This window comes from Ursus americanus, chromosome 1, assembly GCF_024610735.1.
Source record: "Ursus americanus isolate L20-20 chromosome 1, mUrsAme1.1.p, whole genome shotgun sequence".
NCBI lineage: Eukaryota > Metazoa > Chordata > Mammalia > Carnivora > Ursidae > Ursus > Ursus americanus.
The window spans coordinates 42,219,910-42,364,088 of NC_142127.1; positions in this window are offsets into that span (position 1 = coordinate 42,219,910).

Below are 144,179 nucleotides of genomic sequence, written 5' to 3' on the forward strand. Positions count from 1 at the left end.
ATGACATCTATTGAAAGCAAAAATGTGAAAACAAAAAACAATTCCATATAGCAGGTAAACACCTTGACAAATATGAAGACTTTCAATCATGTCAAACTGTTTTAAAAATGTCCACTTTGCCATCCCTCTCCAGATACTTAACGCTTCCTAACACAAGAATAGAATAAATACAGGAGAGAAATCAATACTCTGCACGTCCAAACTGTTCAAGCCTGCCACTGCAATCAAACTTTCTTCTTTTTCTCTGCAAAGAGCTCAGAGGTAGTTTCTCAGTTCAAGGATGAAACATTCTCACCGCTCCTTCTCTAAATATAAATATAGATAACTGAAACATTAATTTCCTGAGAATTTAGCTCAAGAATTGTTTATAGTTGTGTTCTCAGCAGCGATTTTCTCTGGCTAGATTGAATGATTCTTTTACAAATGACCTTGTCAGTAAAGCTCCTAATAATTGGTAACTTTTTAATACTTTGTAATTGGTAGAAAAGGCTTTTCTCATGATTTAGTGAGAAATAACTTAATGTACCCTTTTAAAAAAGGATTATTTTCCTTGAACTCTAATATGAACGCTGTTAAATTAGCAGCCCTGGAGGCTGGAAGCTTCCATTTAGCCACAAAACCTGTAGGGCAGGAAGCTTTCGTGGAAGCCCTGGAAATGACAATGAAGAGACTGTCATCTCCAGTCCCAACTGATGTAGGCAGGAGGGTTTTAACAGATCCATTTTGGGCAATAATTTGAGGTTTGGAAAGGAAACATACCTGTCCAGAATAAGGGCCATCCACTAACGTATTTCCAAGAGACTCTCTAATTATCGTCGGGTACCAAGTAATCTTCTGAACAGACTGGGGCCTCCTCCTCCAACCTGCTTCCCGACTCACTGATGTTTCCCACATTCCTTGCCTTTCCTGCACTTTAAACAGATTTCATTAAAATCAAGCTGGGTTCTTTTTCTCTCTTTGATGATCGGTGCTTCTTAACATAGTATTCAGGGCCTTTGTCCTCAGACGTCCTTGCAGGACTCTTCCCTCCCAGAACTCTCAGGAATTCCATGGCTGGCTCCAGAAGGCTGGAACTTCTGAAGACAATATTCATGGTTGGATGGCCTGAAACTGTTAGTCTTTTGAAAAGAATTTCTTAATATTAATTGATTTCTAGTGATGTGATATATGCCAAAAAGGCAGGTTAAGAATATCACCAGTTTGATTTTTTGTGGGATAAAAAAAAAAAACCCAAAATTCGATGTATAAAGACCCAGACTGTCAGTTTTGCCATCAAAAATAGGGAGAATTTTTCTTTGTCTGATTTACAACATGTGGGCATTTTTTTCCTGAATGTTTATTATTCTGAAGATATGGATCACAAAATCATATTTTAGCAGGCTTATTAATGTAAGAGGAAAACAACTGTTTATATTATCAGCTGTATTAAATAACTCCTTGATTCTGCTTCTGGGGTTATGCATGGCATATGCAATTTGGAGGTCATAAGACATAGTATATATTCTACTAGTCATGGAAAATATACTATATGCTTTCCTATTGCCTTCCTCCAGTTAAAGGTTTGAATGTTTTAATTTTCCTTCGAAATATTCTTCACTAAAAACTCTTTTTCTTGTGAGAAAATTTTTAATGGGTCCATTACATGACTCTATATAGTCAAATTTCCTTAAGAAAATCAAATACAGTCGAGGAAAACATGTTGAATTGATTTCCTGTGTTGTTCACCTGGAGCCACATGGTATTTTCCAGTCTCCGTTATCAAAATACTAGAATGTAGGGATTATTCCTGTTTAATTACATATAATCATACATTTTCTTTGAATAGCGTAGTCTTCCTCCTCCCTCCCTACATGTGGTAAAATCTTGTATGCATAATGCAGGGAGAGTGATGATGATAATAATTATAAATAGAACCTGGATGAGAACATTTGGCTTAATGAATATTAAATCATAAATATTGAAAGGGTGCACAAATATTAAGATCTAAGACGGTTATCCTCTCCTTAGTTTGACAAGTACTATAAAAACAAAGCACAAGACAAAAATTTTTCCTTTTTCCTCTTATTTTTTGGGGTTTATATTCTGTATTTAAAATCTCAAACTCTAATTTTCTTACAATAAGAACTTCAGATACACTCTGGTAAATGGTGGGAAGTGTAGCTGGAGTAGCAAACAGAACCTAATATTTTGGGTTAAGAGGTTCATATTATATCCCATTAGCCATCATGAAATACCGAGCAAAAAAAGCTGCTTACTTGTGTTTTCACTTCAGAAATATGATTCTTGAGTCCATATGGAAGGTTGATTAGAATGAAAGGCAACAGGGAGTAGAAGTTCTCCTACTCTAGAAGAGAATAATCTAGATCATGAATTGTAGACTATAACAATTGTAGACTAAACTAATCTAAGCAGGAGATGATGAAGGCCTGAAATGCAGAATAAGGTATGGAGAGAGTTAGAGCCTTTAGAAATATTTAAGAAGAGTCACCAGACTTGATGACCCAACAGATACATGGTGGGAGTGAAAGGATGACCAACGCTGATCTCAGGTTTTGACTTGAGTGCCTGGATGGAGGACCATGCCATGAAATAAGATGAGGAAACCAGAAGCAGAGCAGAGGAAGGAAGACAACATCACTATTATGGAGGTTCAGTTGTGAGATACTCGTGGGATAGCCAGATGAACACCAAACACATTGAGCGAAACCTTCCTTCCTCATTTGAAAACGTATACATTAGGAAATGTTTCATTGAAATATCTTGTCACGAGAGTTTACCATCCCTCCAGCTTAGTACTGGCACAGAGTGAGAACTCAAAAATACGTGTTGGATTGGGAAAATAAATGAATGCGTAAAGGAATCAACATTCTCACTTTGACATCTCCCATACTGACCACGATTATTTCTTCATGTCTGTATCTCCCACTAGCCATGAATTTCTAGAGAAGACACCCTGATAACTCCAAACTTTAGCAACTGACCAGTGGAGAGAAAACATTTGTTGACAGTACAAATTAATTAGTGAATTACCGAAGGAGTTAATCAGTCACATTGCCTCAGAGTTTACTATTTCGTACAGGGAATAGACAAAACAATTTAGGGAAGACATTATCTCTTTCCAATCACTGGTGTACTTTATTAGTTTGCTAAGGCTGGCGTAATAAAGAATTACAGAATGGATGACTGAAACAACAGAAATGATCATCTCAGAATTAGGGAAGCTGGAAATCTGCGAGAAAGGTATTGGTAAGGTTGTTTTCTTCTGAGGCCTCTCTTTGCTTATAGATGGCTGTTTCCTCCCTGGGTCTTCACATGGTCTTGCCTTTGTATGTGTCTGGGTCCAAATAGCCTCTGTTTATAAGGACATCAGTCATATTGGATTAAGGCCCATTCTAATAACTCATTTTAATTTAACTACCTTTTTAAGACCCTCTCTCCAAATACAGTCACATTCTGAGGTAGTGGGGGTTAAAACTTTAATATAAAAATTTGGGGAAAATACAATTCATCCCCTAATCGGTACCATTTGGAATTCCTGGGATCTATATGGCCTCTCCAGCAATTTAAAGACATCTTAAGTTTCAGACTCCATCACACATTACCAAACAGCCTAACCTCATTTCCCCTTGATGTTTCTATCCTTAAAGCCCCTTAGTATTCCATCAGTATATCATTCAATTGGAGAACATAAAATTGTTCGTTAATATTACTACATGGATTTCTAAGTACTTTTCTGAGTATGAAGTATACCGTGTATTGTGAGGAATGCATATTCGAATATTATGAAAAATCACAAATATCATGAGGATAATTTGGATTTTTCAGAGTCAAAACAGTTATTAGACTTGTTTTCTATATTTCAGTAAGGAATAGCTCATACTCTTTAAACAATAGAGTAATTAGAACTATTTCTATAAGCAGTGATCTCACTTAGTGATGAATTATGATCGAGGCAGCAAGTGTTTATTCTGAAGAACTCAGGCCACACTTTTTTTAACATTGACCTCACGGCAGACATTTCTAGTTAAGTGCAAGTGTCAGGTGCAGAACTATTGTACTGATTATAAGACAAAGGTGAGGCCAGCGAGCAAGAGAAACAGCTTCAGTGTACGTGGGGAAGGCAGGAAGCCAAAGAAGGGATATGCTAGACTGGGTGGGCCTGCTCCTTTCACTATTCACATCTTGCATTGTGGACAATGTTCTACTTCTCAGCAGGGGACACCTGTGGGACTCAGGGGAGTGTTGAAATTTAATCTTCAATTCCTTAGGTCCCATTTGTTCTGAGGTGCTGACGATTCTACTTTTTTTTCCCCCTCAAATTAAGCAGTGTAAGCTCTTGGAACGCAGAGTTTTCTCCTATGAAAGAAATTATTCTACTGTAACATGGAAATTCCTTATATCTCTGTAATGAAGACCTCAAACTTAATTTTTCATTAATGTAAGGTTGTTTTGCATCTAATTTTACGAATAATGTAAGCTTCAGGAGAAGTATTCTCTTATTCTAGTTTAACCTGCTCATTGGGCCAAACTAATTTTTTTTTTTCAATCCTGACCCATTTTACATAAACTACACTCCATGTAGCAGCAAGACTGATCTAAAATCAGCAAGGATGTCAGATAGGAGAATATTCACGTAGAGTAATTTATTCAGGGAGCCAATTTAAATGCCTCATTTAAATTTCATGGAAATGGTCTTGCTTGTCCAGCAACTGGCTGTGGAATAGGTGAGGAGGAGCTTATTTTCTGACCCCTCATTTTCTCTATCTCTTTGACACTGTCTAACATCTAGCCTCCAGGACTCTAGCCAAACAACACAAAAGAAAAATCATTTTTAGACATAGGTAACTCCTTTATGCCATTACATTTAGTTCCCTTGCAAGTTCACAAGTTAATTGCCATTTGCTGGAGTAGATCTGGTCTGATATGCCTCAAGTCCACTGGTGTGGGGTTTGAGTTGAGGTTCATATTGCTGCTCCCTGCCTATGTTCACTGTCTAGTAGGAATTTGCCCTGCTGGGTGTACAGGAGTCTAACCAGCAGACATTAGGTTGGGCACTAAGGCACTGATTAGAGTTTTAAAAAAGCATGAATTTTTTTCTGTTTATCTTAAACTTCACTTAGCTCTAAAAAGTCCAGCTTGACTGAAGCAGAGGAAAAATGTCTTGAGGTCCATTTAAGTCCCTTCAGTTTACAAATCCTATCACCAGTTTTACAGCTTAATAATAACTGATGATTTTCTCCTTTTGTCTTTAAATTTTGAATATTCACACATGTCTTTGAAATGGACATTTTCACATCTTTTAAAAGTGGTGAAACATAAAACCTTCTTAGTGACTAACTTTTATAAAGTAGAGGACAACCTTGGCTTTGCCCAACAAAGACCATAGAGCCCTGTAGTAGAGAGAGGTAGATAACTAGCATTCAGCTGCTAGGAAAATGGACTCATTGGGAAGTCCCTCTGACTTCTGAAACCCAATCAAAAATGCAACTCACTGCTGAATTTGAAAACCTCAGCCAGGTCATCCTCATGCTGAAATAAAGAAGTCTTTATATTCTGATGACCATGGTGTTAAACCTTGTTTGTACTTGGTCTTCCTTGCAACATTTTCACAGTTCATCTTATTAAATGGTTGGGCCACATTTAACTCTACACCCACTTTCCCGAGACCACAGTGTTTGATCATAGATTTATAGATCATTTAACACAAGCAACAGCTATTTTACCAACAGCCTTGCTGTCATTAAGCAGCAGCTACTGTCAAAGTTCAGGAACAGGCCCAGCAGGATGATGAAAAGAATCAAGACACAGTGCTTTCCCAACTGTCACAACAGCAGAGAGAAGCATCTGGTGCCCAGAACAGCCAGTAGAAAGGGCACCAGCAATGGGGGGCCTGATTCTGCTGGCTTTTAGGAGTAGCTGCCCCGACTTCCCAGCTCTATCCCAAGGGACAAACTAAGGAACCTCAGAAAACTCCTCAGAGCACAAATTAGAAAGTTATTGTGCCAAAAGAATATGGAATCATCAATTTCAATACCAGTGGAGGTTTTCGTGAAAACAGAAAACAAATAAAACTTATTAATGAATGTAGCCTGAGAGAGAAAAAAAATTGTTCACACACACTCAAAATTTACTTTAAAAACATATATCTTTGCTTCTTAGAATCCCTACTTATGGTGGAAATTAACCAATCTCTTTTATTACATAGAGCTACAATAGAGATTTGTAATAAAGAGCTATTGATTACAAATATGACCCATGTCATATAATTTTTTAATTCCAGTGATAGATAGATATCTCTATCCATGTTGTTGCAAATGGCAAGATTTCATTATTTTTTTTAAAGATTTTATTTATTTATTTGACAGAGAGACAGCCAGAGAGAGAGGAAACATAAGCAGGGAGAGGGAGAAGCAGGCTCCCAGAGGAGCAGAGAGCCTGATGCGGGGCTCGATCCCAGGACCCTGGGATCAGGCCCTGAGCCGAAGGCAGATGCTTAATGACTGAGCCACCCAGGTACCCCAAGATTTCATTATTTTTGATGTTTGATGGCTGAGTGATATTCCATTGCATATATATATACCACATCTTCTTTATCCATTCATCAGTCAGTGGACATTTGGTCTCTTTCCACAATTTGGCTATTGTTGATAATGCTGCTATAAACAGCAGGGTGCATGGGACCCTTTGAATCAGTATTTTTGTATCCTTTGGGCAAATACGTAGTAGTTCAATTGCTGGGTTGTAAGATAGTTCTATTTTTAACATTTTGAAGAACTTCCATACTGTTTTCCGCAATTACTGCACCACTTTGCATTCCCACCATCCGTGTAAGAGGGTTCCCCTTTCTCCACATCCATGCCAACATTAGTTGTTTCCTCTTCTGTTAATTTCAGCCATTCTGACTGGTGTGAGGTGATATCTCATTGTAGTTTTGATTTGTCTTTCCTTGATGATGAGTGATGTTGAGCATCTTTTCATGTGTCTGTTGGCCATCTGGATGTCTTTTTTTTTTTTTTTTAATTTATGAAGATGTGCTTTATAGCCCAGAATGTGGTCTATCTTGTTGAATTTCTATGTAATAATACAAACTATCACTTCAGTGACATAACTACCCTTTCATTAATGACTCTTTTCTCATTCATATTATGATATAAATGAATTTAAAGGACCCGAAGATATAGTTTAATCACCTTGGCTACATGTGAATATTTCTAGATTTTTTTCACCACTGATACCTTATCCATTGCTTTGGGTGTTATGTTCAGCAAATAGATAACCTCATCTATTATTCTTAATTATTACTAATTTATCTTTATATGTATTTATTACTACTTATTTTAATTCTTAACTGAAATCTTCCAGTAATTTTTCTCATTCATTTTATGATTAATTTACTAAATAAATATTTGTTAATCATTATCCCAACCACTATACTGAGCATAGGGTTATAGCCATTAATGAGACAGACTTAGCCTTGAACATTTTGGAACTTATAGACTATCAACTTGAAATTCTCTGCAACCTCGAGACATAAATATGGTCACTCATTCATAACATAGAAGAAGTAAAATACTTACCAAATTATTAGTAATCATCATAACAATAGCTTATTAAAGCAAGAAATATCAATGGATGATAAAACAATTGGCAAAAATTTAATATGAAACATGATATTTACATAGTTTCAAATTACACCCTCACAACACACTTGTTAATTACAAAAGAAAAATAATAATTTCACATTATAGAAACATGATCCTTAACCAAGTGATCCAAGTTAACATCATAGTAATTGGACAATTAGCATCATGTGCCTTCTGATAGGAGCCACTACAGAAAAACATCACCTCTTTGGTATTACTACCAGATTTTATAATCTGAGTCACCTATGTGGAAATATCGAACAATCCCAAATTGACGTCATTCTTTAAAACGACTGGTTTAAATCCTTAAAAAATGAATAGGTTAAAATGTCAAAGAGAGATAGAGCCACATACAAAATGGCAGAGAAAGTACCTCCAAAAATCTGCTGCTCTGTAAAGTCAATGGGAAGACTGGCAAAAATTGTGAAAATCAAACAGAATAAAAATCTAAATGCAAGAGCAAAACCCATAAAATTCTGACCAAAAAAATAGTTGTAAATCCTCATGACCCTGGGTTTGGCAATGGGCTATTAGATATGACACCAAAAATATGAGTCACAAAAGAAAAAAAATAGACTTCATCAAATTTAAAAACTTTGTGCATCAGAGGACCTAATCAAGAAAGTGAAAAGACAACCATGGGAGAAATATTTGCAAATCATATCTGATATAGAACTAGTATCAAAATATATGAAGAACTCTTAAATTCAACAGTAAAAGACAGTTCAATTAATAACTAGGTAAAGAACTTAAATAAATATTGCTCCAAAGGAGATACACAAATAGACAGCAAGCACATAAAAAGATGCTCAGCATCATTGGTAATTAGGAAATTGCAAATCAAAATCACAAGAAAATACCACTTTACACTAATAATAATAACACTAATAATAATGCAGAAAATAACAGGTGTTGGTAAGGATGTAGAGAATACACATCATATCTAACCCAGATATTCCTTTCTTACGTATATAACTAAAATAATTAAAAGGACTTGAAAAACTACTTGTACATAAGCACAGTACACAAGCACACAAGATGTTCATAGCAACATAGTCACATTATTCAAAAAGTAGAAAACCCCCAAATGTCCCTTTATGGATGAATAGACAGAATATGGTATATACATACAGTGGACTATTATTCAGCCATAAAAAGGAAGTACTAAAAAAGTGCTATGTTGTAAACAAACCTTGAAAACATTATGCTACATGAAAGAAACCAGACACAAAGGTCACATATTATATGGCTCCATTTATATGAAATATATAAATCAATAGAAACACAATATGGATTGGTGATTGCCAAGGGCCAGAGGTGGAGGAAAATAAGTATTAACTACTTAATGGGCACTATGCCATTAGATGCAATGTGATACTCATCCCAACACGTGGTTTCACAAGGCTGCACCCAGCCAGTGACTGAGTACAGCAGAATTACCAGAACCAGACCATTTTTGCTCACTGAAAAGTTTTTCTGATGGACAACTTTTCTTCAGGAATCCCCTGCAACCCGGCAAGAACATTCTCAGAGTTGCACTGTAGGCTGATATTCTTTCTACCCAATCTTCCATTACTTCTCTCCTTTTTCAGGTATGAGACCTACGGCATCGCCTGAAAGCTCTCCTTGCCTCCTTCTCCTTTCCATTTGTCCTTCATGTGTGTTTCCCCCAATAAATCTCTCACATGTCTGCTCTCATCTTGGTGTCTGTTTCTCAGAGAACCTGAACTTGACAGAAGTAAACCTGCACTGGTGTAATAATACAGGTGTGATGTGGGGACCACAAATAGCCCCTTTGCACAAAGTGCTGACCCAGTTACTGAAGATTTCTATTGGTAACCTGGGAATATGTCCTAGTAGAGGGGAAACCATTATTGGTACAGTAAATCTGGAATCTGAAAAATAGAGGGAAATAAATCCTACAAAAACAATGGAATTGGCTTGATATTACTAAGTTAACATTGATGCTTTCCAAAGAGAATGGGAAATTGAGTCTGTAACAAACATGTAAAGGCTAGGAATTAGGGTTAGAGGGTATAAATGGTAGCACATGAACTGGCTTTTATTTCCTGCAGTAATAGAACAGTCATGACTGATGATAAACACAGTCTAATTGTTAGAATAGTAGAGCTCCAGAGACATTTAAATACTCAGTCAAGGCAAGTCTGTTACACTAAGGTAAGAATTTTGATTAGGAAAACCTGAGCTCTTGCAAAGACATGGGGACATAGGGTTTATAGTGGCAGTAGCTAGGGGAATACCCCTGAAGGTAAATCTTAAGGGAGCTTGATCAAGTTTGCTAAAATGTAAGATTGAATAAGCAAGATGTCATTGACATGTGAGGACTTTCTTAGTAAAAGACAAAATTCCAGGTGATATGGCACACTTGCTGCTAGAATGGCTCTTAGAAGTCTGAGGAAAGTCGGGATGCCTGGGTGGCTCAGTTGGTTAAGTGTCTGGCTCTTGATTTCAGCTCAGGTCATGATCTCAGTGCAGTGAGATGGAGACCAGCATCAGGCTCCATGATCAGTACAGGGTCTGCTTGAAAATTCCCTCTCTCCCTCTCCCCTGCCCTCCCCTCTCTCTGCCCTCCCACTGCTCACATGCACTCTCAAATAAATAAATAAATAAATAAATAAATAAATAAATAAATAAAATCTTTAAAAAAAGAAAAAAGAAGAATTCTGAGGAAAGTGATAACCCATGCAAGTGAAATGGAAATACTTGAGTTGCTCTGGAAGATGGTAGATGACTACGGGAGCTATACAAGCTTGAGTAGAAGATTCACCAGAAGTTTATGTTCAACAAGAGAACCTGGAAGACATACCATTCATCATCATCAAAAATTTACTGGTTAGAAGGGAAGTTGGGTGGTAGATCTTTATAAGCCAAGGCTTTTGGTAGCAGAGGTAATCACAGAGATGGGTTCATTAACCTCCAAGAAGATGATGGTACCCTGAAGTAATAGAGACCAGCTGATAGTGCTTAACTATCAGGAGCCAAGATCCTCAGTTACTAGAACAACAGGAAAGGTTTGAGGGCAGCCCAGGGAGCTTGACTCATAGGAATTTTGGAGGTGGTTGAGCTCATGACATCCCTGGAGGAAAAACTGATAGGTAGCCAATGAGGGTACAATTTAACATCTATAACCACAAAAAGCATGAATTGCGGAGAAGGCTAAGGGCAAGTTGCTCAAAGAAAAGTCACCATTTCTTGCTCAGATCCAAGAACTGAACTGGAGACTATTCATATCTGAACCCACTGACAGAAGTAGTGCCTGGGTATCTAGGAGAAAAGACATTGTAGCACCGTTGTAAGTATGCATTGTAATGATTCCCCCAGTCCTTCTACAAAGAGACTTACATTTGGGAAAGGGAACTACTTACCCATTTTGAAGTTTACTTGACACAGGGTCTGTGTTGATATTGGTATCTGGAAAACAAAGCATTATTATGGCCCCTTATTTAGAGTCAGAGTTTATGGGGGCCAGAAAAGAAATTGGAATCCTGGATAAAGTATGGGTTACATTTGATACCCTAATTTTGGAAACTGACCCTTAACTTATTTCATAGATGTTATGGCAGAGAGGACAGCTGGGGTGCCAGCCTAAACAGATTTGACTGTTAAGACCCTGCCCTTTACATTATATGGCATTGGATCCAGACACGGAAACACAGAGACTATACTCCTAGCCAGGTTGTGTAAAGGTGAAGATGATTTCTTGATGAGAGAGGATAACTCTGGGCAAAACATGATTGCTTTGTTCTGCAAGTGAAGATATTCCTCTGGTTTTGCTGTCTTCAGGGATTTGGGCTAAGTAATTACTAAAGGTTGTTGGAGTCAAAATGGACAAAATTTGATGATCTGTAACTCTCACAATATAAGTAGCTTTGTAGTACTCTGCGTGTGCTGACATGTCCTAGGCCAGGGTCACCATCTCTGTAACAACCAGACCTTAATCTATGACTCCAAAATATGTTTAGTTATTAAGTTTTACTATTATTAACAACCACATTGATGAAAATAATGTCTTTCCTTTATAAAGCTTTCTATGGTCCCAATGGCATTATCCTGCACACTATTCTACTCATTCTTCATAACACCTAAGGTCAAAGGTATTAAATGACTTGCTCTAATTTATCCAGTTCATAAGTAATAAAGACAGAAGAAATCAGCCTTTCCAAAAGCACTAGTCTAGTTTCTTTACCACTAAGATAATAATAAAGGTTAATTTGAATTGAGCACGTACTGTATACTAAGAACTGTGTTATAATTTTTGCATGCATTGTTTAACTTAATTTCCAAAGGAATCCTAAAGAGGAGGTATTATTAATACCCCCCACCATTCTAGAGATGAGGGAACAGTCTTAAAACATCTGATCACCTTGCCCAGTAGGTAAGAAGCAGTTTATGGGAATCTGATTCAAAGCCCATATTGGTTCAATACCCTAAACTGATTACAAGCATACCTCACTTTACTGTGCTTCATTCTATTGCAGTTCACAGATACAGTGTTGAAGGATTGTGGCAATCCTGAGTCAAGCAAGTCTATTGGCATCATTTCCCAACAGCATTTACTCACTTACCTGTCTCTGTGTCACATCTGTGTCACGTTTTTCAAATTTGTCATTATTATTATAGTTGTTATGGTGATTTGTGATCAGGGATCCTTGAGGTTACCATTGTAATTGTTTTGGGGCTCCCCAAACCATGCCCAGATGAAATAGCAAACTTAGTTTATAAATGTTGTATATGTTCTCACTGTTCCACCAAGCAGCTGTTCACCCATCCCTCTCCATCTTCTCAAGCCTCCCAATTCTCTAAGCCACATCAATATTGAAATTAGATGAATTCATAACCCTATGATAACCTTTAGGTGTTCAAGTGAAAGAAGAGTTACAGATCTATCTTGTGTGTGTGTGTGTGTGTGTGTGTGTTTTCATTTTCTTAATTTTAAATTCCAGTATAGTTAACATACAGTGTTATGTTGGTTTCAGGCATACAACATTGTGATTCAACAATTCCATACATCACCCAGTGCTCACTGGGACAAGGGCACTCCTTAATCCTCATCACCTATTTCAGCCATCCCCCCAAACACCTTTCGTCTAGTAACCATCAGTTTGTTCTCTGTAGTAAACACTCTGGTTCTTTGTTTGTCTCTCTCTCTCTTTTCCTTTGCTTATTAGTTTTGTTCTTAAGTGCCACATATGAGTGAAATCATAAGGTATTTGTCTTTCTCTGACTAACTTATTTTGCTTAGCATTATACTCTTAGCTCCATCCATATTTTTGCAAATGGCAAGATTTCATTATTTTTTATAGCTGAATAGTATTCCACTGTGTGTCTATATACTACATCTCCTTTATCCATTCATCTATCAGTGGACATTTGGCTACTGTAAATAATGCTGCTGTAAACCAAAGGGTTCATATATCCCTTTGAATTAGTGTTTTCATATTTTGGGGGAACATAGGGTAGTTCTATTTTTAGCTTTTTGAAGAACGCCATACTCATTTCCACAGTGGCTCCACCAGTTTGTATTTCCACCAATACTGCAAGAGGGTTCGTTTTTCTCCACATCTTCTCCAACACTTGTTGTTTTTTCTGTTTTTAATTTTAACCATTCTGACAAGTGTGATGTGATATCTCATTGTAGTTTTGATTTGCAATTCCCTGATGATGAATGATGTTGAGTATCTTTTCATGTGTCTGTTGGCCATCTGGATGTCTTCTGCCCATTTTTTTAAACTGAATTATTTGCTTTTGGGTCTTGAGTTGTAGTTCTTTATATATCTTGGATACTAAGCCTTTATCGGATATGTCATTTGCAAATATCTTCTCCCATTCATAAACTGTCTTTTAGTTTTGTTCATTGTTTCCTTTGCTGTGCAGAAGGCTTTTATTTTTACATAGTCCCAATAGTTTATTTTTGCTTTTATTTCCCTTGCCTCAAAAGGCATTATCTAGGAAAACATTGCTATGGCCGATGTCAGAGAAATTATTGTCTGTGCTCTCTAGTATTTTTATGGTTTCAAGTTTCACATTTAGGTCTTTAATCTATTTTGAATTTATTTTTGTGTATGGTGAAAGAAATTGGTCCAGTTTCATACTTTTGCATGTAGCTCTCAGTTTTCCCAACACCATTTGTTGAACAGACTATCTTTTTCCCATTGGATATTCTTTCCTGCTTTGTCAAGGATTAATTGACCATATAATTGTGGGTTTATTTCTGGGATTCCTATTCTGTTCTATTGATCTATGTGTCTGTTTTTGTGCCAGTACCATACTGTTTTGATTACTACAGCTTTGTAATATAACTTGAAGTCTGGAATTGTGAACACATCTCTCACTTTAAATCAAAAGCTAGAAATGATTATGCTTAGTGAGGAAGACATGTTGAAAGTCAAAAGAGGCTGAAAACCAAGCCTCTTCTACCAAACAGTTAACTAAGTTGTGAATGCAAAGGAAAAGTTCTTGAAGGAAATTAAAGTGCCCCTCCAGTGAATGCACAAATGATAAGAAAGCAAAACAGCCTTATTGCTGATATTTGAAAGAAGTTCTGGTGTGGATAAAATGATATCAAACATCATCACATGCCACAGAAAAATTATTTGTGAAAGGAGGAATCAATGCAGCAAACTTGATTGTTATTTTAAGAAATTGTCACAGTTACCCCAACCTTCAGCAACTACCATCCTGATCTGTCAGCAACTATCAACATGGGAGCATGACCCTCCACCAGCAAAAAAAATGATGACTCTCTGGAAGCTAAGGGGATGGTTATTATTTTTTTTAACAATAAAGTATTTTTAAATCAAGATATTCATTTGGTGTGTTGTTTGTTTTTTTTTTTAGATATAATGCTATGTTACACTTAGTAGACTACAGTATAGTGTAAAAATAACTTTTATATGCACTAGGAAATAAAAAAAAATCATTTTACTTGCTTTATTGCCACATACGTTTATTGTAGTAGTCTGGAACCAAACCCACAATATCTCCAAGGTATGCCCATACCTCCTACCATCTCAGGCTTCTTGACAGAAACATTTCTTGACCCACTCCCAAAGAAAGCAGGAGAGGAAAGAAGTAAAGCAAAACTTGGAGTGGCCTGAAAAAAAAGAACTTGGGGGTAAGAACAGCATTCTGAGGACTACTAGCTAATAGAGGAAACAGGGCAGGGAAAAGGCAGTCATCACTTCTGTTTTGAGGAATAAATCCTTTGCTTGGCACCTGCCCACTCATTCTAGTTGGGTCTTCTCAGACTGTAAGTACTTTCTTATCCCATCCATATACTCATCAGAACCACCTTCTTCTTTCCAACTTATACTTCCAAACATCAGTGTCAGACCACTTTCTATATGTCTTTCACTTATCTATTGCAATCAATGTCTGAATACGTTGTAAGATGCTAGAGGGCAGGCTCTGGGCTGTTGTGAATAGAATCTAAAACTCTACCACAATTCCTATAGACAGACGAACATTGTACATGCAAATACAAATACAGAAATACAACTTTAAAATTATTTGGATGGTTTTGATCATTGAATGTCTCCTCATTTTCCACAGGAAACAATGTCATAGACATTGTCTCATTCACCATTGCTACCAAGCAAACCTCTCACCACTGTTTGTTTTGTTTCCTAAACCCTACACCCCTCATTGGAATAGGATACTAGAAATCTTGACCTTGTAACCATTCAATGATTTAATTCTTTCATGACTTTGTCCATGGTTTTCTCTTGGCTTTGAACACCCTCCAGGCTTTTTCAAATTTTATATTCCTACTTATCCTCCAAACTCAAATCTCTAAATCTTTTCTCATCCTCTTCAACCATACTCAGTCAGTACCCTTCTCCAGAATATCCACATTGCTTTGCTTATATATTGATTATGATAATTAACACACTGACTTCCATTGAAGTTAATGCTGTGCCAAATCTTTGTCCCCAGTTTTCTTATTTATTCAACAAGTATTACTTGACATTTCTCGAGGGCAGAGACTTTAATCTTACCTGATTATATGATCTTTTCATCTCTTAGTTCCATAAAACAATGAACTCTTTCATTTTTACCTTTTTAATATTATCACCTGAAGCATTTAATTATTAATTAGAATAATAATATCTGTTATCATGTACTGAATAATTACCATGTGCTAGATATTTTAGCAATCTTATTTCAATATATTCTTAAATGTTTGAAATGATTATTACTATATTTATTTTACAGGAAAAAAATGAGTATAAGGTGGATTAATTTGCCTAAATTCATACAGGAATTGTCAGTTTGGGATTTGAATCCAGTTCTGTTTGAAGGGAAGGTCTGTATTTTTAACATTACGTGCATGTTCTCCCAAAAAGCAGGCACTAAGAAAGTGGGGAATTTAACTGAATGTTGACCATTTGATAAATGATAATTTGCTATTAAAAAGTTGAAAGAAGGGGCGCCTGGGTGGCACAGCGGTTAAGCGTCTGCCTTCGGCTCAGGGAGTGATCCTGGCGTTGTGGGATCGAGCCCCACATCAGGCTCTTCCGCTATGAGCCTGCTTCTTCCTCTCCCACTCCCCCTGCTTGTGTTCCCTCTCTTATTGTCTGTCTCTATCTCTGTCGAATAAATAAATAAAATCTTTAAAAAAAAAGTTGAATGAAATATGAAGAATAAAGTACTAATTCTGGTGCTAATGAGGGCAGAAAAAATGTTCAATTTCATCTAAATTTACTAAGATTTATTACAGAAGTAGTCAACTTATAAAGCCAAAACATTTTTTATAAACTATCTACATTGGATCACTACTACTTTTTCACTTTGGAATCCCTCTAAGACAAGATTCTAAATATTCACTTGGAAATGCGAATAAGACAAAAAGATGAAAATGAAAAAATTGGGGAGCACTAAGTTAAACTGTTAGAAAATAGGTTATACAATCCATACAAAGACCTCATCAAAAGGCAGAGAAACCACTCAAGGATTACATTAAGTAATAGGGTTAAGAAGAATATGGTCTGAAAGAATTGAGTATCTTCTAATAACTGTAAGTACATGAGTTTCTAAAATGCCATACATAATATCCATGAAATTATGTTGCATAATGTAATAACACGTTATGCTACCATTAATGCATTATAACTATGTCATTTGGAAGGCTAATTTTTTTGTGTAAAACCACTTAACTACATAAAATTGAAAATAATGATTATTGTAACTACTTTCACTTTTCATCTTTAGAAGTTCAGGATTAAATACTCCATATGCAGTTATTTTATGGTGATGTGTATTTTTATGGAGTGGTCATATAGTGTTCTAAGTAATAATTGTCTTAAAATTCCCAAATACATAAATCATAAAATCTTTTTACATATTATCATTATGAAAAGTCAAGGTAAGTCACTTAACACCTACTTAACAGTGCATGTAGAGTTGAACATAAAATTTGGACAAAAATCTCAAAAGAAAACTACAAGTTTTAAGAAAGAAGGAAGGGAGCTAGAATTTTATGGGGTAGGCACTGTATTTTATGTGCAGGATTTATCCAAATCCATGTAAAACAAGATATTATTTTCTCCATTTTAAAAATATTTTCCATTTTTAGGATTAAAAAAATGAAAGTCAGAGGGGTAAAACTCTGCTCAATATCACAGAACTAATAAGTAGCCAAGAGAGCTTCCCAAAATATTATGTAACATGTATTCAAACAGTTAACTTTACCCGAACATTTATTAGATGTCAAATGTGGCTCTAGATGCTAAAAATTAAGATATATAACACATGGTTTCTATCCTTAAGGATCTCATCACATAGTGAAGAGAGACAGATAAATAAACATATACTGTAATGATAAGTAGTGTAAAGGATCTATTTATAAGACATTATGGGAGTTTAATCTATGAAGTGTTCCTGTAATATGGATATCATGACTAGAAAACAATAGATTAAGGAGAGTAAGGAAAGAAAGAACTGCATCTTTATTTAAACTTCTCCTTATAGGTTTTTATTTATCTGCCATTTTTCCTCATCTTCCTTCTATTTTATGGCTATTTAGGTTTGAATATATGATAAAAACTACTCTTTGTGAGCAAAGAACCCTGACAGTATTCCTGATAAATGCTACATAATGCATTTCACATTCAAAAAGCAAACATAATAGGATTTTTTTTTAATCCCAATTGTCTGCCTTGAAGTATAGGTAAAGACTGCATAAAGGCTGGTAGTAGAGTTATCAAATGGAGATTAGGTTGAAGAAAGACTAAACATGATTTAGTTTGATAAATGCTCTTATCCTGGTTACTACATTCATCTCCACAAATCTCAAACACCAAGATTTAATGTATCTTTTGTCCTAGTGCTTTTTCTTTTTTTCTTGAGTATAATCATTGATTACCCATATATTTAAGATATGAAGGCATTACAGATGGTACATTGTCCACCATATTTAAGCTTATAATATTTATTAGTTATATTACTAGCTATATTACAGATATTTAAAATTATTTATTAATGCATTCTTTTCATGGACTTATGAATGGGATTCTTTATTCTTTTATTTTCCTCTGTCATATTTGTCATTTCTTTCTTGTTTTCTTCTAGTTCTGAACATACATCAACCCAATCTATTTTTCCCTTTATTTTTTTTTCTTTTTCTTTTTTTTCCTTCTTTCTTTTTTGCATTAGAGTTGGCAACATTTCCCAATTATTATCAGCTGCAAATTTAATTAACATGTTGTTTATTTCTTCTTCCAGATAATTAATAAAGTTGTTAGAGAAAACTTGGATGAACACCAAACACCCCACCAGACAGCTCCCCTAAGTCGGATGCTCTGCCATTTATAATTACCTTTTTCTTATGGTCCTTAAGCAAATTTTCAGTGTTCATTCCCGAGCCAATTTAAATTAATTTGGAGGGAACTACTTTAAGAAATACACCAACTGTTTCATAGTCCCTTCTTAGAACTTTGATTCTGTAAAATATTTATACTTTGTTACCCATGCCAAAACTATATTAATGAAATTGAACATTTAAGCACAGGGAGAGCAAAGTCTGAAAGTTCTCAATGAGAGAGTGTGGTCTCAATAAACATTTAAGACAAAGCTCTAATTGCATTATTTATGACTTAAATGAGAACATGAAAGAGGCATTTACTTTTCACCTTTTATGCCACTGATTTCCTATTTCACTTAATGAAATTACTAGCTGATTTCAAGTTTTATTAATCATTTTTGGCATTTAATATATTCTATAGTAATACATTGAAAAGTGATTAACTTTTTGCCAAAATTAAAGAAGAGTGTTTCAAGAAAGCTTTACATTAATATCATTTCAAGAGTTCCCAAGTATAAAACTTTAGCATTAACCCAGGATTATTCTCATAATTTTAAACTTATATAATGCAATGCATTCAACTTTAAATATATTTTTAAAATTTTTACATTATGCATTATATATAAGTATATTATTATTGTATGTGTTGCCATCTTTGATACCTATAATCACAGAATTTTAAAGCTAGGAGGTATACAAAATAATAATTAATACAATTCTCTTGTTTAATAGGTGAAAAAAGATACTGAACTTGGAAATGATGACTAGCCCAGGTTGATCAATCTGGTACTGTAATCCATAGAACCATTCTCTTTGAAACAAAACTTTAGAGATTCAGATCTCTTAGACATAGATATTAAAAGTTTTCATTTTCTGAACGTGTTGATTGTGGCAGCAATCCAGAAGAAAATTGTGTATGTACTGTGTGGATTAAGTAATCAATTTACATATTTTCCAGAAGGCAAGGAGACATCACAATCAGGAGATAGCATTGTAAATAAATGGCATTAATATAATTAGAGTGTTATAACACAACAAATCTATAGTACACGGAGTTATAGACTGCCTGCTCAATTACTGGAAATAGACAGATATGCCAATGGTCATTTGTCATTGTTAAATTCAAGCTAAGCGTACTTATTAATAGAGGGAAAGTTCCAGGAACTCAAGAAGCAAGGCCGATAAAGAATCTTAACAGCCAATAACCCCTTCTCGTGTCTAATCACAGCAGGCAACCGAACATAATTTAGGAGTTTTAGTTAAGTCTTCTCCTGTCTGAACTCACTAAGCAATTATTGTTACTTAAATATCCATAATAGACTAAAACATTTCCAAAGGAAATAGCTTTGATTTTCTATTGTTAAATTTAACACAATACATTCAAAACACATCTATTCCTTCATTTTCCCTCATGAGAGACCAGTGTAGTATGGTTAAAAGAACCACATAGGACTTTGATATTAGACAGTGTCCCTTAAGTGTGATAGTCACTTGCCACACTCTTCTCCTATGTCCCAACTTCCCCAAGAATGTATTGATTTTGAGATCATAAGACGTGCTATAGGTAATTGTCATTTGCAGCTGTATCTCTGGATATGCATATAGTATTACTAGTTGCAAATTTGATAATCAAATTGTATTCCTCACAAATACCTAATATTATATCAGAGATCTGTTTTCTTAAAATGAGAAATCTTCCCAAAAGTCAGAATTTAAATTGTTGAGGAAGTTATTAAGATGCAAACCAACCACATGTTTCAAGACAGAGAGCTGAGTACATAGTAACTTCTGTTAGGGAGACTCACTGAATTGTCTATAGCATACAAGTGAAAAAATACTTTAAAATTCTGAGGCAAAAGCTATAGGAAAGAGGAGGACAAGAATATAAGAGAACCAATCATTTCGTAGAATTTCTTAAAAGTGAACACAAATAGAATCAAACTTATAGACAAAGAAGTGCAAGCTAATTTTAAAAATATTATTTAAATATATATATATATCTACTCATATTCCTATCTATCTACCTATCTATCATCTTGCTATATACATCTTAGAACAGAATATTGATTTTTCAGAGTAGAACCTTTTAGTATTGACATGCGGCATGCAGTATACTGTGGCAAGTCTCTTGTCTGCTAGACTGAAATGAAGCCTTCCAGTTGTTAAACTGTATCCACTCACACAGGTTTTGTGTTAAGTCCTCTTAAATCAGGTGAAGGGCCAATAGTAATAAGAGAAACCCACACAAATTACCTATATTAATCACATTAGTTCTTCACTCATAAGTAAAAAAATAATCACTAAAGAATCATAAGACCTAGGGAATATCAATAGTTTAAAAGAAGACAGAGATTAAGAAACAGAAAAACTAGGGTCAACAGAAGCAGAGAAAACGAAAAGAAAAGTGATGTTAAAAGAATTCGAAAGATACCTTCTCAAAGAGCATTGAGATGATATTGAATCATAACACAAGAACATGCTTTTATGGAAAAGGAACAGAGAAGAGGAAATAGTTCCTCAAATTGAACTGATTGCTGAAATAATAATAATAATAATAATAATAATAACAGTAATAATAATAGTAATAGCAATTTACTAAATTAACTGAAAAATTCCCTGAACATAGAGTAAAACATCAAAAAGATTGAACACTTGAACAAAAAAGATTGAATACTTGAACAGAAAGTAGAGTTACATAAAATAAATCCAGAAAGCCAATATTTTTCTAACAGAATTTGATTCATTTATTAGTCAAATATATACTGAGTACTTACCATGTACTACATATTGTCCTCAGGGATTTTGTTATGGTAATGAATAAGAAAGAATATTTGTCTTCATGGAGTTTACATTCTATTGGAGTAGATAAAACTCAAGACATTCTAAAAAAAGAAAAGAAAATATAGAAGCAAAGAAGAAATATAAGTCACCAATAGAAAAATATGAAGAGATGCTAACCAGTGAGCATTTGTGAGCTGGTAGAAGTCAGTTCCAGCATATCACTGAGAGCACAGTGAAATCAAAGACATTGTTTGGAAATGCAAGGCCTCAGAAATTTGCTACTCATCCACTTTTAAAAAAAATATTTCTAGAAAATGAAAATAAAATTTAAGAAGAGGATGGTATGAGATCTAAACTATATTGGTCTTATCTAGGAGTGTTTTGAGTCCCATAAAGAAGTTTGTCCAAATTTCCCCATTCACCCTTCATCAGGGAAGTACAAATCAAAACTACAACGAGATGCCACCTCACACCTGTCAGAATGATTAGAATTAATAACATCAGAAATAACAGATGTTGGTGAGGATATAGAGAAAGGGGAGCCCTCTTGCACTGGTGATAGGAATGGAAGCATGCAGCCACTCTAGAAAACAGTATGGAGCTTCCTCAGAATTTATAAACAGAACTACCCTGCAACCCAGAAATTGCATTACTAGGTATTCATTCAAAGGATAGAAAAATGCTGATTCAAAGGGGCACAAGCACCCTGATGTTCATAGCAGCATTATCAACAATAGCCAAATTATAGAAAAAGCCCAAATATCCATTAACTGATGAATGGATAAGGAATATGTGAGATATATCTATATCTATATTATAATATATAAATAATGGAATATAATGGAATATTACTCAGCCATAAAAAAGAATGAAATCTTGTCATTTGTAACAACATGGATGGAGCTAAAGAGTATAATGCTAAGTGAAATAAGTCAGAGAAAGACAAATACCATATGATTTCACTCATATGTGGAATTTAAGAAACAAGACAGATGAAAATAGGGGGAAAAAAGAGACAGAGTGAAGCAAACCGTAAGAGATTCTTAATTATAGAAAACAAACAGGGTTGATGGAGAAAGGTGGGTGGGGGATGGGCTAAATGGGTGATGGGGATTAAGGAGTGCACTTGCTGTGATGAGCACTGGTTGTTGTGTGGAAATGATGAAATGCTAAATTCTACACCTGAAACCATGATTACACTGTATGCTAAATAACAAGAATTTAAATAAAAAATTGAAAAAAGAAGATAAAACAAATTTCACCATCATCTAGTAGTGTAAAGAGTATGTATTTCTATTTTTAATGATAAAACTAAATAATTAGAAACTCTTGCTATCTTAGAAAATCACAGCCCCAAAGTTTTGGGGCATTATTGAGTGTAAAAAAATAAAACATGTTTGACTTTGACATTTAGCTTATCCCTCTTTAAAAGAAATAGAATTAGTTCAAAAAAACTATTCCTCCCTTTTTATAGAATTAATATCTACTGTATTCTATAGAACTCATTATTTTAATAATATTTTAAGTATAATTCATTACCAATTTTCAGAATCAATCTTGATATGAAGTATAGAAAACTAAATTATACTATATAAATAAACATAAAATATATTTTGTTATACTATACTATATAAATAGATATATAAATAAGCAAATAAATGTACAACTGTCAATATCATACTCATGACACAGCTAACAAAAGTTGGGAGGAGTCAGAGAAAGAGTGATGGCGAATGAGATAAAGTGTTAATGTTTTCCTCTTATGTGTAGGGGAGATATATATAATGCCAAAAAGTTATGGATCAAGAAATAATAGGTTAAGATTTTAAAGTGTAATCTATATAACTAAAGCTAAAAATGTAATTCACAAACTTTGGAGTTTAAGAACATAGTTGAGTGAGCTAAATTCCTTACTTTTCTTAATGGAAGCCAGTAAAAGTCATTTATTGTTGATAGATTAATAGAAAGCTTAGTATTTAGTTTTATGCAAGAAAACAGTAGGAGAAGTTGATAGGAAAACTCACTTTTAATTTTATGTCTTTCTGTACTTTCAAATATTTCTTTTTGAAGTGCAGTTACATATATAGGAGACACGTTTTCAAGCCAAAAAAGGTACAAGGACAAGATGGCAGCCAGTCTTGTGGAATTCTCTACTCATTAGCAGCGGTATTCTATGTTGACAGTTCATTGCATTGTTCCTTTGTAGAATATCATCAAATTCAGCATGTACATTTCATTGTCTGCATCATGTTGCTTGACAATGTTTCAAAAATGTTCCATATGCTCAGAGATAGCTTGTGCATGGCATATAGAAAGTACCTAGTATACATAGATCAAACAACTGATTTCTCCATTTCTTATTGCTGTATAAAATATTTCTAAAATACAAGCTTCCTACTTTATGTTATCATGGACACACACACACACACACACACACACACACACACACACACTGAGTTTCCTTAAAATAATAACCCGTAACTTGTACCATGGAATTATACCCAAGAAGATAAAGGAAAAAAATAGTGTTTTATTTTGGTATGTGCTGCTTCATAATTTAATGATTTGGCATTTAGGATACGTGATTTAAAAGGAAGAACAAAATATAAATATTTGGGACCATAACAAACAAAAAGGAGTTGGAAAAGTGTAAGTTGAATATTTAACTTCTAGAGTGTGGTCAAAAATGACTATTATGAAATAAATACACATCATATAAGTTGACTTACTTTTAAAGTTAAATATTACATGTCATGCTGTTTTGAAGGAACAACTTTTAACCTTATTAAAAAATGCGTGATGCACACACGTAGATTGTATTATCAGGAGTCAAGAAAACAAGGTAAAGACAATGGCCTTGGACTTACTACATACACTAAGATATTGAATTAGTCATTTCACATAATTGTTATTATGGTTAACTTTCAAATATGTTCACTACAGTAAGCAGCAACATCTTATTTATTTTCTTAAGAACCTTAATATCTAGCAGACATGTACACAAAAAAGAATTAATAAATATTTATTAATTCACCCTATGTTGGGTCATATAGAAAATATAGAAGAAAATTAAGCCGTTTTCCAGAGTTTGATCATAATTAGAAAAAAGAGAAACCATATTACATATATTTCAAATTTAGAAAATATTTCTAAGAAAAAAATCTGAGTAAGAACGTCCAGGTATATCTCAGGTTATATTTGAGTATAATAAGAAGTTTATATTGAGAAAAATAATTATAAAACGTGTTACTCTGGTAAGCTTTTGTGGAAGAGGGGGACTAACCTGTATATTACCAGTGAGCAGAATTGGTCATGAAGGTGTGGGAATGGAGGGAAAAGGGCAGAGAAAATCCCATGAGGCAGGAGAAAGTATATGTGATTGGTTGGGGGTTCTCTGTTAGGAAACAATGAGAAATCATTTTTAAGACAAAATTTGTGAATTTTCTAATTTTCTAATTTTTTCCTTATTAAATAGAAGACTCATTTTATGTGCTCAGACTTTGCATGGATTCTCATGAAACATGGACATAATTTGGTTTTATGCTTGTTGCTGGTCTATGGAAGGATGTAGTCTTACCTGGGAGGTATTGCAGCATAGCTAAATAGTGTTTCTTCAATATTTAGAACATCTAGACTATATGTTCATAAGTATACATTTTCTTTGTTTATTTTGAATTATTAAAGTCACCTCAAATTGGGGAAAAGTAATTTTTGAGCTGTTTATTCTAGAGAGGGAAAATGCTAAAGTTTAATGCTTAGACGGTTGATCAGACCACTTGGGTTAAAAATTCCAGCCACTGACTATGTGACCTATGCAAATAACCTAACTGTGCCTCAGTTTCCTAATCTACAAAATAAGAACAATGGTATTCAACTCATGGGGAGTGTAGTGAGGTTTAATGAGTTAATATAGGTAAAGCACTTAGAACCCTGCCTGCCATGCAGTACAGGCATATCACAAGAAGAAGCTATTTTAATATTTATTTAAAAATAATAATTGCACATAGACAAAAAAAAGTTTAAACAATTAGAAAGATATACATTGAAAAATAACTGTCCATCTCTGAGTTCCTTCTCTCAGAGGCAACCATTGTTTCCATATGCCCCCACATCTGTAGTTCTATGCAAGAACCAAGTAGCGCTTTCCACTTTTCCAGTCTTCTTTTTATATCCCTCAGAACGTGTTACAATTATGTAAGCATAGGTCTTGAACAATTCTCTTTAGGTTTCCTTCTTGGTATTACGTCTTTGTGTTAATATTAAAAATGACAATTTAGGGGCACCTGGGTGGCTCAGTCCGCTGAGTGTCTGACTCTTGATTTCAGCTCAGGTCATGATCTTAGGGTCAGGAGATGGAGCCCTGTGCCAGCCCTGCACGCAGCAGGGAGTCTGCCTTGAGATTCTTTCTCTCTCCCTCTCCCTTTGACACTCCCCCAACGTGCTTGCTCTCTTTCTCTCTCTTTCTAAAATAAATAAATAAATCTTAAAAAAAATAACAACTTAGTCATTTTCTAATCCAATATGCCCTCAGTGTATGAGAAATCTATTGACCTCTGTGTACTAATTTTAGACCAGCCAATATACTGAATTCTCCTAATATTTGTAACTATGCTTAATTATCCAACATTATTTTTATATTTGATATTATTACTTTTACTTCAACTAAAATTCTATTCAGATACCTGGCTTCCTAATCATCTTCACCTCATCCTGTGGCTGTCTGGAATGATGGTCTCCAAAGTCATTCCATTTAGGATACAGAAAAATATCAGATCTTGTAATGAAATTTATTTTCATCTAATAAACGAAAAGAAATTATGCTTTTCTAGAGATCAACACTGGTCCAAAGGAGAGAGGCTTATTGCTATGTATTCCATCCTGAGGAAAGAATGAGGTTCCACAATGTGGTTGAAAGAGATAGCCTTATACCGTTGTTTGCCTTCAGCATATTGTAAAAATCACAGTTTGCATACCATAAGATTTTTTAAAAAGTGGAGTTTATTGTTCTAGAAGCAATCCATTTAAAAAGTAGAATCTTTAAGTGTGCCTGGGTGACTCAGTCAGTTAAGTGTCTGCCTTCAGCTCAAGCCCTGATCTCAGGGTCCTGGGATTAAGCCTGGCATCAAGCTTCAAGCTCAGCAGGGAGTCGTCTTCTCCCTCTCCCTCTCCCTCTGCCCCTCCCCCTGCTCCTGTGCACAGGTGCATGCTCTCTCTTTCTCTCTGCCTCTCAAATAAATAAATAAAATCTTTTTTTAAAAAAGTAAAATCTTTATGGTAATTTTGAATGACATGAAGAATGCCATGAAAATATTCACTGGTTATCTTACAAGAAAGTTCTTAGAAAAAATGTCTATTTTTATTTTATAAAAGAGGCAAGTATTCCAAATTCATTGATAACGACAAGTGGCTCCAGTGGTGTGATAATTAGCTGGCTTTTTTTTTTTTCCCCAAAAAGAATAAAAACACTCCCTATACCTCTTTAAATAAAGATGTTTTTATACCAATGAATAATAAAGAAACTTCATTTTGAAAAATACATAATAAAAATAAATTTTGAAAATAGATACTTGGAGATGATTTGTCATGTTGGGATTTTTGTGGTCAAAATGATATATCTTCCGTAAAGATGCATCTTTGTCCACTTCAAAAGAACAAAATCTTGGCAAGAAAATTTTCTAACATGTCTTGAAATCTAAAGAATTTCAGCAATGTTGGAGCTATTCATTTAAAATATTAAAATGCAGGGGCGCCTGGGTGGCACAGCGGTTAAGCGTCTGCCTTTGGCTCAGGGCGTGATCCCGGCGATCTGGGATCGAGCCCCACATCAGGCTCTTCTGCTATGAGCCTGCTTCTTCCTCTCCCACTCCCCCTGCTTGTGTTCCCTCTCTCGCTGGCTGTCTCTCTCTCTGTCAAATAAATAAATAAAATCTTTAAAAAAAAAATAAAATAAAATATTAAAATGCAATTCAATCCAACTAAATGCAAAAATAATTGTCATTAGACAGGTGGAAATTTACGATCAACATTCAAAGGCAAATATTTGCATATTTGGGGATGGAATTTGGAAATCAATATAATGATTTCATAAATGCATTTCTTTTATAATAATTTTGTGAGGTATTGTTTCCAGCTATGGTAACAATTAAAACCAAGTACCAGAATAATCAGAATCTAGAGCCCGTCTTTGGATACTGCTATACCACCAAGTCTTTAAGAAAGATTTCCAAAAATAAGGAATCATATCTGGTTATGTAGAGCTCACTAAAATATTATAATCAATACAATTACTAGAAGCAAAATACATTTTGCCCTGTTAATAAATAAATAAGATATTAATATATTTACTTTTTTTTCTCTCATCCTTAATATTCTCTTCATGTGTATCTTAGAATACATATTTTGAGAACGGTAGCATAGATAGATAATTTATCTATAAATGCAAATATATTAAGGATGCTTGCTCAAGTGTTTTACTGACAGAAGTGGGGTATATAAAAATTTAAACTGAGTGTAAGACACCAGTCAATATGATATGTTCATAATGGGACCCTAGTTGCTCAAGAGCGAACATCTCTTTCCAAGGACCTAACTTATTGTCAGGAAATTCCCTTGTTTAGAGAAGAATGCAGCTTATCTATTGATAGACTAAGATAGCATTGTGCTTTACTTGCATTTCCCCACAAGCTCAGATTCTGAAGAAAATAAAAGAGAAAGGAAGGGAGGTTTTCTTAGAGTTTTGATAATTTATTAGATATTTATTTAGGTTCTGAAATACCTGACCGTTGAGTGGGGCAAAGAATATTATAAATCATATTGCTCAAAATAAGAAAAAATTTAAAGAAAACTATATATTTAAAACTTGTATACATTTTGACAAATAGCTGAAAATAAAAAATAAAACTTCATGCTGAAACAAAATTATACATATGAATTGTAGAGTTCCAAAGGACAATGACAGTATTATATTTATCATGCTCCTGGGTATCTTAGCAAACCTGATAGAACATTCCATAGTATTTCAAGATTACTTCTTAATAAGAAAATAATATATTAGTTAAGAATTTATTTTTCTTTTGGGTGTGGATATACAATGACAGAATTCTACAAACAGCATGATAAAAAGAGACATTTTTCTCAATATTCTATCACTACACTTAGTGAAATTCTCAAAAGGTAACTTTTAACAGTAGCAGGTTATATTCATGACATGCATGTCATTTATGTTGATAAGCTTAACTATACTTTTCTCTTTCCTCTTAGAGTAAGAGTTTCCTGAGCGCAAGAAGTTGATTTCTACATGTTGGGTAGCTCTCTACAGAGTCGATTTACTCAAAAACCTTCATTGGTTCACCTCTACCATTGCTTCTCCTCTTTCGGCAAGTTGTTGACAAATAAAGAAATAAAATAGGATACTTTGGAGTACCAAGTTTGAGAAGGTAAGGATTTCTTGGTGACAGAGTTCCAAATCAGGCCTGTTAGAATACAGTCGTTACTTCAAATATTTATCATATTATTTATATTTCTGGTTTTGTTTACTTTGTTAAAGAGAAGTATTTATGTGTAGCCCACTTTCTTTGGGAACTCATAAATTTCCTGGGAGGAAACGTGTACTCCAGCTGGCTCCCCACATTAACAGACCTGGGTTCAGAATTCAAGCTCTCTTCTTGCACCATATCCAAGAGCAAGAAGGGTTCAGGGGCTGAGATGCAGGTAGATCTTCCCCGATTTTAGCTGTGCTAGTTGTGAAGTTGGGCTAATACCTATCTCACAGGGGTATCCAGAGGATTAAAAAATAGATTTTTATAAAGCTCTTTGGAGATCCTTGGATAAAAGGGGCTGCTGAGGCATACAGCATTCTTATCTCCCTAGTTGCCACGGAGCCTGCCATTTCCCATGGCATGTTGTATCAACCTGAGAAAAAGCAAGGGTGAGCTGTGGAAAATAGGAACATTGGCAACTGGAAAGGACAGATAGCACTAGCCCGTGTGAACCACATGGGCTGCCTCCTGGGATGCTAGAAGATAGTCAGGATTGTAATTAATGGATAAGGATGTTGATTCTCTTTCTGGGATAATGGTGGCATTGCAAATTGGTGAAATTACACAGTTTGTATTCTGTAATTTTGTTTGACTAAAAAAAAAAATTAACTAGTAAAATGGCCTCTAGGAAAACTCAAAGGAAGCATAGCATCAAAACCTGTAATGTGAACAGCTTAGCATTGAACTTGAAAGGTATCCTGCAGTTAACTATTTCATGTATAGGCCAGGAAATTCTACAAACCAAGTTAAGTAAGTGTTCTTTATAAAGATCTTGCTGGGTTTTGCTGTGGATAAAGATGTTGAATAGGCATTGCTGGAGGGAGAAAAGTCTTTAACTTATGCCATACATTGTTTTAAGTGTCAAAATACATGCCATATTTTGAATTCCTTTAATTCAAATAAGCCATATTTTGGCTTTTAAAAAGCTATTAATTTCAACTGCCTCATTTTATAAATATCACCTCTGAAAAGCACATATTTCTCTTTCCTACAGAAAAACTAATTAGGTATTCCATATTGCTATTAGATGACATGATGACATTAATTTCTTAAATATATATATATATATATATATATATATATATATATATATATATATATGGGGGGGGTGGGGAGGAAAGCGATAGAAAGAACAATTCGTATTCCTTTTTCTCTGATGGCGCTAGAAATCACTGGAAGAAAGTAAAATGCAGGGACTAAATAAAAATATGGGGGTAGAGAGGGAAAATCAATAAATATCTAAATTATTTAAAGAAAAGCTACTGCCGGGCGTCTTACTGTCATGCATCATACCCTGGATCTGAAAGCAGACAGGTGAATTGTCTCCAGCCTGCATTGGTTTGGACACTCTCTCCAGCATGCTCATTAGCAGCTCCAAGTCTAGGCTCCCTGTTAGTAGAAAGGCAGGGATCACAGCAGGGAAGTTATATCTCAGGCTTCTCACATTCCAGCTCTATCTTAGCAAAGCTTTACAAAGCCTTTTCTGGCAGCTCATTAGTAGGTGCACTGATGCATAAGAGACAGTCATTAGAAGTGTTTTTCAACATTGGCTTTTGATCAGGTGACTAGTAGCATCGTGGAGACATTTACTTACATTGTTTTCCATAAGAGATTCTGTTGCTATATTGAGAATGACATACATAAAAATGTTGAAAACCAGCTTGACCTTTCTATGACAAAAGGGGAGAAGAAAAAGAAACTCCATTAGTTCCCTGAATCTTGCCTTTATACTGTCAACTATGACGTAATAGATGCGTGGACTGCTCTCTGAGTAACTGCTGTCTTGTAGCTTTAATAATCTAAGCCAAGTTCAAATCTACCATTTGATTTAGAGTTATGACAAGGAGACACTCATGTGAGCAAATGCAAATAAAATATCATAAGCTTTATAGAGTCTCTTCTAATGCCAGGCATTTGCTTTTTTCATCATAAAGGCGGACTTTCCAAATAAGGGCAAAATCATCATACGCAGCCTAATAAAGCATTGTAAAAAGTTAGCAGACAAAATTCAGATGGCTGATTAGTCTCTAAAGAGAGCTTCCATTGTAAAGACTTGTTAAGGCTACAGGAACCATTTTTTATAAGTAAAAGCGTAAGACACCGCATGTGGAGAAAGCACGCATGGTCAAGTGAACCCCCATCACACAGTAAGACTGAATTTGCCATTCCTTTAAGAGTGCTGTGTTTAGAAAATAAAGCAGGCTTTTATGGGTAATTGTACTTTTGCTAATAAATTTTCTTTTCATTGATGATTATCTTTTACCACCAATATTGTCCTCCCTTTTCCCTCAAACACCTATTTTGTCAGGCTTTAGGTTGGTGACAATTTTGATTTCTTCAGTTCGCAGAGTATACATTTAGCCTTCGGTTCCTTATGAACAGAAGAAAATCATGGTAAGTACATACCCTGACATGCAACTCAAAAGGAGGAGAAGCTTTCTTTGTCAAACTTTCCCGAAACAAAGTGCATCAGCTTAATCAGGTCTGTTCTTGGCAATGTAGGAACATGACATGCCAATTACATAAACTTTCAACTAAGTGAAGACTCCTGCTGACTAATTCAGTGTTGATTGTTTTCCGCTACTTGGCTTTGACTGCTTGTTAAGACTTCAGGGGGGAAAAAAAGGAGGGGATGGGAGAGAGGGTAAAAATTGTAGGAATTCTCTCCTTCCGTCAAACATTCTTATGATTGCCAGCAATTAGTTAAGCTTCTTGGCGGTAAAATGACAAGATGGAACTTGACCAAACACAATGTGTGGAACTCACAGGCATCTGCCCCAGCTGAAAGACATTACAATGTTTGTTAACCTTACGGGTCATTCCTGATTCACTTCTGCAGACAGAAAACAAGATTTATATAACACAGATCAATACTGCCCTAAGACTTTCACCATTGAGGATGCTAGATTGAGGCACTTCTCTTTATCAGTTTACCATGACACTAATGTATTTTGCCTGTTTTGCCTGGGCAGTGATGAATCTGTTGGCAAGAGAAAACAAATAAGTTTTGTTGTTGAGAGACATGTTGTCCATGATTTGTCTCAGCAGACATGCCAGCTTGCTGGCCAATTCATTTCCTATTTAATTTAAGTGGCATATCTGTCTTCCCCTTTCAGGTATGTCTTTTGTCTAGTGCACGACCACCCTGCCAGTGCTCGGAGAGAGTTCGTAGTAGATCTCTGCAAGTGGATTGACACCGCAGAGCCAGAACCCAATCTATAATTTTCAGAAGAACCTCTGAAATATAGAGCCACCATCTAACCTTGCGTCTGGCATGAAACCCACTATCTTACCCAGTGTCTGGCATGAAAGAATATTTTAGCACCACTTTGCAAATAGTTTACGATTCTGAGGCTACTTCCAACTTGTCAATATACAGCAAACGTTCTTTTAAAAAATCAGAGCTTATTTCCTATATGGAGAAATATTTTGTCTGCTTTGTGAGACCAGGTATGTGTTATTTACTGGTGAACTATATGTGGCAAAAATATGAAAATACCTTGGTGTGTTACATGAGGGTATTGTTCCTAATCTCTTTGTTACCTCAATTAGTTTTACTCCATGCTCTCACCTTGAAGACATTGGATAACATTTATATAGCAGAGAAACAAAACAGAAGGTGATTCATTTTTGAAAGCAATGTTTCTGTAGTTTAATTTTAAATGAAGCTCCTTGTAAAGGAAAGATACCATACCCTAGGACCAGACACCCATGACACCTAACTAAATATTAATAGAAAAATCAAGGAAGAAATGACCTGAAATTTCAAATCATGACAAAGCTGACGCCCTAGGAAAATGTGTCGAGCGGCGGAACCGTAACACAGGAACTCTTCAAACTCTGACAGTCCTTAAGCAATGGAACAGTTAACAGAGCACAGCACGGTCCACGAATGTGCCAGCTAAATCTCGGTGTCAGAACGCATTAATTATAGCAGTCAGTTTACCTTTCTCCTTCATAACATTTTTGATTAAATTTTCACACATTACAATGATATGTGTCTTTTCTACAAGCTGTGAAATTTACTCAGCCATCAATAGGTTTGGATTTTGTTCCTAAGAATCTTATAGTACATAAAAAGTTGACTTATGATCTCTGAATAGTGAAATCAAGGACAGTTTCTTTTGGATAGACTTAGAATTTTATACCAGCAATGGTGTCACAGAGCAAAACATTCATTAGTAATATTGTACCCCCAAAAGCAATAACTTCTCTCTTAATATGTTGGCTCAAAATTTATAACTGTGAGTCTTAATTAAGCTGTAGATTATGTTTTGAAAGGTATAGTCAATGTAATGAATCCCTGAAGATAAAAAATAAACAATAAAAGATAATCAAAACATTTATCTATTTAATGGATTTATATAGTTGTGTTGTAAATGTTACTTAACAGATGCGTAAAGATTAATAAAATAATACAATGGTAATTGTGAACACATTCAAATCATTACTATCTAAATTGACATGCGATACTTCCATGTTAACTCTTAAAACTGCACAATACAAGTTTATGAGTCTATCAGTTAGAAATCCAATTATTTTAAAGGGAGGAGCATGTAGTTCAGATTCTGTTCTATGCCTTTCTGATTGGTTATGTAACACGAGACTGTTCTCTCTTAAAAATAGAGGATTTAATAAACCTGGAACCCAGATTTCTCCAGTGTTCCATCATTTATCAAGTCTTAAGATTTCATCTACATCAATCATGTCCTGGAATTACTCTTCTTACAAGATTCTCTTTTTAGTAATTGTTTAGACATCTGAAATATGGGCATGCAGGGTGCATCCATATATACACATACATCAGCACGTACCTAGCCACCCTCCTGCATACGCAGACACACGTGTAATATTTCAGATTCTCAGGAATCCTAAAGGAATCGAACATTAATATGTCTTTTTTGCTTTAAAACACAGTAAGTGCCGAACACTTTTCTTAGTGAAACAAATTTGTTATTGATTTATTAAACTCCTCAACTCCTTTATTATATGAAAAACAGTTGAAGCATAAGCACAATGTTTTAAATTTTCTATTGAATTTAAAAGTTATGTGGATTTGGATGCCAGTGGCCATCTGCAGATCCTCCTCTCAGGCATGAATATCCTCAACCTTTCCATCATATAAAGAACACTCTTTTTGATAAAGGAGCTGACTGGAACCTAATCAATTTCCTTAAGATCTTAACAATAGTTTTACAAAATTTAATAGGTTTTTTTAAATGGAAAATTTCTCTAACAGAGAATATACAAACATCAATATTTGGAAATGGGAATTATAATGGGAATAATAATGGTCAAATTTAGAAGAAAAAAAAACCAAACCATGAAGATTTGGCTAAATGGTAGGTCATTGATTCTAAGGCTTCCTAAATTATAGACTGTCAATAGCCTTTTAGCATCCATGAAAAACTGGAGTTGAACAATTTGTGAGGTAGAACTGGTCCCTTCCCATGATACCTTGCCATTTATTACATTTCTAGTAGTAGGAATCTGCAGTAACATTCCCCCACCTGGACTAGGGATGACAAGTCTCAAGCTTCCTTCTCTTCAAGTCATTACCCAATTTTCAACTGATGAAGTCCAATTCCATTCATTCTGAGGCATTTCACTGTTAATCCTAATTCCAAGAAGGTTGTTCTAGTTCACCTATATCCTACCCACTGCAATTCAAGCTCATTGCTTTCATTCTTGCTGTCGAAGGGGTTGAACTACTAATGACTATTTCTCATACACTTGAGGCAAAATGGTAGGTTTCCTTTCAGTCTTCCTTACTCTAAGTTATTTAATCTGAATTTCCTTCATTTTTCCCTGTTAGCCTGCTTTCAAATCTTCTGATTATCTCTACTTCTTTCCTTCATATTGTCTTCAATTTCCCACCTTTAGCTCAATGTGAGGATCCCAAATGCTAATGCCACCCTAAATTTAATGTCCCAGTGTATGAGCGTCAAATTGGCCGTGGAAATACTGAGTTTAAACATATTAACAGGCACACTACTAAATACAAATAGACTGCCCTTATATCCAATTTGCATATATTTTCCAAATAAAATAAAGTTTGCTACTTATCTAAGAGCCAGTATTAAGAATGTTGGAGGCGACCATTCACAGAGGTCACACTAGGACTTTTACCAAGCAATATAACAAATATCAAGAATAATATGAGTGATATTCTTTCCCAAGGAAATGATACACTTAAATATCATTGAGATGGGTGGGGGGAAGAAGCTGTGCCTTAGCAAGACCTTTCTCTCTCCATCCACACAGCACTGCAGAGGTCATTTGGGAGAGACACGTCCTTTCCCACCAGTAACTTAGCTTTGCCCTCTTCGGGAGATGTGCATAGGCTTTGGCTCTCCCTTACCCTCACTGGGTTATTCAGGACCCAGTGGTTTCCAGTGTCTTATTCCTAGAAATTCTGAGTGCTTCCTCCTATTGCTCTGGCACTCAGAAGTTGGATAATATCACTCAGATCCTGAATTTTAGATGCTCTAAAAGCAGAACTAGGCAAGCTTTGGTAAAACAGAAATTTAGAAGGCTAGATTCATTCTAGAACTTTCATTTTAAATCAGAAGCATTCTTAGTTTATCCAAAGAGATCACTGTGGGCAGAAGTTCCAAAACTTGAAGTGTCAGAATCACCTGGAAGGTTTATTAAAATACACATTACTGAGCCCTGAGTCCAGAGCTTCTGATTCAGTAGGCGTACGGTGACGCTCAAGAATTTTGCTTTTTCACAGCAAAGGAAACCCTCAACAAAATGAAAAGGCAACCTACTGAATGGGAGAAAATATTTGCAAATCATAGCTCTGATAAGGGTTAAATATCTAAAATGTATAAAAAGTTCATAGAACTCAGTAGCAAAGAACACAATCTGATTTTTTAAAATGGGCAGAGGATCTGACTAGACATTGTTCCAATGAAGACAAGTAGCCAACAGATTAATGAAAAGATATTCGACATCACTAATTATCAGAGAAATCAAAACTACAATGAGGTATCACTTCACTCATCTTAGAATGGCTATTATAAAAAAGACAAGAAATAACAAGTGTTGGCAAAGATGTGGAGGAAAGGGAACACTTGTGGACTGTTGATGGGAATGCAAATGGGTGAGGCAACTGTGGAAAACAGTGTGGAGGTTCCTCAAAAAAATTAAAACTAGAACTACTATATGATCCAGCATTCCACTTCTGCGAATTTACCCAAAGAAAATGAAAACACTAATTTGAATAGATATATGTACCCCCATGTTCATTGCAGTATTGTTTAAAACATCTAAGATGGACCCCGGGAAACAAACTGAGAGTTTCAGAGGAGGGGAGTGGGGGGATGGGTTAGCCCGGTGGTGGGTATTAAGGAGGGCACGTATTGCATGGAGCACTGGGTGTTATACGCAAACAATGAATCATGGAACGCTACATCAAAAACTAATGATGTACTGTATGGTGACTAACATAACATAATAAAAAATTAAAAAATTTAAAAATAAAACATCTAAGACATGGAAACAACCTAAATGTCCATAGATGACTAAACAGATAAAGATGATGTGAGAGATTAGATGTGAGAGATGGATAGATAGATAGATAGATAGATAGATAGATAGATAGATAGATAGAATTTCATATATATGAAATTTCATATATATTATATATATATAAAGGAATATTATTCAGTCTTAAAGAAGAATGAAATCTTGCCTATTTCGACAACATGGCTGGATCTTGAAGACATTATGCTAAGTGAAATAAGTCATACAGATAAAGATAAATATCATATGATCTCACTTGTGTGTGAAATCTAAAAACAAACAAAGCAAGCTGATGGATATAGAGAACAGATGGTGGTTCGTGAGGCAGTGCATTTAGGGTACATGAAATGAGTTAAGGGGATCAAAAGGTATGAATTTCCAGCTTTAAAATGAGTAAGTCATGGGGATGCAATGTACAGCATGGTGACTACAGTTAACAGGACTGTATTGTATATATGAAAATAGCTAGAAGAGTGGATCTTGCAAGTTCTCATCACAAGAGAAAAAATTTGTAACTATATGGTGATGGATGTAACTGGACTTCTTATGGTGATCATTTTGCGATATACATAAATATTGAATTTTTTAAAAAAGGAATTTCCACTTCTAACAGCTCCCACAAAGTGTTAATACTTGTGGTTGAGGACCACACTTTGAGAACCGTTGGTGTAAGCTACGTATAAACAGGCAGATTCTAGAAGAGATGACACTTCTAGGACTTCACTAAAATAAAACCAAAAACAAACAATGAAAAAAACTAGGAATGAACTAAGTCCTTTTCCTTCATCATCATACTTTTTTTTTTAAAAAAGATTTTGTTTATTTATTTGACAGAGAGACAGCCAGCGAGAGAGGGAACACAAGCAGGGGGAGTGGGAGAGGAAGAAGCAGGCTCCTAGTAGAGGAGCCTGATGTGGGGCTCGATCCCAGAACGCTGGGATCACGCCCTGAGCCGAAGGCAGATGCTTAACGACTGTGCCACCCAGGCGCCCCCATCATACTTGGTTTTAACCTAGCCTTGGTCTCAAGGGACTGAAAATTTTGTTTGCTTGTTTGTCTTCCTCAGAGCTATGTTTTTGTGGGCAAAGTTTAGCATTGGCAAGGACCCAGTTTCAGCTGATGCTATTTGTGCCTTCCATTGCCTCCCAGCCCCTGGGGTCATGGCATACCCCTCCTCTCACAGAAGCACAGAGGAAGCGGGAACTGTGCGGCAGCATTGCCCATGTGTGTGTGACCATGAGAACAGCAATCCCACTTTTAGTTCTGAAATTATTTTACGTGGCCAAGTAAGCACCATAATTCTATCATTTTCCACAGACGTTTCTTAAATTCCTCCTCTACTTTGATAATTCTGTAAATTATAATGGGTGCACAGATGAATGTGGGGGTCTTTGAATAACTTCCACTTGTACCGCTTGACTATTAAAAACAATTTTTGCACGTATTATCAGACGTGATCCTCAAAACATCCCTGTGAGGTAAGGATCAAATGTAAGTACTTACTAGGATTTGTGTGTCTTGATTTAGTTTCATCAAATAGACTCTAAGACAAGGATTTGAATACAAATAATTTATTTGGAAAGTCATCCAGAAAGTACTGTGAGGGAGTGGAAATGTGAGACAGAGACAGGAGGAAAGCCAATAAATTAAAAGCGCATAAATGAACAGCCTTGCAATAAAATCCACAATCTATGCATTAATTGGTCAAGGAAAGATGATAATATTTTACCAGCAAGGAGCTATCTGTGTGCTGTACTGCATTTTTTTAAAACCATGACAAAGATTTTTCACATTGCTTAAATGCCCCAATAATATTACTTTTGAAAATTAACGATAGTTTCCCCTGCCAATTTTTGCATCAAAGCTGCCCAAGCTGCTCCTACTTTGGAATTTTAAACAAAATCTAATTAAATCAACAAAGTTCGCTGGATGGGGTTAGGCTGTTTCCTGAGTGCACATGACTCTGCCGCTCTGCCTGGAAGAGCGGTCAGCCTTGTTTTCAGCTGACTTCTTCTTCTGGCTGGCCCTTGATCACTCTTAATGATCCCCAGCTGTACCAGTTCCCTGCCTGCTTTAACCCCAATTGGCCTGGCCTCACATCTCTGCAGCGTCTGGAGGACAAATGAAGCCAAGCTGACCAGCACCTCCTTAATGTAGTCCCAGATAATAGGTGGTAATAGACATGTAAATCATTCCTTTTGTTCTTCTATACGTGCTATGAAAATTAATATGTGCATTTAAAAAGCAGGAATAAAAGATAATAATGCGGTGTGCCTGTCAATCTGGTTGCTACTATATCCGTGTTCCCCACCCCTCTCACCCACTTCGTTATTTTAAAGATGTTTACAAACCTGCCGGCACAGCGCAGAGGCTGTGGCTGAAAGGCCGGAGAAATTCGTTTGGAGGTGGCCACAGATGTGCTATGGCCCTAAGGCCTGAGTGTGCCCTCCTCTATATAACCTACCTATTTCTAAAATGGACCTTTTCCCCAGGATGCCTATTTAGGAACATCATAGACCATATTATTAGTAGACTGTATTAGTTTATTTTAAAGTAAAGATTAGGAAATTATCCCAAAATCAAGTGTTCGACATGAAGATTGGCAGGGGTAAGTTTGTCGTCCTCGGCTCTTTTTGAGAAAGGAGTCCGGGTCATTTTGAGAAAGGAGTCGGGGTCCTCCATCCCATACGCAGACATAACAGATGTAAACTTAGCTGAAGGCTGGGAGGTTATATGGCGCCCAGAAACTATTATTAATGAATCATCAGTCAAAACGCACACGGACACACCTTGAACGTTTTATGTCCCAAGTCATGTCAATCAAATGTCTAACTTTGTTCAAATTATTAGTGTATACTTCCACAGTCTCCAGTCTCCTAATTCTCATTAGGAATTGTCGTTGTTGTTGGCTTATTTTATTTTTATATTTTTAATCTTTGTTGTTGTCGTTATTTGTAAGATCCAATTCTTTTTCTGGAAGCAGCCACAAGACAAAGGAAATAGACATCCCTGGCCACTCTCCTTGGCTCAGGAGAGGGTTTTGAATCGCTAGCAGCTTTGTGAGTACTACAATCATCAGCCACAAAACCAGCTTCTTCGTGATTCGTGTTAGACACATCGTTAGAATATATTAATGGAAAAAGAAGAAACCACAAACTTGAGAAGAAATGTTATAAATGTTGGCCAGCTGAACATACAAAAAAAGTATCATCCATTAATTTTCCTAAGAACTTTTATCGCCGTGGACAATGGTAATAAATAAGCAAAACTTTATTTTGAAAATGTACCTGACAGCTTTTACTTTTCTTTAGACAATTGAAGATAGATTCCTTGCAAAATTGAAGATACATTTGTGTTTGTTAAATTAAACTTTCACTAATATTTATGCTTTTATTCTACAGGGAACCAGCTGGCTTGCGTATATACGCACATATACACATTTCCATGTTGATATGTCCGGCGTATATGCGTCTCTGTGATGGCGGTGTATTCTGAGAAGTGGGTAGGTATACACGTAAACATATGTAGTATACAACTACATTACACTAGTTAGGACTGAGTTCCAAAGTGTTACCTGTTCATAGTCTGAAAATATTTTAGAGATAATCACTCTTTGAACAATGTTTCCAACTCCATATACACTGGTTTTATAATTTTTTTGTGAATTTATTTTTGGTATTTTGAGTTGTGTGAGAGAAATACAGAACTATTAAATAATGTTATTCAATAGGAGTTAATCGCCCTGCTCCCTTTTCTATGGAAGCCAGTTTTTTATTTCATGTACTTATGCTCCCAACTCAGTTCTGTACTTTGATATTTATGCCACAAAACTCCTCTGAGAATCGAACCAAAAAGCACCGAGAATGTAATTCAGCTTGAAGTTTCTACATAGCTGGCTGCCAGAAAATCAGCCTGTAATCATATGCTTATGATATCGCAGTTGGCTTCTTGGTGAAAGGCTTTCCTGTCAGCACTAATTTCTACCACTGAGGAAGAATGGGGGCTTTTTTGTTTGCGTGTGTGTGTGTGTGTGTGTGTGTGTGTGTGTGTGGTGTGGTTAGTACCATGAGGTGCTTTGCCCCAGCCCCCGAGATTATATATCTCTGTCCACTTAAATCGAGTGTATTACGTAACGCACTTTAAAACTAAAATGCAAAACACTATGTAAATGCAAACTTTATTCACCCTCCATAAGCTGATGAAGGCCAACGTCTGCATCTGCCTTACTGAAAGGATTCCTGCAGCAAATGGTTCAGGGAGTGCTCTTCATTCAGGTCTGCTGGGGATAATGTGTCCTAAGTAAATACCCACAAGGCCTTCCTTCTACTAAGTTCACCACCTGAATTATCCTCTCTCTGTGAAGGATTAATTTTCTAAATGCCTATGAATTTCAAACTAGAAATTGCATGGTACAAATTAATAAAGAGTTTAGCTGTAGGGCAATCAGTGGCACTTTTTCTAATCAAACACAGTATACCCACTGTACTCTTTTAAGATTCTAATAGTTCACCAAATATATTCGAAGCGACATGGGCATGTCATCACACAAATAGCCTTATTAGAAAAACAATTCCCAAATTAATAAAATCTGAGACTATCATTGCCAGAATGTAAGGAGCATTTGATGCATGAGAACCAGCAGTGTCTCTGCGGAAAGCATAAGGTAAACTGACCACTTCCATCCTGAATGCGCTGGTGTTGGGGATGCTCTGAGATCACTGCCTTCACTTTTGCTTTGAGTTTAAAACTTACCTTAAATTACATCCTTAGCTATTCATGAAGAATAACATGTTTGCTTCAGCCTCTTCTCTTTTCTTTCATCTGCCTCTTCTTTCCTCCTCCTCCATTTCTTTCTCTTGTACAACCTCGGATGCAAAGAAACAAGTTAAACCCTCAGCTCATGATACCTCGTCCTGTCCCATTTCTTCAAGGTCAATTGCTGTTTTATTTTGCTTTTACTTTTTTTCTCCATTGTCTTCATTTTTCTTTCCCCTTTCCTCTTCCAACTAGGTACACATTCTCATTAAAAGTGAACTTGTTGTGGAGTGCCTGGGTTGCTGAGTTGGTTAAGCACCCAACTCTTGGTTTTGGCATAGGTTGTGATCTTGGGGTCGTGAGATCTAACCCTGTATTGGGCTCCATGCTCAGTGGGGAGTCTGCTTGAAGATTCTCTCCTGCTCTCCCCCCCACACACACTCAAGTAAATAAATAAATCTTTTTTAAAAAGTGAATTTGTAGGGGTGCCTGGGTGGTGCAGTCGTTAAGCGTCTGCCTTCGGCCCAGGGCGTGATCCCAGAGTCCTGGGATCGAGCCCCACATCAGGCTCCTCCACTGGGAGCCTGCTTCTTCCTCTCCCACTCCCCCTGCTTGTGTTCCTTCTCTCGCTGGCTGCATCTCTCTGTGTCAAATAAATAAATAAAATATTAAAAAAAAAGTGAATTTGTAAGATATGTAAGAATACTTAAAAAGATCTGTAGATGTATATTGGGATTTTTACTTTTATGTCATACCTATTCTACTATTGTACTTGCTTTTTCTTTTCTGAGTTTTGTCTCTTTGTTTATTTTACTGTTCTCACTCAACAATAAGTTTTAAGATTTACTCTTCCTCTATGTACTTCTAGTTTATTGCTTCTGACTGTCCACACATTTACTTACCCATCTCCTTGGGTACCCATACTGATGGACCCATAGATTGCTTCCACACATGCACACGTGCACAGGCACACACACACGCAATGTTGAAGTAAGCATCCTTTTACGTACCCTATTATGAACCTAAGCAAGAGTTCCTCTGGAGGGCATGCATACTCGGGGAGAGAACTGTAGAGTCATGCAGTAGAGTTTGCACATTTAACTTCACTGAGTACTGTAACCTATTACTCAGGTAGATTTTGTTATTTTAATTTGCATTTCTCTCTTTACCAGTAGTAATGCTCTACTTGTTCATTTTCTAGTTTTCTTTCTCTTTTAATTTTACTGAAGTTCTTTAATTGATATAAACTACAGCCCTGTTTTGTATATTTAGAGTGTGTATAAGAAATCCTTGTGCACTTTAATGTCACGATATTATTGACATTCACATAGAAGTTTCAAGATTGACATGCCTGGCTCATATTGTTTTAATATTCTTACTTTTAGACTTATTTATATATATTATTGGGTCTGCAGCTATTACAAGTTTTTGCATTTGGAGGCTTCCATTCCAGCAGTGATTGCTTTTTAAAATTTATTAACACCTGAAAAATGTAAATACTTATAGGCAAAGGTTTAGTATATTAGAAAATGAAAGCCAGTGAAGTGGTTATAGTTCTAAACTCTATAAAATATCTTCCTTCATGTTGTTGGTTTTCTGTTTACGTTTTTCAAAACTAAATATTTCTGAATTTATATATAAATGTATTTATATATAAAACCTGAGATTAGGTCTTAAAGGCTGAGAGGAAGTAGATGTTGAAAATAAGCACAGTTTTATTAAATGATTTTATAAATAATTGGAAAGAAAATTTCTTTTTTTGACTCTTGCAATTTCTTTCATAATGTATGAGAATTTCCTGGGTTTATAGATTTTTTTAGCTCTTGATTTGAGAAATTTTGTGTTCTTAATAATCTTAATTAAAACTCAAAATCCATACAGAAAGGCTAGAAGAACAGGATTTATGAGAGTTAATTCTGAGTGTTCGATCCACTCTTTCATTACCCTGGGTATAGTGGGATGGCAGAACATAATTAGTAAGGGGAGAGAACCCCAAACGAAAAATCTCATTAAACCTTGCCATGAAGGGTGGAGGAGAGTGTGGAGAACATGCGAACATAGAACAACAGGAATCCTGGGTGAGGAAGATGCTGACTCAGTCTTGAGCGGACGGACATGCACTTTGAGGGATTTTCCCACCCATGCATATAGATTTGCTTTGATCCTTCCAAACTCCAGCACATGGACCTCTCTCGTGACAAGTAACGTACATGTGCAAGAGAGTTATTTGTGTTGAAGGGTGTGATCCATAACCCTTGAATACAACAAAGCGAACGATTGCACACAGTAGTGAACTCATGACCTTAGATTCATTAGCTGAGTGTTCGTACCAGTTGCACAACCAGCCATGGATATAGACAGGAAATGTGTCCTGCTGAACTTCAGTGCCACTTCACAGTCAAAACTCAACTCTAGAAATTAGCCAGACAATCTATATACTAAAGAGCATGAAAGAGGTTTTGCAGTGTAAGAAATTAGGGTCTGATTATTCTCAAAGATTTCAGTTCATGAAAATGACGCTGACTAGTAGCAGATTCAACTCTCAGAATATAACATAATTTGTGGTTTGTGAGTCCTTATTTTATTTAAATTTATTGTGTAATTTCTGATTTAGTGTTATTCATGAATCATGAATGAAAACTCATCAAGAGAAGAAATTTTATTAAGAACAGAAAAACTGTTCATGGGTAGTTTTGTTTACAACTCTGAAGTGTGTCTTAAACTATTAAGAAAAAAATCAATGTAAAAATATTATTTATTATGACATTTTACACATAAATATTACATAGTTTTATTTAATTGAAAATAAAACATATTTGTCAAAATGTAAAATACTATCAATTATCAATATCATCTATTCTTATAAATAAATTGAACTTAATTACATTATAAAAGTAAATCACAATAAAATATGTATAAAACCAACTGTTGAGCAACATCAGAATATCTTCTATAAGAGAATAAGGTAATACGAGAATGAATAAACTACATTTTATAGTTACTTAGAGAACAGTGTTATTTGGAAATCAGGATATATTATAGGATATACTTTTCAAACTTTCAAAGGAAAAATTGGCATCTTGACAAATGGAAATGAAAATTTGAAGGCTCTTGAGAGATCTTTCAACATATTATTATGTCTCCATTAACTGGAATGTAAAGAAAATGAGTAATTCTGATTCAGACCTAAATCTGGTTGAAATATATTAAGTAAACATTGAGATAAGACAAAAATAGTCAAATACTGGAGATTTCATATGGTTCAATGTAACAGTTTTGCCTTTGATTTTTGTTGGCTGTTGGTCACTTTCCTGTTACATAAGCATAACTTCTTAATTAAGAAAACTTGTTTCCTTTTCATGTCTCTTTCTTTAAAAATCAAATATAAAAGAGTAGTTCCCAGTTAGTGAAGGTGTGTGAATCAACTGATTCTAATCTAGGTAGAAACTACAGATAGGCTTTTAGACATTTTTGATATTATATAAAAGATATAGAGAGTTCGGTATTGGTATTTGATTTGAAATTTTTTTACTCAGTTATCTTAAAAGTTTGAATCTAAAGATCTTCCAAACTTATCTGGAATATTAGGAGTTCTAATTCTTGGTATCAAATTTAAAGGTAGCTTTACATATAACACAGTTGATAGCTGTATAAAAATATGTTATTATTTTATTTGTGTACACATAACTGATTAAGATACAGAAGTTTATAGAGAGAGTATATGAGACAAGGTTGTTGGCCAAGCAACGTGAACCCATGAAGATGGAAAAAATAAGAGTAACCCGTTTTCAAAATGGGATGGTTTGCATTATATTTAGTACTGTTCTCTTTCAAATGCTTTTTTGTTTATTTGTTGCTTTTGAGGCTTGGAGGTTTGAGGCAAACCTCCTGATCATGAAGTAGAGGTGTGAAAATTCAGATAGCAGTTAATTAGCTTAGTTAGAATGTTAACACGAACATAATGGATTTTCAGCTTCTTCTCTTTTTTATCCTCTGACTTCAGGCAATTATACACCAGCACTTCTTGAACAAGTTATTGTACATAATTTCAGAAAATAGACTGCTTGCACACTTAAGCCCAATCTAATTAATTCAATTTATTGAAATTGTTTATTCATCTTAAATCCAATTGAGTCTTCTATGACCATCATTGAGCTCACTCATGTAGTGTTATCTTTGATGTTGAAGTAAGTCACCTTTTTTCTTTTCATTGGCTCCAGAGGAAATTTTATATACTAAGCAATTTATAATTTAAAAACACTAACTTTACAAAGGAGAGATTCTGTTTATTGATTCTTATCTGCGTGGGTCTGAGAAATAAGCCATATCTGGGTCTTGCATTTTATATGAGCATTTTAAACTTTGTTTTGACTTTATATAATTTACCTTTTATTTTTCTAACACATTGGGAAAATCCAAAAATGGGACCTGAGTAAAGCAACCTAAATTTTCAAAAAAATAATACCGTAGGATAAGGATGGGAACTTTAAGAAGTGGTTTTATTTTCTTATATAATGAGAATATGTATGGAAACTTTCCTTATTCAGCATAAGGGACTCTCTTGTTTTCAAGAATAATAACTCTAATCCTAACTTTTCCTTTGTGTTTCTGAATTACAAAATACTGCTCCACTCAAACCTTTTTGCATCCAAAGGGTTATTGTTATAACCTAGTCCTAGGGTTGGGTACGAAAGAGATGCCCCAAGATCTCAATTTGAGGGAGTCTAAGATTTCTGCAACATTCAGGTTTGACAGCATTCATTTATTCAACTTTTTAAATAATTACCTAAACTTTTTAGAATTTGGTTTTGGAAAATAGAAATCACCTAATATATCCCTCATACTATATAAATGAATAATAATAATAATAAAAGATATCATCATCCTACTGGGGGAAATGGGCATAACATTTCAGTAAAGACACAAGTATGATAATCTGGCTGTACTACCACTGTCACATACCTGAAAAAAGCACATCATCCTTTAGTTCTTGTGGTGATTGTATCAATAAACTAGAAACAACTAAAAATCTAGCCAGCCAAAGACGAAAAATATAGCTATCCACAACTGAAGACATTTACTGCTTTATGAAGGGGTAACTTTTTCTTGCCTTGAATCCTCAAGAAATCCTAGAATATTTCCAAAACAGACAATAAGTATAGCTTACCCTGGATGGCCCCACTTTTTAACATAATATAAATGACCATAGTCATCAAAAGGAACTTGGATGAAAGGAAAACAAATTATTCTCATGTATTCTCAGGGTTCTCCGGAAAGTATTTTATAACATGATCAGAGTTCCTGAATGAATCCCATTTCTCACTTGGAAAAGAAATGAGGACCTGAGTTAGGAAGAAAGCAGAAGAATTGGAAAGGGAGAAAATGTGTGTAAGAAACGTTGCAAAGAAACTACAGGATTTGGTGATTTACCAAGGAACATGTAGGAGATGACAAAAAAGGACATAGTAGAGACCCTCCTACTCAAGCGTGCTTACAACCTTTTACTGCTTTCCCTTCCCCTTTTGGTACCAAGCAGCTAAACGCAGGTTAAACTTAAACTTTTGTCTGATGATGTTCAATGTTGTTTCCACTGATTTTTTTTAAAGTCTACAAATTTTTATTTAATGTTTGTTGAATTTGGAATATAATGCTAACACCAGGTAAAGAGGTCCAGCAGGCAGGACTGAAGCTCAGGAGACAGCGTGTGGTCACCTACTAGGTAGAGTTATGAGGGGACAGATGTAACAAGACATTCAATAGATGTGGTGCCTAAGTTCATCATCACTTTTAGGGCTGTTAGTTATCTATTTCAAGGCTTCTCCTTGGATCAATTTCATGCCAGAGACAAACATATTACTGAAATTTTTTTTTTTAATGTTTGGGGGTTTTTTTAAGGAAAAATAAAGTATCCCTAAATACTTGAGTTATATGAATACCTCTGTCCATAGTCCTATTCTCAAAAGCCAGGAAAGACACAATTTGGGAGAGTGTTGATAGTGACAAATTCAGTTATCTTGAAGACATATACAGGCTGCCCAGGTCTTGCAATCTATTCCCACATAGCATAATGCTGTCTACATTGACTGGGCCAGAAATACTTCATTTCACTGGATCACAATCTTATAAGACAGCCTTGTCATTTTAATTTGTCACTCTTTGTCTCCTATATCTCATTGAAGTCTCATCTCTTCAGCCAAGTGCCATAGGCTACTTTTTCCAGAAAAAAAAAAAATGCTATCACACTGAATAGAAAAAGGAAAGTCACTAAGAGAAAGTTTGTGTCTAAAGACACTACTATAGATTCCATTCCCACAGGCATAGCAGGTGGTATAAATACAATCTAAACTGAGACAGAAAAATGAATTGTTGCTTCTATTCCCTCTCTCCAGTGTCTCTCGGAATGTTATATCTGCTTCTTCTACACAGCTATTGATTTGGTATACCTTATCATCCACAGAGTAAAAAGGAAGGGGGCAAAGGAAATAGAGTATGGGAGGGTTAATGTCTGATGCATGGTCTGAGCCTGAAAACATAGAGCAATTTTGAATTAATAAGAACTGTAAGCCTATCTCCTTCAGAAAGCCTTCCTGCTGATTTAGAAAATATGTCCCATTTTTAGTAAAGCTCCACCCTGTATCAAGAAGTGATATACAGATATGAGACACTTTTATTATTATGTTTTGGCCCCTCTCTAATTTAATCTAAACATTTGTGACATCTAATACATACATTATAAATGTCATATGTAAACTAATGGTATATATTATTATTTTCATTTATTTAAAAAAGACTTTTTTGATTAATAGTAATACCCTCTTTCTTGTCACAACAAACACAGATGCTGGCTAAGGTTCCTATAACTCTTTGAAAGTATCACCTGATTTTATAACTGGAGAACGAGATTGAATGGTCTATATGTTTGACGTATATCCTTTACATAGCAATTCTTCCCTCGTGTTAGGCTTTATTTAAAGACACTTTACCTTTGTAAGACAAGGATTTCATTAATGTAAGACAAGTTTTTCATTTTTTTCCCTTCAGTGGAGAAGATGACCACGGAATTAGTACTTACTCCCCTGTCCCCCTGGGTTTTCTTGTTCTCTTCTTCCTTTGTGTGAGTCACTGCTTGGTCATATGCAGCAAAGACACAAGATTTCCAACTGTAGTAGAGACACCTGAGAAATTGGCAAGGCTGTTAAATCTGCTTGGCCTTCTAATTTAAGACTAAAAAAAAAATCTTCAAAACTAACCAAAACAAAACAAATAAAAAAGAAAAGCCTAATTTTACACTCTCTAGATAAATCACTTTGTGTCATGTCTTACTTTTCTCCATACTTCTTTAAAATAAAGCCTGAGGAATTCTTATATGGAGCTATAAAAGTGAATGAAGATTAATGTGAAATGAAATGGCTCAATGCTGTAGGAATGCTCATAACCATCTTCATAAAATATTAATGACAAATAAGCATATTTTTAAAAACTAAGGCATAATATTAGAATCATATATATTTAATTGTTCATCTGTCTTTCATGTAAGTGTTACTTGTTTTCAATTACTTGCTTTAGGGTCAAAAATCTTGTATGTTCTGCATGCCATTAGGTACAGGTAAGATACATAAAAAGAGTTTTTATGTGATTATCTGATATGAAAAGTAAAAGTATGTGCAATAAGTCAGAGAAAAAAAGGAGTGAACTAGAGCTGCATATTAAGGACTACAAAACAGGATTTAACTCTAGTCACACTTAAGACATGCAATGCATCTTTGATTTTAAGGCTTCCTCTTGCTTGCATCTAGACGGTCTCCCATTCCACAGCTCTGCATCTAACTGTCTCCAACATTGTTGACACCTCCTCTAATTTATGATGTTAGAATGCTGCATGAAAGAGTATGCAAAACACAAAATGAACAAATTTAGTCTTTAATAGACATGTGCACAGGTGGACATTCAACAAATGTTTCCTGATAAAGATAGCTATACATCTGTGTGTTCACCTGCTCAACAAACTACCAAAGCATCAGGAAACACGAGAGTGTGAACCATGTTTCTAAAAACGATGTCATCTATGAGCTGTCTAAGAATGTAGTTTGAAAAAGAACCCATAAAATTTGTTTTTTTAAGTTAAGTTTTACTGAACATATCTAGATTCACTTAGCTAGTGAATCTCTTCACTTGAAAAGAATAACAGAAGCTATGCTCATCACAAGACATAGGAAACAAAACAAACTGAATGAGTAGTCACCCAAATCCTGGATCAACACTTACCGTGCTGAGCATTGAGTAATGTATAGAATTGTCTTTGTTGCACCTGAAAACAATATAACAGCGTGTGTCAACTATACTTCAATAAGAAAGAAAGAAAGAAAGAAAGAAAGAAAGAAAGAAAGAAAGAAAGAAAGAAAGAAAGAAAGAGAAAGAAAGAAAAAGAAAGCAAGCAAAAGAGATAAGGAGGGAGAGAGGGAGGGGGGAAGGAAGGAAGAGAGGGAGGGTGGGAAGGTTGATTAGAGTTTTGGGGCTTTCAGGCTAAACAAAACAAACAAACAAAAATCCTGGATCTTACAAGTGTTGACTGAAGGGCATAGTCTTTTTCAATAGTTTATTTTACACTTGTTCAAATGAAATATGTACTGCACATTATATCAATGTTTATTTTTGAACAGATTTATTGAGATAAATAATTGGCACCCTTATAAATGTACAATTTAACAATGTTGGTAGATTATTTATAAAAATGTGAAAACATCACATAATCCAGTTTTAGAATATTTCCATCAACCCAGAAAGTTTCCTGTGCCCTTTCACAGTTAATCTCTGTTCTGACCTCCAAGTCCTAGGCAACCACTGATGTGATTTCTAACTCTAAATATGCCTTTTCTGGACATTTAGAATAACTGGATAATAATACAGAATCTTTTGCTTCTAACTCCTCTTACTGAGCATAATGTTTTAGACACCCATGCATCAGTCACTCCTTCCTTTTAGTTACTAAATAAAATTACCTTGATGTCTATACCACAATCTGTTTATCAATTTCCCAGCTAACGACTTGTGGATTTCTTCTACACTTTGAATATTCTGAATGATGTTGCTGTAATCATTTGCATACATGTCTTTGTGTGAGAATACGTTTTGATTTCTCTTAGATTCCTAGAAAAAGGACTTTTTGGTTCATACAGTAAGTTTATGTTTAATTTTCTATGAAATTGCAAAATTGTTCTCCAAAGTGCCTATAACATTTTGCATACCCACCAGCAATGCATAATGATTCCAATTTCTTTGCATTTTCACTGCCACTTCATATGGTTTGTCTCTTTGATTACTGCCATTTGAATGGATGTGTAGTGGTCTCTCATGATTCTGCTTTGCATTTCTCTAATGAATAACAATGTCGAGTATCTTTTGATATAGCAGAAGCCATTCATGTATTTTATTTGTTGTAAGCTCTCTTACTATATTTTTTCATTTTAAAAATTGGGTTGTATGTCTTCTTTTATTTGAGTCACTGGAGTCCTTTTGTAGTCTAGGTAAAATTTCTTTATCAGATATATGATTTACCAAGTTTTCTCCCAGTCTGGGCCATCAGATAAATCATTTTTTTTTCTTTATTGATCATACTTTTGGTGTCACATCTAGGAACTCTTTATCCACCCCAAGGTCATAAAGATGGTTCTCTTGTGTTTCTCCAGAAGTTTATAATTTTTACCCTTAGCATTTGGGTCTAAGGTCCAGTTTGAGTTATTTTGAGATAATAAGATAAAGTCTAATTGTTCTGTTTTTTACTTTTTTTTGCGTGTACACATCCAATTGTTGTAGCACCATTTTTTGAAACAGCTAACTCTTCCCCATTGACTTGTCTTTATTGAAAATCAATTGAACTTAGCTGTAAGAATACATTTGTGAACTCTCAGCTATGTTCCATTGATCTGTCTATCCTTATGCCAATACCACACTGTCCTGATTACTGTGGACTTAATACATTTTTAAACTAGGTATTGTATGTTTTCCAACAATTTTTTTTTCCTTTTAAAAATTGTTTTGACTGTCCCAGGTACTTTGATTTGCCATATGAATTTTAGAGTCAGCTTGACAATTTCTACCAAAAAGCTTGTTAATATGTAATAGGGATTGCAATAAACTTAAAGATCAATTTGAAGAGAGTTGTCATCTTGACAGCATTGAAATTTTAATCCATGAACATGGACTACCTTTCTATTTATATGGATCTCCTTTAATTTCTCTCAGTGATGTTTTATAATTCTAATATGTAAGTCTTAAACATTTTTATCAAATTTATTCCTATTTTGTACTTCTTGATGCTATTATGAATGAAAATGTCTTTTTAATTTCATTTTCAGATTTTCCCTTGCTAATACATATATATATTTCTCCCTTAATTGTTGCGATCATGTGATTTTATTTTTTGTAGCTTGCTAATATAGGACATTTCATTGATGGTTTTGAATATTGAACCAGTTTTGCATCACTGAAATAAACCCCACTTGGTTGTGGGGGTTTATTTACTTTAACTTTTTATCTTGGATTATTGTAGATTTACATGCCATTGTAAAAAATAATACAAAAAGATTCCTTTTACTCTTTGTGCAATCTTCACTGATAATAACATCTTACAAAACTACGTTACAATATCACGATTAGAATATTGCCATTGAGGGGCACCTGGGTTGCTCAGTTGGTTGAGCATCTGGCTCAGTTTCAGCTCAGGTCATGGTCTCATGAATTGTGAGATGGAGCCCCCTATCGGGCTCTGAACTCACTGGGGAGTCAGCTTGAATATTCTCTCCCTCTGCCCCTCCCCGACTTGTGCACATGCATATGCTCTCTCCCTCTCTTTCTCTGAAATAAATAAATAAATCTTTTTTAAAAAAGAATACTGTCATTGATACAATCCATGTATCTTATTCAGATTTCCCCAATTTTGTTTGCACTCATTTGTGTGTGTTTGTACGTGTGTGTATTTAGTGTTACACAGTTTCACTTTGTATTTCAAGCACCACAGTCAAGATACAGAACAGTTTCATCACCATAAGAATCCTTTGTGTTATGCTTTTATAAATACACCCAGTTCTCTCCTACCCCTTCATCATGCCCTAAACTTTGAACTTTGGCAACCATGAATCTGTTCTTCATTCCTAAAATTTTGTTATATAAATGCAGTCATATACTATGTAACTTTTTGGGATTTTTTTTTATCTCAGCATTATTTCCCAGAGATTCATCTCTGCTATGTATCTGTAGTTCATTCTTTTTTAGAGCCAAGTAGTATTTTATGGTGTGTACCTATCCCAGTTTGTTTATCCATTCACCCATTTGATAATCTCCTCACTTGGCCACAGTTAAAAACTTCGTCTATTTTAACCAAACTTGGGTAAAGTTACACACACACACACACACATGCACAGGTAAAGAAGAAGATGAATACAGTTTTATGTACCCCACAGGAATTTTTCTGCTAATATTCCAACTTCTAAAAATCTGATCTTCTATCTGTTTGCTGGGATTTTTAGTACAATATATTTCTTCATGCACACTCTTTAAGGCTGATGTAAGTTTTGAGAAAGTCTGAGCTATTCATGTATTACCAAACATTTCAATAGATTTGTTTTAAAAAATTAGTCTACTCAACTAGCTGATCTAATAACTTTCTTTGGGTGGTTTCCTTTAGTGTGGACAAAATCAATGATAAACAATAAACACTGTTCACATGGAACCCATCATGACTTCTTTTTAACAGACTTGAATAACCACTGGAAAACTATTTTTGGTTAAGCCTATTTTTATTTCTTGCTGCTTATCCATTTCGTAAAATGAACTTTTACTTTATCATGTCATTTACTTTTCCCTTGTAACTTGGTTTTTATAGCAGCATAATAGTCCACCTTATGGAGTTGCCATATTCTACTTAACCAATTCTCTACAGATATTCTCAGGTTATTTACAGTTTTGCTATTAGAAATACTATGGTGATTAAAAGCACGTACATTCTTTTTTGTATATATTTCAATGTTTTTTAGGATAATTTCTAAGAAATAAATTAATGGACACAGGTTAAACACATTTTTTCCGGCTTTTGTTACATATTGCCAAATTGCCTTCCAAACAGGATGTATTAATTTTCATCCTAAAATCTATAAACAAAGAGTGCCCATTTTCCTAGACTATCATTTACATTGGATGTTAATTGGGAATTTTTGAAGGGTAATTCTATTTTTCACATCTCCATAGTTGGCATTTTTATAAAATAACAAATAATGCTAAAACATTATTGATAGTGCCTGTTAAAAAATGCATAAATACTCAAAAAGAGAACATATAAAAGCCCTGGACATCTGCATGCTATAATATGTATGATATTAAGTGCTTAACCATTTATTTGTCCATTTATAAAACATGTTGTAGTAGGATTAAACTGTATCCCAAAAGAGACATTAACTTGTATTATACTGAAGTATTTATTATTGTAGCATATGTAACAGATAATATTTGTTTACATTTTTAATTACTTACATTTTCAGCCAAGAAAATCTCTGAGGATAATGCTTCATTTACAAGAGTGTCCTGGCAAAAGACAACATAATGTAATCACATATTACCAACAATTCCATGACAGCGATGCAGTGGTTTTAAAATGACTTCCAAATAAAAGCTTAATTATAGCAAGCTATAAAAAAATTAAACAGAAGATACAATAATGGCACTAAAATTAAATTAAGGAAAAATCACACAGTACATAAAGATGTGAATAGAAATGAAGATAGTGAAACTAAATACCTGGCATATTGTCCATTATGTTCTGGAATCCCATTGTTCAAGTCTAATTGCTCTTTCCTCAGAACTCACAATGCTGGATACAAATGAGCCATAGGGCTATACTCAGTAATCAGAATTGATGCAATATATGGAGGAAATAAGGTACTTTTTATTAAAAGTCATTTCTACTTTTTCTATTCTACTGAGATCGGTGGCAGGAGGGGAAGTTGGAAGCTGGGGGAGCAGGATTACATTATTGTGAAGGACAGGAACCACATCATCTTATCCATTTTTTTAATTAAAAAAATGCATTGCATTCAGGATTGGGGGGATGGGTGAAAGAGGTGAAGGGGATTAAGAGTACACTTGTCATAATGAGCACTGAGTGATGTAATAGAATTGTTGAATCACTATGTTGTACACCTGAAATTAATATAACACTGCATGTTAACTGTACTGGAATTAAAATTTTTTAAGAAATAAATAAAATAAATTTTAAAAACGCATTGCATTCAGTAAGTAGGCTGAAAATATCTAAATTGCAACCATTCTTATTGGTTTAGGACATATTTTTACTGACTGTTTTAATATATCTGTATCTGGTACCTCATATCTAAAATTTTAAGTAAAGTGAGAGAACCATAGTGAAAATTTCAACTCATAAGAATTTGGTAAAATACAATCAGGAATATATAAGAGAAGAAACCACAAATCTATATCATTATGTTAGTGGCTAAAGCTTTTTTTTCCCCCTAACATGCATGATGTATTTCTGATTTATGAATTGCAGAAAACTAGTATAGTTTATATAGTTTATCTCTTCACAAAGATGTAAAAAATGTGAAAGAAAACAAACTTTGTTATTCATATTGGATTCAACCATCCTCTAATATATCAGATATGAACTGATCTGACTGCACTTTATGAGCTCACTCTTCATATGGTACACACCTTCCAATGAAGTCACTAAAGATATTTTAATAGCATCTCTAAAGTGGTAGAAGGTGGTTTGGGATAATGTGAGAGAAACTATAAAAGAGGAAATTGTGTTGTGGTACAAGAGGATTCAAGTAAGCGTTTCGATCTGGCCAGATGCATTTGGAGGATATAATCAAAATGCAAACACCAAAAGGAGAGCCATACTTTCTTTAGGAAATTATTTGGATATATTCTCTTTTCAAAATGCTCAGTGGTATATCATTTTTCTTCAACTGATTGATGACAAAGAGCCAGCATGATTATCTGAGTAAAATAAAAGGATGAAGTACAAATGACTTCCTTGAGGTCTTTTGTTTTAGTGAGATCAGAACTAGAATAAACATTTTATTTTATTTTAATACACGATGTCATAAATATGTGTTTCATAGATTTCCCTAGGATCTGTGAGGACCCACTTGGAATGCCACAGTCTCTAGAAATATTATTTTAGGCTGAAGACATCTGGGATTCAACAGATGTAGAGAGAAATCTTCTCAGAGCTTCTCCCACCTGACAAAAAGCAGAAACTTCTGAGAAAACAGGACTGCCATAATTTGCCTTTTTGAGGTGGATTCTATTCCCTGAGGACAGACCAGGAGTAAATCTACCATAAATTCTCTTACCTGGAGAGTTCTATGGCCCAGAGGAAGACACAAAGACCACCCATACCTGTATAGAAAACATCATCACAACTTTTCTTATCTCTCATCAGTTCTCCTAACAAAAAACAAAACAGAACAAAAACAAAAAACTTTCGTCTTTCCCAAAGAAACCATTTTTTCTTCCCACTGGAGTCTTTCCTCTTCTTCTCTTTCCTCTACTATGGTATCTAAGTCCCAAATGCTAACCACCCCTTTGAGTTACTCATCACTGAGCATTCCTACATATGTATATGTGCTGTGTTCATAAATAAACCATTTCTTCTTTTAATCTGTCTTTTATCAGTTTAATTTACAACCCCCAGTTACTGAACATAAAAGGGTAGAAGAAAAGTTTTTCCTCCCCCACTGGCACTTATTAAAATTCACTTTCCTGTTACCTAAAATAGGTCTGTTAAACTGGAATCTCTAAGAAAGAATTCTGAGAATAAACATTTTAAACAAAAAGCCTGATGATTTTTATCAGGAAGTTATGGCAACTTTGCACTGTGAACCTACTGTCAAGGACCAATGGTTTGACCCTAAAGGGAAGTAAGCTGAGACTCAAAGTGTGTAGGGAAAAAAAAAATTATACCTTTTATTACTAGTAAGATCTTCATCTTTAACTCAGTCTACAAGTCAAATTCTACAAATTTTGTCTGTCCTGACTTAATTTGTTCTGCCTATACAAACGGATCTAACAAGAAGACCACTTTCAATTTCTTCCCACTTTATCAATACTATCATCATTTATTGAGTACACACTATGTATTATGTAACATTAGGTATTAAACTCATTTAATAATTTAACAACCCTATACGGTAGGAAAATTATTAACCCCATAAGGAGATATAAGTACGTGAAGTAATTTTCCCAAGATTACAACACTAATAAGTGCCCAAAGAATAATTTTTTTTCAAAAGATTTTATTTATTTATTTGACAGAGATAGAGACAGCCAGCGAGAGAGGGAACACAAGCAGGGGGAGTGGGAGAGGAAGAAGCAGGCTCACAGTGGAGGAGCCTGACGTGGGGCTCGATCCCGTAACGCCGGGATCACGCCCTGAGCCGAAGGCAGACGCTTAACTGCTGTGCCACCCAGGCGCCCCCCAAAGAATAATTTTGAACCAAAAAGGAATGACACCAGAGACATGCCTCTGCTTAAAATGATAACATTCTATGCACCCAAATAGCAAAAATTTTGTGGAGAAAAAAATGTAGTTTAATTTCTCATAATAAGGAGCTAAAAATGTGCAAAGAAATATTTTCCAGCAGAGAAAAAAAAAGTTTGATAAAATAGTTAAAGAAGGAGGAGGAGTAGAGGGAAGAAGAGGAGGAGGAGAAGATGGCTAAGATAATGGAAAAATAAAAGATTTCCTAAGAAGCCAGAAACCATAAGAAGCCATTCTACAGTAGTAAGGAAGCCTTGAAACCTTTTGCCTCGAGAGCATTTGCTGACAAGTCCAGCCAAAGGTGCCGTCTTGGGAAAGCAGGACAGGACAAATATAAGACCAAAGGTAGTTGGATATCAGATACTATCCTCAAATTATAAAGCCTTCTATAAGAGACCTAAGACACAACCTATGACTTAAGAGAACACTTACCTGTTTGAGCTTTCCTTCTCAGTAAATTTAGAGAAAATTTGGGGTTACATTTCCCCCCAAATCCCTAATTATCCTTCTACATTTATAAGGTTTAGGAACTAGAATTCAAATTCCTATTTGCCACCCCCCCCCCCAAATCCCAAGCCAAATGTTTAGTTTAAAATGTTACTCCGTAAGGGGCGCCTGGGTGGCTCAGTCATTAAGCACTTGCCTTCGAGTGCCACGGAGTGATCCCGGCGTTCTGGGATCGAGCTCCTCCGCTGGGAGCCTGCTTCTTCTTCTCCCGCTCCACCTGCTGTGTTCCCTCTCTCACTGGCTATCTCTCTCTCTGTCAAGTGAATAAATAAAATCTTTAAAATAACATAAAATAAAATGTTACTCAGTGAATAATTCCCTCTACCTCCTAGGAGAAGCATGTACAAATTTTCCACGGGAGGTCTGTCATTAACCCAGTCCTCAAAGAATTCCCACAGATAAATATTATAGATACATTGTCTGATAACCAAAAAGGTCACTAAGAAATGTAGAAAGAAGCCATTCAAAATGAGTAGAAGCAGAAACAACAACCAAACCCCCCCTCAGAATCAAACTCGCAAAGACTGCAGGTATTTGAACTAATAGATGCAGGATATAAAAGACAAATATTTAACGTTTTTAAAAAGAAAGCATAGAATTATTTAAGTGATGAGGAATAGAGACTGGGAAATTTGAAAAAGCATAAAGTAGAATATCTGGAAATAACTATAATTAGAAGTTCATAAAATAACTAAAAAGAACATTTAGACAAATCTAAAGGACAAATCATTAAATTGGTTGATAATAAAAGAAGCCAGGGATTACACAAACTACCCAGAAATAATAATTGCACAGGTATCTGGCTTCTCAACAAGAACAGAGGGAAAGAAGGAGGTCAAATAATTTCTCCAAACAGCAAAATAACTGTAAATAACAAACTGCATGTTCAGAAGAAAAATCAAAGAAAAAGATAAAAATAAAGATTTTTTACATTAAGAGAAATGAAAGAATTAAAAGCTAAAATACTTTCACTAAAGGAAATCCTGAAGGATGTAGTCTTTCAAGAAGAGGGGATATGAAAAAAGAAATGACACTGAAGAAAACGTTAAACTAGACAGATTTATTCTTTAAAATTGTAATAATAGTAACTACCTCATGGGTTAGTATAAAATCAAGACAGACTACAAATCTTTTACAACAACAGCATATTAGGAAGTGGGTGATCAGAGTTTAAACATTCTAACTTAGCATTATTTGGGAGAAGGGTGAAGATTTTTATTAACTTTAGATTTTGTAAAATTTTATATGGATGAAACTGTAACATGTAACTTCCCAATTAGTGGCAGTATTAAAGTCATTATCTGCAAATTATATGATTTCCTATAAAGAAAATCCATGACAAATCCGTAGACAAATAATTGGGATCTAAGAAAAAATTCTCTTAGGTTAAAACTATTAGAAAATTCAATACATGAAGGTATACAAGACCAATGCTGTAAACTCTGAGCTATGGAGCCAACCACACGAAGGTATATAAGTATGAACCTATAAGAGAATGACATAGAAAACGTCATTAATATAGAAATAAATTTACAGAAGCATTTAAAAATAAAGTACTATCTGTTAAGCTAAAAATGATGTGCAAGGACTTTATGCAGAAAGCTATAGAATATTATTGAAAGATATTTAAGACCTAAGTGAAGAAGTGTACCATGTATATGGATAGAAAGAACGAATTCTGTAAAAATATGAATTCTTGCAAAATCGATTTATAGAGTCAATGCCAAAATCACAACAGGTTTTTTTTTTTAAAGAATGTTGATGATCTGATTCTATGATACATACAGAAAATTAAAGACAAAGAATGTACAAAAGCTATTCTAAGAAAACAAGTTGAATGACTTCCTTATTAGATACCAACCTTGATTACAAAGTTAACATATTTAACCCAGTGCAGTGTCATAACGGTGCAGAAATAGATAAATCAAAGTGATAGTTTGAGAGCACTCAAAAATGTCCTGAAAACATGGAGAATTAAAAAATGAGAGAGCTGGATATTCAGACCAGTAGAGAAAGAATGGGCTCATTCGTAATTGGTGCAGTTATAATTAGTTATCCCTTCAGAAATAAAAGCACAGAATAAATGTTACTTTAAACCATACACAATCAATTACAGGAGGACATACATTGCCAAAAGCAAACTTTTTATATTTGTAGAGGAAACTATCATCTGGTTCGGCAACATGTTTTATATAAGACATAAAAATACAAAACAAGGAAGAAATGTTTTTGACTTTGTTAAAATAGTTAAAATAGTATTTTCTCTATCTCCATTGTTAAAAATAGAGAAAATACAAACTATAACTAAGGGTGGAAAAAGATAATTGCAAAACACACAAAAGACAAAGGATGAACATTCATAATATGTAAAGAATTTCTGTAAGTCAATAATAAAAAGATCAACAACTCAATAGAAAAAAATGGACAAATGACACAAACAAGCACTTCAAAGAAGATAAAAAACAAATGACACATATTTATATTAAAAATGCATTCAACGTCCATAGTAATCTGAGAAAGGCAAATTAAACATATAATGATGTATTTCACCCATCAGATTGATAATAATTAAAACATTAGTATATCCTAAATCTTGACCGTGATTTAGAATAATGAACTCTCACATATGGATGGAATTTTTAAATAACACAACTTTGCAAAACAATTTGCTTTATCTAATAAATTTGAGTAAACACATATGCTTTGATTCAGCAATGTCAATTCTCGATATATAGCTTAGACATACATACAAAAATGTTCATAGCAAAACAGTAATACTAAAAACAAATAAAATTTTAAAACCTGAAAACAATCCAGATAATACTTACCAAGAGTATATAATGAATTAAATAATGTATCTTGAAACAATGTATCTTAAAAATCAGACTATTATTTGAAGTAAAAATTAATGATCTACAAATTGACAAATCTTTAAAAGCCATAAAGTTGAATGAAAAACAGTAATTCATCAAAAGATAAACAGTATGGTTTCATATATATAAAGTTCAAAAATTAAAAAAATTATAGTGACTGCCCATATGATAAAACTATAAATAAGGGGACTCCTGGGTGGCATAGTTGGTTAAGCTTCTGACTCGGTTTCAGCTCAGGTCCTGAGGTTGAGCCCCACATCAGGTTCTGTGCTCAGTGCGCGGTGTTCTTAAGATTCTCTCTCCCTCTGTCCCTGCCCCATCCCCTGCACTCTCTCCCTCTCTGTCTCCCTCTCTAAAATAATTAAGTAATTAAAAAAAAAAAACTATAAAGACAATTGAAGGTTCCTACACATTTTATGTATTTTATGTATAATTATGTTTCACACAAAAAATTAAAGTCAATATAAAAGAGGTATTCCCTGCAAGTAAAACATTTCTTGCATAATGATTGCTCTCTCCCGTATGATCTTTAAGCTTTAGCTGCAGTTCTGATGTTTATATATGATTCTTCCCAGCTCAGCTTGCTACAAGAAAAGTGCAATCAGTTATCATAAAATTTCATTTACTCTGGTGAGTCTTACTAATGTCTTGTGAGGACACAATACTTATATATTGGAGAAAAGAGATGTGGCTTGAGGGAGCCTACTGTTTCTATTATGTTACTTTAAATAGAAAATATAGCTCCAAAATTTAAATATCTGCCTAAAGACAAAGATAACAATGGGGACTATAATGTTATGCAAATACTATTAGCTCTTCCTGGAATAACCAAATCAATGTTTTGTTTTGTTTTCTGTAATTTTATTTTATTGTTTTTTGGAAGTTATAAAGATGACAATCCAAAACCTTTTAAGCCACTCATGAGACAAAATTTGAAGAGAATATAAACCCATTTTCCAATTTTTGTTACTAAAATACATTACCATCGTCTTGGAACAATTAACAAGTGACATTTTTCCTTTTAAAATATTTTTCAGCTTCTTCTAACATTTTCTCATGAATAGAAAGTCTACCAGAATTGGTAAGCAACCGAAGTAGTAGAGGAAACTCCTGTACCTCAGAAAATACTCAACTTACATTGGACTCCCCCAAAACCACATCCATATAAGGATTATATCTAATTCACTAATGAAGTTACTTTTATTTAATTAGTTACTACTAATGGTGCTCACCTGCCTCTTATTTTCAGCATGATAATTTACTTTAGTTACTGTTACACGCGCACAGAAATGCACGCATGTATCTACACATACGAACTCTGAACTCAAAGTTTAGTTAAGGCTATAATTAATTTGGTAGATGAGACGAAAATAAAGCAAAAATCATTTACTCGTAAGGAATTTTAAGACCTTGATTTCACAGTGAAACTGAACTTTTAAAAAGCCCCAAGCTCTAATAAAGCAAGGATTCATTATTTCTATGAAGAGGAAAAACAGGAATATATTAATGACTTGAAGAAACTAAAAATAAAATGACCTCAATCTTTAAAAGGAGAACATGGAAATTAAGGAAGGATCTAGTAAAGACACATTTAATACCATGTACCGTGAAATAACCATTGCTTTCAGAAATCACCAGTCCTGGCCACGTTACACTAAGATATATCCCTGGTCGTGGATGAATCTGAACACGCTGGCTCTTGTTCATAATAATTGAAAAGTGTCACAGCAAATCGTAGTTACAATTCTGAATGAGGAAAAACTTGATAAAAAGGGTTTTTTTTAAATAAAATAAATGTCAGTTTTTGGTTACATCTGGATTAATTAGGACTCTGTAAATTGTCATTAACCAAAATGAATTCAAACTAGATTAAAATATAAGGAAGTAAATAATAAAAGCCCGAACATTCTACATGATACACAGGTATATTATAGCCCCGGAGGAGAAATTATGCAGCCCAGCTCTGTGAACAGGAGACTCCCTGGCAGTTTGTCCCTTTGTGAGCGGGCTTGCTCTGTCTCTCAGATCACCACCGCACGGTGGGTGGAAGAGGGTCACCCCATACTTCTAAGTTTACAGTTGCTCCTAACTGAACAAGGATGTATTAGTATCATTTATGAATTCCCTGGAAAGAAAAATCTTCTTTCTTGTCGGTTTGGAGAGTTTTTTTTTTCTTTTGGTTCAATCCAGTAGAATAGAAAGATTGATTATGCCCTCAAGTACACCTGACAAAAGGCAATTGAGGTAGGAGCTATTTGTACGACGGAAAAATACTCGATGGAGTATTTAGTATAATCCCGGCAGGGCTCCTTTACTAACCAGGGGTCTGGGCTGCCTCAGGGACTCTGTCTTTGGACCTACTTTGTTGTAGTCATTGTATTATTACAGCATCGCACAGATTAACACGCCTGCACTAACGTATATGCTTTGGCTTAATAAGACAGTTTAATTTTATGTTGAAGGAAATCAAATAGGGAGTCTCCTACTGTTGTGACTGCCCTGTGGGAAAGATTCAGGAAATACGTGCCCCTTTGGTCCTCCTCTGCCTGAGTATACGACTGATCCAATTACCCGTGAAGGTAGTATGGAAGGAGCAAGGGCAGTTTCATTGTTTATGCTGGATTTATGTTTGGTGTGTACTTCCTTTCACAGACAGTGAGCTGTTTAGAGGCTTAGTGAGCTATTTAGAAGACACAATATTCAGAAGCATGATGGTATAGAAGTTATGTGTCTTGGCTTTACAGACACACCATCGCAGTCTAAGCTCGTGCTGTGCCATTTACTAGTTGCGTGGCTTCCATCAGGTGACTTAACCTACCTGTTCTGCAGTTTCCTCATCTGTAAATCTGGGTTAAAAATAGATGAAATAAATTAATCCCAATGAATTGCTTAGAACAATGCCTGGAAGATTGTAGGCATTCAGGATTCCAGTTGTTTTATAAGGGGCGCTTTCAAGAGATGTGATTTTTCTGGGGTGCCAACCCTGTGTAAGGAACCAGGCACCAAGGCTGAGTCACTGTGACGCTCGTTAAAGGTAATTTTCCAAGTTCCTGACTTCCCAAGGCTCATCGACCAATCTTTGTATTTTTCTTTTCTTGTCTTTCTTTTTCTTTAACATTAATTTCAGAGGGGTGGGAGAAGAGGCAGAGAGAGAGGGAGAGCGAGAATCTTAAGCAGACGCCCCACTCAGTGAGGAGCTGGCCACGGGGCTCCATCTCACGACCCTGAGATCATGACCTGAGCCAAAGTCAAGAGTTGGACGCTCAACTGACTGAGTCACCAAGGCGTCCCTGTATTTTTCTTTTCTTAAAGCACATCCCAAATGTGTGATAGGCTTCAAGCCCAATAGAGCTTAATTCCACCCCTGGTCAAGTAGAGTGGACCCAATCCAGATAATTATTCATAACTGTACTAGGAGGATTTCTTTAACGCAGAGTTTTACCAAGATGACAAAAAGAAGAGCTGACAGTGATTAAACACTAATTAGGTAAGAAGAATCTGTTCAGTTTTTGTACACAGAACTTCGAAAATAACTACTTTATTCCTATTTATATAAGAATAGCTAATAATAACTTTAAAATGTAAGGATCATTCAGTATGGTCATTGTGACCATAACAAAGCGTAGAAAAAATGTTAACTGCTGACTCCAAACTCCCCTTAAGGAAGAGCTCTATCCTTCAGAAAAGAGATGTTCTTGGCATAGTAGGTGGGACTTCCAGACCCTTGTTGGCCTGCACTGTGCCATGAAAGGAAGAAGAAATTAGAAGAAATTGCTCTATGTAATAGAAGGGAGGAGAATTTGAGATTCCACAAGCAATATGCGAAAAGGAGGTAGAAGAGAAAAAAAGAAGAGAGAGAAAAGCTGTGTGTTGCACGAAGTGACTCTTCAAAGAGACCATTGCAAATTCTCAATAAAGTCATTTAAATTTGTGAAAGTTGTGGGAGTGAATATTTATTTTGAGAACTGAAGAAGCAGCTGCGTTTCACCAGTGATTAACTTATGAGAACACAGTGCCTCTGAAAATGTTATTACCCTGGGAGCACATACAGATCTCAGAGAGGGTGTCTCTGAGACAAGGATTCTATGCAAATAGTTTATCTCAGAGGAGAAGAAACCACCAGGAGGGCAGGGAGGAAATGAGACAAGGAAGGGAAGGCAGCCCCCAAAATGTTTGTTATGAACCCATCCAGAACTCTGAGTGATTGGACTTCATTCTGCTGTGGAAAGAGGAGTCAGTGTGAAACACACATCTCAGAGTTATCCCAGGGTGGGGGTGGGGGGTATTAACATACCCTTCCTGCCAACTGTTGGTAGAGAGCAATTCTCAGGGGGTACTCCTTGGCACTTCTGGCCCCAAGAAATAGAGGTAAATACATAGGTGCTGGAAGTTGAACGTTGAGCGAGGACATATTAGGGCACCAACATCACCTACTCCAGTGGTTTTGATTTCCATTGGCTCTGGAACTGACAGGAGTTTTAAAGAAGTTCACTAGATTTCTGAAGGTCAGAGGAACTGCCAGTGTCTTTGAATTGCATGGTGGTCTTTCATTTAGTTTTAAACTTATATTCAAAAAGGATTGGCTCATTTTAAGAAAGCCTTTATAAAAATAGGAAATACGTGAGGGCTGGATCTGTACTTTTCTTCTAAATCATTCAGCTTATAGTGATTCTCTTTAAAATGTCCATGTTGTTTGTCCAAGCTCTTTCTATATTGGATGGTTTCTCCTTTGTTTAATGTCATTAAAAGTAGTGTAGAGATTCGCACTCTTCAATTTTTACTACCTGATCTTTAATGATGGTATTTAAAGGCATCTATAATCTCCAAGAATTGCCTATCAATTTGCAATGCTCCTTAGTTTTGTCTCTATATCTATAATTTCATAATCTGCAATACTAGGGTTTTATTCTCCTTGCTTTTGGAAAGAAGGAACAAAATTCCAGATGCAGCCTAAATGGAAAAGATTCCCAGAATTACGAAGAAATGTGGAGACCATTCCATTGCCGGCATAACACACATAAACTTGAGCACGGCCCCTACTCCCATTCTAGCATAGCTCACAGCTTCACTGCACAACCATCTTACACGGCACTGAGTCATCACTGCAGGCATCGTGTTTGATATGTGTAAATGTCTGATACGTACCTATAAACTGATGTGTAGGAAAGAGAAAAACGATCACTGACTTCATTTATTTTGAAATGATGCACAAGTTTAATGAAAACAGACATGTGAATGCCTTCAACAACTTGGGGAATATGCATTACCTTCTTTCAACTGTGTTTCTGAAAGTTATTAATTTTTGGTTTTCCAACTAGTATTTCATGTATCTTTTTATTCCCCCATAGTTTCAATCCCAGTGTTGAATTTTCTTTGGCCTAAAAACATTTTAGTTCCTTTCCAAGTGAACAATGACTTCCTTTCTTCTATCTTTTAACTTCCACAATAGAATCTCTAATACTGGGGGCCATCCCAGCCTCCATGATTAGGAAGACAGTCTGGTTCTCTTCCTTCATAGTTCCGCAAGGGTTATCAACCTGCTTTTTCTCCACTTCAGGTAGAAGTTTTCTTCTGAACCAATTATCCTCCTATCTTTGTCCTCTGAAGAATTGGTTTTCCACTCCCAGCTATTTCTCTCTTAGGGTAAGCTTTCTGTCTGGGTCATTTTGCTTATTTTTCTACTCTCTTAAAAACTTGATTCCTCTGCCTTAGAGGATTCTCAACTTCACATACTATTTGACATGTTTAAAATTTTTTCAATTCTAAGAGAATTTTGTTTTGCTGCTCTTCGAGAAGTGCAAAGCAGGTCATCAGTTCAGAAACACAAAAGCATATGTTACATTAAGAAAGAACCCACAGCTGTATTTTGCAGGTGCTATAAAAATCATCTGGTGGTGAATTATCCAACAATTGTGTTTTACTTCCCCTTAATCACTAGTAGGTATAAATTCTGGAAAGTATTAAACTTTGAAAACACTTCGCCAATGATTGCAAAGTTTTTCTTAATTATACATGACTCCCCTTTACAGTTTGTTGGCTATATCTTAATATCGATCTTCCTAACAATACAAAAGATGATTGACTTCCTACATGGAAAACTGATCTTTGTGAAAGTAATTTATTATATTCCGTTTCATTGAGAAATAAGTAGCACACATTATTGCAGGAGTTTAAGGCATACAGCAGGATGATTTGAATTACATATATTGTGAGATGATTACAATAGGTTCAGGTAACATCCATCTTCTTATAGAGATACAATAAAAAGGAGGAAAAAAGAAAATAATAAAGAAAAATAATCTCCTGGTGGTGAGAACTCTTAAGATTTACTCTTTGAACAATTTTTCTGTATATTGTACAGCAGTGTTAGCTGTGGTTATCATGTTGTACCTTAAATCCCTAGAGCTTTTTTATCTTACAATGGGAAGTTTGTGCCTTTGACCACCTTCCTTCAATTCCCCTTCCTCCCACCCTGTGCTGTGGGAATCACAAGTCTGATCTCTTTTTCCTTGAGTTTTGGTTGTTGTTGTTGTTTTAGATTCCACATATAAGTGAGATCATACAGCATTTTTTTTCTCTCTGACTTATTTCATTTAGCATAATGCCTTTAAGCTCCATCTATCTTGTCACAAATGGTAGGGTTTCCTCATTTTATTATGACGAATATTCTGTTGTATATATATAGCACAAGTTTTTTTTTATCCATTCATCCATCAATGGGCACTTAGGTTGTTTCCATGTCTTGCCTATTATAAATAAATCTGCTATGAACAATGGGATGCAGATACCTTTTCAAGTTAATATTTTCTTGCTGGATCATATGGTAGTTCTATTTTTAGGTTTTTTACAATTCTCTATACTGTTTTCCATAGTAATTGCACCAGTTTACATTCCCACAAGAATTCCCTTTTCTCCACATCCACACCAGCATTGTTATCTCTTGTCTTTTTGATGATGGTCATTCTAACAGCCATGAGGTGATATCTCATTGTGATTTTAATTTGCATTTCCCTAATGACTAGTGATGTTGAGCATCTTTTTACGTACCTGTTGGCCTTTTGTATATCTTTTTTGGAGAAATGTCTATTCAGGTCCTTTGCCTATTTATTATTTGGGCTATTTGCTTTTTTGCTATTGAGTTGTATGAGTTGTTCATATGTTTGGATGCATTATCAGATTTATGGTTTGCAAATATTTTTTTCCTATTCTATAGGTGGTCTTTTCACTTTGTTGATAGTTTCTTTTGTTGTGCAGAGCTTTTTAGTTTGATGTAATTCCACTTTTCTATTTTGTTGCTTGTGCTTTAGGTGTCATATCCAAAAAATCATTACCAAGACCCATGTCAAGGAACTCTGCTCATAAAGTTTTCTTCATATGTTACATGTAAGTCTTTAATCCATTTTAAGTTATTTTTTGTGAGTAGTGTAAGCTATGGGTCTACTTTCGTTCTTTTGCTTGTGAATATCCAACTATCCAGCAACATTTATTGAAGAGACTATCTTTTCTCCATTGAGTATCCTTGGTTTCCTGGGCAAGTATTGGTTGACTGTATATGCTTGGGCTTATTACTGGAGTTTTGATTCCGTTTCATTGATTTGTCTGTTTTTATGCTAGTATCCATACTGTTCTGATGATTATAGCTTTATGGTATAGCTTGAAATCAAGAAATCTGATACCTCCTACTTTGACTTTCTCAAGAATTCCTTAGCTATTTGGTGTCTTTTATGGTTCCATATAAACTTTAGGAGTTTTGTTGTTGTTATTGTTTGTTTGTTTTTTACTTCTGTAAAAAATTCCCATTGCAATCTTAATAGAAATTGCCATTGATTCTATAGATGGCTTTCGGTAGTATTGACATTTTAACAATATTAATTCTTTCAATTCATGACCATGAGCTATCTTTCCATTTATTTGTGTCTTTTTCAATTTCTTTCATCAATATCCTGTAGCTTTCTACATCCATGTTGTAGATCTTTCACCTCCTTATTTTATTTTTTTCCTGAATATTTTATTGTTTCTGATGTTATTATTTGGGATCAATTTCCTTATTTCCTTTTCAGAAATTCTGTTGTTAATGTATAGAAATGTTACTGCTTTTTGTATGTTAATTTCATATCCTACAACTTTACTGAATTCATTGATTAGATCTAATAATTCCATGTATTCATGAATTTTCCAGTTTTCCTTTTCTTATCTATTTCTAGTTTCATGCCATTGTCATCATAAAAGATACTTGGCATGATTTCAATCTTCTTGAATTTGCTAAAACTTGTTTTGTGGCCTAACATATAGTCTACACTAGAAAATTCATACAAGGAAACTATTCAGTATAAGATTGTTGATTAAACAATTCACTTTGCAAGCTGAGTTTTAAAACAAATAACATATATTTACATTTTCGAAAATATCAGCTTGTTCTAGAGTTCTTGAAAATATATGGAAGTCAAGAAACTTCCTTGATAGTTATAGAGAAATAAAAAGAATTGGAAAAATAGTGTTGTACAGGATAGGACAAGAGTTCTAGAAAGTGTCTTCATGGGATAAGTATCCTCAGAAATTCTTCATAAAGAAAAAGGAAAAAATGATGTGAAGGCACAAAAAGAAAAGGTGTAGAAAAAGGAGGTATTGGCTGTAATGGTTCCAGTGGAGTAAATTTCAATATGTTATGCATGTGAGTGTGTGTGTGTGTGTGTGTGTGTGTGTGTACATATATTTAGCTCCAACAAAATACTAGATAATAGCACTGGGAGAGAAAATTTAAATACATAAATCTTTCAATAATATAAAGTAGTACAGAAGTATTAAATAAAAGTAGATAATATTAATTTTGTTAGATACAATTTATATTTTTAGCTGATTAAGTTAAAAATAATAGATTTAAGAACACAAAACTTAGAAGTTCTCAGGCATAACAAACTATGGGATAGAGACTGATTTAGAAATTTCACAACAAAATGTAGGAATCATAGAATCACAGAATAGTAGAGCCAGAAAGAATTTTAGAGATGATGGAATGTCATAAATCTGAGGTTTCTTCTGAATGGCCTGTATGTTGAATGGAGAGCTTGCCTCCCATGACATGTTGTATTTTACTGGAGAAGAAAGAAATGATATACAGTAGAGGGAAGAATCATTTGTGGTTGACTTAGAATGTTTTACAAGAAATAAGAAGGGCATGTTTAAATTACTTATAAGAGAAAGTGTCCTAAAGGCAAGAACAATTTAACAATGGAATAGCCACCCAAAGAGGTCATTGAAGAAACATCAATAAGACATTCAGAAAGAGATTAAATATAATTCTAAAGGGAATAATATAAGTGTCTGGCAATAACATGCACTAGGTACAGAGGTCTGAATACAATGACCTGTCATTTTCCCCCTAGTCCCTGTGTCCATGATTCACGTAAAATAATCATGAGAGCAAATAGAGGTAAGGTGAACATCAAAGGGGGAAAACTCATGAGACAATAAAATAGGACTACCAGACTGACATGGTAGCACAGAAGAAGGCAATTCTTTTTTAGCTGAAAACCTTACTAAACAGCATTCCGCTGGTACTTTTTGCTGCCTTGTCTAGAGAAGCAATGGCAAGACACTCATGTGCCATCCTGTCAAAAGCTTCAGATTTTTTAAGCATGTTTTTCTAATCTGTAACAGAAGCAGTCTGCCTTTGAGTTTTTTATGGGCTCATCATGGAAGGGATGACCAAAAAAAGGAGCTTTTACAAAAACCGATATAGAGTCAGAACAAATATCCAATGCATTTAGGAACTTGTGAAGGTTTATGCCGGCGGGACTAATGTCACAATGCAGACTCATAAAATCAGAATGTTTCAACTGGAAGGAACTGTAAAGATCCTTACCCATAAAGCCTTATGTGATTGAAAAACAGTAGCATGGGTTTCTTCATGATCAATGCTAAAGCAAATATGAGAAGGTAATCCCCCAAACCACCTTTATCTATGTAGCCACGGGCTAAAACACACTCTAGGAAAGCACAGGTGAACAGTAGACATTATCTTACTCTGCAAAAAAGCTGTCTAAGCGGAAACAAAACCCAGAAACGAGAGTAGGAAATAATGTTGATTTTGGTTACATTAAAATTTTTAATATCTGTGTCAGGAATCAATATAAATAATATTGAAAATCAAATAACAGGGTGGAAAAATGGATTTGAAATATATATCACAGACAAAGTTAACATATCTTTTGTATATAAAGCCTTGACATTTACAAGAGAAAGACAACCAACCAGTTTTTCCATGTTGAAAAAAGTTTCAGATATTCACACACACTCACACAGATACAGATGGCTGTGACCATACTAAGCTTCATCACAAGTCAAAATGCAAACTAATACCAAAAAAATGCAAACTAAGTAAGATTTTTTAAATGATCATTGTGGTAGGGATTCTTTAAAAATAACATATTTTGATGAGAAATTGTATTTTGAAGAGAAACACACACACACACACACACACTACTGAGGGAATGAAAATTTATGAAAAGCTTTTGGAGAAGCATTTGGGAACACAGACCAAAAACGTTATTTTGCAATGGCAAGATTTCATTATTTTTTATGACTGAGTAATATTCCATTGTATACATATATCACATCTTCTTTATCCATTCATCAGTTGATGGATACTTGGGCTGTTTCTGTAATTTCCATATTTTAGATAATACTTCTATAAACCTCGGGGTGCATGGATGGAGCTGGAGAGTATTATGCTAAGTGAAATAAGTCAGTCAGAGAAAGAAAATACCATATTATTTCACCCATATGTGGAATTTGAGAAAAAAAAACAAACAAGCAAAGGGGGAAAAGACAGAAAGAGAGGCAAACCAAGAAACAGACTCTTTTTTTTTAATTATTATTATGTTCAGTGAGCCACCATACAGTACATCATTAGTTTTTGATGAAGTGTTCAATGATTGATTAGTGGCATATAACACCCAGTGCTCATTACAACATGTGCCTTTCTTAAAACCCATCATCAAGCTACCCCATCCCTTCACCTCCCTCCCATCTGGAACCCTCAGTTTGGTTCCCAGAGTCTAGAGTCTCTCATGGCTTGTCTCCCTCTCTGATTCCCCCCCCCTTCAATTTTCCCTCCCTTCCCCTGTGGTCCTCCATGCTATTCCTTATGTTCCACATATGAGGGAAACCGTATGATAATTGTCTTTCTCTGCTTGACTTATTTCATTTAGCATAATCCCCTCCAATAGAGAACAAACTGATGGTTACCAGAGAAGGGGTGGGGGTAGTGGGTTAAATAGGTGATGGGGATTACAGACCGCACCTGTGAGGAGCACCGGGTGTTGTATGGAAGTGTTGAATCAATATATTGTACACCTAAAACTAACATTACACTGTATGTTAACTAACTGGAATTTGAATAAAAATTTTAAAAAAGGGAAAAAATTTAAAAAATAAAATCTCAAAAAACCCTTCTTTTGCATATTCTTTTACTCAAAATTCTAAGTAACTTTCTAAAGAAAGTAATTACAAGTGAAAAAATGTAAATACAAGGATATTTATTACAGTTATTACATTTATGGCAAAACAAAATAGGTATTGTTGAATTTTCCCCAGTGACCTCTTTATGGCTCCAAGTACTTCTTCTCTAATTCTACACAAATCATCCAGTGAGTGACATTTCTAGACTTAAAACCTTGAGTATGAAACTTCCCCTCTGTATTTTATAAGATTAATTGTATGTCATCACACTCTTACGTATCTTTAAAAAATGAAAGAAAAAGTTTATGCACAATGTAGTAAATGTTGTTTAATTAACCATTATTATTATTATTTTTAATAATAATTTTTAATTATGTAATGTTAGTCACCATACAGTACATTCTTAGTTTTTGATGTAGTGTTCCATGATTCATTGTTTTTGTATAACACCCAGTGCTCCATGCAACATGTGCCCTCCTTAATACCATCATGAAATAATTCTTAAAAGGGCTTTGTTTTCCCCAAGACATTTCAAGAAAATATTTATGTTGAGATACATGTGATATATTCACTGAATGGTAATCCTTTCAGACACATTCATAATGTTTCATTGTGATTGTGTTATTCTAAATAAATTCAAGTTTTAACTTATTCAAAAAAGTAAAGAACACAGCATCAGTTTTTCCTGAATATGAATTTTAAAACCATAATTGAAAGTAGTACACAAAAGCCCCTTTGATGTTAATTCATGGAAATTGGCTTAGCTCTTTGGTAATTCCCCTTGGTAGAGTCTACTATAATATAAAGTAGGAAAAAAATCTATCCATTGACCTTATGTTCATGTTGTCACTTAATTCTAAGTATTTAAATAGCAGGACCACTGAAACTGAATATCATGGAAGGAAGGAAAACAAACAATAAAATTTTTTTTGAAGAACTTAGAATTTTTTTCTCATTTTTAAATTTTTTTAAAAAGAATGATTCTTTAATAGTAAAATTTCTTCTTTAATTTTCTCATCAAATGGAAACTTGAAACTATGGTATACCCTTTTTATGTCCATAGTAGTGGGTAATCTTGAGAATATATTTTCATTATTAATTATTACATGATTGGATATATATTGATTTCTCTGCCAAAAGAAAAACTAAAAAGAAGAGGACCCTGCAGTCTTATTTTCTATATCAGTTTTTAAGCAATTAATTAGCAAATTTTAGTGAGGGTCTACTCTGATGCTATCATCAATTTAGACATGGAGAGCATTGTTTCTGTCAGAATGAGTTTTAGAGTACAATGAGATAGTAATGAAAGATAAAACCAAACCATTTTAACTTGAATAATGAAGATATATACAAAGTTGTGGGAGCCTGGGAGGATCGCTTTGGTCTATTTGGGAACTTAAAAGAAGAGGCCACAGAAACAATTGCCTTTGATCTGATACCCCAAGTAGACAATCTGCATTTAGGACAGAGGTAGTAGTGGTGTTAGCATCCCAAAAGGAGAGGTCAGCTTGAGCAAAGACATAGCCGCTTGGAAGAACATGGCGTTTCCTGAAAATGCCAGTGTCTCAATATTGCAGAAGATGGCAGAAGACAGAACTGGGCCTGTTAGGCAATGGATGTTCTTGAAATGTAAAGAATCCCTATGCTTACAAACCACAGCAGGGTGGCTGGGAGCAGGACAGGTAAGCAGCTTGAGGGGCTAGACACACTACCTCAAGAACTCAGATACTCCATATCCATGAATCGTAGTGTGTCTTTAATTCATCCAAGCCATTTCCCGGTTAGGAAGTCATTGAGCAATGGGTTATAGAGGTCATGCATATAGATGTTTTCATTCCTTTGGTGCAGTTACTTGGTCGAACCTCTTGAGTGGAGCCAAAAGAAGGTTTAGAATTGTGATTCACCTCAATTCGTCTTCACCTCCATTCTTGTGACTGCATATGCACTGTAGTAACTATAAGCCGTGGAATCAGTATCGGTACTTGAATATTTAGGAAGCAACTTTATCAGTTGGAGTCATGTAGCCTTTTGAGTAAGACGGCTCTGTGTTTCAAACCTGAGTACCATGATTACTCTATGAGTCCATTTTCCCCCCTACAAGTGTAGTTAAAACAACCTACTTTAACAGAGTAGTTGGGAGTTACAAAAAAATAGAGAAATGTATCTGACATGTAGTAGGTAAATGCTACCTTGACTATTTTGCTTCTCACCACAGGACAATTAGGATGGATTCAACCTAGTCTCTATGTGTGTCGCAGGACCTAGCCTGGAGACCCTGGAGTTTTAAAAACTGCCTTAAACGTGGGGCATAAGCCAAGAGTCCAGTAAAGCCAAATAGCACCTTGATACTTTATTTTAAACAGAGTTAAAATGAAATACATGTTAGATTCTCTACTTCCCTGAGGAGCAGCCATTCAGTTTTATATTCCTACACACTAGCCTATGGATGAACACAATAAAACAATGGTGCAGTTTTTCTGTTATTATAGAAACATCTTGAAAACGCTCTGCATTACTGTGTCTCTTTCATTTAATATGAAACCTATAAGCAGAGCTATGGGGCCATAGAGTATTTTCATCAATCTGTATGATCAAATATACATGGGCATAGCGGCCCATTTGGGTTGATTCCCCCAATCTCACATTCCTTCCTCCCCCTCTCAGAAAATATCTATGTTATGAGCAGAAATGTGATCATTTCATTTGAGTCAAAATGTAATGGTAAGTAGAAACACCCAACTGTACTTCAGGCACAATAAAGGGAAATCTTGATTCCAGAATCCTAACAACTGTTTAGACAGCACAGGTATGAAATGCCAAACTGAAGTTTTCTTGCAGCTACGAGAAAATTCTAATCTTTAATTAATGGTATCAAAATAATTTCAAACAGATTAGGGAACTTGAAAAGCTCCCAGAGTGAGTAGCTCATATTTCTGTTTCTTCCTCTCCAGGGAATACTTATTTGTTATCTAAAGTTCATCTCATAATACAGATCCATTTGTTTTCCTTTTTTCCAACTTATGACCAAAGCATCTGTGGACAAGTACAAAATAGGACATGCCACTGAAAACTATTTTTGCCTCCATAATTTTGCTCTTTTGAAATAAATGACAGAAGAAATTATCTGGAAGGATTTTGTTAATTATTATAAAAAGAAGAGAAAAAAATATGTGAAGGGTAAAAAGATTTAAGGACTATTTTAATTTCAAAAACTTTTTTAAACTGTAAGATCTCATAAGTTATTTAATTCCTGGTTTTTCTTTTATTAAAACAGAGGCTTTATAATTCTCTTGCACTTCTTGCCAGTGATAAAAGGTAGATAGCAATGGGGAACAAATAATTATACAATGTATTTATCAATTTATCATTTTATTCCATTTTACAGTGCCTCTCCCATTATGGGAACTATAGATTTTGTATCTAGCTCTGCTTAAGACCAAGCTTTATAAGTAATATATTTTCTCATTTTAATTAAAGGGAGCGGTTGTATTAGTTGTGTGGGCTGAGGCATCAAGAGGGTAGAATGGAATACATTCACAAGAAATGTTCTTACAATATGAAACCTTAAGACTCATTTTTAACCATCCTTGTTAACAATGCTTTTGTAGTTTCTAGAGACTCGTGTTTTTATATAACTAGAAAATAAGATTACAATTAGATACAAGTAGGCAGAAATATTATAAGTTAACATGTTATATACATTTTATATATATAAATACAATGGAAATATTTGTGATTGCTTAGCATTACCATGATATTCTGGCCATGATCTCAGAAAATTCACAAATATTTCCATTGTATTTCATCTTTAACTGTATAAGTCATGTTAATGTTTAATTATACTTTAATCAACAACTTTAAAATGTGGTTTAAAAACATTTTGGACCAATTCAAATGGATACTAACTATGGTAGCATTTCAGTTTTATTCTTCACTGAAGATTCATGCACAGGCACACACACACTCGTGCCCTTCGGTGTTAGGGTGGATCAGTACACTGCAGTAATCACTAATGATATGTTTGTCTTCTCTTTGTTTCCTGCAAAGGCATTGGAAAACATCAGAAGACTTCAAAATAAAGAGAACAATTTGAGTCCGTGTGTTTATCTTCCCACTTCCCCCATATCCTATTGAAAAGTCCAAGAATATATAAAAATAAGAAACACAGAAATAAGGATGGCAAACCAGATTAGGTATCATCACATAAGTAGATGAAATAAAGTGCCAACCCATACATAGTAATTTAAAAGTCAACCCTGGTGTTGTTATGGGTTAAATTGTGTCCCCCTCAGAATTCACATGTTAAAGTTCAACCTTTAGTCCTCAGAATGTGACTATATTTAGAGACAGGGTCTTTAAAGAAGTAATTCAATTTAAATGAGATAATTTGGGCAGACCCCAATCCAGTATGACTGGCATCCTTACAAGAAAAGAAAATGAGGACACACGGAGAGACAAGACCATGTGAAGACACAGAGAGAAGATGGTCATCTACAAGCCAAAGAGAGACTCAGTCTCCAGAACTGGGAGGAAATAAATTTCTTTGTTAAAGTCATCACGCCTGTGGTAGTTTGGTAGAGTGGCCCCAGCGAACACATATGACAGAGAAAGGACTACTTCAAAAGTAAATGGAAGTATATTCCCCAAAAGCCCTGGAAAACCCTCAAGCATGAAACAGTGGCTGGGAAAATACCTATAACTCCAATTTGGGAGCATGGGAAAGGAAGCAGGGAGAGAGGATGGAGGAGTGAAATTGAGCTGAGCCCCAAATAACCAGATGCAGCATTTGTCCCTGGATTTAATTTAAGGTAAACATTGATGGCTCCTGATTGAGAGTTGAAGACAAGAGAATGAAGCTAGCATCTTACTAGGTAAATTGGCTCATCACAACAAAAATGAGTGAAAGCAAAAAAAAGGTTCAGAAGTCCAGTTAATTTCCACAGCAGTCTCACCGTGAATTTCAACTTTGACCTGGCACAAGCACTTATAAAATCCAACCAGCAGATGCGGAGGAAACTTTGGGGAGCTGCCCCAACAAAGAACACATGGAAAAGTTTTGAGAATTTCACAAGAACCCTATGCTTTAAGTTGCTTCTCTCAAAGTCTACTCAGCACAGAGAACTTGCATGGTCAAGTGGAGACTTCAAACCTGCTGAGTGCAGTAGACTCCCACATCCAATGCAGTGCCCTTCACTCATCTACAAGGCCAACCGTAGACCAAACGCCAAAAGAAAAACGAAAACCAAGAGATCAAGAGCCCCTATGAGGAAGACTAAGATAAATCATTATAAATGTTTCCCCAGTTAATGCATAGTAGGCATAGTGATGAGTAGTGAATTCAAGGACACAAATACATTTAAGGATACTATATCTTAATTTTTTCTAAATTTTAATTTCTAGGTTCTTAGATTCTAATTATTAGGTTCTAAATTCTTATTTATAAAGTTTACTTTGAACATCCCAGTTGACTATAATCATCTAAAAATTATTTGGCTAGAAAAGATGTAAGGAAGAGTGGTATACTAGAATTGGTTTATAACAATTCGCTAGAATAAATTTGGCATACTTTTCCTAATTCCACATCTGGTGGCATGAATGTCCACAGGTATTTTAAGAAATAAAAAGGCAGAAATACTAACACCATGAAAAATAGCAAATTCTAAAAGTCAGGGATTTTGTTATTCCTCCAGAGAGTCAGCTATTAAGCATTTATCAGTATGTATAATTATACATATATTATATATATGTATAATTATATATATTATATATATATGTATAATATATATAATCCTGTAATATTTACAAGTATGAGAATGAGTGAACAAATTCACCATAATAATTAAAATATATGATATCTAGGATTGGATATAATAAGAATTGTATGGCTACATTGGAAAAAAGCCATAAAAAGTTCCTGAAGGAGATAAAGAAATACCAAGTATTTGTTGGGAAATCTAAATTTTATAAAACATTCTGTAAATGTGTTGTACTTCCAATAAAATAGCTACAGTTTTGGGAGGTTGCTTAATTTAAAGTTTATTTTGTTCATTTAAAAAAATAAATGCTACAGTAGAGACAAAAAATGTGTAGACCAAAATGATAATAAATTTCTTTAACCAGATATTGAAATAGTTTATCAATTTATTGTATTAACAGAATATGACAATGCAGAAGAATGATTCTATTCTTTTTTAAAAAATTTTTTTAAAGATTTATTTATTTATTTGAGAGATGGGGAGAGAGGGGAGAGGGATATAGAGTCTAACCAGACTCCCTGCTGAGTGCAGAGCCCCACACCAGGCTTGATCTCACAACCCTGAGGCCCCAACCTGAGCCGAAACCAAGAGTTGGACACTTAACAGACTGTACCACCCAGGCCCCCAGAGGAATGATTATATTTTTGGAACAGTGTGGACTACAGGAACAAGTAGATAGGTATTTAAATTTAACATATTTATTAAAAAGTGTTTTTAAATCCGTGAGTGAAAGGGTGCTTTGTTCTATAAATAATATTGGAAGAACTGGAAACATTTATGAAAAAAATTAGATCCTTGCCTCATGCTACTGTAACTATTATGTTGAAGAAGCAGGGCTTATAGGTTACAATTATAAACTTTGTCTTGTCTCCTTTTTTCTCCTTTAAATATAATCTGAGTTCTGCTGATATCTCTTTGCCCTCATCGGTGACCTTTTGGGACAAGACCTAAGCTGACCCCATGTTCTGTGCTTCTGTGTTGAGGGGCATGGGGTGGGGAGCTTCTGATCATAGGAATCACTCAGAAACCTCTGTTCTGAGAAATTCTGGGAATGCAGATCAGCCACTCAGTAGCAATCTGCCCTTCATTCTAACATCAAAGAAGCTAGTAAGCTAGTCACTTGTCCTTTCAGTTCTCCATCCCGCATCAGACACCTACCCACTGTGCCCTGAAACTTCAGAGGACAGTTGAACTAGTTAAGTGGTCTCCTTAAAGTGAAGGGAGCCCCACCATGCCACTCCTCCCCCTGAGGCTGATAGTGAGATTCCCAGGACACGAAGAGCTTTATCTAAACAACGTCCACTCCTTTAATCAGCAGCTCCTGACCCTCACCTACCCTAGATATCGTTGAGGGGTTGACGAGTCCTGCAACCATTGCGATATAAAATTGTCACGGCTGCATCAAGTTCCGCCTGCCCCATCTAGCTATTTTAGAATAAGGTATCATATCGTGGTGCCTCAACACAGACTTCGATTGTAGTATCATGTTATACGTATTTATTTAAAAAATTCAAAAGGGATTCATATACCATAAAGTATTACAAGTCAAATATATATAAATATATATTTATAATCTTGAATAAGAAATGTGCTTCTTACCATAAAGAGTAGAAATTAAGAAAAGGTGGATGGGATTTGAATATATGAAAGACTGCATTGAAGGATATATAAAGCATACTAAAAAGCAGATTGCAAACTCAGAAAATGCATGCAACATATGTGACAAATAAATGGTTAATATCCTTACTGCATAAAGATGAGCACAGTAGAAAATGGCAAAAGAAGCATAAACAGGCAAGTCACTAAAGAAGAAATATGCATGGCCTTTAAATGTATGAAAAGATATTAATCTCACTAATAAATGAATGCAAATTAAAACAACAATGAAGATTTTTTGTCTATCACGTTGGCAAATATAATAAAGATTGACAGTTGTTAGTGGTAAGGATTGGGGCAACAAGCATTCTCACATACTGCTGGTGAAATTAGTGTATTTTAACACATTTTTAGATGGTAACCTGGCACAATTTATCAAATTATAAATGTATTAATTTATATCATGTGCATTGCCTTTGACACAGTGCAATGATGCACCACCCAGACCCCCTTTCAGAAATTTCGGACTCATTCTCCCAGCTGCTGGCAGTGCTGCCAGCAGACAGTGCTCGGCTGTCAAGAGTCTTCAGGAATCACTCTGGCTGAGAGAAGCACCTCGCTCAAGGGCAAGCCGGCCTCCTTCCTTGGGCAGCCCACATCCAGTGACTAATCAATTTTGGGACCGCCCACCTCAATCCGGCTCAAGGCAACTGTAAGAGGCCATCCCAGCTTAAAATTTCCCTGGAGGGTGGGCCCAGGCTTTCCCTGAGACTGCATGGCAGCCCACTTCTCCAAGCCCTCTTTCCTTCCCTTCCGTTCTGCAGGTATTGACCAATGGGCACTTCCTAATATGCCTAAATGCAATCTTAACGTCACAGTGTGCTGTTGGGGAACCTCCCCTGCATGACCCAGCTATTTTACATCTAAGATTTTATCATAAGAAAACGGCTACTTTGGAGTATGAGGGTGGAAGGGGCAGAATACCCATGGTAGATTCATGTAGAAATGGAACAAAACAAAAACAAAACAAAAAAATGACCAAGAAGCTAAATATCCGTACTAGGAGTAGGGTTAAATACAGTTTGGAAATCATACCGTGAAATTTTTTTTTTTAAAGATTTTATTTATTTATTTGACAGAGATAGAGACAGCCAGTGAGAGAGGGAACATAAGCAGGGGGAGTGGGAGAGGAAGAAGCAGGCTCCCAGCGGAGGAGCCCGATGTGGGGCTCGATCCCATAATGCCGGGATCACGCCCTGAGATGAAGGCAGACGCTTAACCGCTGTGCCACCCAGGCGCCCCGTATACCGTGAAATTTTAAAAGCAGTTACAGAATGATACACATATAGTTCAATTTTTAAATATTCCTATATGATATCTTTAGATAATATACTTATATATTACATTAAAAAGTTTGCAAGGATGCCTCAAACTCTCAACCACATTTATCCAGTACTCATATACTATATTTCTGTGTTTGATTTTGTTGTTGTTGTTTGCATAAAAAGCTATTGACATATCAAAAAAAATCATAAATAAAATCCAATTAACCAACAAAAACAGGATCACTAAAGATAGGCTAAATGTTTAGACTTGAGTCTTGGCATGGAAATTCCAAGGACACAATTAAAGGGCCTTCTCTAACTTCCCTGACCTATGAAGTATAGCCAGAGGGGTCTACAGGTTGCAAGTTCACAAAATATTTTGATTTCCTCAGTTGAAAAGTATTTTATTAGGACAACAGTTAACATTTCTACAGAACACAATTATTTTTTGTTTTCTATGCTCTTTATGTGACATGTGTTTTCTATGCTCTTTATGTGATGTCTCCCACATACTAGGGGATGACAGCGGAAGATGAAAGAACAGCAGGCTATGACTTGAAATGTTTAGGTTCAAACCTTGGTTCCATCTTCAATTCAGTTTATAACCTTAAACAGCTCTCTCTCTTCCCTCATCAAAGGTGAGAGGAGAAATGGGAGAATGCGTATCTTTTTCATAGTTGTGAGAACCACAAGTAGTGGTATCTAGAAAGATTCTTTCATAAAAAAAGAGGAAGGTGATACACTAAAACAAAGGTAAAAAGTAGGCTGTGTGTTTCCAGTGGTTTTCCCCGTCGTAGAGATGTGTGTTGTCTCCCCTAAATCTTCCAGACCTATCTGTATGGGGCATTCTCGGACTGGTCCAGTTCCCACGTAACGTGGTGAACTGGTTTGGCTGAGTCAAATGGAAAAGCTACTAGTGGGTTCATGTATCACAGAAACAATACCATTTCCAGACTCTATAATGTGTGACTGGGAGAACAGTCTTCCAGTCCAAGTTCTTGCCAGCAAGTCCTGATATGGCCTTTACTGGTCATTTTCCTTTCAGAGCCTCTTATTGGGTTAAAAATAATAGATATGCACATACATACATACATATATACATATGTACATGCATCCATAAATGGTTGAGAAAAGAGTAAAAGTATCAAACAATATAATCTCTAAGTTTTCTTCCAGTTAAAGAACACTTTCACGAGTGTTTTTGGACATATTGTATATCTTCTTTTAGTATTTGGTTTCTCTAAGCTTCATTCAGAATCTTAATGAATAAAATATGAGAAGAGTGAAAGAGCATGATCTCTGAGATCGCTCTTGACTGAATGTGCACGTATTATGGGGGGGTGTGTGTGTGTGTGTGTCACTTTGGCAGTTAGTCTCAAAGTAATGGACTCCAAGTGGGTAGTCACTCATTCATTCCTTCATTCATATATTTAATAATACAAATATTTATTTCATGTAAGGCAGTATGGTGAATGTAAAAGTAGATAAGACAAAAAGCTCTGCTTTCCTGGACTGACATTTAAATAGGAAAGATACAAATTATATGGAAATAATGACAACATAAAGTAAAAACTAACAAGCAATAAATGAGAAGCAGAGAAAAAACATTTTGGAAATTCAGAGTGGAAAGAAAATGCTCCCCTCTGGAGGAGTCTTGGAAAATTCATTTGGAATATGGCCTTTGCACCAAGCCTTAAGGATGGGGAGCCAATCATTCAAAAATTATTTGTGTACATACGAGATCACAGAAAAAAATTCAAGAGCAAATTCAGTTATACATCCAGAATGTCCCCCTCCTACTAGCAAGTCACATACTTAGTAACTTGGTGTTTGTTACAGCTTTTAAAACTCTCTTGCCTTTTATTGATAGTAAATTAAATGAAAATGTAATTTCCTGGATTTTTTTCCTTTGGGCTTACTTTTGAAAGAACAGTATTTTACAGCCTAATTGATTTCTATAGAAAATCTAAATATCAATATTACTCTAAAGGTGACTCTGGGGTATCTAAATAGGGGCTCTTATGCTGCTTATTGATAAGGGCTTTTGATAATAGAACTATTTGGGTGTGAAACACATCAAACATGTTAGCTTCTTTCTTGTTTTATTGCCCTAATAGACAAAAAAAAAAAAAAAAAAAACAACCAACCCATAGCCAATAAAGTGAACCTACTTTTGTTTTTATTGCTATGCCTTTGAAATCATGGCCCTTAATCTTAAAACCAATGATAGAGTAGTTACAGATGAGGAAAAGAGACGGTCGCATTGGAGTACAGTGTTTACTTACCAGATGTAAACAAGCCAAATTTGGTAAAATAAAACTGACCTAACTCTGTGCTAAGAGCTCAGAGTTAACAGCCACTCCAATTCTCTCTGACATTTAAAAATTATAAGGCACTGCAAAAAGAAATTCTTAAATGTCAGAATCCTCATAATTTCTTCAACTTTTGCTACTGAATTCTTAAATCCTCCCTCCATACCCTCCCCCACCCCTGCACCTCCCACCCCGCACCCGAAGCCTGTGAGGGTGGTGAGGCTGGGGACAGAAGCTAGAGGCAGGTGCTCTGTTGGGAGCCAGGCCAGTACAGACCGAGACGCACTTGCCACCATTGTGCTCAAGCAGGCTGCTCCGGGAGCCTCCTTCGGATCCTTCCATTGCATCACTGGACATATTTTAACGTGGAGTTCATGGAAGGAAAAAGTCTGGGGAACTGAGGCACCACAGTTCTTTTTTTTTTTTTTTTTTGTCTTCTTTTCATTACTCTGTCAGGGTCACTCTATTTTTGATTCCTGAAGTTGTGGCACATTTGCCTTTGACCTAGTGAAGTCTGATGCAATGAAGAGCTGAGATATGGTAATTTTAACTGAGATGTCAATAGCAGGGAGTTTAATAACAATAAGGACGGAGGAGGAAAATGAAAGGTAAGAGGAAAACAAAAAGGAGGAGGAGGAGAACAAAGAGAAGGAGACAAAAAGAGATACAAGATATATTACGTACTTACTAAAAGGAAGACACTCTGGAATCTTTATGAGCCCTGATCACAGCCCAGGGAGGATGGTGCTGTTATGTGGGATTTGCATACAATACCCAATAGTAGAGGCTCAGAAGTGTGTGTAACTTGCCTAAAATCACACAGCTAAAAAGGGGCAGAACTGGTATGCGAAATCCCACACTGCGCCTCTCAGAACACCACAGGAAGGTGGTGGCTGTAACAAGACGGTGTTCATGTTTAGGAAATTTTACAGATGTAGTCCTCAACCTAAAAATACTAACGCATTCCACATAATTTATTGAATGCCTATCAGTATGATAACATCTTTTCATCAATACCTGCTAGTTTCATAGTCAAAGCACTGAAAAAAGACAGGGACCTGCTTATCTGCTTTTGTTAGTACTTTATGTGAACTCATTTCTTATCAATTCCAATTTTAAAGACCATAAAATAAAGAAAGACCCCATTTGTTTTTTTTCTCCTATCAAATTTTAATATACATTCTTGGAAATCGTTCTTGTGTGTGTGTGTGTGTGTGTGTGTGTGTGTGTGTGTGTGAATTATATATGTGTATATATACACATATATATAAACACTGCAATTCATAAATTGTTATTATTGGGCAACATCTCAGTCATTCCATATTCTCAGTTTTACATTCTGAAGAACCCTGCTGATTCTGTTTCCAGGGTTGTTGTTGTTGTTGTTGTTGTTGCTGTTGCTTTAACATTTACTGACTGCCAACAAAGGAGATTTTCAACCAGTTTCCTCAACTTAGAAATACAGTAATTATCAAATGATCATTATGAAGAGTATCGGTTCATGTTCTAAAAAAGGAGATTTAAAAAAGGAAACCTTATCTTCGTATTACAAAACCACTACGTTATTATAGGAGCGTTTTCTCTTAATTTTTAAAATATTGTCTAATCCAACAATCTAAAGAACCCGCATTTGAGAATGACCCATTATAGCAATGGAGAGATTTTATATTGCCTTATCAGAGGAGATGAATTGTACTCTCTGTAAATTCTTCTGTAATTGTGTCCATTTTCCGATTTTGCTTTAGTTTGGTTGTTAGCTATAAAATTACTGATAAGTAATAAAACACAGGTCAGAGTATTAAACCCTTGTTGCAAATACCACCAAATCATAACAAGGAAATATCAACTGAAAGCCACAGTTCCAAGCATTTACCTATAAAATATAGTTTAAATAACAGGACCCTTTTTTTTTCCTTCTTGGTGTGGCTAGTTAAGATTTTATATTGCTCCTATAGCTTGGTATCTAACTTAAAAAAAAAAAAAGAAAAGAAAACCTGTTTCTAGAAACTTCTTTGGTAAACACCACTTGAGAATAAATTATCTTTAATTATTAAATATTCATAAAGGGTTTTGGTCATTTTATTTTTTGGCTGGCAAGGAATTTCATGCCACATAACCACTTGTCTTTATAATGAAGAAAAGTGAATGCTTGTAATAGTTGTTCTGGCTAATTCTTCCCAACCCATTGCCTTTCTTTTAAAAAGAACATTATAGTGGTGGTCATAATTATGATGTTTTAAGGCTCCACAGAATTGTTATAAATGTTCTCTGACCTGTAGTTCTGTATGAGGCTGTAATGCTCATTCATAGAACAAGACAAATGGGCAAAATCGTGAGACCCCAGGGGGAGGACTTGGCAGAAAACAATGGTACTGTGGTGATGATGTTGCCTTTTCTTCTTATTACATGACATCTCCTATTACTAAAAACGTACTTGACCAAATATTTGTTCCGTCCTCCTCCTATGATTTGACATCTCAGTAAATTTATGGCCAACATTTCTCAACATGCATTTCTAAAAAGAACAGTTGGTCCAAAGAAATGCTAGCAGATGTTACTTGAAAAAGGGTTCTAAGATCAAAGAAGTTTGGGGAATACTAAACTATAGAAAGTCAAACAGGATTCTGTTCTCAAGGGCTTCTTAGAGCTTTTAGTATGATTCCATTCACTGTGCATTACAATGAGAAGCATATAGATTTGCAACATTTCCTGAATGTATTTGCCCGTTGAAACTTTTTTTCACATAGTATGCTTGTGAGAACGATGTCCCACAGAACCCATTTTGGGAAACACTGAAATAAGCAACTACAAAGTTATTGCTGGGTGCATCTTTAAATAAGGGAGGCAGGCAGAGGGGTGGATAAGTGGAAAGCTTCCGTCTTCTACTGCTGACACAATTGGCTAGGATGGGAAAGGAACTTGAGGAGAAACAATTAATAGAAAAGTGCGCCTTTTTCACAGAAATACTAACTCCAAGGTGATGTAAAATGGCGCTCTCTTCATACAGATGGGTTTTGCTTCGTTCTAACCTCAGGAGGTCAAACTAGTCACAATAATTGTGGTTACTGTATGAACTATCTCCAAAGGTGAGAGAACTCCTGTCACTGTAGATATTTAAACAGAAAGTGAATGACTACCTTATAGCAAGCTGAGGGACAATGGGACTTTGGTTGGTTGGGTAAGATACTTTAAAGAACCCTTCCAAACCTGACAGGCTATTGTTTTAAGATTGTAGGGTATACCAATCCATTCTTGCACAGAATCACACGCCACACTAGTAGTACCTTTTTCTCTTAGAGATTCTTGAGACAGTCTCAAATTGGATCATTTTGTTTCTTACTCAAAAACGGTTTAGTGGCTTTCACAAAGTGGGCACTGGGAATGCAGAAGGCATTCACAGAGCACAGCTACCCACGCAGATTCACAGATCAACAGGGAGACCCTCTTATCTATGGCTCCTGTATTGTAGAAAATCTCAATAATGCTTCACTCTAAAAGTTCGAAAGAGCTTCATTTGTCTCCACAAATTAGAGAATGGAGAATAGTGTTCTCAACACTGTTCTCTGCAAATAAAGTAATGGAACTTTATCAGATACCACCTAACTACAAACACAGGTATTTTTGAAGATGAAGATGCCATCATCATAATGACCTTATGAGCTTTGCAATTTATTTTAAAAATATTTACAAATGATGAACATAAACTTGTTAAATTTATGTGTTGTTTGAATATCTGGTAAAACAAGTCCATATCACAGCATCTCTGTTCCCCCAACCATTTCCTTTTTCTACGACCAGGTCGTAATGTTAAAGGATTCAACAACCCACCTGCTCTGGTCAGGGTTACACGCAGGCTCTCACTGCAGAAGAGTATTTGTCTCCATGCCTAAGTCTGCAACATGAGTGCGAGGGATTATGAATCTATCTCTTCCAAATCAATGATGCCTTTACTCTTGCATGTTTTGTGTTTAATCCCTGTAAATACCCTAACTCTCTCTTTAAGGGAGGGAGATTCAGGCTTCTAAGTTTCCCATTCTCCCACAGTGTCCCTCACTCCAGAATCGTGTCTTGATATTCAGTCCCAGAGTGTTTATTCCTCAAATTCTGGATGACCTTTATCATTCAGTCACATTACCTCATTTAGTGACACGATAAGACTTAAAAACAGCATATGTACATAAATATACATATATATTTATGTACAATCACATTATTCACGTAAGTACTAATAAGGGTGAACTTCTACCAGTTTTTTTCTCTGAGGGTTGCATGATATAGGAAAAAAATCTGGAGTTGAATTAGAAACTCTGAGTGGGATCAGTCATTTAACTTCTCTGACCCTCAGTCTTTATGTTACTAGAGGACCAGGTTGCATACATGTTATGCAAAACGTGCTTGTAACTCATGTATCACCAATAGTGTAATACTCTTCAAAGCATGCTCCTGAAATTTAACAAATTTTTTAAGGCCTGAATTTCAAATTTAACATGTTTACAGTGATACCCACTTTCTCAACTATTGTTTTAAAATAGTGTCATTTAATTTTTTATTATAATCATATTTTTATTATATTACGTTAGTCACCACACAGTACAAAATAGTGTCATTTATATTTAAAAAAATAGTTTGATGTGAATTTCATTCTTTTGTAAAATAAGTAGTGATTTTCCATTTAGATCGGAATTTTCTATTGAATATATTTCTATTCAAAAAAAATATAAAGCATGGGTCATACATTTCCTTCAAAATCTGTCAATGTGAATCTGGCTCCAGAAAGTTCATAAAGTCCATTCCTTTTCCTTAATACTCAGGAAAAGTCACAACATATGTATTTGGCTGTATTTGTAAGGTAAGCATCTTTCTAGTCACAAAAGAGCTATTTATTGCATAACTTCTTTACTAAGAAGTCATGGAAGCAAACTGTATTATAGGCATAGAATTTAATGAATGACTACATTCATTAGAGTATTAGATATAGGTAATCATCATCAGTATTAGATATAGGTAATCATCATCAGTTCTACACAGATACATGAAAACGTTTCCATGCCCTATTTACTTATGTGATTTATCAACAGATAACTTAATGAGTGCCTGTGTGTCAGTCTAGGTGCTGCCATGTGATCTATGTCTTCCTAGAATGTACCCCATAGAAGGATTGATAGTGAGCAAAGAATGCCAGCCATGGTGAAGTTAGGCACAAGAAGCTCAGGATGATTTCCTCTGGGATATTATCAGGAACACAACACTCCCAAACTCCCTCCCAGATTCTCTCCCTCTCTAAGACATCTGGTGCAGGAAAGATACATCATCTACTTTTGTGTGCGGATCCAAAGATCTCATAAGGGCGTGGGAGAATATGTCAGTCAGAGTCTGGACAGGGAAATAGGAATGAAGAGAATTTCAAGGAGAGAATTGGTTAAGTAGGTCTGAAAGGACTCAAGAGGCAACAAGAAAACACAAGGGTAACACAGAGACAGTAACTTCAGGGAGAAGATCCTTCCCTAGGGAAGGGGTAGTGGAAGAAAGAGATTGAGAGTATCAGACCCTAGAAGTTCAAATGAGGAATCCTACAGAGTTTGACTCCTTCTGAGGATGGGACATTCTCCAGCTGGAGCTGAGACCTCTGAGTAGGCACAATAAGGCTGGTTTTACAAACATGGGGAAAAAAGATGGAAACTGGAATCAATTACCAATACTCGGGGAAGGCCATCGCAGGAGTACCATTAATAGACACATCACACAAAACAGATAGGAGCAAGTCCCTTCTCCCTCCTCCAGTCATATGGTCTCCCTGGAGTCTCTTCTATTAGCATAACTGAATGGAGACAGTAAGCAAAAGAAAGGTGAAGTCTGCAGGGTCCCAGCCCCAGTATTTCAAAGCATAATATAGAAGAGTAGGTTTGTATCCTCGCTTTGAGGGTATTTGGTGCCTCCGACCTCTTTCCCCCACCCCTCCATCCCCAGGGAAGTGGTTGCATCCTGCGGTTATTCTCTCTGTTTCCTCTAGGTCATTCTGTCATCTTATCAGTCCTCTAATACAGTACAACAAATTCTCCATTTGAAATTTTCATTGCTTTTGTTTCCCCAGCAAGGACAGGCCTTGCTTGACCTCCTATGTCTGTCTAAACTCCAAAGACACTCACACTGGGTAGTGCCTGCCCTGCTTGGTCACTGTGACTTAAGCTACCCTGCTTCCCTTACAAAGTCCTGTCTGCGTCGGCCTTTATCCTGACCAGTTCTCCTAACCAGTGCCTGATGTCGACTTGCTTGTCTCTGTTACTAGTTAACCCTACGTTAGATCCTGTCTTTGGAAGACGCTCATCAGAGAATTGCTTTGTAGCCCTTTCTAGCCCCTTACCATGCTGTTTGGAGGGTTTATGTGGGAGGGTATGTCTTTGAAGAATAATGATAGTTAACACATTTATGAAGGACTTACTGTGTGTTGGGTGCTGTTTCACACACATGCCTTACGCCTCATTCATTCTCAGAACAACTCTATAAGGTGGGTGCTATTACTAATCTCATTTTACAGATAATGTAACTGAGGCCCAGAGTGGCTATGTGGTGTGGCCAAGACCTCACAGCTAGGAACTGGCAGAGTCAAGGAGAGAGCTACATAGGCTATAAAGCCCATGGTCTTAACAATTATGCTCTATTTCCTCATGTGTAAAGGGCGGGAGAGACAATAAGGAATAAGACATGGCAAGGAGATCAGAGTCTAGGCGGTGAAACACAGAGAGCCAACGAGATGTGAGAAACACACTTATAAAGAAATATACACTGTAAAGAAAGTAGCAATTCGCTTTGCCTGGAAAAATCATAGATCTAGAAAGATGAAGTGTAGATTTCTGTTTTGGAGGTAGAATCAGCAGATCCTGGTGCTGTGCTATGGATGAGAGAGGCGGGAGCATGGCTCTGCGCAGGAGCAGACCTAAGACGGCAGATTCAGAAATTCCTTTCAGATCATTTAACTCCGGGTGGTGAGAAGTAGGCAGCTGGTCAAGCATCTGACCCTTGACTTTGGTTCAGGTCATGATGTTAGGGTCGTGAGATCGAGCCCTAGGTTGTTCTCTGTGCTCAGCAGGGAGTCTGCTTGAGACACTCTCTCTCTCTCCTTCTGCCCCTCTCTCCCTACTCTCTCTCTTCCTATCTCTAAAATAAATAAATAAATCTTTTAAAAAATCGAAGGCTTAGATGTGAGATAAGAGTCACAATAATTTTATATATTTTGAAATTTCCAACACAGAAATTTCACGGGAGTGGGTACTTGGTTCTAGGAAGAATGTGTAGAGACAAGGAAATGGGATTTTCTTCCTCTTCTTCTAGGCAGGTACTGTAACCAGCTGGCTAGTCAAGATGAAAAGGCACAGAACTGAGAGAGGACAGAGCAGCCCTGACGTCTGGGAACTGGTAGCGTGGTTATCAGCAGAGCCTTGGTGTCACTAGGAGCTGGACTGGTACCATCAGCCAGGCCGTGGCTTCTTCTGTTGAAATGAAGGATTTCACAGAACATTTCTCAAATCACAACAAATGCTCAAATATTCCTCATCCTGGCTAATATGAGGGACTGGGTGGAGCTGCTGCAACCATTTACACTTTAGCCTCCCTCTAGTCTGCTCTCCTGATAAACCAGGGGTTAAAATACCCAGACATAGAATGGTCCCCTCTTACTGACGGTACCCAATCCAGAGAAACCACCCCCCCCTTACTGGTACCACCCCGAAATCACACAGCCAAAGCCTGAGTCTTCTATATAATAAGGCCTTTCTAACAACGTCTTACTGAGATCCTTCAGGGTTCCCCGTAGGGGTCTTGGGTCAGATTGAAAAGGTGAGGAGGAGCCGCTGGAACTCCTGGAGGTACTGGAGAGGGAAGGACCAAGGCTAGAACTCTCCCCAGGTCTGAGTTGCTCCATGGCTAACTGGGGACTTGGGGCTTCTCACTTCTCTGTCCCCCAACCCCACAAAGACCCCAGCCCGCTCCCAGAGAGGGTTGATCAGGGACAGGCACTGAGTCACCCCCAAGTGCACTGAGACAGAGTTCAGAAGGATGGGGTCTCAGGGCAGCTCTGCAGGAAGATGGAGCCCCAGAAACCTCTCCTGGGCTAGGAAGAGATGCCAGGCCTGCTTGTCAGTGAAGCCCACGTGTGATGTTTGGAGCAAGTAAGGTGCTCCCTCCTCTCCTGTACTTCTCGGCCAACCCCCGCTCAGGACCCTTAGCCTGGAGAGAGTTCCATGCCCCAACTGCTCTGCATCCCTTCCAAGGCTTCCCTACATGCTGCTTTCTGCTTAATCGCCTGAGCCCCCTCTGAGCCACTTACTGACCATTTGACCTTGGGCAACAGGCCTAACCTCTCAGCTCTTCAGAAGGTTGTTTTGAGTTTAAATGAGACTTCAGAAAATGGTGAAGAAGTCAGCTGGGACATGTAAGCCCTGAGGCCCTCGTGTTGATGCCTCCCCACCACAGCCTTGAGGAAAGAGCTGAGCAGAGGCTGGCTGGGTACAAAGCTCACCCCACACCGCCCCCACCTCCCTAACCCCCACCCGACCCCCGCCCGGCCACAGGGCACACACACAAATGTTCTCTCTTGTTACAAGAAGTAACAATCACAACTTGTAATATACAGATGTGTTCCTGGTGGTCTGGAGGAGTTTTTTTTTTTTTTTTCCTCTTTCATCTGTTTTGTTTTGTCTTAAGTGAGAACTTGAAGTCAATGAACATCTTACCTCACTACTATTTTTGTCTTGATTTAAAATAGGCAGTATGCACTAATTAGCCAAACACCCTTTTCACTGACAGAGTATCTATTTGGTTGATTACCATAAAAGCAAAATGAGAATAGAGAAAACAGTGGCAAATCGTATTGTGACTACGACATAACTTAAAACTGTTCAAATTAATAACAAAAAATATTGATCTTTTGTCACTAATGATTGCAAACACCCAAACTCTAACCATACTTTTTAAAAAGCAATAAATCACTAGTAGATTGAGACACATAGAACTATAATATTTTGTCGTATAGGTGAGATAAATTAGTTACAATGAGCATGTCTTATTCAAATTGTCAGTCATTATTAGTTTCCTTCATTTTTTACCTCACGAATATATTTTTGTTTCTATCATTTATGTGAATGGGAATATTTATGTAAGAAATCCGGTGGACCATGAATCCTGCTTCTTTCAGTAAAAAAGTAGAAACATACCTTATTTTTCATTGTTTCTTGACATGGTATAATGTAATCAAATGTGACTGATGCAATCTGACAAATCCAGTCACAATACGAAATGTCACAGGAAAACAAGGGAAAGCTACTATCTTTATCCAGACTGAAGAGAAAAAAAAAAAAAACCAACTTATCGTAAAATACAAAAACAAAGCTTTTGGAATATAAGCAAATAATACACCAGCACGGAGCTTGTTCAAATATCTTCTATTCAGCCTTTTGGAGATATATGCTATCATGGATATTTGGCCGGTGTCATAGATTTTAGAAATTATTTTTTTTCTACTGGAGAGTATTAGAAATATCACAATATGGGGCCCTTTTCCATTTTTAAGCCTGTTTAAATACAATGGGAAAACGGTGCTTTCAAAAGGACCTCTCTTCGGTGGTGTTCATGGCCCCAAGTTTGTGCCTTCCCATAGGCTCCAAGGCAACTCTAAATGGACTACACTTCAGCTCAGCTGTTTTCCTGAGACTGTACCCTGCCTCTGAACTGTGCTAAAATAACCTTGCATTATCCTAATTAGGATTATTCACAATACACACATATTGCAAAGGGCCATTTTCATTTTCAATTAGTTGAAAAGGATTAGTTGCAGTGATACTCATATGGTACTGAATGCTATTATTATTAAACCCAATATTTTTTATTGCTGTTAAAATTATGCTCCTTACAGATAGAACTTAGCTAATGGAGTAAAAAGATGGTCTCTTCCTGACAAATCATTCTCTTCTAAAGAAGATTGTGAAGGTAACAATACATAAACGGAAGGAAATATATGTGTGGTGAAGAGGCTGTTTAATCACAAGTAATGGCAAACCTAAAATTAGTTCCAATTAAAAAAGAAATGCATGAAAACCAATCTGAATGTAGCAGATAAAGGGTGGCATGAAGGAGAGATTATTAAGCAGTAGCATATAACAGGACCCCAGGTGCCGGACATCCTCATTATACCTATTCTTGGGCAGGAACGCAGAAGGTACAGTAAACCAAAAAAAAAAAAAAAAAAAAAATTACACACACACACACACTCCAAGAAATAATTTTACATGGCGGCTACACTTCAGATGAACAAGCACTTGTTTTTTGGAGGAAAGACCATAACAACTTGGTTCTTACTTCCAAAATACAGTGGCATTATAATTGCTTGATCAGCCAAATGAAACTAAATGTAATTAAGACTAGTGTGGGGTTAATTTGATCCATAATTATGTTATATAAAGTAAATGAAAATTGTTTCTTTCCTAAATTGCAATTCATTAAAATTACAGATATTAAAATAAGATACTATAAAATTACATGAAGCATGTACACATTAATAGCCATTAGTAATAGCTTGATATTTCTATCTAAGCAACAGTTTATTAGAATGCCAAAAGGTGATATTTGACCACTTACATCACTGATTTTTTTTTTACTCTGTTTTTCTAAGAAATTTTTTTAAAGGAAGCAAAGTATTTTTATCTTAGTATGTTTTTGTCCTTTCTAGATATTTACCATCTGCTAAAATACCTTTAGATCAATCCTTCTTGAATCTTTATTAGAATACAAACACAGGTATTTAAAAATTCAAAATGGCAAACAGGCATGCATACAGAAGAGGTAAAGTATTTGGAACATTTTTTTTCAAAGGGCAAATTTTATATCTCTGATTAAAATCATAGTCTTATATCTATTCGTATAATGTTTTTGTCAACCTCATTAAAAAAGTATTGAATATAAAAAAATGAGTTGAAAGAGAAAGAACTAAACATTTACTGAGTGATTATCCTCTTTTTAAGTAGTATGCTATGCACTTTAAATACCTATTTTTACCTTTTTAGGAAGTCAGTGTCATTTCTTCTTCTTTTAAGGATGACAGAACTGAGGCTCAGAGAGATGAAGGAGCTTGCCTGAAGTCACGCAGCTTCTTGTACCATTTACTGTGACGTGGGGAAGGGTCCTTATCTGTTACACGTGATGGCAAAACACGGGGAAAACAATTCATTTGCTGGTGTACAATATAATGTTTTAGTTCCCACTTTACATTCTTATTCAGTGAAGATAATCTGTTTCTATCTGTGAAAATAGAAACCAGAATGTCATAACATCTCATCTCTGCGCCCCTTCACGTGACATTAAGTACAAGTTGGCCAAATACTCCTATCATTCTGAGTCTCCAGAATTATCTCACAGAGCCTCCTGAGTGGTAGAGAGGGAAATACTGAAGGCTAGGGGAGCTATCCTACTGGGTAGCAACAGATGCCTTACACATGATTCCACTGGGTGCACACTGAAAAGACCCATATTCAGGGCAAGACAGAAAATGTCAGATGGTTATTATACAGTCCTATGGGAGGGAAGAGAAAAGGAAGAAAGGATTGCATGAAACAAAACAGTAGAAAGTGTTTCTGGATTCTGTTGGCTTTCCTAGATGTTATAGGCTTTTTTACATCTAGTCACTTTGGGATTGAGGAGGAAAGTGGTAACTTGAAGGTCTGATATAATCTTAAAAGAAAAGCACCTACGATAGGATTTGCTCACAGCGCGTATCAGTGGCAGTGTACGTGTTAGAGATCAGCAATATTAGAACCAAGTCTAGCCGGAGCTTCAGTGTGCCACCATACACGTGCTCACTGCCGCGAAGCAGGGTATCTACACACCCCGGAGAATCTGATACACTTTCTTTGTTTGCACAATAAAGGGTCACCAGGTTACTATGAGCAGTACCGTACAAACATGAACAACTGTGTCTCGGTAATTGATTGTACTGCACTAATAAGGACAACCATCCTTAAATTTCTTGGAAATCATCTGCATTTCTCTTCAAGTTAAAGCCGCATTTCATCCATGAAAAAATGAAACTAAAGGATAATCGTACTTAACAAGTGGCCAGAACACATTATTTACAGTAAGCATGTATGCTTAACAAACCAAATATTTAATATTTCATGCATGAAAAATAGGCAGACATAATAGCCATTAGTATTCCAGGTGAGGCAGAACATGCAAATTTACTCAGCTATTAAAGAATGAGTCATATGCTATTTAATATATCAAAATAGTTTATGTATATTAGAGTAAACAGTGAAATCACAATAGGAAAAAAATGGATTTGGTTCAGATGTTGAGCTGCTATGTAAACCAATTATCTATCCGGAGGGAAACAGCTCTGTCTACAACTACTTAGGCTCTAGGGCCTATTACAAACCCTGGAGTGGGCTGTTGTTTCTGTTCTCAAGGGAATTTACCACGTCACACTAGAAATAGCTGACAATAATTAGAAAGCCTGCTTCTGCCAGGATTGCACACATTTTTAATACCTTCCTAAGTATTATGGGAGAGAATACACCAGGTCTTTAGAATTCTAGTCATGCCACAACAAGCCATGGAAAGGACAACTAGACAATAGCCCCAAACTGGACTGTGACAGGCTAATTATTGTGGCTTCATTAGAAAACCTCTTTTTACATAGGTCACCTGGGAAGTGTAATTAAAAATGCATTATTGGTGTATTTTTTATTGAAGCAATTAAATTAAAAAGCCAAAAAAATAATTATATGAGGAGCAAATAATAATGTTGGTCAACAGCGTTTATCTAAGAAAGAGAGAACGCGTTAGTGGTTCATTAGCAGTAAATGTGTTAACGGGAATCTGTTTGAAAAATGAGCCATAGAATGGCTTTTAAATACGCAGATTAAAGGATTTATAATGTCAAGTTTAACACAGAAATTACAGAGAGTATTACATAACCATGAGTAATAGCACCTTTAATCTGACTTAGTAAAATGATTTACATCATACTTTATGCTGCTTCAGTCGTATGAGTGTTATACGTGCTGCATCTCAGATAGATAATTTCCCTCCTATTTTTTACACACTTATGGATCTGTTCTTCCTGCTTCCTAATTATGTGGTACATCTAAATAATTAGATGTTAAAATATGTATCAGCTAGGGGCAGAATGTTTGTCTTGGATATCTGTTCTATGTAGGGATAGCAGAGCATGACACCATTGATTTAGGAAGATGTTCATAAAGTCCTAAATATATCACACCAAATCACCCCTTTCTCATCTCAAAACTCTCCTGGTATTTCTTTACATCATCATCATCATCTTTACCACCACTAGAATTATCATCATCACTAATAATTAATAAATGCTCTTTACTTGCCAGGAACTGAAGAGTGCCTATATTATTTAGAAGTTTAATGCTTCAAATAACCTTAAGAGATTGATATCTTATCTCCATTTTAAAAATAAGGAGAATCAATAAAATTCAGTCAATCTCTCTGGATATATCTACAAGCATTGCTTTCTCTTCAGTAGACTTGCCTAAGCTCACAATAATTTTTTCCTCTATCCTACTGGAAATTGCCCGTATTGTAAAACTTGGTATTTTTACTAAGTATTCTTTGAATATATGAAAGATACAGATAAGCTTCTACTAAGTAAGAATCTCACATGCAACCCTTTTCATCCCTTTGGGGAGGAAAATCACATTCAGAGAGGTGGAGGAGAGAGGAACATCAGTGACAGAGGGCTGGGAATGCCAGGGCGCACGAGTGAAGGAATGGAAAATTGATACAACCTTGCTGTGAAACATGGGACTCTCGATGCAAGAAAATACTTTTATGTTGACAGAAAGAAAAAGTGTTCTATTTATTTTCTATGTTAAGATTGAGTGTTGGTCTAGAACTAGTTATTACCTACCGACTCCAAACTATTTAATCTTGACATATTATGATTAGTTTAATTAATAGTTTGGGTATTGTTTTGTTGCGTTAGATTCTTTATTAGTGTTATTATTTTTAATATCAATAGCACCCAATTTTGAATCCCTGCTGCAAACCAGGCCTTGTGCCAGAGGTGTTACATGCATTCTCTCTAAGCTTCCACACATCACTGAATCAAATTATTCTTATTTTAGAGATGAAAAACTTGTAGTTCAGGAGGTCAAGTGACTTTTCCAAGGTCACGTGGCTGACAAATTAAGGAGTTCAGATTTCAGGCCCCAGTCTATCTGAGTCCAAATTGCATGCATTTTCTAATAGCTCACTTTGACTAGGAAAGAATTTGTAAAAGGAATAAACATAATTTTGGATTTTTTTCACATAGAAACCTTCCTTAAGCCACATTTTAAATTCAAATCAATTCAAAATTCATGAAGCTCCAATAACCAAAATGGTTTTCTGAGTCCTGTATATTGATAATCGGACTTATCAGGATAACTACCACAATTACAGGGTTTTGAGTTTATGGAAAAACAGAGGGATGGACTAGAATCACTGTGAATTCTCTGTCAAGTATCTAGCTTTACAGTAGAGTTGTTTAATTAGAATTCCAAAATCCATGCGTGATATGCATAATTGTTACTTGGGCTATTAATCAATACTCATGTCCTCAATACTAAATACATGGAAAGATGCTGATTTATCATTTGTAAAATATGACATACTAAACCCTAAATTTTACTATGAGCATTTCTTTGAAACACAATGTTAATTTTAATGTATTTTTTAACAGTGCATGTGTTTATAGGAACAGTTGCTCTACATTTTGTAAAACTAATTGCGTTTTTGAATATCAGAACACGGTACAAATGAATCAAAAGTCAGAAACTACCAGTCACTAGGTAGTACCTCTTTAGCGTTTTTCTATGGAAACCTCAAACAAATCTCTGTGTTTGGGCATAAGATGAGCTATTAATTAGAGCAGAGTCTAGGATAATGGAGTTAATACAATTATGTTAGATCTTGGAGCATATGGCACTAAATTGTAGGATTATAGTGAAAGAATTAAAACGCTTGTTCCCCTTAAGGTAAATAACTGGTATTTTAAGAAATAAGGTAACTGGATAATCATTGGGTCGGTGCATTCTCTAAATGGTTATCTAGTCTCTCATTACAATATTGTTCTACTCTCCTCTCATCCAACTGGAGAAAAGAGCACTGCTGTAGATAGTCACAGACTGCATACGTGTTTAGAGTACTCAATGCAGTAAGCACTTTAGAAGCTCAAAATTAATTGTTAAAGACCAGGTTCTAGATCTCAATGGCTTTACACGAAAATTCAGAATAAACATACTTGAAATATACAACAGTCCAGTTGACTTGTCTATATCATCTGTTACCTCACTCACCTGTCATCTGTGTCTGGTCTTATGCTAATGTTTTATAAACAAGTCCCAGAACCAGTCCAGTACACCGAACTGCATGAAACGAACAGAAGTTAATGGAATTCTTTCTGAGCCAGCCATTAACACATTAACTTTTTCATTCATTTATTTGGAGGAGGAGGAGGGGTCATTTCTGATCACCCCTTAGGCCTTCTACTTAATGTCTGCAACTCTTCTTTTTGACCTTCAGATTTTAATAGCTACAAATTGCTAAAATAGTTTTCTTACCATACCAACTCCAATTCCCAGATTTAAAAGAAATAATCATAAAGCTCCCTAGAATTTACTACACACCGGACACTACATGCAAAGTGCTTTATGTATCTCATTTAATCTTCACAGTAAACTATGAATTAAGTGTGTCTATTATCCCTATTTTACAAATGAAAAAAATTGAAGCTCAGAGAGGTTAAGTAGGGCCACATAGTTCACAAGTGGTAGAGTTGGAAAACAAAACTACGTCTGTTGATTTTAAACCCTTGCTCTTCTCCATTATGCACTACTGCCTCAACTGGACCACAAAAAAATCTTTATAGTACTGACATTCCAACAACAGACCCCATTCTTTAGGAACAATATTATAGTTGGGGCGCCTCGGTGGCACAGCAGTTAAGTGTCTGCCTTCGGCTCAGGGCGTGATCCCGGCGTTATGGGATCGAGCCCCACATCAGGCTCCTCCTATATGAGCCTGCTTCTTCCTCTCCCACTCCCCCTGCTTGTGTTCACTCTCTCGCTGGCTGTCTCTATCTCTGTCAAATAAATAAAATCTTTAAAAAAATTTATTATAGCCAATACTGATTAGAAGTTCACACACCTAGCCCCAATTCTACTTTCTGTCATGATGGTCAACAAAGCATTCCATTCATGAATCATACTGGGTGTCTAAGGATACCCCAGCTGAAGCTGGGAGTCTATATTTTGGGAAACCTTGGTAGGTATAAGCTAAAAAAGTAAAATTAAATTAAGAAGTGTTAAAAAATTACCTTAAAGTGGCAAAAATTTCTTATCTGACAAGAGATAGAGATTCCAGGGCAAATTCATTCTGAGAAATCCACTCAAATGATATTTTTAGAGATACAAATAAAATCCAAAGACCATCTACCAAAATGGAAACAAGAGCTCCTTCAGGAATGAGAATATAAATATTGTCTGTTTGAGACCAAGGGAACTTTAGAGGAAATATGTCTTATCTAGGAGGCATGAAAGTTGTTGAGGAGATGTCATGACATTATTGAACAGGATTCAAGAAGGGTAAGGGCCAGAAGTTGATGGATCTGTCATCATAGAGATTTTGTGAGACTTTAGACAGAAGTAGAACTTCTTCAAAATACAGGCTCTGAAGCGAGGCAGAGAATTAAGGAAAGAAATGTTTGGTCTTCCCTCTTCTGCTCCAGCACCTTGGTGTTGATAGGCCATTTTGCATGGCATTTCTTCTTTTTTTTCTCCATCTTTCCCTCTTTCTTTCTTTCTTTCTTTCTTTCTTTCTTTCTTTCTTTCTTTCTTTCTTTCTTTCTTTCTTTCTTTCTTTCTTTCCTTCCTTCCTTCCTTCCTTCCTTCCTTCCTTCCTTCCTTCCTTCCTTCTATCCTATAGAAAAGCAGTGAATTGGAGATTTTTCTTTCTCTTTTTTTCTTTTTTTAGTGATTTATTTTAGGTTTTCTTGGTATAAATTCTATAATCCACAAATGATGATAAACCTTTTTTTTTACTCTTCATTTATATATTTTTCATGTATTAACATAGTTACTATTATGGGGATTCTTTTAAAATTGTGAAGCCATGGGGTGCCTGGGTGGCTCAGCCTTTAAGCAGCTGCCTTTGGCTCAGGTCATGATCCCAGGGTCCTGGAATCAAGCCCTGCATCAGGCTCCCTGCTCAGCCGGAAGCCTGCTTCTCCCTCTCACATTCCCCTTGCTTGTGTTCCCTCTCTCGCTGTCTCTCTCTGTCAAATAAATAAATAAAATCTTTAAAAAAATTATGAAGCCATTAACACAGTGAGTTTTTCAGAGGCTTTTGGGAAGGATGGATTTGAGAAAAAGAGGCTAGAAGGGAAGTGAGTAGCTAAGATGCTATTCTGCTAGGATGATGGTCAGGACAAGGGTGGCAGCTAAGACCATCAAAAGAAAGGAGTGTATCTGAGAGATTAAATAATTGCTTGGCCTTGGGGATAATGGGAAAAATGTAATATTCTTCAAAACCTCAAATCTGCATGAGAACTCTAATTTACTATAAACAGAAAATTGATCATATTTTTAAAACAGATACTTATCTGTTCATCCAATCAAGGTAAAAGAAATTGATTAAAATCACCAGTTTACAAAAGATTCGAAGATTAATGAGCATATTAAGGAAAATTAAGATATTTAAATGTACCTCTATGCCCTGGTATTTAACTTAGTGGTGTCAAAATAATTCTTAATATTTAATATGCTTACAATACTTCCCCAGTTTTCAAAGTGACTTTACACATATTACCCAATAGGTTCTCACAATGACTCTGCAAGGTAAATAATTGCAGTGATATGTAGCATGTTTCCAGCACTTCGTAGATTGCCTAACAACATCACTCACATTACTGATGCCCGTATTTCCATCAGTCATCACAGTGCTCAGTTCTGGGGTTTCTGTGTCAACTGAAATACATTTTCAATACCAGTGCATCAGACTTATTTTAGTGAACATGGTCTATCATCTACAATGCACAGATATTCAATGTCAATCCATTAAGTTAGATTATTTTTATATATGGTGTTTTTTGGCATGAATGGTCTATATGATGACTACAGTCTCTTTCTAAAAACTGATGGGGATATTTATCTTTATAAGAAATTGCCAAACTCTTTTTCAGAGTGACCGTACAATTTTATGTTCCCACCAGTGATGGGGGAGTGATCCATATTTCCTGCATCCTCACCAGCTTTTGATGTTGTTACTATTTTTTTTTAAATTTTAGCCATTCTGACAGGTGTGTAGTCATATCTCTTTGAGGTTTTAATTGGCATTTCCCTAATGGTTAATGACGTTAAACATCTTTTCATGTGCTTATTTGCCATCTGTATATCCTCTTAGGTGGAATGTCTGTTCATTGTATTTTGCCCATATTCTAATTGGATTGTTTGATTTTTAATGTTCTGTTCTGAGAGTTCCTCATGTATTTTACACACAAGTCTTTTATCTGGCATGTGGTTACAAATATTTTCTCCCAGTCTGTAACTTGTCATTTCATCCTCTTTGCATGGGATTTTGCAAAGCGGAAGTTTTTCATTGTGATGAGGTCCAATTTATCAATTTTTCCTTTTGCAAGCTTAAGCATTTATCTGAGAGGAATGAAAACATATGCCTGCACGAAAACCTGTACACACATTTTCATAAAAGATTTATTGTGTTTGTATTTTTCCGGTCTTAAGGAAAATCAGAAATTAGAATAGATTTAATGTGTTTTTCTCTCCCTAGAACGCAAGTCCAAAAACAATCTCACCCAGTTCTTGTATTGCTTTTCATCATATCTATCAATAAGCTGAATTCTTCCTAGGTGGGAAAGAAAAAACACTTGACTATTACATAGAATTCAGTGAGGTCAAAATATATTTCATAAAAGATTTGGTTTGAGTAATGGGTGATTTATGGTTATATGGAGAATAATTTTGATTAATAGCATTTATTTTAAAAATAATGACTATATTTGATATCAGTTCAACAATATTTACTAAGCATCTATGATACGCAGTACCAAAGATACCGAAGAAAGCTTAATACATGATCTGTTGTAGGTACTTAGTCCGTAACAGAGCAGAGATGTAAACAAAGTACTGCGGTGTGTGGTCGGATTGGGCTGGAGGTTCTGAAGGGTGAAATTAGCAATGCCTGGAGGGGTGACTAGGGAATGCACTACAAAGCAAGGGTCACTTGAACCTGGTCTTGAGGTACTGTGTGGCAATGCATCTGGCTGACAAGTTAGGGGAAGAACATTTCACTCCCAGGAAAAAAACATACCAAGGTATAGAGGCACCAAATATGACATATTTAGAAACTGCAAGTCTTTGGGTATGACCACAGCACATGGGGGAAGTTGGGGTGCTGTGGAAGATGAGGTTTGTTTAAAGGTTCTGCATGAGCAATATTTTTCCTATAGTGGAGGACAAATCACGAAAATACTTTTGGGAATGTCAACATATGATCAGATCTAATTTAAAAATATACCTTGAGTGATCAAGGAGATGGATGAGAGAAAGCTCAGGTTAGAAGCAGTGAGATTAGTTAAAAGATTGTGTTCAAGTCTGTGAGAAATATGGGGCCTATGGAAGTGACCTCTGGGAGGGTGGGGGATGCACTGAGGAAATACTGAGGAGATATTTAGAAAATAAAAATGACAAGATTGGGAAAATATTATGCATGTGGGGTAAAAAAGAGAAAGGGATCAAGAAAGACTCCCTGGGTTTCTGACTTAAGTTCTCCCATGAATATACATTCTCCTCACTTGAACGGGAATGCAGGAAGAGGACAGTCTTACCTAAAAGGAGGAGAGTGCTAGGTTTGCAGTATCTCTTGGACAAGTAGGTTCTCTTTACCAGCATGTCAACAACTGGAAAGAGTTAATGTGAATCATTTGAGGATCTTGTTAAAAGGCAAATCCTGATTTCAAAGCTCTGGGGTAGGGCACAAGACTTTGCATTTTTAATTAATTAATTTATTTTTAAATCAGAGAGAGAGAGAGAGAGAGAAGGCACACGCACAAGCAGGGGGAGTGGCACGCAGAGGGAAAAGCAGGCTCCCCGCTGAGCAAGCAGCCTGATAGGGGACTCAGCCCCAGGACCTTCGATCATGACGACGTGAGTGGAAGGCAGCCCCTTAACTGGCTGAGCCACCCAGGTGTCCCAAGGCTTAGCATTTCTAATAAGCTCTCTGTGCCTACCCCTCCCCTGTCTAGAAAATATTATCAAATGATTTTTTAAAAACTTGTTAGAACCTGCCAGAGTTTAGTATCAAAGAGCCAATGTGAAGTAGAGAGACACTAAGGCTATTCTTCAAAATCCAAAGCTTTTATTTTATTTAATCAATGAAATGAATCTTATACAAGGATATAATTGGTACATTTGCAACAAGGCAGTCGGCACATCATAAGAAGTCATGTTAAAATCATGAATAGAATCTTAAAAAAATTGCCAGGAAAAAAGAAAGGGAAATTCAAGAGAGCCAAATCTATCTCTTAAGCTAGAGGATTTTAGTTTCTAAGTTTGTTTTGTTTTGTTTTCAACATTAGGCTGAATTCTCATGGGCTTGGTAGTTTTTAGTGTGGTCCTGACAGAAAGGTGATAACCTGCATGACCTCTCCACATCTTTTCCAACCCTCAAATTTTATGGCTGTGCACTCCTCTATTTCTCCTTTTATCTGTCAAGCTTTACCTTGTCTTTTCCTATTGCATTCAACTCAACAAATACCAAGGACATGGCGTTTTTGTAAGTTTAGTAATTGTTACTCATTTTCATTCAATTATTTTTTTTTTCATCAAATTGTCTCAAAGTGTTTTCAAGCATGTCTGAAGGAGAAACTAACCAAATGCCCATAAATGTATCCCATTTCAGGAAGCATGTACTAATCTATATATTCCCTGTCTAATCATTTAAACACAATCATAGACAAAAAAATTACTAGGTTGATAGTAGAAAATGATCATTTATCAGAAGAGAATCAATGGCATATTATTTTTAGCATTATTTTATCTAGGTAATTTTGTTCTATCAAATATTTGTTCTGGGGCCAAATTATGGCACAAGTTTAATTTTTACTGGAAACCATAAGGTAACTAGGAAAGAAGGAGTCTATACTAAAAAGTAATTATGATTACTGAGACATTCTAGCAAAGCCATAAATAATTATTTCCATTTTTCATTCAGATATTCCCAAAGTGTTTTAATATTTCACAATAATTAACTCATTAATCCTTACACCCCCTCTGTAGTATAGGTAAATAATCTGATTAACTTTGCTTTGCTTATTTTTTTAAACCATAATTGTAAAATGACTGGAATGCTGTTGTGAATGCGGGTGGGAGCACTAGCAGTTCTTGGTTCTTCAGTCGTCACCAAGACCATTTTCCTACCAAGTCTCAGTGAATGAATTTCTGAGAAAGTGAAAATGACTGATGTTTTTGTTTTTAGTTGTTTTTGTTTTTCTTAGCAGACTCTATCTTGCTTGCCTTCTCACTCTGTCAGCAATATTCCTTTCATAACTTGTTTATTGGACTTCTTTCTAGGTCACCCCATTACCAAAATTTTCTCCTTGGACCTTCTTCCCCGTTGAACGTTTTCTCTTAGTATTATTACAAATTGAATGCTTCCTTCAAGGCTGTGTATCTTATTAGGTAATATCAGATTTTATTCCATATTGGCTAATTTTACTTTAAAATTATTGTCTCTGCTCAGAGGTCACTAAATTTAATACTGCCACTTTTGTTGCCTTTCTGCTTTTTTTCTTGTGAAAACTTATTCTGGTTATATTTAGGGAGAAATCACCTGCCCCAAACCATTTGCCTACAAAGTATCTCTAGAGCGTAACCCACTAGCCCACTACCTGTGCCGATGTGATTTTTTTTTAAGCTGAAATACTTTCATTACTTCTTCATATGCCAAACTCATTCTCTATTTTTCTTCTCAATTTCTTCTAGAATGCAGTCCCTGGGGAAGAATACAAATGAATTTAACTTTTAGCCAAATAAGTCTTTCTTTTTTTCTTCTTCTTTTGAATAATCAGAACAAGCCATTCCAACTCTCTAGCTATCGGTACATTGCTAATTACACTAAATCATATAATTAGAAACATAAAGAAACTTGGAAATGACTATTAACATGGCTTTTCAAATTACCTTGAGGTGGAATACTGAAAAGACCAGTGCTATCCTCTTTCCCCTTCCCTCTCTCCAAGACACAGGGTGTAGAGAAAATTATCAGAAGGGAGAATTTAGTTTTCCCCTTTCTTGTGAAGGGTGTAGAAGTTTCCTGTTATTGCACATTACGTAAAAAGCAAGATTAAATGCATTATTTGGGGTTTCATCGGATATTGTTAACAACGAATTAAGCTATCAGAAGTTGTATCTTAGTGAACTAGACTTGTGGATGGTTAAAGAAATCAGACTGTCCTACCAATCGTATGTCTTCTCTACAGTTCTTTCTTAATAAGTAATCAACTATATACTTATCTGTGTGTGGAACTGTACAAATACAGTTGTCCATCAATGCCAAAGTACCAGTTCACTTCTTGTATGTATGTTACATGCTGTGATGGTTAATTTTATATGTTAACTTGGCTAGGCTATGGTGCCAATTTGTTTGGTTAAATACTGGTCTAGATGTTGCCATGAAGGTATTTTTTAGATGTGATTAACGTTTAAGTCAGTAGATTTTGAGAAAACCAGATTATCCTCTATAATGTGGGTGAGCCTTATCCAATCAGTTGAAGGCCTTAAAAGCAAAAAGCAGAGTTTTCCAGAGGAAGAAGGAATTCTCTTCAAGATTCCAATATAGTTTCAAGCCTACTGCCCTGCAGAATTTGGATTCAAGACTGTTGTATCAACTCTTAACTTGAGTTTCTGGCGTCTTAGACAGCCCTGTGGATTTCAGACCAGCCAAATGCCAAAATTGCATGAGTTATTTCCTTAAAATCAATCTCTCTCTGTCTCCCTTTTTCCTATTTGTCTGTCTGTCTTACCTGTCTCTTTCTCTCTCTTCTCTCTCCCCTTTCTGTCTCCCTCCCTCATTCCTCTCTCCCCTCTTTTTTCTGGGTAATGCAGACTAATACATATGCTATAAAAATATCTTCCACTGTTGCAATACAATTTATGTTCACCTTTGTATTATTTCATTCTACAGTAGAAGAAGAATAGTTTATATCTATTTGGATCAGTAAATATAAATAGAATAGTTTTTAAATAATTATTTGTGCAAAGACCCTGTTCTTACTGGCACTCTGGCAGACTAGGTTCTCATCTCCTAATGCCCAAGCTATCTACATGTTTTATTCCTCCTTCTTCAATATAACAATGCCAGCTTTATCTCACTAAAACACATATAGCAACAGGTTATTCTAACCAACTAAAATTTAGAAGTTCTATAATAGCTACGTGAGATAAAAACTTCCCTGACGATTACACAACATTTGCAGCAACATGGACGGGACTGGAGGAGATTATGCTAAGTGAAACAAGTCAAGCAGAGAAAGACAATTATCATATGGTTTCACTCATTTATGGGACATAAGAAATAGAAAGATAGGTAGGAGAAGGAAGGGAAGAATGAAGAGGGGTAAACAGAAGGGGGAATGAACCATGAGAGACTCTGGACTCTGGGAAACAAACTGAGGGCTTCAGAGGGGAGGGTGGTGAGGGATTGGGATAGGCCGGTGATGGGTATTAAAGAGGGCACGTATTGCATGGTGCCCTGGGTGTTATACGCAAATAATGAATCATGGAACATTGCATCAAAAACTGGGGATGTACTGTATGGTGACTAATATAACAAAATAAAAATTATTTAAAAAATTAAAAAATAAAATAAAATAAAATAAAATAAAATAAAATAAAATAAAATAAAATAAAATAAACTTCCCTGACCAGTTTCTCGTACTGAAAGCCCTCTGCAATTAGATCTGCCTCTACACCTTTGTTATCTCCTCAGTCCTATATTCTGGTCACTCCAAATTTTTCATTGCTCCCAAAGATACCAAGCTTGTTTGTGCCTATCCCATTTTCTTTTTTTTTCTTCTTTTCTCATTACAATGAGACTACTCTACTCTTCTGCTTACCTAAATCCTACCCATTATTCAAAACCTAGCCTATGTTTCATATTTGCCTAAGATTTCCTAGACTATCCCAGACCATGATAAAAAAAAAAACCTTATTTGAATACTATATATATAGTATTCATATATATATGAGAGTATTCATATATATACTATATATATAGTATTCATATATATATATATATATATATATATATATATGAGAGAGAGAAAGATGTCATAGACTATCATGGACTCATAAAGTCATATTTACAACATTCTCAACAGGTGGTCTTTCATTCCCTTCTTCCATACCTGCAGTGATGGAGAATTCACTACCTCCTGCCCATTTTCTTTTATGAACAGCTCCAAGACTGCTACATAACCTTTTATATCTTATAACTCAACATCAACTCTAGAAAAGTCTTCCTCTAGCTCATATTTCCACATTAAGAGTAACATCCAAGAAATAGAACACTTTCGAAGACAGAATTTATAATGTAACATGCTAACTAAAAAAACTTACCAAAATATACACAAACTATTATCCCTGCATAGATACCAAAGTAAAATTTGTCCAAAAAAGTCCATTGGAGGGGCGCCTGGGTGGCGTCTGCCTTCGGCTCAGGGCGTGATCCTGGCGTTCTGGGATCGAGCCCCACATCAGGCTCCTCCGCTATGAGCCTGCTTCTTCCTCTCCCACTCCCCCTGCTTGTGTTCCCTCTCTCGCTGGCTGTCTCTATCTCTGTCGAATAAATAAATAAAATCTTAAAAAAAAAAAAAGTCCATTGGAAGAGTTCTTGCAGTCAGAGATTTGTCTTTTTTTGGTAGTGTCTATTCTAATATTCCATAATGGGACTTGTAACTATACTGCAGTCAGGCTACAATGATAGGCTCATATAAGCAGGTTGTTTTTTCTATTGCTTATGTGCTGCTTTACATCTGCCCTGTCTTTGTTGTTTACCAAACAAGGTAATAGTCTCCTCTGGGTCAGATGCTATCTTAGAACCCTCCTTTCTTTCTTTCTTTCTTTCTTTTTTTTTTGCATTTAGATCAGTGCAAGAAACATCAACTTCTCTCAAATAATGGCTGAACTAAATTTAAAAACTGATCCTTTCCTTTAAGCTAGGAAAAGTACACAGCAGAAAACATTCCTAAAATCTTTTATAGAATCCAATCTCAAGATCAACCCACAGAGAAAAATTTCCTTAACTTGCTTTTGTTTGTTTTGCATTTATTCCCCTTGAAAAAAATTTACCCACTAACAAATGGTAAAGTTCTTTACTCAAGAAAAATATTTCGATCTTTTCTTGTTAACTGGAAATATGTTTTGGAATGAAGTTGTTAGTTAACAGATAACAGGAAAAAAATATTGTACCAAAATCTTGGAATAAAATTACAAAAACAAGCCTATTTATTTATATATATTTTCAAATTAAGGGCCAGCTAGAACTGCATCCTTGGTCCCATCTGTGAGATTTAAATAAAAGTGGTTCCTGTTTAGCAATCTCTTGATGCTATCTTCTGCTTTACTCCACTTTCCTATAAATAAATTGAACTAGTGCTTCTAGTCTTGCAGAACATTGTATAACACGAATAGTAGGGTTGTGTTTGTTATTTGTTTGCTTTCACTCTGTCTAGTGTATCCTTCTTGCTCAGAGATACTGAGGGAGATAGTCTTTGTACATCTTCTTTACCCTTTGATAATCTTGCAAGGGACTAGTTGAAAAAGGAAAGATATGGAATATGTAGCAAATTGGTAAAAGAAAGAGTCTAGTGGGGAAATTACTCTAAAGGAATAAAGACATTAATTTAACTGTACTGGACAAGGAGGAGAATATTTAAACGAATAATTGGCAGGGTGATTGACAAGATGACCTGCTAGGTTATTATTTCCATCTCTAATTTTAGTTTATCAAGGAGGTTTTTCATACTGCAATTTAAAAAAAAAAAATCTTCCATGTGTCAAGCATTTCTTTTTTTGTGTGTAGCCGATATGTAAATGTTTCTCAAAATGTACACCAACACTCCTTCTGCCAATATAGCCAATCAAGTTTCATTCCTTAATAGTCTCCTAGGAAACCAGTACAGCTTCAGAAATGGACAGCAGAGAGTAGAAGCAAAACAAAGGGGTAGCCAATCCCCCATTCTAATGTTTAAAAAATGCAGCTTTGTCATCATTTAATTGCTAAAAACTAGATATGTGCACTCTTACTATATGAGGACCTTGTCAAAACTCTCCTGCAGGGTAGAGTGCTTATTTAATTTTGTAAGTTTGCATTTTCACAGAAAAAAAGACAAAAAGACTTGTGGAAAATCTTAGTCTGGTTGCCCAGGTATGGTGAATGGTGACCTCTTGTTTTCACAAGTGTGTTGTGGCACTTTTGCTCATGCCTACCTCTTCTCAGCAACATTCTTCCAATGCCTCCCTTCAGTAACATAAGCATGTTTTTTTGTTCAGAAAATCCATTCTTTCATAATAGTCTTCCACACACACCATTTAGATTTACCAGTATAGACAAAACTGTATGTTTTAGTTCTCTTATTTTGCTCCAAATCCATAATCCCCTCTTAATAGTTTCCTTCAATTCTCAGTGGGGAGGAAAACAGTTGTCCAAAATTCCCAAAGAAAACAGGGAGCACATCTTTACTAAAATTCCAAATACTCATGCAAAAAATGAGAAAGCAGATCCTCCTAACCTTCCTGTCAGGACACACAAGCAGATCTTGTATGCTCTTCCTTCCTTCCTTCCTTCCTTCCTTCCTTCCTTCCTTCCTTCCTTCCTTCCTTCCTCCCTCCCTCCCTCCCTTCCTTCTTCCTTCCCTCCCTCCCTCTCTCCTCCACCTCCTCCTTCTTCCTTCTTTCCTTCCTTCCTTCCTTCCTTCCTTCCTTCCTTCCTTCCTTCCTTCCTTCCTTCCTCCCTCCCTCCCTCCCTCCTTCCCTCCTCCTTCTTCTTCCTTTCTTCTTCTTCTTCTTCCTTTCTTCTTCTTCTTCTTCTTCTTCTTCTTCTTCTTCTTCTTCTTCTTCTTCTTCTTCTTCTTCTTCTCCCTCCTTCCTTCCTTCCCTCTCTCCCTCCCTCCCTCCTTCCCTCCTCTTTCTCCTTCCTTCCTTCCATTCTTCTTCTTCTTCTTCTTCTTCTTCTTCTTCTTCTTCTTCTTCTTCTTCTTCTTCTCCTTCTTCTTCTTTCCTTCCTTCCTTCCTTCCTTCCTTCCTTCCTTCCTTCCTTCCTTCCCCTCTCCTCATATAGTGGTAACACCAGCTGCATACAGCCATTGCACCGCCTCCAGGTTGGTTTACGAGGATATATACGTACATCCCACACACCCACCTGGTTGTAATAAACACTGTGAGGCAGCGAATAAGCAGATAGGGGACAATTGCAGAGAGACTTTAGATAGGACAGTCATGCAGCCCTCCACATCCTTATTGGCACATGGTTGTAGCTGGAGCACGGGCAATCCCTTCTGACTTCCCCTGCCCTTCCCTGGGTGAGTGCCAACAACAAAGCAGCATCCTGCCCCTTCCCACTAGGGCAGCAGAATAGAACTTTGGACTTTGTCTGTCTTACTCTGGGTAAATGCTGACAACAAAGAGGCAATGCCCCCTACCCCACCTGTGGCAATATTACCTGAAGGGTGAAGTTCTCTCGAGTCTCTCTGCCCACCTCCAGATAGAAACCAATAACACTACTAAACTCCTACAGTAGCAACAGGGGCAACACTGGAGACCCTCAAACTCCTTTGTCTTGCTGTTTTGCCACAAAGCAGGCCCAGTAGTGGGACACGTGCAACAGCATGGGAACCTATAACCCCAGCTTTCTAGTCAGAATGCCAGGAAGGGGAAGCAGACTGTAGGGGTGGGATCACTGTGAGTAGGGAGCTGGAGAAAGGGACCCTTTGAATCTGTGCATTAAGTTCTGAGCTTACTCCCAAGCTAGGCTGTACATGAATGAAACCAGTAGGAATCAATGCAGCAAAGACTTAAAAAAGAAACTACAGGGTAAATCATTGCACAGGTTCCAGACCGGTCCCCTGGTTGATGTATAATTGGGAAAGACCAGAATAGCATTATGAAGGTTTTGAAAAGTAAATTGACATTGGGACCACGGGCCACAGAAGAAAGGTCAAGACTTGTAGTTTGTATTTAACAGGATGGACTGCTCAAAAAAAAGTAGTGATCAGCTTCCTCTGGGTTTTAACAGGATCTAGAATCTCATAACATAATAGAAATCCCTATTTGAACTATCCAAATGTTCAGGATACAATCCAGAATTACTCAATATACAAAGAACTGGGAAAACCTAAACAACTCTCAGGGAAAAAGGCAATCAATCAATGTCAAATGCAGATGACTTACGCATTGGAATCCTCCAACACAGACTTTAAAGCAGCCTTTATAACAATGATTTAAGAGGTAAGAAGAAGTACTCTTGAAACAAATGGGTAAAAACATTCTTAGCAAGGAAATAGAAACCATACCAAAGAATCACATGAAAATTTTAAAACTGAAAAAATGCAATAACGAAAATTAAAAATTCACTGAGGAGCTCAATGGCAGAATTGGAAGAATTATTACACCTGAAGATAGAACAATTAGAGCTATCGCATATTGAAACATATAAAGAAAAAAATAATTAAAAAATTAAAAAGTGAACAGAACCTCAGGACTGTGAGGCAATATCCAAAAGTTTAACAGTCATGTCATAAAGTCCCAGAAGGGGAGGAAAGGAGATAGATTGGTACAGAAAATATATTTGAAGATATACTGGCTGAAAATTTTCCAAATTTGGTGAAAACATCAATTCACAATCCAAAAGGCTCAGCAAATCCTAAGCTCCAAACAGGATAAATTTTAAAATAAAACAAAACAAAGCAAAAACCCTAGAAGCAGCCAGAGAAGAACACACACAAAAAAAAGGAATGATGATTTATTTTGTTGTGTTTTTTCTCATTACAAAGCATGGAGGCCATGAGATCACGAGGACAATATTGAGAAAGTCATGAGAGTTATCCAGTGAAAATTTCCTTCAGAAATGAAAACAACGTAAAAGCATTTTGTGACGAAGAGAAACGTAAAGAATTTGTCACTGCAGGCCTGCTTTAAAAAGGATGCTAGAGTAAAAACGAAACTGACAAGTTTTTCAAGGAGATAATAAGAGAAGGAAACCTGAAACATCAAGATGGAATAAAGAAAGACACAAAGGGTGAATAACGTCATAAATAAAATATACAGGATAGTCAAAGTATATTTCAGTGAAACCAAGGTGTGCGGCATGTACACATCTGGGTGAAACACATTTTAAGCAGAGGGAAGAGTTAAGAGTGATGGCCCTAGCTGAAATGTTTTCCAAGAACTGTAATGAAGTCAGTGGGAGAAAGTGGAAAAAGTGGTAAGAAATAAGTTAGATGATGTAGCCAGGAGTTCTTCTCATTAATTTAGATGATCTGTTCAGTAGATAGATCCTTTTAAGCCATCATAAAAACTGTGGATTTTATTTTAAATATAGGAAGAAGGTTTTGAAAAGTTTTATGTAAGGGAGGGACATGATTTAATTTACATTTTAAGTCTGTCCCTCTGGCTGTTAGATGAAGAATAGACTGCAAAGGAGCACGAGTTGAAGGCGGGGATAGCAGCGAGGAGTGCTGTAGGGTAGTGGTCAGGTGGAAGGTGGATTGGACCAGGCCTGTAACATCGGAGGGGGTGGTTTGGAGTATCCTGGAAGATTGAGTTTGATAGCATTTACTTATAGATCAGATCGAGGTATGAGAAAAATGTCTAAGAATTGGTCTGATGTGTTTGCAGAATTACTAGGCCCCCAAAATAATAAAACCTTGGAGAAGATTTCTGGGAAGTATCAATAATTCAGATTTATACGTGCAGGTTTGTGATGCATATTAGACATGCAAGTAGAGGCATCACAGAGCAGCTGGATATAGGAGTTTGGAGTTTAAGGAACACATCGGGCCAGGGATATAAATTTCATAATTATCAGGTTATAAAAGGAATGTAGAGCAAAGGGTAAGATCCCCTATCCAGGCGTTATAAATTGAGACTACTGAGGCCTAGGCCCTCTAATTTAGAGGTTTGGTTTATAGGGAAAAAATCCAACTTTTTACTTGGTTACTGAATGTTCTCCAGATATAAGAAAATGGGCAATTAGAAATCACAAAAACAACAACAACAGTAGCCAACACTAAAGGAATACCCAAGAAGTGCGGTATAAATAATAACGTAATAAAATAGAGAAATCGTCTACACGGGCTGAAGTCTTGATCGTGTTATAACAACGCCACATGTTGGTTTGCAATTTGTCTACAGGTTTTATACACAAATCCGAGGAAGACGAATGTTCATAAGGCACTCACCAATCACAATTACTATGTAAAAAGGGTTTAGTTCAGTGCTTTTAAATGCATTATTTAATCATAGCTCTATAAGTAAAGTTTTTCTGTTTATCCGGATAACAAAACCAGATTCATTGAGGTTAAGTGACTTGTCCAATGCCACATATAAATGGTATAATTAATGGTAGAGGTGAGTGGAAGGAGGGATTATAAATAAGGAAATAAAAGAGCAAGTGAAGCAGAAAAGCACAGAGGAGAAAGGAAAAAGGGGGAAAAAAGCCCGCAAGTGAGTAAAAACGAAACTGACATTCTCTGGAGTGCAGAATTACAGACTTCCGTAGGTCCGACTCTAGACAGAGTACTCCCCTCCCAGAGAAGCTGCATGAGGAGGGGGTGGGAGCACAATGAAGAGTAGTAAGGAAGGACAGTGGATGTGTCCACATCCCCGGGTTCCTGAGAGCCGGTGACTGGGGCAAAGTTGGGCCTAGATGTTAGGAACCATATTAAGCATCGATTTCAAGGTGGAGAGTCCAAAGCAGTATTTTTCAAAAGCTAAAAGGAAATAAAGAAGATCTTTCATGGAAATTAGTTAAAAGGGATTAGTCATCAAATCTATCCAAACATACAGCCTCAGCTGATGCCCTGAGACCCGAGGCGCCTCCTGCCCTCATAAACTTGCCGGTCTTACCCCTAGGCAAGGGAAAGCTGACTCAAGCAGAATGCAGCAAGGCCCGAGTTTGCGACAGCATCTCATATAAGTAGGTGCTCAACAAATACTTGTTGGCAAATACATAAATACATAAATGAGTGATCTAATAAAGCAGTGAAGAAATGAGCGCCCAGCTGTGAGTCTCAAGATATGAACTTTACACTTATTTTAATCTCCTAATATACGGGTTATCTTGAGCTAATCACTGAACCTCATTTTTGAAAGTCAAAAAAATAAATTCCCCCATCAATAAAGTACCTGCCAACTATGAAAGAGAGCCCTTAGGAGAAGCAAATAAAAATTTGACTATAAAATACTTACTAAGTCTGAATCAGTACACAAATGAAAGACACTGTATTTATTACTTGAAATCCATTAGAAAAAAAAAGTAAAGTGCTGGGTCAAGGAAAGATAAAGATTTGGGAGAAAAATCATGGTTTTAGTAATAATCCCTTTCAGGAAGAAAAAAGTAATGGGAATTAATTATAGCTGATGAAGGATCCATAAATATGTTCTTAATGTTATGAATATGAGAATATTTAATAATGCAAAAAGAAAAAAATAGTAAGACAAAACACACTTTGTACATTTTTGTTTCTGAATTTTTTCTTTGCTTTTTCTTCTATAAAGTAAGTGAAGCATAAAATAATACTGTGGTAAACTGCCTTATCTCAAAAAGTATAATATAAAATATAGTAAAGTGATATATACCAAGTGATCTCTCATGGTTACATTATACTTCTCATATTTAATTTATATTTCCCCCACAACTTACCCTTTTTCAGCCTTTACCATTTATAATTTATCATATTTCTAATGAATTGAATCTCCTCAGTTATACATGGTTTCCAGAAATGCTTGGTAACTATCCTGTTGTTTGCTGCAGAAGTGGTTTTTGAAAAACAGTCAGAGATTCCTAAACATGCTTCTAATAAGTGCCTTGCACCCTAAGAGATGTCTCCTGAGCTGTTGTCCAAGTTAACACCGAGGAAGAAGATTTAATGATCTGTCCCTTGAGATTTTTCTGTTGGTTCCCAGGAATGAAGAAAGTCCACAATAATCCGTTTATTAAATGCTTGTGGCATGCTTTGTCACTACTGATGTGTTAAAGAAAGACAATTTTCCACAATTTATGTTTTCTTCTATCTGCAACAATTTTCATAAGAAAGAGAGAAGGGTTTCGCTGTACATCTTACAAAATTGGAAATAGACAGTTGCTATTGATACAATTACATAAACATATGCAATCCAAATATGTCCCCTCCACCGTTTAAATACACTAGATTTCACTTTTTGTAGGGTAGATAATCCTCGTACTAAACTGTGTAACATTAGGGCCCTACACATACTACAAATATTTCAATTTGTCATAATAGCTCATTTCCTAAAATTGTTTGATCTCCATTGTATATGCTATTTTTAATTTTGTATCCAAATCAATGTTCTCAGTATTAGATTGTAAAGATGTGAAAGATAAGAATTTCTGTCAACAAAGCCGTATATAAAATCCAGCAAATCATGAAAATGGAAGTGATTCATCAGTGTGTCAGTATAATGCTGTGGCTGTCGGTAGGCTTGGCACTGAGTCCCAGTCTCTTGCACAAGCATGCTATGTGGCATTGGACAAGTCCCCTATTCAACCAAGCTTCTAGATCATGAAATGAAAGTCTGTGAACTTTCTGTGAATATCACTTATGAATCTGTGAGTCGCTTCCTGAGAAAGACATGAGTCATGCCCATTAGATTTATTTGGTTGCAAACAAAAGAAACTGACCAGCTACCTTGCAGAGAAATGGAATTCATCAGAAGGCTATTGTGCAGACTACCGAAGCTAAGAGACAGTTGGACCACCAGGCCAAAAAAAAAAAAAAAAAGGATAAGAAAGGAGCAGCTTCCAGGTTCCAAGTAGGAAATAAAGAGCAATCTCTTCAGGGAGTCAATGTGTGTTTATTTGTTTGTTTCTCTTTGTAACATTTACCTCAAAATTCATTTTGCAGGAAGAAAGAGTTCCATGGGTCTAACTTAGCTCAGCATTGGCTAGAGGATGTCAGCCCCTTGATTTAAAGTTTTCCCAAACTGACTCATAATGACAAAGAGAACTTATGCTTAAGAAAAGGGATCCATTATTAATTAGCTTAGATTAGGTTATCTAGAAGTTAGATTATCTCAAGTTGAATTCAGAAGAAAAGAGTTGATTCCTAAAAGCGAAGGAAACAGAAGCATACAACATTTAGGTGGTCATCTATCATAGCATTAGACTTTTTTTATGTTCTTAATGTTTTAGGCATGTTTTTATGGAATTTAGGATTAATATTACAAATGTAATTCTTTTTCAAGGACTGGAAAATAACAGCACTGAGCAAGAGAAATGGCAATTCCACAAAAATTAGGTTCAAGTATGCACTTGGGTTAAGAGATTTGCCCTCAAGTACTTCTTCTCCAAATCACCTCTACCTTCTACTACTGGAGAACCACTTCTTTTATTCATGTGTTAGTTTAGTTGTTCATTCACTTGTTTGTTTGTGACACACAAACACTCCTGATAGATACAACCTTTCATATCAGGAAGGCATCATCATCATCGTGAAATGCTATTTGAATGTCGTTCTTACCCAGAGAAGGCAGCATGGACAGCTGGCATGTGGCAAAGTCAGAAACCAACCGGACGAGAGGCACAGAGAAGGAACACACTGGAACCAGGGCAGCTGCCCGAGGCCCACTCCGCTGGAAGCCAGAGCTCTCTGGCTTTCTCCACCAGCAGTCACTCCTAAAATCTCTAGTGGTTGATTAAACTGAAAAACTATCTCTAAGTTTATTTGACAGAAAAGCGATGGCCCTTGATTTTTATACAAAATCTTCCCCCAAATTCTCTAATGCTTGAAATACAGACCAAAGACTGCAAAGAGCTAGTTAACCAAGACCAGTTATACACATTGGCCACTTAAATGGTGAGCTTTCCCATCTCTCAATTACATCAGTGCCTCTTTAATCTCACTTCGAATTACTAGTTTTATTAAAAAAAACATAAATTCAATCAGAATACTCTCTTTCGAATATATTACAATACCATCTATAGCTTTAATAAAACATCTCAGTAACGATTTCTAAAATTTTCACCTGTATCTATCACCCAGCTTAAGTTCTATTGCTCTGCAGTACATTATAAAACACAACTTAACATTATGGAATAGCCTGAATTTCTTATGGCAAAATTGTCTTTGGGTCACTGAATTTAATTGAAAGATTACAATAAGCTTACACAAACACACAGAGCATGCTACGACTGTCTTGATAATGTTTAAACACCTTTGTAAGAGTGAACAAAATAGGCAACCCTTTATTTGTTTGCATGATATTTTTAAAAGTCTGGTTCAACTGATTACTTAGCTTTATTCTGTCGGAGTGATGATAACTATTTTGCCTTTTTAAGTATACATAATCCATAATAAAAATGAAAATACCATAACATAGAAAAATATGAAAAGAAACTCTAAATAATGTTCCTCAATGGTAGAATAAAGATATCGAGGTATGTGTCATTTGAAAGTTAAGTCTGAGAGTCATCACATGCATGGTTCAGATCACGATAGTAAAACACAGTGGAACCAAAGTGAAATTTCAGTGTTAAAACCAAAGCGAAGAAAAAAGAAAAGAAGCTTGAAGCAACAGTTGTAAAAATTACAAGTGATTTAAATGTAACTTTTAACTTGCAATGGGCGCGTAACTATTTACTGATGGAACATTCCAAACTGAATTGCCCCGGGGCTGAGTGACAGTGCTGTTACCTATCCTGGTTTTCTTCCATCTGTCTCTCCCTGTCTAGATTTTGATTTCAGACTTGTCAAATTTTCTCTTTCTGAGCAGTACACGTTTTTGACAGTAGAGGGCACTTTGAATTTAGACAAAGCCCAAGGAATCCCTGAATCTTCATTCAGAGAGCTTTTGTTTGACCATAAAGAAATAAAATGCAATTTTAGTCTACATTTTAAATGACACTTTTTTTTAACTATGTGGTGCAAAAGTTTGTTTTTATTATGTGAAATATGTTTCTCATTTCATGTTATTTTATAAAAATATTGAAATATAAATTTCATGCAATATCACTGTGTCTAGAAAAGATCAGTGATACGATAATATAACAAACAAATCAGGATCAATCTATGAATGAAGAAATCATTGATTTTTCTCTAGTTAAAAGAGCCAATGAAGAACAAACCCCCATGTACACATTAAGGGACACGTCAAAAAAATACATCAAAATCCTAAAATCACACTATAAAAATACAAAATGTCCAAATGAAATCAGTCATAAAAATTCTATTTGCTCACCTGACCACAGAAATATTAACGCTTCATCTTTCTTTCCCTTTTAAAAGCTACTTAAAGAATATTCTTAATGGACTGTTAGTTTTCATGTAACGTCACATATGATTTTTTAAAAAAATTCCTTCAATTTCACATGGAAAAATAGTATTCTAATAGTCATTTCTCTTAGTTGTCCTTAAAATTCTTTTCACGTATTTGTAAAATGCTACCTCATGTTCTTGAAATTTATGTAAAATAATTTATCAAAATGTAGTATAATTGTTTTTCTAATATAAATGAATATTTTGATCACCTTCATTTATGTGACAAATGTGATCTTATTTGTAATTATTCCACTCCATGTCAAAGAACCAAAAAAAATGTAATGCATTTTAAAATTCCAAAATAGACAATTATACACTTATATATACTTTTGTCACCACATCAAATAATTACATCTTCTAATTAAAGGCACGAAGTTCTTTCACTCCTAAAAAAAAAAAAAAAAAACAAAAAAAACTCATTTCTCTGTTTAGTTGAAACCAATTACCGTAAATATACAAGTTGAAATTTGAAGTTTGGCTTATTCGTTTTTTCCAAACAGAAATGCACTTACTTGAGGCTAATTGTGAGGCTGGTAGTTTCCAGACTATGGAAAAATCCCCAGTTTTGCCCTTAAGGAGCTTCTACTTAAAAACCCCAAATAAGTTTCTTTAATCATCCATCTAGTGAACGGTGTGCCTGAAATCTTCAATGGGTAACGGCTCAAGTATACAAAGAAATACATTATTCCGGGTCAGAGTTAAAGTTCATAATGTGAAATATTTTAAACTTTTAGGTAGCATTTAATGATCATATGGGGTGGGCTTAATGAAGGCAAACAGATTGGTTCTAAATGCCAAAAAATGTGCAATTAGGTTTGCTTGAGTGTTTAATAGAAGACAGAAATCCATACTAAAAAAGGTTTATTGATTTTTTTAAGTTTATCTAAATAAGGAAAATAAACTGGAATGCTTCCACTCACCCTGACTTCCAAAAATATGAGAAAAAATAATATAACGATGTGTCTCACATAGAACCTTGCCCCGTGTAATTTTCATAAATGAAAAGCAAATAAACAGCAATTGTCACTACTCTAAATGCACTGTAGCGCTCCGTGATATTTATCTCCACTCCTTCCTCATTTATTATTGCCGGCAAACTATGTATGTGCCACTAACACTGTCTGAATAGATTTGAAACAGTAAGTGTAACGGGCTCAAATGGACAGTGCCTATTATCTCTTCCTTTTTCTCTCCTGCCCTTTTGTGGCCTATAACTTCATTCAATCTGTAGCTACATTTATGTTCCTTTTACAACAAAAAGGGTCATAATGCTGTCTCTGATAATACTGAAATTGCCTAATTTGTTCAGCTTCTTTCCGAGCCTTGGAGCTGGTCACCTTCCCAAGTTATGCGGGGGTTTATCCCCATCAACTTTGAAAATGAAGGTCCTGTTTAGTCCCTGGCAACCTCACCGACGAGCGGCCTTAGGGTTTGAGGAGCCAGCGGGGAGACCGATGCGGGCGAGGCCCGGGTCGCCCTGGCTCCGCGAAGTCACTCCTGAAGCCGCAGGGACCCCTTCTAGAACAAATCCGGGGGTCCTTCCCGAGCAGCGGCGAGAAAGAAAACCAGCTTCGCCGGTCCCCAAAGCCAGGGAGGGAGCAGCCGGTCAGCTGACGCTGAGAAGGCGCGAGTGAAGGAATGAGAGGAATGTGCTGGCTCAGAAGATGGGAGCGATAGGGACCCCCCACCCCGAGCCCCGGTGCGGGCGGCACGGGCGAGAAGCCGGGCCTCCCCGCAGCTGTTGCCACTCGGGCTGTCGCCGCGCCGCCGGGACGCTGATGGCCGGTGCTGGGCCGGCCACGGCAGCTGCTTCTGCCTTGACTGTTGCCCCTGACCCTTGTGCTGTGCCTTCCTTGATTTCAGCATCAGCTTCCCTACCCCCCGCCCCCCACCTCACACCCCCCGCTTTTTTTTTTTTTCTTTTTCTTTTCTTTCTTTCTTTCTTTTTTTTTTTTTTAAATTCTCCTGGCAGTGCCTCTTGTAAAAAGCAGAAAATAGCCTCCACATTTGCCAGAGAGCGAGGGCGCGGGGAAAGAAGGGTAGGGTGGGGTGGTTAAGGCTTCTAACAAAGCTTGGTTCCTGGGGCCCCTCCTGTCTTTTTCTCCCCGCTCTGGTTAGCATTTTCCTTCATGCCGCAGCAATGCTTTGTCAGCCCTGGGCTGGGAACGAACTCCCCGCACAGTCTCCTCCTCCTCTCTGACTTTCAAGGATGCTTCACCCCTCACCCCTCCAACAAGGAGAAAAATACCAAAGGTATAAAAGGGAAGTAAATTCTCCAAGATAACTTCGTCTTTTGCAATCCAAATTTTACTGGGATTCATTCAAGAGAACACGGATCTTTTCAAGTCTTGGGACAATAAAATAAAATTCAAATGGATGAATATGGCAGGTTGGGGAGCAATTAACTGCTAATTTGGAAGAGCACTTCTTGAGGATTTTCCTGACCTGCCCATTCATGTTACTTCCCTTTCTAAGATCCTCTTCCCCTTTCAAGGCTAAAAGCTGGGTATGATTCAGCTCATAAAAATATGTCACAGCAATTGGAATTTACCCTTTGACCTTCTACTCCCTCACCACCACCTCGCCTACACACACACACACACACACACACACACACACACACACACACCACAGAAGCTGCAATTCACTAGCTAGCTCTGTTTTCACTAAACAGATGGCTGTGTCGCTGGTGAAAACTGCCTTTTTGCACAAGATAAAACTTCTAAGATCCTGTGATAGGACCTATTTGCAAAAAGAGCTCAAAGCCACATTTTCTGTGCTGCATACATGAATTCCGAGGTAGTTTGGGAATAGAGGTAGATAGATATAAATAGATTTCATATGCATGGCACAAAAAGAAAACTGTCAGTAAACAGCAGTTTTTCTCTTAACATCATTCTTTATGAAATTTGTTTTTTTTTAAGGCCATCGTGGGCGATCATATCCAGCATTCAACATTAGAAAGCATAATTCTTTCAGGGATTCTAGTGACTAGATTTAAAACATGCAGGAAAGGGACAGAAAGCTGAGTCTAAAACATATGAGGAGAGTTTCTCAGTTTTTCTAAAAAACCTGTTCACCTTTCCAAATAATTTTTCCTTGCCTTTGTGCAGTGAAAGCCCCATTACCAGCTATGAAAAAATAGTGCTAAGTGTTTTGTACAATTTCTTTTTGTGTGTGTGAAGCTCAAAAAGCCAAGGAAATGGGCAAAATACTGAATCAGGCCACCGGGGCCAGTTCAAATGCACAGAGAGACATTTTTACTGCATTATTTGAACTATTACTAAATAAAATGCTTTCTTCCTCGGAGCTTGGCTAAGTACTAATTTTCCAAAACATGAATACGACTTCTGGTGAAAAGTTAGAAATAATTTAAATGCATGACTACACCATTGTACCCTCTCAAATTAACAATGTTCCCTTGGCCCTATGCTGCATACTGAGAATGGTGCAGACTCTCAAATCACGTTAGGAGAGCCTAAGATGTCCAGGAAGCTTGGAATCCAGAGGTTTGAGAACAATACTGGACAAGTTCAAATACTGTTTTCTGCATGAACACAGGGACAAAAATGATAAATTGAAACAATTTCTGGCAATTCATTACCAGATGCCTAAGTAATGACTAACTGACAAGTTAAAAAAGAAATTGCCAGACAGGAATTAAGTAGTTTTTCACATTAATATAATTGTACTCTTTTTCTTGAGACAGTTATTACTCTCCTCTAGGTTTGCACCACATGCGGCAAACGCTGACATGGTTGAACTCAAGAGCACAGGACTTGAAGTACGAATAACTACGCATCACAAATTACATAAGGTCTTGTCTAAGGAACATTTTTCCCCTAAATCTGGAGAAAACCTTCAAATTTATTTACACTTGGTAATGAGATCTCTGCTCAGCACGCCATCAAAGATGGTAATTTAACAACAGTCAGTACTTCCATAACAGTCTTTCTCTATTCTTTCCACATGATGATCAAGATTTGGAGGCTTTTCCCCTTTTTTAATATGCTAAAAAAAAAAAAAAAAAAACAAACCTAAAGATAAATCTGCAAATATACCTGGATTCTCTTTATCACTGTTGCTAACTTAGTAGCGGTCTGCCATTTGTTTGAAATTTGGTCACCAACTGCGGTTAGAAATATTTTCATGGAATTCTTTGTACTTAAATAAACTATTACTTCAATATCTGCCATGTGCCCCGGATTCATCTTTAAGACACAGAGTTTCATGTACCTTTCTGTGAGCTTTGACTCTGAAATAGACGTCTCATATATGCAATTTCTAGCAATCTTTGAACTCGATGCAGACTTATTAATGCCCTTCAGCAAATTAAAGCAGAAATGTGTATTTTGAAGGCTTGTTCTACAATTCATCTTATGCAAAAACTAAAGTTCATTTTGAAAAATTGAGCCTCTATTCATTTTCTGCTCTTTTTACCCAGTATTAAAAGGTCTCTATGGGGTTTCACGTAATGAACATCACAGAGGGGGGAAATTGTTGTTTCCTTTGGCATTTCTCATCTTAAGGTGGTAGAAAAATACGCATCTGCTTTTCCCGTGGAGAGGGAGATAATATGATAACCTCCTGATTATATACATAAGCAGGAACTGATCAGCTTCTCTTGTGGTTCGTTTTTAAGGTTCGTTTTAAGTTCCAGTTGGATTGTGCTAATGCACATATTCATGAATCTCTCCAAACAGGATTCACGGCTCTCCAGGGGACCCTTGAAGTATGCATCATTGTTTCAATGAAGTATCTTCATTATAAAACATAGGGACTATAAAAGGTGAATACCATTTGCCTCAGCCTAATATAATCTCTGGTCTGACTTTCCTCCACTGTGATTTCTTTCTTCCTCTCTCTCTCTCTCTCTCTTTCTTTCCTAAATAGAAAAAAAAAAAAATAGAGAGAGAGAATCAAATTAGATATTACACAAAATTGGGGAAAAGATGCTTTTGCTTTCAAAGTCAAACTTCATCTCCTTTGCAATGTTCTATAGGTAGGGGTAGGAAACTTCGCTCCGAAATCCAAAAATCCTTATATTTGTACAAATGTTTTATTTGATAAAATGCAGCTTATGGAAATTTTTGCTCTCTGGGTATGCATAAGTTTCGTGCATTGAAAAAGCAAGGCCAAAGGTGGAAGGTATAAAAAATAAGTAAGTAAACACCAATAAAGCAGGCAAAGAAGAGAGGCACTATCATCAGAACAATGTGATGAAAACAGGCGCACAAATTCTTCATCTCATTGGCGCTGTTGCAAAGGGAAAAAGATCTTGAACCGATCAGTCTTTTATTTATATTTGCACCAAGTACGTCTTCTAACATTCCCCTTTCTTCTCTTTAGAGTTCTTCCAGAGAACCTGAGATTTTAGGGAGTTCTACTAATGTGCATGTTACAAAGAGGCCTTTATTAAAGAGGGCATGAATGGAGTTCTGAGTGAGGCTACAAAAGCCCTACACTGCTCTCGGGTATAATGGGGTGCTTTATAGGGAAGGAACACTGTCTTTGGGGTATGAAGGACATTTTAATACAACATCTATTGCAGGGGAACAAAGGAGTTATGTAGCTCACAAATTAGGGTATTCACATCCAGATATATTAGTGGTGGAGTTTAGAGAACTTGGAATTCAGTGTAAAATGATCTTGTTATCCAACACAGCACACTGGGGAATGTGGCATTCCTTGGATGTAAGTTGTATAGTCATCAGCAGAGATTGTACAAGTCACAAATAACCGACGCTCTGTGACTCTATAGCAATTAGCTCCCAAAGATAGTAATTCTTAGCAGTACTAAAATAAGACGAGACATCTATAATTAAGCAGGAAATGACAAATGCAATTCAAGATGCTCTATAGTCCAGTTGTCTTAAGTCTGTCAGTGAAAATTAATTGAGGATAATATTTTTTAAGAGGCATAAGGGGCATAGCATATACAACATGGAACCCACGATTTATTGTTACAGTCTAAGTCACCATTTCAGATGGACAGTGAAATTCCCAGTTTCCACTGTGTGATATGCCATGAGGTGGAGGAGAGGAATAGGAATTGAGCAGACTCAAGAACTCAGCATCATGCTATAAGGTCTTTGTGTCTAGTGAACAGGCCAATAGGCAAACTACAGTAATATAGTTCCTCCTCACCATTGAAATTAGTTCTATGTTGCTAATTCCACTTATTTCCAATCCTTGATTTACTCTGACAGCTGCCAACGTTGAGACTGTTGACCACACACTCTTATTCCCTGGGCTTCCCCATCCTTAACCTTCATAAATTTGCCTCACCTTCTTCTAACCATTCTTTTTTTTATCGTATTTCTTGGACTGCTGTACTTGAACCTACTCCTTTAATGGACATATTCTTCTTAGTTCTATTCTCAAATCTTTGTTCTTTTCATTCTAAACCTTCTTGGATACTCTCAACTATTCTCATAGCTTTAATTATCTATATAATGATGAGCCTGACTCTCCATGAGCCTTGATGTCTCCTCTGAGCCCACACTCATGAAGCCCACTCTCTCCTGAAAAACCCCACAAGAACCCTGAATACAGTGTGTCCAAAGGAGAATTTATATTATCTTCCCATAATTTCCACATTCAACCTATTCTCTGTCTCCTGTGATTCTTTATCTTAGAATGGCGTCATCATCCCTTGCTTAAGTCAGAAAGCTATGAATCATTCTTCTCCTCTGTGCTTTGATACCAATCAGTCACTTGTTCCTATCCTAACTCTACAGATGTATTTCCGTCTCCATCCCTCCCTTAGGTCAAGCCACCATAGTCTATCATTAGGAGAAGTGTAACAGACTTCTATCTGGTCTCCTTGCCTCTAGTCATATTATCATCTCATACTTTCTTCCCAGTATTCTTTCTAAGATACACATCTGACTATGACAAAGGTGTAATTGGTTTATGGAAGGTGAAAGAGAAGATACATAATATTTTTCATAGCATGGTATTAGGAGTGTTCATTCACTCCATTAGCAAATCTTATTGGTTCTATCCTTTAAATATGATTGAAATCAGATTCTCTGCATGAAATACTGCATTAGTCCTGAAGCATTCTCACTGCATCAATCCTTATTATCCAAAAGTCTATTTTTAAGAGAATAGTCACAGTCATACTGTTAATCTCTGCCAGATTGTTTTGGGTTTCTACACAAAAGCCTCTAGGATGTTCCCATTTTATTGAAAGGAAGGTCAAACTCTTAATGGCCTACAAGGACCTACCTAACTAAATCCCCTAGGGCAACCTGTCTGATTTCAACACCGGCCACCACCATCCCACCCCCCACTCCCTGCCACAAACACATTCTTTCTCAGAGACTCATATGTAGCAACACAGACCAAGAAAATCAAGTGGACTAATACCAAGGGAATCTTGGGACCACATACCGGCTCTACAGTTATCGGCTTGGAGACTAAAGAAATTATTTTCTCTCTCTGAGTATCAGTTTCCTCATCTTTAAGACTAGGATAGAATGTCTGCTTCAAAGGTCTTCTGTCAGGAAATTAGGTATGTAATAAGAAATACGCCTGCTTAAAAAAAAATATTCCTGCCACGCAAATCTGCTATAAAATTTTCTTTTCTTCCATCTAATCACTTTCAAAACCAATTCAAGAAGGATCTCCTCTTTTGAACTAGCACACAATTTTTCCTCATATGTATTAATTCATAAACGTAGTAGTGCATACAATATCCTATGATAAAGATTGGATTTCAAAACAAATCTTTGTTTTTCGTTATTTTATTCTCAGAAAATTCACTGAACTGCCTTCGTTTATCATAATTCTAAAAATATATAGAATCCTGTTATCACCTATAATCTTTTTTTAAAAAAAGATTTTGTTTAAGAGAGTAAGAGAGCAAGAAGGGGTAGAAGGAGAGGGAGAAGCAGACTCCCCTGCTGAGCAGGGAGCCCGATGTGGGGCTCGATCCCAGGACCCTGGGATCATGACCTGAGCTGAAGGCAGGCGCTTAACCAGCTGAGCCACCCAGGAACCTCTGTTGCCTCTATCTTATTATAGTTTTTATTTTAATTTTCTAAAATATTTTAATATAAGAACAAAATGTTGACATAGCACTTTGAATTAGTTTGAATTATATTGGAATTTCCTTAATAGAGTGCTAAAATGTGTTCATTATACTAGGGAAGGACTCAGTAATTTAGGTTATAGACTTCACAGCAATGTCATGAGTTTCATCCTCCACATTTGAAGACAAAGCAGATGGGTCTGTGTTCAGATCCTAACACCAGCTTTTATTAGCTCGGTGACCTCAAGAACATTGTGTAACCACTGTGAATCTCAGTTTCCTATTCCATAAAATGAAATAAATAATTAATAAATAGTACCCATTTCATAGTAGAGTTTGAGAATTAAAGAAGATATGCAAGTAAGTCAGCTCAATAATGGTAACTAAGAGTTACAAAGGTAAGGGGAATAACCATAGTGGTAGCAGTAAATTTAGTCCCCTTACAATAAGATGAGGATTCTTGAAAGGAATGTGGAATGATCTTGAAAACTCTTTATTATGATTACTCACTCCTTTCTCCTAAGGGAAAAACAAGTATTTCTTTGCCCTCTGATTTCTATAATTTTTTGAACAGGAAAAAGCCATAAGAATATGCTGTCAAAGATTTTACGAAAACTAGGGAAAGATTTAGAACATTCTTGCCATGGAGTGTAAAGCTGTGAAACACTATATTTATTTGGTAAATACTGAAGAAAAATGATAGATAAATCAAACTATAAAAACCTGTGCTGTAAGCAGCAGTAGTTTCTCCCAGGAGACAACAAGAGTATAAAACAGAGAAAATAAGTATTAAATTAAGCCTCAGCTGAGATAAGTATGGAAAAAGCCTAATCAAAGAAGTTACACTTTCTCTGTTTGATTTTTGTGTGTGTGTGTATGCACTTCTCATATCTTTTTAGTTCATGAGGATAATGGTAACATAGAAGAATATTTTCCTAACAAAAGTGACCATCAGAAAATTCAAACACTCTTGGGAAAGGGGGCAAAGTGATCAGAATAATGTATCGAGAAGGAGGTTGGCACTCATTTTTCATTCAATCTTCAAAGCTAGGGACATTGCCAGGCAAAAAGGCATTTCATACCTGTTAAAGAGAATATATCATCATTAACGTGGTAAACAACTGGGCTATATTGCAATAATATACTCTGTCTTTTGCTTAAATTTCACCAAACGTATTAAAATATTTTACCACCTTATCAAGTAGTTCTTGCATGTAAATCAAGCATTAAATGTATTTTTGCTAGTCAGGAAATAAGCATGAATGAGATAGTGATTTTTAAAAATTAAAGGACAATACTCAGGCCTCTTCAGCCAGATTCTTCTGAAACTGAGATACATTGTCATATGAAGGAAGCAGCCATGGAGAGACCACATTTAGAAGACATAGGTTCCATTCTCAGCTCTAACACTCACTAGTTGTTTGCATCGTGCGCACACACACACACACACACACACAAACACCCCAACCCTGGTTGCTGAATACTTATTATATGCCTTGTGTCCAGTGGGGCAGAGAGCAGAGGAAAGGATAAATGTTCTATGGTCCCTGACCTCCATACTACAATACAATGGGAGACATACACAATGTGTCCTTTATTTATTTTACACAAATTTATTAAGAGCATCTTACGTGACAGGCACTATTCTAGGCAGTGAAGAGAAGACACTGACCAAAATAGACCAATAAGTAAATAAATGAATAAAATAAAAACCTCACCTTAATGGGTTTATATCCTAGCAAGCAGAAACAGGCAAAACCCAAAAGGTATAGTATGAGAGCTGGTATGTTACATATTTATAAGTTCTATGGAGAATATAATGCAGGGAAGGAGGATGGAGAGTCAATTTCTAAATATGTTGATGTCATTGAGAAGATGACAATCCAGCCAAAACCTGAAGAAGGTGAGAAGAAAAGCAGGCAGAGATTTGGCAGAAGAGAATTCCAGGAAAGAACAGTAACAACAAAGGTCCTGGTCAGGAGCACATGTGATATGTGTGTGTGTGAAGTGGTGGAAAGTTCTCCTAACCAAAGCAGAGGGGGCAAGGGGATGAGACTGAAGAGATGCAAGAGGGACCAGATTGCCCAGCATCCTGGAGACAAGTTTGTGAACAGATCTCCTGTGGTATCACAGGGACACACTGTGTTAAGGATAGAGCGTAGGGGGGGGAGGGCAGAAAGACAGAGATCCCGTAAGGTGCTCTGGGAACAATGCATAAGAGATGATAATGGGTTTGTAGCAATGGAAGTTATCAGAAGTTATGATTCTGGGTAGATCGTGAAGGTAATGTAGCAGCTGTCTACAAGCCAAGAGAAGAGGTCTCAGATTGAAACCCACTTTGCTGATACCTTGATCTTGGATTTCCCAGCTTCTGGAACTGTTGAGTAACACGTTTCTGTTCTTTAAGCCACCTGGTCTCTGCAGTGTCGTTACAGCAGCCTGAGTGGACTTATATGCATGGTATATCTTTCTTCACCCCTTTACATGTCTTATTACTTTTTATTTTATTTTTCAAATTTTTAACATACAGCATTATATTCGTTTCAGATGTACAATATAATGATCCAACAATTTTATGCATTACTCAGTGCTCATCACGATAAGTGCAGTCACCATCTGTCACCAAACAACATTATTATATTATTGACCATGCTCCCTATGCTATAACTTTTCATGTTCCATGACTAGAGTAGTCAGGAAATTATGAAGATGGAGGAACCTGAGGAAACTGTGGAGAAATTAGATGAAATATAAGTAATAGATAAATATTAGATGAAATGCAAAACACTAATAACAAGGGTGGATGTTGGCATTGGACTAGAAATGACAGTGAATTTACAGGGTTATGGTGGGGAGTGAGGATGGAGAGATAAAGAGCACCATTATAGAGAACTTTTCGTAATAAACAGAATTGAGATTTTTATCCAAGAAGTAATAAAAGGCTATTAAATATGGTGTTAGAAGGTGGAAGAGAGACAGTGAAGTGTTCCCCAAACTGAGAAAGCACTTGGAGACCGGAAAGTGAGCAGGCCAGTCCATACGGTTTACACAGTTTCTTTCTGGTAACTTACTGACAGGAGGATTGCGTGGAGGACAATCCGCAGTGGCTGCATAGTTCTCCACAAAACCCAGACCTTACTGCCCAGATTTTATAGAGCGAGGGCATCGTAGTGAGATCAAGCGGTTCGAGTGCACCTCAAAGGACTCGCATGCACCTGACAGCTGACCTTTAATTCGATCTTGTGGCATCACCTGTATGTCAGGAAGGGGAAGACTATGTTATTTCTAACAGATTCGTGGGAGGAAAATGAGCCTTCCCCATTCCTGGTTCTGACAGGAAATTTTTAGGGCATGTATATTAATTTCCCAGGTCTGGAACACATAGCCCCAAGAGAGATCACTGAGTGAACATGAACAAGTTGGAAGGCCAAAGATGGAGTCAGCATTGTCAACAGTCCTATATACAGGCACAATAAAATGTTGATGTTTCAAAGAATATGAATGTGCTATTAATCAGTAGGATGGTTTAGAATTATATAGTCTGAAACAGGAAAACAATTTTGGAGACTACTTTGATGATCCAGAAATAAAGTGATAAAATCTGAAATCTTAAAGTATGGACACAAGAAATAGAGTGAAGAAAATCAAACTGAATTATTATAATAATTTAATAATTTAATCTAATGCATTATTTTTCATTGAAGTTTAATTAATATACATGTTATATTACTTTCAGGTGTTCAATATGATTCAACAATTCTATATATTACTCAGTGCTCCTCACAAGTGCGCCTCACAATCTTAATCCCCTTTATCTCTTTCAACTGTTCCCCCACCCACCGTCCCTTTGGCAACCATCAGTTTGTTCTCAATATTTAAAAGGTTGCTTTTTTTTTTTGTCTATCTCTTTTTTCTTTGTTTTGTTAAATTACATATATGAGTGAAATCATACGGTATGTGTCTTTTTTTGTCTGACTTATTTCACTTAGCGTTCTACGCTCTAGATCATCCATATTGTTCAAATGGCAAGATTTCATTCTTTTTATAACTCAGTAATATTCCCTTGAATATATATACCACATCTTCTTTAACCATTCATCTATGGATAGACACTTGGATTGCTTCCATATCTTGGCTATTATAAATAATGCTGCAATAAACATAGGGGTGCATATAGCTTTTCAAGTTGGTGTTTTTGTTTTCTTTAGGTAAGTACCCAGGAGTGGAATTACTGGATCATATGGTAATTCTATTTTTAATCTTTTAGGGACCTCCATACTCTTTTCCACAGTGGCTGCACAAGTTTGCATTCCCACCAACAGTTTGTTTCCTTTCTCTCCATATTCTCACCAACACTTGTGGCTTCTCGTGTTTTTGATTTTAGCCATTTTGACAAGTGTGAGGTGTTATCTCATTATAGTTTTGATTTGCATTTCTCTGATGATTAGTAATGTTGAGCATCTTTTCATGCACCTGTTAGCCATGCATTCTTCTTCAGAAAAATGTTTGGGTCCTCTGCCCATTTTTTAATTGGATTATTTGCGGGGGTGGTGTTGAATGTATAAATTCTTTATATATTTTGCATGTTAAGCTATCGTCAGATACATCATTTGCAAATATCTTCTCCCATTTAATGTAGGTTGCCTTGTTGTTTTGTTGATGATTTCCTTTACTGTGCAAAAGCTTTTTAATTTGATATAGTTCAAATAGTTTATTTTTGCTTGTGTTTCCCTTGCCTGAGGAGACATGTCTAGAAAAATGTTGCTATGTCCAATGTCAAAGAAATTACTGCTATGTTTTCTTCTAGGGGTTTTATGGTATCAGGTCTTACTTTTAGGTATTTAACTCATTTTGAGTTCATTCCATTCCTTTAATCTATATGTCTTTTTATTTAAAGTGAGTTTTTTATAGATAACATATAGTTGCGCTTTTTATTTTAATCCAGTCTGACAATTTCTGTCTTTTAATTGGTATATTTAACCACTCACATTTAAAGTGATTATTGAGGGGTGCATGGGTGGCTCAGTCAGTTGAGCATCCAACTCTTGGTTTCCCTTGGATCATGAGCTCAGAGTCAAGGGATCAAGCCCTACATCGGGCTCCATCCTTGGTGCAGAATCTGTTTCAAATTCCATCTCCCTTTGCCCCCTGCTCTCTCTCTCTAAAGTAAAATGAATAAATAAAATATCTAAAAATAAATAAATAAATAAATAAATTAATTAATTAAGTGATTCTTAGTGTTGTTGTATTAATATCTACCATATCTGTCACTGTTTTCTAATCATAGCTCTTGTTCTTTGTTTTTATTTTTGTTTTCTCTATCTCTCTCTCTCTTTTTTTTTTTGCCTTTTTTGGTTTTAATTGATCATCTTATATGATTGAATTTTCTCTGTTTTCTTAGCATATTGGTTATACACTTATTTTTACTTATTTTTACTTTTTTTAGTGATTACCCTAAGGTTTGCAATACACCTTTACATCTAACCCAAGTCCACTTTCAAACAACACTATACCACTTCACATGTAGTGTCAGTACTTTATAACAAAATAATCTAATTCCTATATCGCTTCTACTCTCATTCATTTCACCTATACATAAGCAGACATAAGTGTCTGTATGCATGTATGTATAAAACCGATACGCTGTTGGGGCACCTGGGTGGCTCAGTCAGTTGAGCCACCAACTCTTAGTTTTGGCTCAGGTCATGATCTCTGGGTCATGATCTCCAGTCAGGAGATTACTCATCCTCCCAGCCCCCTTCCACAGAGCCCTATGTCTGGCTCCACACTCAGCAGGGAGTCTGCTTCCCCTCCCCCTTTCCTCTCCCCACCCCTCACGCACAGACTCTCTGAAAGAAATAAATCTTTTTTAAAAAATGATACATTGTTGCATTGTTATTTTGAAAAACAAATATTATCTGTTAAGTCAATTGAGAATAAGAAAAATAAGTTTTTATTTTGCTTTCACTTTTTCTTTCTTTGATGCTCTTCCTTTCATTACATAGATCCAAGTTTCTGACTATCATTTTCCTTCTCTCTGAAGAACTTTTTTTTTTAATGTTTCTCACAAGGCAGGTCTACTAGCAGCAAATTTCCTCAATTTTTGTTTGGGGAAGACTTTATTTCTCCTTTACTTTTGAAAGATAATTTCAAAGGATATAGAATTCCAAGGTTTTTTTTTTCTCCCTTAACATCTTAAGTATTTTACTTCAGTTTCTGCTTGCTTGCATGATTTCTGAGAAATCAGATATAATTCTCATCTCTAGCTTCTTTCAAGATTTTATCTGTGATTTTCTGAAGTTTGAGTGTTATATGCCTACATGTAGGGATTTCTTTTTTTTCTTTTTCTTTATTTTCATCTATCCTCCTTCGTGTTCTCTGAGATTTCTGGATCTGTGGTTTTGTGTCTGACATTTGTTTGAGGAAATTCATACTCATTCTTGCTGCATATGTTGCTTCTGTTCTTTTTTCCCTTTCTTCTCTTTCTGGTATTCCTATATATATATATATATATATATATATATATATATATATGTTTCATTTTTGGTAATTGTCTCATAGATCTTGATATTTATATTCTGTTCCATTTTTCCAGCTTTTCTTCCCTTTACTTTTTCACTTTGGAAGTTTCTATTGAGATAAGCTCAAGCTCAGAGATTTTTTTTCTCACATGTCCAGTCTACTAATGAGTCCATCAAAGGCATTCTTCATTTCCGTTACAGTGTTTTTATCTCTAGCATTTCCTTTTGAGTCTTTCTTAGAATTTTCATCTATCTGCTTACATTGCCCATCTGTTCTTGCATGTGTCTGCTTTATCCAACAGAGCCCTTAGCGTATTAATCATAGTTGTCTTAAATTCCCAGTTTAATAATTCCAACATACCTGCTATATCTGAGTCCTGTCCTGATTCTCGCTCTGTCTCTTCAAACTGTAATTTTTTGCCTTTTATCATGCCTTGTAATTTTTACTAATGGCTGGGCATGACGTATTGAGTGAAAGCAACTGAGGTGACTAGGCCTTTAGTAATGTGGTGGTGAGGTATGTGATGCAGAAAAAGCATTCCATAATTTCATAATTAAGTCTCAGTCTTATAGTGATCCTGTACCTCTTTTCTGTAAACTTTGTAAGTGTCTCTCAGTTTTTTATTACCCCAGGTGGGACAGGATGGCTAGAGAGGCCTGAAGCTGGGTATTTTTTTGTCTCCCATGTGGAAGGCTAGAGAGGGTTGGAATTGAATAGATGTCAAGAACTACCTGGGATTGGATATTTCTCTCTCCCTAAATCAGTTAGGCTCTGATAAAACCCTAGTATTTTAGGCTCTGGTGAAAAGCCTCAAGGGAAACTTAAGGGCAGGCTTTGCTAAGAACAGAGTGCTCTGTTGTATTTCAATATGGCTCCTTTTCCCCTCCCTCTGCTAGAAGACTGGAGGATTGTTCTTCAACATTCAGTGTGAGAACCTGGTCAAGCTTGCAGAGGTAAAACTTGCCAAAATATTGAGACCCCTCTTAGAACTGGGCTCCCCTGGGCTTTTAACTCTCAGACTTACTAACTCAAACCCTTGGCTCTTCCTCAATATGGCACTGCAGGTTCACAGTTGCCCACAGCTGTTTCTTCTAGCCGGTAGGTGGTGATTCTCTGTACTCAGTTGTCTGTTTCTCCAAATTTTAGGGGAAGTTGTTTGGCCTACGACCTCACTTTTCTGACAGATCTAGGAAGAGCTGCTGACTTTTCAGGATTTTTTGTTTGTTTGTTTCTTCATTGTTGTTAAGGCAGAGTGACAACTTCCAAAACCCTTATATGCCAGAACCAAAAACAAAAGTCAAAAGTGGCTTTTAAATAAAATAATTTATTTATTTTAAATAAATTAAAAAAGTTCTAGACTCTGTTGTTCAAGTATTTTTCATAAAAGTCGATGTAGACAAAAACATGCTATTGAGCTTTCTTTTATTTTAAGTTCACCTAGTTGAAGTATTAATACTTATTGGGCAACTATTACAGACAATCTAGATTGATGTCTACAGTTTTATAATGCCACTTTTAGGTGTAAAGCAAACATAGCATCATGGCACCATATTTCTTTACTATTGGTTAGGCTTTTTAGTTGCAAACAACAGACACTTTCCCTGGTTAATTTAAATAGATTAGGTATTTATTGGTAGGGTGTGAGTTAGCATAAATAGCAACTTAGAACACAAGACCTAGCAAGAATCCAAGGGAAGAAAGACATAGCCAAATTCCCTCTTGCTCATTTAAAATGTCACCTAAGAATCCCAGTGTGATCATACTGCTAAGTCCTCAACTCCACCAGTTTTTCTATAAAAGTAACCTCAAAAGGACTTAACCCTTTGTCTCATGCCCCCAAGACTGAAGCTCTAAGGTAGAACCACCTGACTAGACAGACATACACAGGTCACTTGCCTTCCTCCCTAGGGGTATGTAGAAGTGAATTATTGGCCAATACTATGAATGCCATATGCATTTGCCATTGGAAGGCACTGTGTGGCTTTTATAGCAAATTTACCCCCTGGTTATGCTTAAACTAGTAATAAATATAAAATAAAACTAGTAATAAAAATAAAATAAAACCAGTAATTCTTTGAGTCCATACCACCTGCTAGTTGGGGAAAGTAGCTCAAAAGCCTGCTGGGTGTCATTAACCATCTCCATAGAGATAATCAAATGCTGGTTAACCAAAGATGAAGGAGCATTTACTAGAACAGTCTGTTGTGGTTTGCAAGGACGTCTAAAATCAGGGATTTGGGCACAACTTTAAAATTGCTTATCATAAGCTTTTAAAAATTATCTGAACCTGTTCGGTCAGAAAATTGGGCTGTAAATCCCATGATACTAAATATTTCTTATAAGATATCAAGAATACATAGGTTTAAATTGGGTTGGAAATTCTGCAGGAACAGCACTTTTTACAGTAGTGCTGTTTTCTGACTGACGCTTGTCCTAATCCCAGGTCGTACGTGCACGGCTTCATGAAATGTGGAGCATCAAACACATTACCAAACTTCTCGAACTATGAAAAGAGACAAAAACAAGAAAACTTGATTTGAGAGAGTTAAACGTTTAAAGATTCCTTTATTCAAGCCAAATCGTTCAGCTCTTATCATGGTGTAACCACCTAGTTTAAAAACCTTAAATTATTAAATAAGTTATCCATATAGCCTTGTCACTTCAATTTTTCACGTGTTCTTTTTGTCTCTGGGCCTGTAGACCGTATCACTCTTACATCTCTGTCTTTTTCTGGTGTGGGCTACAAACAATATTACAGCAGAGTTTCAAAACTGCCAAGCATCATGGGAAAGGTAATCTTCACATAAAAGAAAAGCACGAGAGCTGATATCTGTTCCCCTGATGTTTACTCTCAAAGATTCTTTGGGTTGTCCTGCTTGTACACCCAGCTACTACCATAGGGCAGCTCCCTGATGTTTGGCGAAAGAGTCATTTGAAGAACAAATACCTGAAAGGAATTTGGGCTGTAAATTAATACCCCCCTGCATTAGCAAGGTCTTTCTTGCATTTAGTATTTTTAACTGGGATTAAAATGAAAAACAATTTCCAAGAGAGTAAGAATTAGAAACTCCCATTGTTAATTAAATGCATTTAATTATAGGATAGTGATTGTTTCCAATAGAAGAAAAATAAGAAAATGTTTGAACATTGGGGGAGTATGAATTGGGAATATTCTAACAAAAGGAGAAAGTAGGGATTAACGAATCCAAGAAAAGCTACATTTCAAAAAGAAGAGAAATTACACATTATTCCTTTCATCTAAACTGGTTACTTAGTTGTTACGGTGCATGCAAATAAAGCAAATAAGAAGCATTCAGTAATTTGCATTGAGCATGCACTGTGTGATGATGCCATTCAGATGAAACAAAAACAAAACCAAAACCAAAAACACATCACCCCTACCTTCAAGGGTTCGCATGTTAGTGTAGGAAGGCAGAAATGCAAACAAATGAATCAAACATACTACATTCAAAGGGATAGTATCATCTTTTATAGGAGGTGTAAAATATTTTTTAAAGGTGGGCTTATTCAGAACCTATATTTTAACATTCCCATAATTTTAGCCAAGTGAGTATCATTTTATTTGATTTGACATCAGAGCAAAACAAATAATCTTAAACTCTACAAACCTGGGCTCCATGCCATGTATATAGTGTTTGTTTGTTTGTTTTTTTAACCTAGACACCAAAAAGGAAATTATACTTCTTCTCACATTTCATAAATCTTTTGAGTAATGACTAGATTGTATTTTCATATGTTTAAAGAACAATAGAAGTTTTGCTGGCAATAGACAGTTGACTTAGATAAAACCCAGTCCTTGCCTGGGAGACTCTATCAATAAAGAGAAAATGAAAGACACTAGGAAAAGGTGTATGACTCACATTTTGGGAAAGTAGCTGTTGTTAGTTTCAATTTTCTTCAATTAGGATGAATGTTAGTAAGGATGTTAACCCTGTCATTCTGGCTTAAGTCCAAGTCAGGTAATTACATTCTGCCTACTTAAATTCTCTTTGGGTCCAAAGAGAGCCTTCATTCTCACCTCACACTGTTTTGTGATGTTGCTGCACATAGCTAAATCAAGGCCACATTTAACTCTGGGGGCGGCAGCATCTCCGGTGAAAACTTGATCCTTCTGCATAATATCAGTATAAATTCACTTGTGGGGTAAAGGTTTTAGAACATGTAATGTAATAAAGAAAAAGAAACCATATGGCATTCTTAACTAAAGATACAAAAAAAAAAAAAAAAAGAAAGAAAAAAGAAAGAAAGAAAAGAAAAGAAAAAATCCAATAGAACGAATTTTCTGTGACAGGGTCTCTGCAGTAATGGGAGATTTTTTTAGCTTGCCCTGGCTGTAAATGTAAGATCATTATCATTAGATCTTTAAAATACCAACAAGCAAAATATGAAGAGATTTAAAGTCACCTTTAAAATCACCCCAAAAGTTCAGTGTCAATTATCTACAATCAATGTCATTCTCCTTGGCTAGAAATTGGTACCAGAGAATAAATTCTAAGAAGAGGAAAATTTAAAAGTACAATTGATGCTGACAGATTATCAATGGAAGTGCATTTCTAAGTCATGCTCATCTATGCACCAAACCTCTGTTTATTTCTCTGCTCCACCTGCTTTGCACTTTGGCCACATTTTTGTAGGGACATTAGACATTGTTCAAGAGTAACCTTTACTAAATATACTTAAAACCCTTTCTGCAAGATTTCGTTTGGAGATATGCGTTGAGCTCCATGCACTGTGAGATGGAAAAAAATTTTTATGAACATTCGAATTTTCCATGGAAACCTCCTTCTTCTCTGTAACAGTCATGAATAAAGCCACTGAACATTGACATCCTTTTTTTTAATTTATGAATTGCTTTATTTATTATTTAATTTAAATTCAAGTAACCAACATATAGTGTACATCATTAGTTTCAGATGTAGATGAATATGTATACCCTTAAAGACTCAATTTTTTAATGATACTATATGTGCATTATACCTGTGATATTATATATACAGTATACCTGTGTATTATAGCTGTGATACCCATATAAAATGAATATCAGTTTTAAGGTATCTGAAGCCAATAATTGACGAAGAGACAAGGAAAAATGACATAAAACACTAAAAGACAATTGGACAAAGGACAGGTACAGGAGATCTGTAAAGGTGAAAAGAGCACAGCAACTTATAAAAATCAAGAAGGAGACATTTTCAATGTCACAGAAATTGCAGTTAAATAACTAGCATACAACATTTTTTGGCAAATTAAATTGCCAAAAAATGGCAACACAATATTAATGAGGATGTGTTGAAATAGGTACTAGTACATGTTGGTGGGAACATAAGTTGACACAATCCATTTGGTAAGCAATTTGATAATATTTATCCAGAGTCTTAAAAAAGTCCTGTTCTTAGTAATCCTATCTCTGGCAATTTATTTTAGGAAAATAATCCTTTAAACAAATAAAGATGTTTATGGTAGCCAAATATAAATTTTCAATCAATCAATCAATCAGTAGAAAGGACAGTAAATGCCCAACAATAGCCCCCAGAGAGCTTACATTTATTCAAGTGAGACAAAAAATTAATAATAAATATGGTATATTAGTCACTTACATTGTTTGTTAAATGGTGGTAAGTGTTAAAAGAGAAAAAAAAGAGAAGGTAGAGCAGAGTAAGGGAGAGTGGGAGTGTAAAGGTGAAGGCTGTTGTACTAAGCAGAGTATTCAGGGTTGGCATCATTCAAAAAGAGATACTGAGCAAAGCTTGATGCATATAAGAAAGTTAGCCTCACAAGTACTCATGGAAAGACAATTCCAGCCTAGAGGTAGAGCCATGGAGCAAAGGCCATAAGTAAGAACTTGCCTGTCATGGTCAAGGAATAGCACAAAGGTCAGTATGATCTAAACAGAGTGAGCAAAGGGGAGAGGAGTAATCCATGCGGGTAAGGAGGCAAAAGATAGCCAGAGCTTGAAGTCCTAAGAGCCATTGTAATGACTTGGACTTTCAGTTGGAACGGCATGGGGAGCCAGACATGAGTTGTGAGTGAAGGAATGACATAGTCTGACATATTTTAACAGTATCAATCCCACTGCCTCGTTGAGAATAAACTACTGGTGGCAAGAATAGATGCAGAGAGGTTTGTTAAGGAAAATATTAGGAAGCAACTCAAGTGTCCATCCTTAGATGAATGGATAAAGAAGTTATTATATATATTATATATATATGGATATATAATGGACTATTACTCAGCTAGAAAACAAAAACAAAAAAGAATGAGATCTTGCCATCTGCAAAAACATGAAGGAACCTAGAGAGTATAATGCTAAGTGAAATAAGTCAGTTGAGAAAGACAAATATTGTATGATTTCACTCATAGGTGGAATTAAGAAACAAGACAAATGAACGAAGAAAAAAGAAACAAATAGAAAAACAACAACAACAACAACAAAACAAAACTTCTATCATACAGGGAACAAACTGGTGGTTGCCAGAGGGAATGTTGGTGGGGGATGGGTGAAATAGGTGAAGGGGATGAAGAGTACACTTATCATGAGGAGTGCTGAGTAATGTGTAGAATTATTGAATCACTGTATTGTACACCTGGAACTAATATAACACTGTATATTAATTATATTTGAATTAAAAATAAGTTTAAATAAAAATAAGCTATTATGTTTATACAGACACAGGACAATGCTGGCTTTGACTAGGGTTTGGCAGAGGAAGTGATGAGAAGTGATCAGATTGTGAAAACATTTTGAATAAAGGATTAATAGAATTTTCTAACAAACTCAATGTGTGGGGTAAAGGAAAGAATCACGGATGACTACAAGGTTTTTGGCCTGAGCAACTGGAAGGGTAGAGTTGAGGTCAACCAAGCTTGAAAAGCAGAAGGAACAGGTTTGAAGGTGAGAGAGATCAGAAACCCCATTTTAGCCATGGTGGTTTTAGATGTGTATTCGACATGGACAGAAAGACTTTGAATAGATAGCTGGGTTTACGAGTCTAGAGTATAGGGCAGAAATTTGGGTTGGAGAGACAAATTTGAGAGTCATAAAAAAATTTAAAAAGTGGCTTTGTCAACATATAGTTAGCATGTAAAGTGAAGACTCTGGAGGAGATCATCAGAAAAGTAAATGTACATGGAGAAGAGAAGGGTACAATGACAGAGCTCTGGGGTTCCTCAACATTGAGGAATCAGAAAGGAGCAATCAATGAGGCAGAAAAAAACGGGTGGTTTTCTGAATTTGAGGATGCACATGAGAAAGGAAGCAGTGATCTGACAATCATGCTTCTGATAATTGCATGATGCTGATAATCAAGAGGAAGACTGAGAATTGATCATGGTGTTTAGTAACACAACGGTCATTGGTAACTGATGAGAGCAGTTTTTGTGGAGTTGTGGGAATGAAATCTTGTTTGGGCAAGGTCTAAGATAATCTGTTAAGAGGAACAGAGCCATCTCTATCAAAGACGATTTCAAGAATTAAAAAAATGTTTTCTATTGCTTGCGATTACCTCTGGTGGTTATTTTCTTCCGTTTTATTTATTCCTACTTCAGCTATATTCTGAAAACATTCACCTAAATTACATAACAGCTCTAAATACAACTTCATTTAACTCCAGCATAGATGAATATAGACAATCTGTCTAAATTTCATGCCCTCGTGGTTACTGTTTAGATTTACTACAATGTTACTCATAAGATCTTAATCAATATTGTTATTAGAAGAAAAATAAATGTACAATTGGCCCTGCCCGTTCATAAAGCTTTAAGAACTTAGCTATTCTAATTAAGATATGCTAAAATCCTATTTCGACCCAGATCTGTACTTATGATATTAGTTTCGATATTAGGACTTATTTCTTAGATTTAATATCCATGGAGGACACTGGAGAAAGTTAATCCTTCAGAGGCTGCCCTGAATACCCACGGGTGGTCAGGCCTTCATGGATGGCATGTGGGATGGAAGGTGGGGGGGGATAAAACAAACAAAACTTTCCCTTAGGAAAAAACTCCCCCTACCCCCACAGCCATGTATATATCTTCATGTATTCATGAAAAGGATATGTAAGATGTTGTGGATTCTATCCTTAACAACATCTTATAATAAATATAATATCAAGTTTGTATAATTTTTGTTTATTAAGTCCCTTAATGTAAGCCAGTGCAAAAATTCAAAATAGAAAATTCCTTCATTCCACTTCAGGTTAAGGAAGAAGTAGGAAAGGAGTGCAAACCAGTTGTGCAGCTCCATGATGGTTTGGCTAGATCCAAAGGTAACATTTAAAGTATCTGGGACATCTAGAGGAGTGTTTCTCAATTGGTGACGTAGTTCGTCACTGGCTTGTAGGAAGATGTATCTCAGAAGAGGAGCATGAGTTATAAGCATATACAAACTTAAAATATTATTTAATATTCATAAAATTAAAATAATATTTCTGACAATACAATATCTATAGAAAGTAAAGCACAACTTCTAGATTGGTGGGAATATGCAGAAAACAGTTATATTCAATATAGATAAGCTTTTGAGACTCTCAAGGAAAGGATGAAATTTTTGTATTTATTAAATGGGAACATAGGCTTAAAAAAGATTGTGAAACTCTGATTTTAATGAATAGACAGACCACATGTGTAGTACTCAAGGCAGCAAATTTGAGATTATATTCTGGCAAGAAGTCAGAGTGCTAAAATTTTGTGTTACTGATTAAGGGCAGATACATATGTTTTAATAATTAAATGAACTAAAAATAAAGTTTTCCTCCTCTCATGACAATAAGCCGAAGCAGACTTTAATCTTAACAGATGGTCACCCACATCCACATAAAATTGGGCCACAGGAATGCCTATAAACAACAACAAAAAAATTATCTTTCCTAAACAGTCCTGGGTCTGTTCTTTAGACAAATGACCGTTTTCAATCTTGTATATCTCCTCTTGCAAGATCAACGTTCTGAGAAGAGTCCTATTTAGAGAGTCGTTCTGTTGATCAGCATTTGAGAGCATGATTATTTAAAGAATACTTAGATTTTGTAAGAATTTAGTACGCAGATTTGGTCTCATTGTCACTTATAAATACACTTTCTACCATAACTCATCCTGAAATAGAAGTTATTCCTTTCTTCACTCTTTTTTTTTTTTTTAGACAATGTGTTTCCCATTCTGCACAATACATGGAAAGAAATCTGGCCAACTTGAGGAAGACATGAAAATTTTGAAGAAAATTTTTTATGTCTTCTTACAGACATGACAACTTAAATTTAATAATAACTCTAACTCAGTGGGAATAACATTAGTCTGCTAAGATCTAGACCAACAGATTTTTTTCCCCTTGGTTCTGATAGTGTTAAACAGACAGTAGCTGTGAACCTACAAATACGTGGAAAGAATCAAACCAAAGAATGCTTGGAGGTTAAGTAGTTTCAAATGAAAGTCTCCCTTCACAAGCTATATTATCCAGTCCGGAATCAGAAGACCAGTTTTCTCCCTATGTACTCCATTCTTGCTTTCAATCTTCACCCATTATTCCTAAGCTGGATCTCAGTCTGGCTTCCCGATGAGACATGACTGTTTTTCTCCCTTCAGTGAAAATTATATAAGAAACCCCCCGGGGTGAACGGTTAGGTGGGTATCACTGAACAACAAGGTCTCCTTGATCCTGTGCGATCTCAGTGGTTCCCTCAGCCATTAGCAGTTGCTCCTGCTACTCGCGGGGACCAACAGCTGCCAGGACTTGCACAGCTTCTCCAAACAATGGCAGCTTTTACAGATGCCCAAAGAGCCCCAGGATTCCTTCACTAGATAACATAGACTCTAGCCCCTCCCAGATTAAAAATTCAGGAATAATTCTTGAATTGTATTTAATGAACAAGGTGTAATAAGTCTTTGTGCTTTACGGAGAACTCCAGAGGCAACACCAATGTCATATAGTTTTTTGAAGAAAAGAAGTCGTAGTACATCTGATTTATAAAAGGGACACAAGTTTCTTCTCTCAACTGCAGTGTCACATTTCTAGCTATTCTGGACCTGCTGTTGTTGTTGTTTGAGGCAGACAGAACTAGCATTCCCATATCTCTCTCCAGGCAATGATCAAATACAAGTGTCTAAACCAGACTTTGTCCTTTGTCTTGTAGTTATAAATTAAGATTGTGAGATACCCCTGACCCAGTATAGCTCGCCAACCTAGATTAAAGCTAAATTTATAGTTACTCTACACACATACACACACACACATACTCACACACACGTACGCATGCACACATACACAATTCCCTTACTAAGTACAATTGCTCCTTTTTGTGTCACATGAGTTTGTAACATATGCTTAATTCTAATGTCGATATCAGAATTTGTTCTTCCAAATGTGATATTCTCACAGTCATCTAATATTTTGCATGATCTTATTATGATCTAGGGACATGCCTCAAAAATACATATTAACTTGCACAACTCCCAGATATAGAAGAAACTAAACCATATTAGGATGTATAATTGCAGGGTTTGATGCCATTGGGACCAGAGGCAGGCTGCAGAAGCAGCTGAGAAATTAATTTTCTAAGGAACTTTTTCATACCAGTTGTAATGACTGATCACAATTCTTTCTCCTCATTTTGGACTCCAGTCATTTGATTTTGTCAGTGGGAAAAAGATAAGACCCAGGATGCCGAGCAAGGTGCTGACCAACCTCAGCAATGATCACCAGGGTCCATGACTTTTCAACACATTTTCATATCTGGCCAGCTATCTCTGTTATCAATGTGCCAAATTCATGAGAGGTAAAAAAAAAAAAAAACCCTAATAAATTTGTAGAATTTAAAGGAAGAGCAGAAATACCAAATGGAATACTAATGAATCCATTGAAATTATCCACTAATAGAAAAATATACTGAATTAAAATAAGCAAGATAGTTGACATTTTTATTCCTTCACATGGGACATTCCATGACATGGTAGAGTTAATTTTTCTCTTCACACCTTGCTGTGTGTCTTCCAGGAGTGTTTTAACTCATCGTTCGAGGTCCTGCTAAAATGGTTTCTCTTCTTTGCAGCTCCCTTTGAGGACCAATTCTCTTCCAGTCACCCAGACAAAATTAGTTGTGGTCTTTTCTATAATCAGGCAGTACATTTAGAGCACTTTTTATATTATATTATATCCTGCTAACTGTGCATATCAATAGCTTCCCACATTCAGGAACAGCCTTTGTTTTTTCCTAGTGGGCCATGAGGACAGTACTTTGTCCATTATTTTGATATCTTCAATGCCAAGAAACATGCCTAGTATAGGGCAGAAGCTCAGTAAATGTTTGGTTCCATTTTCTCTCTTGTTAATTCTACTTGCAAGAAAAATGGCTACCTTGTCGGAACAGTATTGTCTATTCGCATCCTCTCAGACTATGGTGCTATATAAACTAAGTGGTAACAGGGTCCAAAATGTAGGAATAATGGAGGAAGAGAAAAATTTGTTATACGCAACTGACGAATTACTGAACTCTACATCTGAAATTAATGATGTACTATGTGTTGGCTAATTGAA